The sequence below is a fragment of the Urocitellus parryii genome, chromosome 5 (assembly GCF_045843805.1).
Source record: "Urocitellus parryii isolate mUroPar1 chromosome 5, mUroPar1.hap1, whole genome shotgun sequence".
In the NCBI taxonomy this organism is placed as follows: domain Eukaryota; kingdom Metazoa; phylum Chordata; class Mammalia; order Rodentia; family Sciuridae; genus Urocitellus; species Urocitellus parryii.
The window spans coordinates 107,500,009-107,604,020 of record NC_135535.1 but is presented as its reverse complement, the minus strand read 5'-3'; the positions used below and the strand labels follow the sequence as shown (position 1 = coordinate 107,604,020).

Sequence of the window (104,012 nt, the reverse complement as noted above, 5' to 3'; positions counted from 1 at the left end):
ACAGTAGAACACTCGCCTAGCATGTGCAGGGCACTGGGTTCAATCCTCAGCACCACATAAAAATAAATAAAATAAAGGTATTGTGTCCAACTATAACTAAATAAAAAAGGGTGGGGTTGGGGATATAGCTCACTTATAGAGCAGTGCCCCCAGTTTGTTCCCAGTACCACCAAAAAAAAAAAAAAATTAGGGACATACTTTATAGTTTACATGAAAAAGAAAATAAACTATGTGGAAATCAGATTCCAAAGAAGCCACATTTTATTATTACAGAGAGAAAACAAAATCCTTTCCTCATAAGGAAAAGTTCTGTTCCCCTTCTTCAGAGTGCTAGAGATGGATGTGCCTCTTCCAGAGTTCCCAGCTTTCCGATCTACCGATACTTCCCATGTCGGTTAAAGTGCTTATAGAGATAGCTGATACGTTTGTTAAGGTTGTGCAAGTCATCAAAGAACATTCTATTTCCAACCATTTTTTTCTTCCGGATACAACGCTGCAATTCGTTCCCCTTCCAGCCTCGAAGCCATATGGGGCCCTTGATTAGTTGTTTGGGGTGCTTTTCAAAGTTCCCTGTGTAATGTGAAAGAACATATTAGTACCAAGACAATAGAACCAGGCCTAGACCAGCTAAGCCTTCAACCCAAAGTTGCATCTTCTTGAGCAGCACCTTTAAAAAAGACACATTATGGTACAGCATCAAGAGCACAGACTTTGGAGTCAGAATGCTTGGGGTTCAAATTTTTTTACTAGCTTTAAAAAAATTACTTAACCTTGCAGTTCCTCAGTTTTCTCACCTGTAAAACGGAAAAATTATGAAGATTAAGTGTATTAATTCATGTAGGGCACTCAGAAAAGCATGAAAACAGTCATACGATGATTCTCTACACAGGTGAAAAAGACAGTAGTTACTGTGTAGCAGCCCTTCTGAAATTCGTAACACGTAAAGCATCGAGTCTTACCCAGGATCCCGATGTTGTCATATACTCCGAACAAGGCCCTCTTCTCGTTCCACCGATCAACCACTTTGGGAGGCGGGAGGGTGAGCCTTATACGGATGGTCAATCGCGGAACACCTTAAGATGGGGAAGAAAAGGAATGAATCTGAGCTGCCTATTAAAAAGCAGTTCTCCAAGCACCTTTCTACATTAGCTACTTACCCATAGAGAAGCTTCTGCATGCGTAGGGCATCCAGCCCCACAAGCTTCTACCTGCCCAAGAGAGAACCCCTGCCATTACTCTAGACTGTCTCTCAACAGCATACCAAAAAAGTCCCAGTATGAGGGCCAGACGTGACCTCAAAAGAGATGGCACCGTCTCCACTGGCCTCACACAGATACCAAGCAGGAGGCGGCCATCTTGGCCCTTACCCAGGCAGCTTTGGGCGCAGTCCCCGCCTCTCCCAATCACACAAGCCCCACCCTCCGAGTTCGGGCCGACAGATGCCTGGACAACCCACCCAGCCTAGTACTTCCGGCCTATCCACCGGAAATTTTGGAGCGCTACAGCCAAGGGAGGTTACGGTTCGCTCTGTAGAGCTTCCGAAAATTGAAATTGCAAGAAAATTCACCCATTCCTGTTTCTTTCAGCGTCCTTCAACTGTGAAGGAGATGAAGGATCAGAACCTGGAACCCAGAGCTTTGGGACTATTAAAAGACCGAGCCCTTTTCTCTGTGCATCATAACAGTCTTGGGCTGTAGCTGTATACTACCCTCATTTTACAGAAGGAGAAATTTGAGGCTCAGTGACTTGCTGGACATTACATAGCGGAGGAATGGCAGAAACTTGAATTAGAGCCCAAGGCTGCTAACTCGCAACTCGGATTTGCCTCTCATCCTGGGGGTGACTGAGTGGGTCACTATTCCAAAGGCTGTATCACTGTCCATCAAGGAATGCGACATCTCTGGCAGGCGCTCCTAGAGCCTCCTCCCAACAACCGAGCGGAAGGGGACCGTATACAGCAGGAAGAAGCCTCACCGCGCGCAGGGCGTGGAACCTGGGTCTAAGCCCATCCCCTCTGTGGATGGTGCAGACACGCGCTCAGGGAACTGCTTTGTGATTGGCCGCCGCTCCAGTGAGCGTCGTGATTGGCCCCCTTGCAGCCGTTGGTATTTGAACTCGATCTTGGCTGCTTTGCCCGCGCGGCGCGGGGCTCAAAGGCGGGTCTTTGTCTCAGCCTGCTGTGGATTGGTCGGGTTCTCCGCCAACTTGAAAATTGACTTTCTGATTGGTGCGTTTTCTGTACTCGTGTTTTCTTCCTGCGATTTCAACTCAACTACCCGAATCCGAGGAGTCGCGTGTAAGGTTCACAGGTGAGATGTGGAATTATGTGGGGTTGAGAAAATCAGCTACAGGGCGCGGTATAACGCAGTGTTTAACAGTATGCAATAGGCAGGGAGATACAGTAGACATATCCTTGGGGTGCGATGTGGTGGAAACTGTGACAGATCCAGTCTGTGTGTAGTTTGTGCAAATCGCATAACCTTAATTTCCCAATCTGTACAGTAAATTGTATTATCATGCCCTCTGTGGGATTGCCATTAGGAGAGTAAAATCGTATATGATTTATTCGGATAGTCTAACAAAACCTGATATAAATAAAAATGTTACTGCAGATTCTTACATTCTGAAGCCTCTAACCCATGGTAGGCCACTGTTTTAGTCTCTGATGGACATTGTCTTATACTTAAGGAACTTTGCACATCAAAATGGAAGTATAATGCTCACTTTATGCATTAGTATGCCACTTTGCAATTCCTTAAACACTTCTATAGCCTTTGGTTTATTTCCTCCTCAGAGCAACCTTGAGATGTAATCAGAAATTAGTAACCTCCGGTTTACAGATGGGATTAAGTGAGGTGACCAAGTGTTAGAGTCGTGATAAGAATTAGATTCTAGTTCAGGGTTGATCTTACACCCTAATGTTATAAGCTGGTTGTAAAACTAAAGAATATTTTATGTTGGAGATGGGGAAATAACTGAAACAAATGAAAAGACAGGTCTTAGCCCCTGATGTTTTTGCTGTTTGGTTTCTAGCCTTGTTAGCCAGTGGAAGAATATGTCTCCCCAACTGTATGAGTTCCATCTGCCTTTATCTCCTGAGGAGCTGTTGAAAAGTGGAGGTGTGAATCACTATGTTGTGCAAGAGGTACTGCCCATCAGAAATTTGCCATCCCAGCTTAGAGGTAAGACTTCACAGCTGTCATTGTACCCAGCAATTCATAACAATCATCCCATGCCTGCTTAGGCAGCACATATACTAAAATTGGACCTATACAAAGAAGACTGGCCCTTGCATAAGGATGACATGCAAATTTGTGAAGCATTCCATATTTCAAAACAAAAACTATTTCATGAGTAATTACATGTACTGAGCTCTATCCCCAGCCCCTTTTATTTTTTATTTGGAGCTAGGGTCTCACTCACTTGCTTAGAGCCTACTAAGTTGCTGAGGCTGGCTTCAAACTTGGAATCCTCCTGCCTCAGCCTCCCAAGTCACTGAGATTACAGGAGTATGACATAGTGCCCAGCTACAGTAAACTATTTTTTTTAATATAAGTAGGAATACATTCTAAAATAACAAAAGTATAGTAAACACATAAACCAGTAGCATAGTCATTTATTATCAAGTATTATATATAATTGTATTTGATGTATTTTACGTGTACTGTACATGTGCAGTACAATAAGCTTGTTCACACCAACATAACCACAAACATTTGAATAATGCCTTGGGTAACAATATTACAGTGACTACAGCACCACTAGGGGACTTATAGGACCACCATGATATATATATGTTGTCTGTCATTGACTGAAATGTTGTATGCTGATTATATGTATGGTGTAGTTGCCTATAGAAACCTATAAATGACCAAAAATAACTTGTGTTTTGCCAAGAAGACCCCATAACGTCACTGTACCTCTTGAAATTGCTTTATGTCAGGTTGCTTCAGAGAGGTACATTGAATAAAGACTTTGGAGCCAGACTGCCCAGATTTGAAGCTGACCTTGGGCAAGTTACTTAATTTTCTCTATGCCTCTGCTTCCTCATCTATAAAGATAGAGATAATAATCTGCTTCCTTTATTGTCTGCTAAACAGAAAGGATAGGTTAATGCAGCAGCTTGATAATATGACAACCATGATTCAAATGCCAAGCGGAGATAGGCTAGAATCATTCTGAATTACCTGAAGATCTTGAAACACATATTTTCAGATTGAATAGCTCTCAGTAGGCCTTTTTATCCTGCATTTCTAGTAAGCTCCCAGATCATGATGCTAATGCTGCTGAATTAAAGACCACATTTTTAAAATATATTTTTATTAGTCGATGATGAAATTTTTTATTTTATTTATTTATCTGTATGTGGTGCTGAGAATCAAACCCAGTGCCTTACATATGTTAGGCAAGCGCTCTACCACTGAGCCACAATCCCAGCCCAACACCACATTTTGAGGATCAAGACCCTAGCACAACCTATACCATTTCTCATCTGACCGTTTTTTCCAGCTTATTCCATTCCACCTATATTGGCATTTTCCAATTTCTGGGCTTTCGAATTAGTTTTTCTCTGCTTGGAATGTCCTTCCTAAGGGTCTGCATAAATCATCTCCTTAATTCCTTAAGGTCTCTGCTCAAATGTCCTTTATCAGCCGGGCGTAGTGGTGCACACCTATAATCCCAGCGGCTCTGGAGGCTAAGGCAAGAGGGTCATAAGTTCAAAGCCAGCAACTCAGTGAGACCCTGTCTCTAAATAAAATACAAAATAGAGCCGGAAATGTGGCTCAGTGGTTGAGTGCCCCTGAGTTCAATCCCCAGTACCCCCCCCAAAAAAAAAAAAAAAGTCATCTATCACCAAGCCTTCTGTAATCATTTAATATAAATTATCTGCCTGTACTCTGGCATACCCTATGTCATTTTATGTTTTCTCCTTCGTCCTTATAACTATTTGACATATTCCAAATTTTCTTATTTATTACTTATTGAGATTCCTTGAGAGAAAGAACTCTTGTTATTTTGTCTAGTTGTTTATTGTTATAACCCTAACTGCTTAACAATGCCTGACAAATAACATATCAGTTAATACTTGCTCAATTAATTAAATGATTTGATCTTTGGTGTTTATAATAGAAGTCATGTTTAGATTCTAAACACCAAAATCATAATAGACATACAATTTTTCTAAAATGGACTCTCAGCTGGGTGTGGTGGTACATACCTATAGTGCCAGGTACCTGGGAGATTGAGGTGGGAGGAATACCCGTATGTTTCATGAGTTTGAGACCAGCTTAGGAAACATAATGATACCTCTTCTTAAAAAGGCCGGGGGGGGGGGGTGGGCACTGAAGATATAGCTCAGTTTGTAGAGTGCTTGCCTTGTATGCATAAAGCCCTAGGTTCAATCTCCAGCAACACATTAAAAAAAAAAAAGAAGAAGAAATTCTTAGCTAGTGATAAGAGTATTTGTGTAGTATATGTAAGGCCCTGGGTTCAATTGTGAGCCCTACAAAAGTCATGCTAAAATAACCCTTAAAAAGAATGACCATTCATTTAAAAATATATACATATACATGCACTATAATAATTCAAGAATAATTTGCTATAGTGTACAGCTGTATATACCCACACAATATAAATAGAATGGTCTATCTATGGACACTGTTGATGTTAACTACCCATCAGTCATTCTCCACACTCCACTTTGTTCCTTGTTGGTTAAATGATAATTTTCCAGATTTAGAGAGGCTCCTAGATAGTAATCTTGATTGGTTTTACCAATCTTGAGTAATTTTGTTTCCATCACTAGTAATTAGAAAAACAAGCACATGATACAATTTTGACTAAGTCTGTTGGGAAGCTTCTGATAAAGTTTTTAAAAGAATAAAAAGTATAAGACAGAAAAAAAATTATTCTACTTCTGGACATCAGATCAAGGGAGAGATGCTAATAAAGATATAGATTTGGGCTGGGGATGTGGCTCAAGCGGTAGCGTGCTCGCCTGGCATGCATGCGGCCCGGGTTCGATCCTCAGCACCAATACAAACAAAGATGTTGTGTCCGCCGATAACTAAAAATAAATTTTAAAATTCTCTCTCTCTCTCTCTCTCTCTCTCTTTAAAAAAAAAAGATATAGATTTGGGGTTGGGGTTGTGGCTCAGTGGTAGAGTGCTCACCTAGCATGTATGAGGCCCTGGGTTCTATCCTCAGCACCACATAAAAATAAATAAAATAAAGATTATTGTGTCCAAATACGACTAAAAATAAATATTTAAATATATATATATATATGTATATAGAGTAAGATTGTATATATAGATATATAGATATATAGATAGATTTGTATGTATAGGCCAGGCATAGTGGTGCATTCCTGTAATCCCACTGGCTCAGGAAGCTGAAGCAGGAGGATTGTGAGTTCAAAGCCAGGCTCAGCAGAAGCAAGGCGCTAAGCAATTCAGTGAGACCCTGTCTCTAAATAAAATATAAAATAGGGCTAGGGACCTGGCTCAGTGTTTGAGTGCCCCCGAGTTCAATCCCTGGTACCCCAGCAAAAAAAATAAATTTATGTACATATACAATCACATTGCATTTAATCATGAGATTGAGGTAAGTGTAGATGGTGAAGAGAAGCAATTTTGTCATTGAACATCATTGAATATACTTACACATACAAAGATGGCTGCTATATCACTAGGTGATATAATCTTATGGGACCACTGTCATATATGCAGTCCATGGTTGACTGAAACATCATTATTTGGTACATGTCAAATGCTTATTAAATTGTAAAGGGGAATATAACTTTACAGGGAAGAAATGTGGCAAATGATACCAAGTGATCAAATATCACCAGTAATAAGAGATTGCTATCATGTTCCTTTTCTTTTTTGTGGTGCTTGGGGATTGACCTCAGGGGCTTATGCATTGTAGACAAGCACTTGACCACTAAGTCTTTTCCCTAGTCTGCCATCAGGTATCTTTTGATAAAACAGACGAGAAGGACCCAGACCTTCCTTTTGTGGTTGACTTGCCAAAAATGTATAACTTCAGTATAATCATGAGGAAACATCAAGCAAAATAACTGGGCAACACCTTTTTAAAAAAAGTCAAGATCATGAAAGAGGAAAATTGGGAAAGACTAAGGAGACATGTCAACTAAAGGCATTGTGGATAGAATTTACCAAAGAGGCCTCTCCCCTCCACATTGATAAATTTCTTTCATCTTTATAGTATTTCAGTCTGCTTTTCGAGCTCAAGGGCCCCTTGCTATGCTGGAGCACTTCGATACTATCTACAGCATTTTACAGTAAGTAAAATTCCCTGCTAGTACTTTAAAAAGAACTGGTAACTATTTGCCCTAATTTTGCATGTTCATTCTGAAATTCCAAATTGTAGGTTCACTGATAAATGGTTCTGGATGCTGATATCTCTACTAATAAGCATCTCTGCCTAGCTCACCATCATATTTATTATAGTTGAGCAATTTCATGTTTTTTTTCAAGCATTAGATTCCTTAGGTTAGCTCTGATCTGTTAGAATGGCTCTGCAGGTTCTCACCTCCACACTTTCTTTCCCTCATAGTCACTTTCGAAGTATAGATCCTGGCCTCAAAGAAGATACTCTGGAATTCCTGATAAAAGGTGTTTATGGGTCAGGGGGTAGGGGATGGAAGGTTTGTTGTTATTTGTGTGTTTATTATTTCCTATATTTTATCAGCCACATGATGATATCAAGGCTGTTGTGATTCAGTTGGTTTGGCTAAGCCCGGGAACCTTTGACCTATTATGGTCTGTAATCTTGGTGGGTGATACAGAGTTATGTGCATTCACTGTAAGGGCAGACCAACAAGAACTTTCTCCTACTTTTGAACCACCTCTTTTTAATAGGGGTGATTCTTCCAGTTGCCAGAGAGAAATTGTGGTAACTGGAGTGAGGGTAGAAACAGGGCATGTTTGAGATATCAGGGTCAGGGGTTTCAAAGGACTTAGCTATGTTTTGACCACTGAGAGATGAAACACAGATCTTTGGTAATCTGATGGCTGCAGTGATGGGTATTTTGAAGTTGGGATAGATGAAGAAAGTGAATGAAACCAACTCCCATATTCTGCCTCTCACAGTGGTAAACCACCACTCCCAGGAGCTTCCAGCCATCCTGGATGATGCAACTTTGAGTGTATCAGATAGAAGCGCCCATTTAAATGTGCTCAAAATGAACTGCTATGCTTTGATACGCCTTTTGGAATCCTTTGAGACCATGGCCAGCCAGACAAGTCTTATGGATCTGGATCAATGTGGGAAGGTAATTTGGACTCTCTGTCTTACTTAAAATGGGAGAAGGGGAACTTGATGGGAAAGAAGGGAATCCTATGATTCTGCAAATGCCTTCTGTCCTTCTGTATATTTAAGAAGAAGTACTCAAAAGTGCCATAATGTCTTTCCTGATAAGTAGTTCTTCTACACTTTGCTTCTATATTACCTTCTACCTTGTCTTTATACTGGATGGTTTAGGTAGACAAACTGGCAGATCTTGACCATATTTGTTTCTTTTAGGGTAAGAAAGCCCGAACCAAAGCAGCTCATGGCTTTGACTGGGAAGAAGAAAGACAACCAATTCTTCAGCTTTTAACACAGCTACTCCAATTGGACATTCGTCACCTATGGAACCACTCAATAATTGAAGAGGAATTTGTCAGGTGGGTAGTTTTTGGCTATCAATAATACCAAGCTGTGAGGAATAGGATTCTACTGTTCCTTTGAAATACTTCATTTCATACTTCCATTCTATCTGTAATACATAAAAATATAATCATAATATGGAGTTGTTAAGAAGGAGATAATAGGGCTGGGGATATAGCTCAGTTTGTAGAGTGCTTGCCTGGCATGCACAAGGCCATGGGTTCAATCCCCAGCACCACACACACAAAAAAATAATAAAATAAGAAGAAGAAGAAGAAGAAGGAGATAATAAATTTTAGAAGTGATGTGAATTTCTCTAATGCCCATTGCCAGCATTATTATAATAGACACTGGAAACAAAGTTTTTGCCCTTTTGGAATTTATATTATAGACTAGAAGACAATTAACACATATAGTATTTCTATGGTTTATTATTATGGAGCAAAATAGAGGCATTTTAAATCAGCTGTTCAAACAAGACCTTTTTGCTTGGCACGGTAGTGCATGCCTATAATCCCAGTAGCTCAGGAGGCTAAGGCAGGAGGAACATGAGTTCAAAGCCAGCCTCAGCAACTTAGCAAAGCCCTAAGCAACTTATCAAGACCCTGTCTCAAAAATAAGTAAATAAATAAATAAAACAAGATCTGGGGATGTGACTTAGTGGTTAAGAGCTCCTGGGTTCACTCTCTGGGTTAAAAAAAAAAAAAATGGCTCTTTGAGGTAATGACATTTGAGCAAAGAGCCAGAAGACATGAATGAGAGCAATGAGAATATCTGGAGGAATAACAAGGGCAAGAAAAAGGAACAGTAAGTACTGAGACCCTGAGGAGGGAATGCATCCAGTATGTGTGAGTAATAGCAAGAAGGCCTGAAAGACAGCAGCTGAGAGAAGGTGGAAGAGGTAGGCTGTGACACAGTGAGAAGCCAAACTACAGATCCTTATAGGCTATCATGATGACTTTGAACTTTCTCAGAGTGCGATGCTACCAGTCTCAAGTAGGGCAGTGAGGTGATCTGACTCACATTTTTTCACAGTCATCCTGGTTGTTGGATTGAAACAGACCATAGAGGAAAAGGGGGGAATTAAGAAATCATTTATGAGTCACCCAAGCAGGATCATGGAGTTTCATTGGAGATGAAAAGAACTGGTTGGATTCTGTACTTTTTTCTTAAGGTAGAGCTTACAGGATTTACTTACAGATTGGGCATGAGGTATAAGGGGAAGGGTACAGCCAAAGATAACTCTCCCAGAGTCTTTGCCTGAGCATATGGAAGAATAGGGTTGCTGGTTAACTGGTGTAAAAAAGGCTTGTTTTGGAGAGGAAATCAGAAGTTCTGTTTGTAATATATAAAGTTTAAGGTGCTTATTAGACATGTTAGTAAAGTTGTCACATTCAGCTATTATACAAATCTGGAGTTCAATACAGAGGTCTGAGCTAAAGGTACACATTTGGGAAAATAGTGGTATTTAAATCCTTGAAACTAAGTGAGGTCACTAAATCAATAAGTGTAACAAAAAAGAGCAGAAATCCAAGGACTCCTTAGGGCACTTCCAATGCTTAAGGACATAATCCAGTTATGCTTACCATTAAGAGGGTGAAATGAAGAGAAACCAAAGAAATAGAGAAAGGAAACTGTCCCAGAAGCCAAATGAAATATATGTTCCATGGAAAAAGTAAGTGATCACTGTATCAAGTGTAAGGTAAAGGAAGGTTTGTTTTGATAAGGATTGAATTGACCATTATATTTGACAGTGAGAAGTCATCGGTGACTTTGTCCTATCTCTTATGTGTATATCTTTTTTCCATGGTAACTGGTTGAAAGTCACTAATCTTGGAAGAAAGAATACCTATTTGGAATTAAAAAAAGCAAATCAAATTGGTATGGAAGGTGACAGAAAGAAAGAAAAAAAAAAACCAACCCTAGAAGTCCTTAACTTTGGGGGCAATAGGGATAAAATGAATGAGGCAGGGCCCTCAATATGTTTGACTCCAGAAGCTGATCTCATCATTTCCATCTCTTCCTTTCTTAGTTTGGTTACTGGCTGTTGCTACCGCCTTTTAGAGAATCCCACCATTAGTCATCAAAAGAACCGTCCCACCCGGGAAGCCATAACACAACTGCTTGGAGTAGCCTTGACACGTTATAACCATATGCTCAGTAAGTTCTCCTCCATTTTGCCCTAACTTTGTCATTTTGCCCATAATTTCTCATGATTGGTACTTCCACAGGTGCCACTGTGAAGATTATACAGATGCTGCAGCATTTTGAACACCTGGCACCTGTACTAGTGGCAGCTGTGAGTCTGTGGGCAACTGATTATGGAATGAAGAGCATAGTGGGAGAGATTGTAAGGTGATTCTTTCTTCTCAAAAGTTTCTAATTCTTTTTTTCTTTTGGGAGGGGATAAAGAAAGGGGAAATATATTCTCTGGGCAACAAAAGATTCTTTCAGGTATTAGATACTAGTCTTATCTTCCCTCACTGGGAACTGAGTAATTGAGCAATCTAGCCTTGGCTGTTTTTTCCTTGTATAGAGAGATTGGACAGAAGTGTCCCCAGGAGCTAAGTCGGGACCCTTTAGGGGCAAAGGGCTTTGCAGCCTTCCTGACAGAACTTGCAGAACGGGTCCCAGCTATTCTGATGTCCAGCATGTGCATTTTGCTAGACCATCTGGATGGAGAGGTATGTGGTCCACTGGAGATCTCTGAGATTTTTTCTAGGGGTTTTAAGTCTATTGTTAAAAGTACTTCTCTTCCCCCCTCCCCTTCTTTTTCTTTTCTTTAAACGTGGTTCTGAGGGTTTAAACCCAAGGCTTTTCACATGTTAAGCATTTACTCTGTGACTGAGCTACACCCCCAGCCCAAAATATTGTTTCTTGACTGGTATGGTCCACGGCTTAAGTCTAATGAGAATGACTCAGATTTAATTCTGAGACCCATTCCTCAGGATGAAGGCACTTCTTACCTTTTGGCTTGATTTGCTTTCTTTAAAAAAATGAGCTTTTTCAAATAAACCCATATTTCTTACATCTCTCTCTCATCCTTGGATGCTAATCTGGCTGCTTCCCAAACTGTTGTTGGGCGTGACTAGGTGAATGTCAAGGACAAATATAATCCAGTTATCATCAAATTTACTTTAATTTCTTGTAAAAGATTCTATCTTGGCCATGTGTGGTGATGCACACTTGTAATTGTAATCCTAGCTACTTGGGAGGATGATGCAGCAGGATTACAAATTTGAGGCCAACCTGGGCAATTTAGCAAGACCTTGTCTCAAAATAAAAAAGGGCTAGAGATATAGTTCAGTGGTAGAGTGCCCCTGGGTTTAATCCCCAGTACTGGGTATAAGAGAGGAGAGGAATCTATTCTGTTGCTCATGGCCTGGCAAAATTCCCAAACCCTATTTTTACCAGATTCTATAATAGACTTGCTTGACACCAGAGCTGATTTCTGCTTTCCTGGGTCTTTCTGTCAATAAAATGTGAGATGGAGGGAAGAGGGTGATTATTTGTTAAGAATCAAAGGCTTTGAGACCTCAGATGAAAGACAGTAACAAATGCTTTTCAAATGTGTGTAGGTGGGTGGATACCATTTCACATTTAAATGTTAAATGTTCAACTAGGTTGAGCATCCCTAATCCAAAATCTGAATTACTCTAAAATTTGAAACTTTTTGAGCACCAACATGATACAGCAAGTAGGAAATTTCACTTATTTTCATGTACACAGTTATTTGAAATATTGTATAAGATTACCTTCAGTGTGTGTGTGTAGGTATATCTGAAACACAGATGAATTTCATGTTTAGACTTGGGTTCCATCCCAAGTTACCTCATTATGAATATCAGATAGTTTAAAAAAAAAATCTGAAACACTTCTGCCCAACCATTTCAGATAAGAGATATTTAAGCTTATATCACCATGCTTCCCTGGGTGAGCCTTATGGGACAAAAATTGGTTTTGTCTCTTGTTTATTGTATTTCTACATTCTCCTCTGAGCAAACAAGTCCCCTTTGGGATTTAGCTTTTCCCCATAACTTTAGGAGTGAACACCTAGGCAGTTGACCAGAAAAATCACAGCTCAGCACAAATAATCTTAACTTTGACTAAAGTCCTTGCTTCCCCTTTGTGCCTGGATGGGCCCACAAGTTTAGAGAGGGTGGAATTACTATGGAAATACAGAGGGCCATACCAGCTTTATTTCTCCCTCCTAGAATTACATGATGCGCAATGCTGTGCTAGCAGCCATGGCAGAAATGATACTGCAGGTTCTGAATGGTGATCAACTGGAAAAAGCAGGCCGAGAAACCAGAGATCAGTTTTTGGATACCTTGCAAGCCCATGGCCATGATGTCAACTCTTTTGTCCGGAGCCGTGTTTTACAGCTCTTCACTCGAATTGTTCAGCAGAAAGTAAGCAATCTTCTATGTGATAAATACATATGGTATTCCTCTATAGATAGGCCAAAGTAAAGATGAATATCTGCCTCAAAGAAGGGTCTAGAATTTGGAATTTTATTACCAGTAATAAAATTCTTTCTCTACTAAGGACAAGGATGTCTGACTCTAGTTAAGACCGTAATGTGTCTTACTCACCACAGAGAAGACTGCTTACATATTTTATATCCCATGGGAAGTTTTCTTGAGAATTAGTGGATAGCTTAAGTTAGAGTATACTTTAAGATCATCTTGTCCGGGCACAGTGGCACACACCTGTAATCCCAACAGCTTGGGAGGCTAAAGCAGGAGGATTGCAAGTTCAAAGCCAGCCTCAGCAACGGTGAGGCACTAAGGAACTCAGTGAGACCCTCTCTCTAAATAAAATACAAAATAGGGCTGGGGATGTGGCTCAGTGGTTGAGTACCCCTGAGTTCAATCCCCAGTACCCCAAAAAAGATCAGAATTGATGATGTGGGATGTGAGCTGATCCTTCTCTTCTCACCCACCTAGGCCCTTCCTCTGACACGTTTCCAGGCAGTGGTGGTCTTAGCAGTGGGACGTCTGGCAGACAAGTCAGTGCTAGTATGTAAAAATGCCATCCAGCTGCTGGCCAGCTTTTTAGCCAATAATCCCTTTTCCTGCAAGGTAAGTAGACTTGGTCCATTTAAAAGAGAAGGAATGAAATGGAAACAAGGACAAAATTATGTCACTTAGTGACTTGATACTCCCTTTACCTTGATAGCTTAGTGATACTGACCTTGCTGGACCACTACAGAAGGAGATGCAGAAATTACAAGAGATGAGAGCCCAGAGGCAAACTGCTACTGCTTGTGAGTAATTACTGTGTGAAGAAGAGTTCTCACCCCATCCAGCCTTCTTCTGTGGTCAGAAACTCCCTTGAAAGAGACTAAGTGAAATTCTCATTCAGCTGCAGCAGTAGACCCAGAGGAGGAGTGGGAAGCCATGCTGCCAGAATTGAAGTCTACCCTTCAGCAGCTTCTAAAGCTTCCCCAGGAAAAGGAAGAGATTCCTAAGCAAATTGCTCATACAGAGACCACAGAAGGGGTGAAAGGACGCATCTATCAACTACTTGCCAAAGCTAGTTACAAGTATGTTAAAGAATGAGATTTCCAATGATCTGTTTGGGTTTAAAGTTAATCTCAAAAAAAATTAAACAAATCCTCATCAATTTGAAGAATGTCTATAAGTACAATTTTAATTATATAATCTTATATAAATTGCTTAACTCGGTTTTGTTATCTCTAGAATAAGAAATTGAGTAGATAATATGATATCTAATGACTTTCTTTTTTTATTAATATCATTGTGTTTTAAAGTATTTTTTTAGTTGTAGATGAACACAATACCTTTATTTTATTTTTTATGTGGTGCTGAGGATCGAACCCAGTGCCTAATGTGTGCTAGGCAAGCACTCGACTGCTGAGCTACAACCTCAGCCCTCTAATGACTTTCTAATTCCAAATATCAAATTTGCTTAAAATTATTTTAGTAATTAACCTAGTCTGAATCTTTTAGAGAAAAGATTTCTCCCAGTGTTTTGGTGATTCTAGAACTTCAGAGCAGCTTAGAAATAAAAGCCCTTATAACTGCCAATATGTATTCTTAAATTTCCACTGCATATTGATTATCTAATTCTTTCTTAATTAGGCTGTTCAAAAAAAGAGGGTGACTAGTTTGCCCTCTAACATCTCTATCTCTATTTTACAGAAGCATAAGTAAAAGCTGTAGTTTTATAACTGCTTCTGTCATCCTCTAAGTACTCTAGTATTTTCTCCTATCAGAAGGTTTCTTCTCATGTTGCTAATGTTACCCCCCACACCCTTCAGAAATCCTTAGCAGGAGATGCTGGGTCAAATTCCTAATTGACATTTTAGCCTAACAACCAGCAATTTTTCCTCTCTGCTTTTTATATAGTCTGCTTTAAATTTTTTTTAAATATATTTTTTAGTTGTAGATAGACAACAATACCTTTATTTTATTTATTTTTATGTGGTACTGAGGATTGAACCCAGTGCCTCACCCAAGCGCTGTACCAGCTACAACCCCAGCCCTGTCCTTTTTTTTTTTTTTTTTTTTTTTAAGGTTCCAGTGATTGAACTCAGGGGCTCTCAACCACTGAGCCACATCCCCAGCCCTATTTTTTGTATTTTATTTATAGACAGGATCTCACTGAATTGCTTAGTGCCTCGCTTTTGCTGAGGCTGGCTTTGAACTCGCAATCCTCCTGCCTCAGCCTCTCAAGCCACTGGAATTATAGGCATGACCAAGCCTGGCTTGCCCATGATATTTTAAGTAGCTGATATCCTCAGATTGTCTACCCATTTTACAAATATAGAAATAGAGCTGGGGTTGTAGCTCAGTAGAGTGCTTGCCTAGCACGTGCAAGGCTCTGGGTTTGATCCCCAGCACCACATATAAAAATAAATAAATAAAGATAATGTGTCAAACTACAACTAAAAAATAAATATTAAAAAAAAATACAGAAATAGAGATCGGTTAGGTGACTTTTGATCATCACCCACAGCTAGTAAATAGCAAAGTGAGTCTAACTCTTCAGAGTACGAATCCAGAGTTGTTTTTCTTCCAGTTACAAATTTAAACATATATTAGAACAAAACTTTTTTTTTTCTCCTGGTGGATTGAACTCAAGGGTGATTAACCACTGAGCCACATCCCCAGCCATTTTAATTTTTTATTTATTTATCTTTTTTGAGACAGGGTATCACTAGGTTCTTACAGCCTTGCTAAGTTGCTGAGGCTGGCTTTGAACCTGTGATCCTTCTGCCTCAGCTTCCTGAGCAGCTGGGATTACAGGTGTTGGTCACCACTGCTGGCTAGAACAAAAATTTTTTAAATGGCTTTTTTTTTAAATCCCTGGGTAGGGCATAAATTAAATTACTTTTTTAAAAACCTTTTTTTTTTCTAGCAGAAATCTAATTTTTAAAAAATTAGGCAAGGGCTAATAATGTTGCTCAGTGGTGGAACATGTGCTTAATCTGAGATGTATTCCTTTTCTTTGGGTACTAGGCCCGGGGGCTTGATGGAAACATGAGGTAGGCTTCCTTACAAAAGACCATAGCAACACTCTTTTGGGTGATGAACTGGTAACGGGTTTGTGTTCTTTCAGGCAGGCCATCATTCTTGCTCAAGAAGCCATAGGCCACTTCCAGGAGTCTGAACTCTTCAGTTATGCAGACCCAGAGGAGTCAGAGGAAACCAGGTTTCTAAATCTCTTAGGAGTTATCTTCAAAGGTTATCCTTTTTCTTCTTCATTCAACAAACAAACAATCCAACTAGTATGCATTGAGCATTTACTTTATGACAGATACTGTCCTGGCTAACAGAATCTGGTGCCTAAAAGAGGCTAGAGGGGAGTTGGCAAGGCTTCTGCTCTGGAATGGGAATAGCCTTGTTGCAGGGTGACTATCCAGGAATCTTCTTTTGAGAAATGAACCACCAAAATATCTTAGGGTTTTTTAAAATTGTTGTTTTGTTTTTTAAAAAAAAAATTTATTTTAGCTGTAGATAGACAAAAATACCTTTATTTAACTTATTTATTTATATATGGTGCTGAAGATCGAACTTGGTATCTCACACATGCTAGGCAAGTGCTCCACCACTAAGCTATAGCCCCAGCCCCATAGAATAGGTTTTATTTATTTATTTTAAATAGTTGAGACAAGTTATTTATTTTATTCTTTTTTGGGGGGTGGTATACCAGGGTTTGAACTCAGGGGCACTCAGCCACTGATCCATATTCCCAGTCCTATTAGAAAGAGGGTCTCACTGAGTTGCTTAGCACCTCACAATTGCTGAGGCTGGCTTTGAACTCATAATCCTCCTGTCTCAGCCTCCCAAACCACTGGGATTACAGGCGTATACCACTGCGCCCAGCTTAGAATAGGTTTTAATTTCATACCTTCACATTGTGGGGAAAAAAATCCAGGGATGGTGATAGCTGTTGGATTCCCCATATTCCCTTAAAAACTGTCCTGTACTTCTCTAACTTCTAGGCCCAGTAGCTTCCACAAAGAACAATTCTCAGGGGTCTGATAAGAATGTGGTTCTAGGACAGACTAACTGTAAAGACTCCAGTGTATCAGAACCTATGAGATCTGAGCAGAATGATGAGTTGGTGAAGCAGGAGATGCTGGTGCAATATCTGCAGGATGCTTACAGCTTTTCCAGGAAGATTACAGAGGCCATTGGCATCATCAGCAAGATGATGTATGAAAACACAACTACAGGTAGGCCAGGGTCTCATACAGAAAGGACTGCCTCTTCGAATTGGAAAACTTGTCCCATCTATATTTTATTGAATTCTCCCTGCTCCTTTAAATGACAACTGTTCTTTCCTTCCATTTGCTTTGTACAGCTTATATATCTTAATATATAGAGAATTTTGTGATAAAGCATTATAAGAGAAGTTGACATTCTCCAGGAAAATGAGGATGTTACTATGTTAAGAAGAGTTTTTTCTGTATATTGGAGGAGTTTTGTCAAGTAGATGGGTGACATTTGTATCTGTCCTTTCAGTGGTACAGGAGATAATAGAATTCTTTGTGATGGTATTCCAATTTGGGGTACCCCAGGCCCTGTTTGGGGTACGCCGCATGCTGCCACTCATCTGGTCTAAGGAGCCTGGTGTCCGGGAAGCTGTACTTAATGCCTACCGCCAAATCTACCTCAAACCCAAAGGGGATTCTACCAGGTACATGGACTTCTTTTGTCTTTCTGAGGTTACCTTCTCACAGGATTTTTCTAGTCTGCTAAAGTTAGAGGGCCATCCTTCCCCCACAGGAGTTTCAAATCCATATGCAGATTTTTTTTTTTTTGCATGTTTAGTAGATTTATAATAGAGTTCAGGTAGAGCTGAATTTCCAGTGAAGCCTATCCTAAACAATTATTTGACAATATGATGGGAAAATCCTAATAACCTGTCTGCCAAGTTCAACTCACCAGTCTTTCAATGACACCAATCTCTGCTGTTCCCACAGAGCCAAGGCCCAGGCTTTGATTCAGAATCTCTCTTTGTTGCTAGTGGATGCCTCCATTGGGACCATTCAGTGTCTTGAGGAAATTGTAAGTCATCTTACTTTCTCTCGTTTTATTCATTCAACAAATATTAGCAGATATGTGTTCAGCAGTTTACTCGGCCCATAAAGAAGTATAAGATTATTAACTTTGACATTTCCAGCTGTAAAAGAAACAATAATCTAGTTGATAGTCAAAACACAAAACATTTTTAGAATAATGCAGCAAGTTGATAATTGTTATGATAAGTGGCAATGATTAAAATAGCAGGTAATGATTAAAATAGCAATAATAATAAAATAACAACACTTAAATGATATTTCATGCTCCACAACTCTGTAAGGAAGTTTTCTTTGTGTTTTAAAATGAGAAATCTGTGAGTCTTAGTAGAAGGTTAAGGAACTTGGCTAGTTACAGCTAGTGACAGGCTATGAGAACTCGAGAAAACATACTTAACTTCTGTGCTGTTCATGGATCCACATGGAACTTGGAAAAAATCAGTGCTGATGTATCACTTTAACAAGTGTAGTTTTGAAGGCATGAGGAATATGGAGTGGGAATGAGAGCTGTTTGTGGTAGAATGGTCAAGGGAAGCTGTGAAAAGGTAGTAGGACTTAAGTTAGGTCTTGAAAGAGAAGTAGAATATAAAGAGTTAGAGACTAGAGGGAAAGCATGTCAGATAGAAACCCAAGGAGACAAGCTGTGTTGTAGAATAAGGAATATTGTATTCTGGCTCAAAATTATCTAGAACAGAAGGTAAAATTGGGAATATAGTTTGAAACTAAATTGTGAAGGTCCTGAATACCTTTCAAAGTCTAGGATTTCATGTTAGGCAAGGACCCCAGCATTTTAATGAGGCAAGCCTCCTATGAAATATTTGCATTAGTGGATACAAACAGTGAAGGTAGTACTGACCTCTAGCTTCCACTGGGAGCAGCACTGCTGCCTGCTATATTTTTCTCTTCCCTGGGAGCTACCGTGGTGGTGGCAAGTGGCCTGAGATCTCCCAGCTGGTAAGTAGTCAGGAGCCTGTGTGGTAGGCAGAGTGCTGATTCAAAGTAATAAATAATAGAACTGTGACAGGAGGAGACGGATGTTTGGTGAGACTGACCCAGCAACCACATACAAGGTGGTTGGAGAGGGGTTAGGTACAGTACAGGAAGGTTACTGGAGGCTACTATAGGTATACAAGGGGTAAGACTCTGACCTGGAGGAATAGCTACAGAATTGGACATACCAGAAGACAAATATTAAAGGAAAGATAGGTAGGACTAATTCATAAAATTCGGTGACTGAAATTTTAAGTATGTGTAATTAAGAGAGAATTGGTACTATTGGCAAAATGAAGAGGCAGGAAAGAATGATAGCTTACATTTTATACAGGCTGAATTTGTGGCAATAGCAAGAAAACCTTCTAGAAATCTCTAGAATGTAGTCAGAACTATGGATCTACATGGAACTTGGAAAAAAATCAGTGCTGATGTATCACTTTAACAAGTGTAGTTTTGAAGGCATGAGTATAGAAAATTGATACAGAAGCACCTATTTTACATATTGAGTATCCTTCTTCCTTTTCCATTCCAAAATATTGGTTTTACCCACTTAAGGTTCTCAGTCTTGTCTTCAGAGAAGTGGGCCAAAGGGATTTGTTTTTTGGCCTGAGCCTTCTTTCTTCTCTCCTCAGCTCTGTGAGTTTGTGCAGAAGGATGAGTTGAAACCTGCAGTGATCCAACTGCTATGGGAGCGGGCCACTGAGAAGGTCCCCTGCTCTGCTCTGGAGCGCTGTTCCTCTGTCATTCTTCTTGGCATGATGGCACGGTGAGGCCCAGGTCTAGTAAGCAGTAGGGTGGGAGAGAAAAGAAAGGTTCTGAGAAGGTTCCTTCTCCTTTGGTAGTAGCAATCAGACCCAGCTGAGCTCTGCTGGGAGTTGGCTACCTAAATCCTTCTGTCTAGTAAAAATAGATTCACTAGAACCAGAGGGATCCAAGGGGTCAGCCCTGTGTCAGCCTCACTAGTTCCAAGGCTCTGGAAACCCCATGCTGGGTGCTGGTGCCTACCTATTGGCATTGTCCCCCAGAGTCTTGTCCAAGACTATCTTTAACTTTTATGGCTTCCTTCCCCTAGAGGAAAACCAGAAATTGTGGGAAGCAACTTAGACACGCTGGTGAGCATAGGGCTGGATGAGAAGTTCCCACAGGACTATAGGCTGGCCCAGCAGGTGTGCCTTACCATCGCGAACATTTCTGATAGGAGAAAGGTATGTGGAGTGGTTATGTCGAACTAAGGAAAGTAGAGATCCTCTTTTACATCCTCTACACACACTTGCACTCTGTTTTCCTTGTTTCCACAGCCTTCTCTGGGCAAACGTCACCCTCCCTTCCGACTGCCTCATGAACATAGGTTGTTTGAGCGACTTCAGGAGATGGTTACTAAAGGTGAGCTATCCAGAAGGGCTTTGGCAAAAGTGGGAACCTTTGTCTACAGTGAACAGCTTGTCCCTTCTCTGATTTAGGCTTTGCCCACCCAGACCCACTCTGGATCCCATTCAAAGAGGTAGCAGTAACCCTCATTTACCAACTGGCAGAGGGCCCTGAGGTGATCTGTGCCCAGATGTTGCAGGGCTGTGCAAAGCAGGCCCTAGAGAAGCTGGAGGAAAAGAGCACCAGTCAGGAGGATCCCAGTAAGTGCGCAGAGACTTGCTGGGCCTTGGGATGGGCAACCAGCTTCTGCTGTTTTCCCTACAGGTCCAAAAGCTACTGCTACCACCCCTTTCTACAACCTCTCAGTCCACAATGTCTCGTTTTTGTCCAAATTGAAGTTGAAACAATAAGTTTGATGGAATTTGACCATATCTTTCTCCCTGCCTTTTCCTCTCCCTTCCTTTAGAGGAAACTGTTCCAATGCTCCCCACTTTTCTATTGATGAACCTGCTGTCATTGGCTGGGGATGTGGCCCTGCAGCAGTTGGTACATTTGGAACAGGCCGTGAGTGGAGAGCTCTGTAGGCGCCGAGTTCTTCGGGAAGAACAGGAACACAAATCCAAAGACCCCAAGGAGAAGGTAAGCAGAGTACCTAGGTGATGGGTTCCTGTCCCCAGCATTTCCAGAGTTATTTCATGACCTTGGGTCAGAACATTTCCTTCTGGGGATCTCTGCTTCTCTATTAAGTGAAGATTCTCTGCCTCTTTGTTGCTAATAACCTGGGAAAGATTAGTGTAAACAAAGGTTGAACAGTCTGTCCATGCACACCAGGAAGGAAGAGTTGCCTACAGAGCTAGGCAACTCAGCATAAGATTTAGGCTCTACCTGAGGCAATGTTTGTTAGAACATCAAGACTGCCTTGGAACAGTCTGACCTTCTCTTTGACCTTGAACCATTGTTTGGCATGATCCATTTGTTTTCCATATACAATAACTACATCTTCTGTGAGAATTAATTAAGAAAAAGTATAGAAATCTGATTAAAGCTTAAAAACAAATTCAGAGGACCTAGTTTTTTTCCTTATTTAAGAATTCTTGGAGGGCTGGGGATGTGGCTCAAGCGGTAGCGTGCTCGCCTAGTGTGCGTGCGGCCCGGGTTCGATCCTCAGCACCACATACAAAAAAACGAAGATGTTGTGTCCGCCGAGACCTAAGAAAAATAAATGTTAAAAATTCTCTCTCTCTCTCTCTGTCCCTCTCACTCTCTCTCTTTAAAAAAAAAAAAAAAAAAAGAATTCTTGGAGCTGGGGTTGTGGCTCAGGTGGTAGAGTGCTCACTTAGCACCTGTGAGGCACTAGGTTGGATCCTCAGCACCACATAAAAATAAAATAAAGATATTGTATCCACCTAAAACTAAAAAATAAACAAACAAACAAAGAAATAGAATTTTTTCTCAGCCAGGCATGGTGGCGCATGCCTGTAATCCCAGTCACTTAGGAGGCTAAGGCAGGAGGATCGTGAATTCAAAGCCAGCCTTAGCAGCTTAGGCAGTAAACAACTCAGTGAGACCCAGTCTCTAAATAAAATACAAAAAATAGGGCTGGGGATGTGGTTCAGTGATTAAGTGTCCCTGTGTTCAATCCCCGGTACAAAAAAAGAAAAGCTTTATCTTTACACACACAAACATTTGGCAATTCTATGAATGGTTTTGTAGACATCACCTTTCCTCAGATCTGTTCATACAAAATGAAATGTTAACTATAATATGATGCCTTTGGTCACCCATGATCAGATCACCATGATCTTTCCCTTTAGAATTCAAGCTCTGAGACCACCATGGAGGAGGAGCTGGGATTGGTGGGTGCCACCGCTGATGATACAGAGGCAGAGTTAATCCGTAACATCTGTGAGATGGAACTGTTGGACGGTAAGAAAAATTGCTAGGTGATCTCCCCAGTTAAGATAACCCATCCCTTGCCAGGCACCATGGCACATGCCTGTAATCCTAGCAGCTCGGGAGGCTGAGACAAGAGGATCACAAGTTGAAAGCCAGCCTCAGCAACAGCAAGGCGCTAAGCAATTCAGTGAGACCCTGTCTTTAAATAAAATTCAAAATAAGGCTGGGGATGTGGCTCAATGGTTGAGTGCCCCTGAGTTCAATCCCCAGTATCAAAAAAAAAAAAATAAAAAAATAACCCATCCCAAACATAGAGTATTCTTCCAACAGGCAAACAGATCCTGGCTGCCTTTGTTCCACTTTTGCTTAAAGTCTGCAACAACCCTGGTCTCTATGGCAACCCAGACCTTTCTGCAGCTGCTTCACTTGCCCTTGGCAAGTTCTGCATGATCAGGTAGGCCCTGAGTTGATATTGCCTCAAAGAAGATGGAGATGAGATGGCTTCTCTGATGTTCTTCTCCTTGCCACTAGCGCTACTTTCTGTGACTCCCAGCTTCGTCTTCTGTTCACCATGCTAGAAAAGTCTTCACTCCCCATTGTCCGGTCTAACCTCATGATTGCTACTGGGGATCTGGCCATCCGCTTTCCCAACTTGGTGGATCCTTGGACACCTCATCTATATGCTCGGTAAGAAATCTCTCACCTTTGAGTAGTCCCTGCTTGTTCCTGGAGTCCGATATGCTAGTGTGAGAGTCACTAAGACTGTATTTCCCTAGTCTTTGACATTACCTTCTACTTGATACTTAACCTGTACAGGCCCCTGGCTAAGTGTGACTCTAAGGGAATTGAAGCTTCAATGCAATGCCTTGGCTACAAGTTTTGCCTTTTGCCTTAACTACAGTTTTCAATTGTAGACAGCATTCTAACTGCTTCTATCATGGCATTCTGAGGGTAATGGATCCCTGCTGAGAAGCTTTCCTACTGATTTTAGGGTATAACTCAGAGGTCTGGGTCCCAATGTCTTGAGATTTCATTCCTAGCCTCAGGGACCCAGCTCCACAAGTACGGAAGACAGCAGGCCTGGTGATGACACACTTGATCTTAAAGGACATGGTGAAAGTGAAGGGGCAGGTGAGCGAGATGGCTGTGCTACTCATTGACCGTGAGCCTCAGATTGCTGCCTTAGCCAAGAACTTCTTCAATGAGCTTTCTCACAAGGTAAGAAGTGGAGAGGCAACTTGGGGCTGCAGAGGGAGTATGTAGGTTACCTCATCCCTTTAGCACAATTCTTTCTCCTCTATAGGGCAACGCCATCTATAATCTCCTTCCAGATATCATCAGCCGCCTGTCAGACCCTGAGGGTGGAGTGGAGGAAGAGCCTTTCCACACCATCATGAAGTACTGTTCCATGGGCCTTGGAGCACATTTTTCACTAGCACATAGGCTTAGGAATGAATTAGACATACTTAAATTTGAATTCCATTTCAGTTTTATTCATTCATTCATTTGGCAGCACTTGAGGATGAACCCATGGTCTCACATCCCTGGCCAGCCCTCAGCTACTGAGCTACACCTCTACCCTAGACCTGCTGCTTTTTAGCTGTATGACCTTCAGCAATAATTTGACTTCTATTTTCTCCTCCAAAAATTTCTTATAGTTCTTGAGAATATTGAATAATCTACTATTCTTAACATTGTAGAAGGCACACATTAGTACTCACAAATGACAACTTTTCTTGTTAATTTCTATTCACAACAAAAATTCCTGGGGAGTGGGTTCTCTAATGTCTGGGAGAGGACAAGAGAAACAGTGAGGCAATTAGAGGGCCATGACCAAGAACATTCTTCTATTGAGCAAAGACAGAGAAGTCTGGTGCTAGGTGAGGGTCCAGCATAGGTCTTAGAGGATGAGGTTGGAAGTGCTCTTGGCTGATCCCACATCCTCACTTCCCCTTCTGCAGGCAACTTCTCTCCTACATCACCAAGGACAAGCAGACCGAGAGCTTGGTAGAGAAGCTATGTCAGCGGTTCCGCACAGCTCGGTACATTGCCTTTCCTGAAAGATCTTTGTGTTGACAACAACCACATGGGGGAAAGAACTACCAGTGATATACCTGGGACCAAGGGAGACCTATGAAGGATAACCTTTTGTGAGCCTATTGCTCACAAAGCCTTTCCCATCTGCAGAACTGAGCGACAGTACCGGGACCTGGCCTACTGCATGTCACAGCTTCCCATCACAGAGCGAGGCCTACGCAAGATGATGGACAATTTTGACTGCTTTGGAGATAAACTGTCAGATGAGTCCATCTTCGGAGCTCTTTTGTCCATTGTGGGCAAATTGCGGCGAGGGGCCAAGCCAGAGGGCAAGGTAAGCAGCACAGTTTAATAGGGGTTGCTCTCCCTAGGCAGTGTTCTGAGGCTCTTGTGCTCACACTATTATATGACTTATCCCCAGCTTCACTATAACTGTTACCAAGATGATTTGAGAATAGATTTTTTTAAATTTTTGTTTTATTTTTTTGAAACTAGGGATTGAATCCAAGGGCAATCTAGTACTGAGCTATATTCCCAATTATTTTTATTTTATTTTGACACACGGGCTTATTAATTTGCCCAGATTGGCCTCAAACTTGTGATCCTCCTGTCTCAGCCTCCCAAGTCATTGGGGTTAAGGATGTATTACCACAATAGGTTAAGATCCAATCTTTCTGTCTTCAATTCTTCTTTTTCTTTCTTTTCCTCTTTTTTAGAGTAGTTTTAAATTCAAAGCAAAACTGAACAGTGAGTCAGAGTTCCCATATACCCATCTCCACACATACAACCTTTCCCCATTCTCAATTTCCTGCACCAGAGTGGCACATTTGTTACAATCTATATTGACATAAATGAGTGACATGATTGAATTAGTGACCACATTAACAAATCATCACCCAAAGTTCATGGTTTAGATTAGCATTACTAAATATAATGACACGTGCCCACAATTACATTAGAATAGTTTGCCCTGAACATTTCCTGTGTTCTATCTATTCCCCCTCCTCCCTCCCAATTCCTAGCAAGCACTGATCTTTTTATGTCCTCCATGGTTTTGCCTTTTCTAGAATGTCAAAAAGTTGGAGTCAAATAGCATGTAGCCTTTTCAAATTGACTTCTTTAGCTTCGCAGTAAAAATTTGCCATTCTTCCACATCTTTCATCACTCTGTCTTTTCAATCATAGAATAACAATGTCTCCAGACTTGCTGTTTATCTCCTTTTGTCCTTGCCAGGCTATAATAGATGAATTTGAGCAGAAGCTTCGGGCCTATCACACCAGAGGATCAGATGGAATAGAGGAGCTTGAGATTGGCCAAGGAGGTAGCCAGAGAGCTCCATCAGCCAGGAAACACTCTTCTGGTATGGGACACAACCTCACAGTGGGAAGCCCACAAGCAGCAGTTACCTTTCTTTTAATCACATCTCCTTGTCTTTTAGTCCCTAGGAAGCAGCGCTTGGCCTCTGCCTCCTCGGACAGTGACTTTGTAACACCCAAGCCTCGGCGAACTACTCGCCAACTTCCAAAAACTCAGCAGCGCACTTCGAAAAAGAAACCCAAGGTTGTCTTTTCAAGCGATGAGTCCAGTGAGGAAGGTATGATGCCCCATCTTGGATGGCTACTTTTGATGGGATCCCTGTTGTAGGGCACAACTGGGTATAGATTCTCTTTGCCCCACTGCCCCATGATGTCTTCCTCTCTGCAGTTTGGATTTATCTCTACAGTGTGGTGTGGAGCTGTCATATTTGTTCTCTGAGATCTATTTTTCACCTTCTTTGTGATTCAGCTCTTTTTATTCCTCTAATCCTTTGAATAGAGCTTTCAGCAGAGATGACAGAAGATGAGACACCCAAGAAAACAACCCCCCTCCGCAGAGCATCCACTCTCAGGCACAGATCCTAAGAAGTCAAATTACCTGTTCTCATCCCTGCTGTGCAGGGTATCCTCTGGGATGATCTTGAATTCCAATTCTCTTATCTCTGTATAGTATTGTTTGCCTGTCACCTTGTTTTTTTTAAATACATAAAATTCAAGGCATTTCTCTAAGCTAGCCTGCCTGAATTGGGTTGACCAGCTTTCACTTTGCAATAGATGTTTGCCAGTCTCCTTGTTTTCTAATGAATAAATGCTTTTACATACTTTTTAGACATTTCTGTCCTAAACTTATCTTTGGGTCTTTTTTTTTTTTAAGTTGGACACAATACTTTTATTTTATTTATTTATTTTTATGTGGTGCTGAGGATCGATCCCAGGGCCTCACATGGGCTAGGCGAGCACTCTATACCGCTGAGCCACAACCCCAGCCCTTGTCTTTGTTTCATCTTTCACATTAACCCAGATTCAGGTAATCTGGTGCTGGTCTCCAAATCTCTGATGAGCTTCGTGCTCCCCTTCACCAGTTTCACCTGCACAAGTGACAAGATGGCCCCACTGTGGAGAATTATGCAGTTTCTAGGCTCTAAATTAGTGCTTCTCAGCATGGGGGGTGGGGAACAACAGACTTTTGATAATGCCTAGGGACTCTGTCACAGCCTGAGGGGAAATGCCAGCATCCAATGAGTAAAGACCAGGGATGTTGCAGCCCAAAAGACAGATTTATTTGACCTAAAATGTCAATAGTGCTCAGGCTGAGAAACCCTGCTCTAAAGGTTGATTTCCTCCATATTCCCTGCCCTGCCCCATTCCCATTCCCATCCCTGAAGACTAGCTACTGGCCTGGCCTGGTTGATCACGATCCCCTCCAGCTCTATAGAGACAAGGTGTGCCTACCAGGGGTTCCTTACTATGTTACCAGGTGTGCAGTAGGTCTAGCCCTTTAGGTGGAGGCCACACTATTCATTGTGTCCTTGAAGCCTGCCCATTCTTCTCTAGCTCCCCAAGTCTTATTTCTGCTGAGTCATCTGGAACCAGAGGCAGTGAGCCTGTTGTCATGACCACATTCCTGTCTTTGCTGTCATGACAACAGCACAGTGCACCAGTAGCACTCCATGGGCACTGAGCTCTCCACCTTTTTGGGGGTGGGGTGCAGGGAACAGTAATGAGAAATGACAAACATGAGGCAAAAGGGAAGATACTTCACAATCACACTTTGGACGGAAGCATGGAAGGACTCTGAGGCCTTTGGGGGGGAAAGGGTTAACGTTCCTTTGTGGGCCTCTGCTGGAAGGAAGCAGTCTCTTCAGGGGTGCTGTGGGCTGCTTCCCCCACCACTCAGGCACTGCAGCCTCCTCCCACCCCTCCTCATCCTGTGCCCACTTGGCCTGCTCTTGCTGCTCATGAAAAGCCTGGGCACTGGCCATGCAGGTGGCTGCCAGGCATGGACACAGCCTTGGCTCTGGGGCCTCAAGAAGGGAGGGTCCTCCCAGAAAGGCAAGGAGCTGGGGCTGGAGTCGGGGTGCAGCACTGCATGCTCCCTGCCTTTTAAGCAAAGGTTATCATTGGGCTAGCTAAACTTAGCCACAGGCTTTTAGCTAGAAGGGCAGGGGGCTGGTCTCAGATTTCGCTGGCCTAGCAAAGCCACCCTGGATCCCCCTGCCCTGCACCAGCTGATGAGCCTCGCCCATCCCACCCCACCCCCTTCCAGTCCTCATTCCTTTCAGCCTCACACAGTTCACAAACCTGGCCCTGTCCAGGATCTCTACCCTTCTAAGAGAGAAATGGATTCCTATCATTCCCTCCCGTTTGTGGGAAGGGGCTAGGCACCTGTCCTACCACGTGCCTGAGACCCCTTCTCCCACACACCCCTACCTCTCTGGACTCACCCTGCCCCCAACATCCGCAGGGGCAGCCAGTGGAGGGAGTTCCTGGCTCCCTGGCAGGCCAGCACGTACTAAGATAGGGGAGGGACTTCCGCCCTCACGTTTTGCTCTTCTGCCCTGGGCTGCTGTGGATGAAAGGAGCACTGTCTCCTAGTGTGGATGGCGCAGCCCTCAGGTTCCCAGGAGCAGCTCTGTGGGAGGTCTCTGAGTCTCCTCCAGCCCTGCCCCAGTGATGCCGTCCTCCCCATGGGGCCCCAACCCAGGCCTGGTGAGAGAAGCTGGTGCAGACAGAGACTGGTTTGTCTGCCCCAATTATCAGGTTTCCAGGCTGCCAGGGCCTCAGGACGTAGTGACCTTCTGTGCAGGAACCTCCCCCTCATCCTCCTCCCTCTCCAGGCCCCTACTGCCTTGTCCCCAGCCCAGGCCCCCAATCCAGAGAGGCCGCGAGCCAAGAGATGGGGAGGGGGAAGTGGAGCCTAGGAAGCACCCCCCCACCCCCCCGCAGGAGGCGCCCGCGCCCCTCCAGGGCCTTGTTTTCAGCTGTTCCTGTATCATTACCGAAGAGCCTAGAGAAGAAGATCCTCAACTTTCCCGCCTCACACACAGCCTTTGAAAGAATGAGAAAGGGACAGCCGCGAGCACTCCCGAGCTCCGGCTTTAATTCCCCACCCTTCCACTTCCCAAAGTCCTCCCGTTTCGACTGTGCCGCAACTTTAACATCCCTGACTCCTAGATGTCCTCCGCGAGCACTAGAGCCCGCGTCCTCAAGTCCACTGTCTTCTACATACCCTCAGTCCCATCCTGAGAATCAATCACAGGTCACCTCCCGAACGGGTCAATCTCAGTCCCTTCCCCCTCTCCGTCCGGAGCCCACACGTTTGGTGCGTGCACGTTTCAAGAACGGGGCGGGCCGATGAAAAAAAAGGGGGGGGGGAAGAGGCCCGGCTACTCTTGGTTTTACGGGCGCACGTAGCTCAGGCCTCAGCGCCCTTGGGCAGCGACTGGGCCAGCCGGACGGGGGGCGGGGCTCGCGTCACCAGCTCCCACCCCCCCACTCCCGTTCCTATAAAGGGGGACTGCAACCTCCGCCGCCGCTCTCTGCTCCTCCCCGTTCGACAGGCAGCCACTTCTTCCGTCTCGTGCAGTGCCAGGTGAAAACGAAAAGCAGCTACTAGCGGCTCGGGATGATCAGAACCCGGGAGAGGGAGTGTGTGCGGTCCAGGGTTTTAGCGGCTTTGATGCGGGGCGGAACCGAGCTGGGTCGGGTGGGGCCTCCGCATTGCAGGGGCAGGAGGACGTGAGGAGGCGCGAAGTGGACATGGAGGCCCTGGGGGGAGGGGAGGGAGGGTCAGGGGCCCGGAACCCGGCGCCGCGTGGACTGCGCTGATGCTTTCCTTTCTTCCCCTCGCAGTCGCATCTCTGAGACACGATGGTGAAGGTCGGAGTGAACGGGTAAGTTAGAGGCTGGGCTAGGGTGGGGCCCCGGGCTGCAGCCACCCCCACAGAAATTGCATCTGCAAGTAGCCGAGGCCAGGGGCTTTGAAATCACCTGGCGAGGTGGGTGGGTAGCGCCCTCACCCCAAGGAGAGCTCAAGGTCAGCGCGCAGACCAAGTGTAGGCTCGGGCTGGGGCTCCTATCCCCAGCTCGTAGCTGGGGAACCTTTGCCTTTCACTCCACCACCTCGGGCAAATGGGAGGCTTTCCTATTCTCACTCGGGACCCATCCCCTAATCCCCTGGCTGGGGCCTCTTTTCTTTCCTTTCGCGCCCTGTGGGTCACGTGTCGGGGAAGAGCCCCTCCCCCCACATCCTTCTCCCTCCCGCCGGCCACCCTGGGATGCTAGCTGCAAGGCTTGCGCATCATCAGTTTTACTTGTGGCCACCGGCCCGCCATGTTGCAACGGGGAAGGAAATGAATGAACCACCGTTAGGAAACCTTCCTTGGCTACTCTGTCCGCCCTTGCCTGTGACTAACCTCTCACTCCTCCCTTAGTAGGGTGGAGTCTCCTTTATCCGGTAAACCAGGTGATGCAAGGCTTTCCCCCTTTCTTGGCTCTCAAAAAGAACGGAACCTCACAACGCAGCCTCAAGCATCAAGCCAAATATCTTCTCAGGCCTGATGCTGCTTCTAGACAATTTTCTGATGAATCAAACAAGTGGGTTCAGGGAGACCCTGTTGTCCTCCTTACCCCAGAGGTGTGGTAGCTATGGCTTAGTGCCAGACTGGGGGAGCTGAGTCACCGTGGTTAGAAAAGAAAATTTACACCACAAAATGGCTCCCATAGCAGCAGCCCCTTCCCTTGCACTGGCTCAGCGCTCGCTGCCTTTTTTGCTCTGGCAGCCTAGCTGCTGACCTAACCCTAAAGGCCACTATAAAGGTCACTGGGGGGGTATTAGGTGTCTGTGAGTCTTGAGAATCCTGCCCTTCTTCCCATTCCATCTTCCAGAAACTAGATCTCCCCACTCCACCCTGATCTGAGTTAAATATAGCTGCCTGACCTTTCTGTAGGTGGGAGCCTGGGCTTCTGCTCTCCTCCACCCCCTTCCACTACCCACACATCTGTTGCTCCCAATGCTGATTTTAGCTAGGAAGGGCAGGTAGTTTAGCAAATTAGAGACTTGGGATTAGAGTGCTTGAAGACCAACTGGTTTTTTCCATATCTTTACCTTAACCTTGCCCTTTTGTAGGAGGGACTTGGAGAAGGGGTGGACTTATACCCTGTCCAGTTAGATTCTGTCTGACCTTTACTCCTGCCCTTTGAGCTTGGTGATGCTGAGTATACAAGTCTTTTCTGCACAGAGGGTGTAGCCTGAATCCAGGCCAGGCAAAAATAAGCCTTCCCGGGGAATGGGAAGCAGGAATGATAAATGCCATGTACCGAGCTTGTACCCATGCTGTGGGTGGCATTGTCCTACATTAGTACTTCTTGAAGGATTTGAGATGACTGGGGGGTGGGCAAGTCTTTAAGCCTAGTTATCTCCTAGGCAGGAAAGGAGCCTTCACTTTATGACCATGCTAGAAAGCCAGATCAGCCTGGCAGACTTGCTGAAGGAAGATAAAATTAGACCTCTTAGTATTTTGGGGGATGGGGGGTAGAATTATGTACAGTTGGCTGCTCATGTCTGAGGGTTCCACATCAACCAACTTGATGGAAAAGAACACAGGGGAAATAGATAAAAGTTCCAAAGAACAAAACTTAAAATTCCTGTCCACTAAGTACTAACTGAATCCACATAAATGAAATTATGTGTAGGTATTGTTTAGGTATTAAAAGTTAACCTAGGAGTGATTTAAAGTATGTAGGAGGATTGCAGATTATATGCAAATACTGCATCATTCTATGTAAAGGATTTGAGCATCCACAGATCTTGATATGGGGGAGGATCCTTTTCCAGAACCAATTCCCCATACATACCTACGGATAACTATTTTTTCTGGAAGAGGATGAATCAGCATATCTATTCCCTATCCACAATAATTCCCTTCTCATACTTTCTTGCTTCTCACCTCAGATTTGGCCGTATTGGGCGCCTGGTCACCAGGGCTGCTTTCAACTCTGGCAAAGTGGATATTGTCGCTATCAATGACCCCTTCATTGACCTCAACTACATGGTGGGTGCTGCCCTGGCAGGTGGTGGGAGGAGCAGCATGTTTAAGGCAACTGTATTAATGCCCTCAACTTGTTCCCCAGGTTTACATGTTCCAGTACGATTCTACCCATGGTAAATTCCATGGCACAGTCAAGGCTGAGAACGGGAAGCTTGTTATCAACGGAAAGTCCATCTCCATCTTCCAGGAGTAAGTGTGGAAGACAAAACAAGAGATTGTATTTTGTTTCCTTGCCTATTTTTGCACAGCAGGATCAGGGGATTTTTGCTTTGGGGAGGTAACTAGGATAGAGTACCTACCTCAGGTACATGGTACATCACATGCCTGAACTTCGTCCTATTACCTCTCTCCTAGGCGAGATCCCGCCAACATCAAATGGGGTGATGCTGGTGCTGAATATGTTGTGGAGTCCACTGGTGTCTTCACTACCATGGAGAAAGCCGGGGTAAGTGGATAGAAGGCTAAATAGGAGGAGAGTTGACCCTGAATTTGTAGCTAGAAGCATGAGGGAATCTATCTTAACCAGGAAAAAAAGAAAAGCAGAACCTACATTTGTAACCAACCCTTTTGATTATAGGCTCATTTGAAGGGTGGTGCCAAAAGGGTCATCATCTCTGCACCTTCTGCTGATGCCCCCATGTTTGTGATGGGTGTGAACCATGAGAAGTATGACAACTCCCTCAAGATTGTAAGGTAAGGACAGCAGAGGGCATTGGGGAAATGGCAGGCAGGGCTGAGAGTAAGGCTGTGTGCATGCCCTCCCTGACTTTTCCTCTCTTCCCAGCAATGCCTCCTGTACCACCAACTGCTTAGCCCCCCTGGCCAAGGTCATCCATGACAACTTTGGCATTGTGGAAGGACTCATGGTATGTGGATGATGGGAAATGAGACCTGAGCTGATTCTCACTCAGGGCTGGATCGCTGGATCCTTCTCCATACTTAGTTCTTGCTCCAAGACTAGGGGTTTTAAGGGACTGGTTCAAATCTATCCCTCAATCCCTCCCAAGGTGGAGGAAGGAGGCCGAGTGAGGGCTGGTGTGATGGGTACTCAGAGGGGCCTCATTAGCGCTTCCATTTTTCCAGACCACAGTCCATGCCATCACTGCTACTCAGAAGACTGTGGATGGCCCCTCTGGGAAACTGTGGCGTGATGGCCGTGGGGCTGCCCAGAATATCATCCCTGCATCCACTGGTGCTGCCAAGGCTGTGGGCAAGGTCATCCCTGAACTGAATGGGTAAGGCTTTGCTGTACCTAGGGGAAGAGAGGGGAGGGGGTCAGGAGCACCTGGAGCTGACAGTGCTTCCCCCTGTCTACAGGAAGCTCACTGGCATGGCTTTCCGTGTGCCCACTCCCAATGTGTCAGTTGTGGATCTGACCTGCCGCCTGGAGAAAGCTGTACGTTTGGGTTGGAAACGTGGTAGACTGAGATTTTGTCTGGTAAAACAGTGGTGATTTTGGAAAATGAACATCCATCTTATTTTTACCTCATTAGGCCAAATACGATGACATCAAGAAGGTGGTGAAGCAGGCATCAGAGGGTCCCCTCAAGGGCATCTTGGGCTACACGGAGGACCAGGTACTGGTCTGATAGGACAGAGAATTGCCCTATTAAACAGAGGTGGATTCCCATACTTAGCTCTCTTCTTTCCCCAGGTTGTCTCCTGCGACTTTAATAGTGATACCCACTCTTCCACTTTTGATGCTGGGGCTGGCATTGCCCTCAACGACCACTTTGTTAAGCTCATTTCCTGGTATGTAACCTGGGTGGAGGGAACAGACTTTGAAATTGACCTGGTGGCTGGCTCAGAAAAATGGCTCTTAATAACTCATTCACTTTCTAGGTATGATAATGAATTTGGCTACAGCAACAGGGTGGTGGACCTTATGGTCCACATGGCCTCCAAGGAGTAAGAGTCCCTGGACCACCTGCCCCAGCAAGAACACAGGAAGAGAGAGGCCCTCAGCTGCTGGGGAGTCCCTGCCCCTAACTCAGTCCCTCAACTCACTGAGAATCTCCCCCCTTCCCAATTTCCATCCTAGATCCCCTGAAGAAGGGGAGGGGCTTAGGGAGCCTTATTGTCACATACCATCAATAAAGTTCACTGCACCCAGCCACCTGTCTGTTCTGTGGTCATGGGAATGTGTGGAGTGGGACCTGACCTTTATCCTTTGGGGTTGGGGGGTAGGGGTGGGGAAGTGCCTGAGATTGAACTCAAGCACGCATTCAACCACTGAGCCATATTCCCAGCCCTGTTTTGTATTTTATTTAGAAATTGAGTTGCTTAGCAGCCTCACTTTTCCTGAGGCTGGCTTTGAACTCCCAATCCTCCTCTCTTATCCCTTGGGGTCATTGCAATTACAGGTGCCACAGCGGCATCCAGCTATCCTTATTATTACATATATATGCTTCCTCATTTACATTTTTCCCTCTGGGTGCTACGTGAAGCAAACTGAATATTGAAAGGCCCTTCACCTGGCTACCTCTGTTAAAAAGTTATTTTTACTTTTCTTTTTTGGTGGTGCTGGGGATTGAACTTGGCCTTACCCATGCTAGGCACCCCCAGCCTTCAGTTATTCTTTCAGGTACCCTTAGGAAAGGTAATATTGATGTCAGGACTTTGGAGTTGTGTATATGAGCCTGACTGGTTGACAGGCTTGTGAAGTATGTAGTAGGCTGCATGGAGACTCCTGCATGCAATTCTAGTTTTTCCACTCATACCTTCATGTGTGAATAACTGCAAGATGAGGCTATGATTGCACCCTCAGCTTAGGTCTTTAAATTAGGTAAAACTAAACATGATTAAAATGTCAGTAAAACAAGGTTTTACCTCCTCTAGCTTTTAGTGGGTAGTAACACAGGCTGGGAGCTGGTGAACTAGCTCTGCCACTTGGAGGATCTATTTGGGCAAGTTACTTGTAACTTCCTGTACATCATTTTGTGAAATGGAGATGAAAAAACAATACAGAACTCGAGATTCTATAGTTAAAGGGCTTGAATCGGTGACATAAAAGTGTTCAATAAATATTCTCCACTTTGATTATTATTAAAGACTCCATTCAAATGCCAGCACAGCCTCTGAGGTATTCAGAATTGAATCTCTCCACTTCTCAAGCTTTTCCAAGTCAGACGTATCAGCCTGTTGGTTTTGGTGAATGAGACAAGGAAGAGGCACATCTTCAGCCAACACTTCGAAACAGACCCTGAACGCAGGCACATAGACAGAGCTGCTTCACTTTTTTTTTTTTTCCTGTCACTCAGCAGAGACCAGGAGATAAGAGCTATCTTCCTTCAGGGTAATTCACCCAGTCCAGGGCATAAAGGCCCCTTTAATGCACGGTGCCTCCCTCTGTGAGGGAAGGTTACAGTCACATACACTACAGTTGGCAGGTGGACAGCCATGAGAACATGGACAGCAGGACAGTACCTATCCAGTATCACCTCCCTCTATCCATACCAGGAAGGGAAGTCCTGTCCAATTGCATGTGCTGCACAATCCTTTAGGGAACTTCTAGCTGAATCCACTTCATACCAGTGCCTGGGCCAGTTAGCACCAGTACAAAATCAAAGATAGTGGGCTCTAGATCCCAGAGTTGGAGGTCCCACATTCACATTCCTTACACAATAGAAAAGGTGAAAGGCCATGAGCACTCTTGGCCTTTTAAAGATGGGGAAGTAGCAGACACCACGCATGAAGGCAGGAGAGCCCCATTTGCAGTGGGAGCTGCCCAGGAAGGGCAGGGCCAAGCCTAGCCGCCGACATCCCAGAACTCTAGGGAGGCCAAGAACCAAGGGAGGAAGCCCGAGAGAGGAGCAACACAGGCCCCAGGGCCAGGTTTGGTGTGGTAGTACAAATGGTTTTCCCCTCCATGAACCCCCAGCTTTGGGTCTCGTTGAGCTTCTGGCAGGATGGGGCACAGGGGAGCCAAGATGGAGGTGGTCCCTATCTCATGGAGCTATCAGATGAGATATCGCGATCGGAGTCCTCAGTCTCGCTCGGCGGTGGCGGCGGGTCGCTAAGCGGGACCGCAGTGAAAGCAGGAGACTTTCTAGAAGAAAACGCCAGTTGTTATCTTGGGGCAAACAGAAGGCCTGATGGGGCTGGCATGCCTTTTCCCAGGGACTTATCCTTTGGTGAGGGCAGGGGACCATTGGGTTAAGGATGGATTCAGGGCAAGGGATGTGGGGAGGAGAGAAAGAATCCTCTCCCACACTGCCCTGATGGGGGAAATGGTCCCTGCTTTTTATCTTACGGGCTCTGAGAGTTTCAGCAGTCAGAAATGTCTGAAGTCACAGCATAAGAGATGTCACCTGAGATATATATGTATGCATATAATTCAAACCTTAAAAAAAATAAGAGATGCCAACTGAGTATACTAACCTTAGGTACCCCGCTTTATGTATATGTGTAATTTGTTTTGTTTTCGTTGTGCTGAGAATTCAACCCAAAGTCTCATGCATGCTAGGCAAGTGTTCTACTAAGCCACATCCCTAGCCCTGTAATTTGTTTGACATTTTTGTTTTTGTTTTTCTGAGACAGTGTCTTACTATGTTACCCAAACTCTCCTCAAACTCCTAGGTTCAAGCAATCTTCTACCTCAGTCTCTGGAGTCACTGGGACTACAGATAAACACCAGTGCACCCAGCTTATTTGTAGAATTTTTATGGTTTGTTAAAATTTACTCTTTTGTAAGGCATAACTTATACAGACAGGGTCAATCAAATGCACAAATCGTGGCTTTGACCCCACATCCCTCTGTGTTCCTTGCTAGTTTTTAAGCTGTGTCTAACCAGTGAAACCCCTAGAGGTGATGGTACTGAAGGGAGGAAGAAAAAGCTGTCCGTCTGGGCCAGATATACCAGGAGACTTGCAAAAGACAGCCCCACATCAAAAGTAACCAGATACTGGGCTGCAGTTATAGATCAGTGGTAGAGCACTTGCCTAGCATATGTGAGACACTGGGTTTGATAATCAATACCACATAAAAATAAATAAATAAAGGTATTTAAAAAAAAAAAGTAGGTACTACCCAAGGGTATTTAGGGCCTGCTGGTCAGAAGGCTCTGCTCCCCCATTCCTTTCCTGCATCACCCTGGAAGGCAGGTACTCAGAAGAGCAGGCAGGCCCTACACTCCAAGCAGGCCCTTACCGGTCTCCAGACTGGGTGATGAGCCGGCGGCAGGTCTCCATCTGCACATCCAGGCCCCGCTTCATGCTGCACATCTCCATGTACTCATGCAGGTGTCGGTTCATGTCGTTCTTCGCTGTCGCCAATTCCAGCTATGATGGGGCAGGACAGGGCCACCAGAGTTAGCAAGCCCAGGGCAATAGTACCTCTGCTCCCTTGATCAGGAGGCTAACATGCCAAGAGCACCAGCTGGACCAGGGATCCAGGAAGCCATGGTTGAAGGCTCAGATTTAAAAAGAAATCAGATGGGGCTGTAGCTGTAGCGCTGTGGCAGAGCGCTTGCCTGGCATACATGAGGCACTGGGTTCAATCCTCAGCACCACATAAAAACAAATAAAATAAAGGCATTCTTCCATCTACAACTACAAAAAAAAAAATTTTTTTTAAAGACAGAGAATGATTCAACCACTTTTAAAAAATTAAAAATCAGATGGAGACAGAAAGCACCAAACTATACAATAGTTTCCTCAGAACTTTTTTCTTTTTTTTCCATGGTGCAGGAGATGGAACCCAGGGCCTCACACACAAATGCTAGGCAAGTGCTCTATCACCAAACAGTATTCCACCCACCCCCACCAAACAATCCTTTTCTCAGGAATCTCTGCTTACAGAAAAACACAAGGGTATCTGTTGTAGGCCTACATTCTTCTTCTTTTTTTTATTTTTATTTTTTAGTAGTTGTTGAACTTTATTTTATTCATTTATTTATAGGCAGTGCTGAGAATCAAACCCAGTGCCTCACACATGTGAAGCAAGCGCTCTACCACTGAGCCACAACCTCAGCCAGGCCTCCATGCTTTTAAAAGATAGATATGAGCAAAGAGAAAAGGAATGTCAACATGGGCAGGAATAGAGATCAACATTCTAAACTGCTTGGGGCAGCCACCTGTGGATGCCCTTGTTCCCTCCCTGGGGTTCCCACAGAGCTCAGCTCACCCCACATTTCCTATGTGATGCTGGCTCTAGCCAACCTCCCTTACTAACTTGTAGCTCCTTTGAGGGCTTTCAGGGGTCTTACTCATGTCTGTGTGTCCAGCACTCCCTCAATGAGAATTAATCAACTCAGTGAAGTATCTGTAAGATTCACAACAAATAGGAGGAAAACCTGACTATGCTATTTATTCAAAGAGGCTCAATTCTCTTACCATTTTCTCCTCCTTACTTTATTTCTCTCTTATTTCCAGACACTGGAAAGAAAGACTGCCACACTGAATGTCCTACCAATTATAAGATATAACCTGACTTCAGAATCATTCTAAGTGGGAAAATGAGAGGCTTGGAATCAAGGGAAGATGGTCTTCTTCCCAGAACTCAAATCTGCAGACAGAATCTGACTGTGAGGCAGAGTGAGAGGTGGGGCCAAGCAGAGAAGAATCTGGGCCAGAGACAATCTGGCTGCCTTTGTTTGGGGTACAAAGGCCAGGGGTCCAGAAGGGGACAGGAATCAAACTTCTTGGAGGTGATTGGCTTGACTGTTGGAGAGCAAAGAGAAAGAAAAGGAAAGGGCCCGTGAAGAATGTGATTTGCACAGAGCAGAAGCCACCCATACTAATCTGAGTTGGATGAAAAGAGGATGAGAACTGGAAGAAAGGAGGAAATGGGTCACAGGGCCAGACAAAAGGGACAGCAGAGAGTGCCATTTGGGGTGAGATGGTGGCTGGTGGGTTGGAAGCCCTAGTGAGGATGGCATGAAAGGCACAGTAGCAAGAGGAGCAAGATGTACTAACTGTTCCACCTAGGAGGAAAACATGATGCTGAAACTCTCCTTCAGATCAGCTGCCACCTCTATCCAGCTCTTCCTCCTCAGGAAGCCGAGGCAGAGGCTAAAATCCATCACAAGAAAGGGAGGGAAGAAGGAAGGGAAGGGAACAAGGAAGAAGGAGGTGAAACAAAAATATTCTACCAAAATACAAGGCTAGTACTGCTAGAAGTAGTCTCTACATTTTTATATGTCCCTCTAAGGTCCATTGACAACTAAAAATAAATAGATAGATAGATAAATAAATAAATAAATAACAATCAATCTCCAGAATAGGTGTGTGTAACCAGAGGCAGGGGGGTAGGGGTGGTAAGGATGAGACAGGTGGAGACAGCCAGAGGGTACAGAAGAAAAAACTCCCTCCCACCTACCATCCTGGGCCCTGGCTTTACCATCAAATAATGAAACTGGCCCTGAGATCAAAGGCTGCAAAGATAAAGGCACTTCAGAAGCTATAGGTGGATCACCAGGGGCAATGTTGCAATCAAAGCCACCAAGTCAGCTTCCCCAGACTTGCCCCTCCTATCCTTCTGCTGTAAGATGACTCAGGAACAGCTTAAAAGGCATGCTTCTCTTAGGATATTCTTCTCTTTCTTACTAGGTCATATTTTCAACTAGACACTTCTGGTTAAGGGTCCAGCCAAACAGATGGCAGCTGCAGATCACTGCAATAAGACCCCTGCCTGGTTGGATATGTTGAAGCCTATCATCCAAAAGAGGTAGGGAGAGAAGGAAGAAATAGCAAGGCATACTCACAAGAGTGGAGATCAGTTCTCCCCACCATGGCCTTAGTTAGTAGCAAAACTCTGGCTGTGACTTTCAAGCAGCATTTTTCTGCCTGGGCCAAAAATAAAAGCTGAAATTTGTTGTTGTTTTTTTTTTTTTTACTTCAAGAATCAGGACTGTTTGATGTGTAGTGAGAGAATGAGGATGTAGGAAAACAATTTCTCGACTTCCTTCTCAAAATGCAGGCAGAGCGAGCACAACAGGAATGACATGCCACAAGGACTTGAAGAGAGGTTGAGCTGGAAGTCTACCTGTCTTGCCCCACCACAGTATCCAGGCAAGGGCCATTACACACTTGGACAGGACGCTCGTGGGAGTCCCATCCAATCATTCTCCTCTACAGAATGGCAACCTCCATCCTGTGGCACCACAATCCATCTTGAAAGTTGGAATCTTACTTAAAGCACCAGCTTCAACAACCATCTCTACAGGGGTCCCCAGGGCTATGGAATGATGGAGGAGGAGGCAGACGGGCCATCTCTGAGTGCTACAGCATTGACAGTGCTGATGATAACCAAATCAAAGGCCATTGTGGTGTCCTCACGATAGCAGATCCTGCCCTGAGTTCCATGTGTGGATCAACTGCTTCATTTATTCTTCCAAACCACCCTGTGGGGGTAGGATTATTTGGATCCCCATTTGACAAAGAAAACAGGCTCAAAGAGAACAAGTATCTTGTTCAAAGTTGAGTGGTAAAAAGTGATAGAGCCAAGGTTTGAAACCACATGTCCGCCTCCAGAGCATGGGATCTCAAGGACCCACCAGAGGTACCACAGCCAAGAGATAACAGAAAGTGAAGTCTCTGGACTCTGAGGCCCACATTGAGGGACCCCCCCACATACCTGCAGCCCTGCATGTCCTTACCTCTATCTGGTCAATGGTTTCCTGATATTCTTTTTCCCGGGTTTTAAACAAGGACTCAGTATCTTTAATCACCTTCTCCAGGCTGTCTTCCTGCTGCTGGAGGAAAAGGGGAAGCAAGGGGAGGCCAACCAGGTAAGGATGGGATGGAGAGCATTCCACAGGGTCAAGGCAGGGAGAGAGAGAAAGTCAGGTTAGAGGAAACTGGAAAGAGGAAATAAAAGGATAAAGGAAGAGGGGAGACACAGGGAAAGGATGAAGGCCACAAAGGGAGTAGAGCGAGGAATAAGGAAAGGAAGAGGCAGGGCATCAGGAAAGTCACAGCTGAGGGGCCCTGAGGCCGGGAGGGGTGGTTACCTCTCCCTGGGCCTCTGCGGCTGCCATGGCATAGCCTGAGAAATCCTCCCACAGCAGCAGGGTCTCCTCAGTCTCCTCCCAAGTCAGGCTGTCACAGTCGTCCTCAAAATCATACTCCCTCCTAGAGACAGGGAACCCGTGTGTCAAGGGCAGTGGGGCCTTGTCCAGAAAAGGAGACTGTGGGAAGCTCCGGCCTCGGGAAGGTTCTGGTGTGGGGGCAAGGATAAGGACAGGCCTGCAGGACTCACAGCTGGTTGAGCATGCGCTGCATCTCCTCGTTGATGCTGAGGGCTGTGCTTTCCTCCTCATCCCCATCGGGCTGGCGGGGCCCATCACTCTCCAACAGGGAGGTGTCCTCCTCGACAGCAGCCTTGCGCTCCCGCTTCCGCCCCCCCATGGATGGGACCTTAATGGGAGACAAGTGCAGAGACTACAGAGACGAGGCCGGGTGCATGAGGAGAAAGGGCAGGAGGGGGAGGCCAGGCAGGAGGCAGGGGGCAGGGGGCGGGACAGGAGGAGCAGCACGAACCAGCAGGAAAGGAAGGGTGGGGCAGACAGAGAGAAAAGACACAGTTACAATGACAGGAACAGAAACAGAGAGTCGCCAAGAGACAGGCAGACACACACAGATGGGGCAAGCCTGAAGACTGAGAAGGAAAAAGAAGAAATAGAGAAAATAGAGCAGTAAGATAAGGACAGAAATGGCTTGTTGTGAACACGTTGAGATGTGTCTAATGGCTAAAGAGGAACTTTTTTTTTTTCTAAAAACTAAAAACTTCCTGATGAAATGACTCAAATAAAAAAAAAAAGTTTTGGTCTGGGGGCGGGGTATATGGGTGTAATCCCCAGTACTACAAAATAAACTAATAAAAATAAAGATTTAAGCTGCAAAGAGGATGAGGATTTAGTATTTACAAAGGAGAACTTGACTCGCATCCAGATCTAGAAGGCCAGTGGGAAAAAAAGAGAGAAAGAAATGAAGTAAAGAGAAAAAGAGATTGAAAACGAGAAGAGCAAGGAAAACAGAAAGGGAAGAAGAAATCTGTGCTGAAGAGCCTATTGGGTCAAAATCAATGGCCAAAGGACCTGTGTGGTTCAGACACTGGGACTGGGACATTAATAAACTTGCATGAAAGCAAACTAACCAGCTTCTTCTATGGAGAAAGCAAGAAAGAAGATGAAAGGAAGAGAGAGGAGAAAAGCAGACAGAGGAGAGAGAGAGAGGGAGGGGGGAGATGGCGTTAGAGACAGCTTCCAAAACCTCTCCTGAGGCTGTCCCTTGCCCCCCAGCTTAGTCCCACTGAGGGCCCTGGTACTAAGACAAGGCTCCCCAGGAAGGGGGCAGAGCCTGAGCTACAGGCCAGCCACAATGGAAGCTCTTTCATCTGCCCGCCCCATCCTACTGGCTGATGATAGCCTGGCCCCTCACCTGGAACATCTGAATCATGTCCTCACAGTTGCGCTGCTGAGCCACATCACACAGTTTGGCGGTGATGTCAATGCGGCGGCAGATGTCCATATCTACCTTCATGGCCTTTTCCTGGATTTTGGTGTCCAGCTCTGACAGGTTCTGTCCAGAGAACATAAGGAACATAGGAGGTAGCAAGTACCCCTAGTGGCTTGGCAAAAGCCTCACCCTTCTCATCACACCATTGTCTATGAAGTTCTTAACTCCTGGGCAGAACACCCTTTTCCAGGGGGCCCCTCCTCATAGCATACACTGGGACCATCATGTGACTGGCTCTCTGGTCAAATGAGCTCTCTGAAGGGCATGGCCCAGAATCTGGTACAGACAGGGATTCCCTGGAAACAATCATAGTCCTAACCCTCCTGGAACTTACATTACCAGAGGGAAAGGAGACCATTGGGAATTATAAGTGAAGAAGGTGCCAAGCATGGTGGCACACACCTGCAATCCCAGGAGGCTAAGGCAAGAGAACCACAAGTTTGACCGGCTGAGGATATAGCTCAGTGGTAGAGCACTTGCCAAGCATATACAGGGCCATGGGTTCAAATAAGTTTGAGGCCAGCCTGGGCAACTTAGCAAGATCCCATCTCAAAATAAAAACAAAAAGGGCTAAGGTGTAACTCAGTGGTAGAACACTTGAATAACATGTACAAGATCCTGGGTTCAATCATTAATACTAAAAAAATAAATAAAGAAATCAAGGGTGGAGTGGAGAAAGTACTGTAATAACAGCTATGCTCATTTAGCATTTAAGCATATGCCAGATACTGTCCCAAATACATTGAAATCTTCATGATAATCCTGCAAAGCACACACTTTTATTTTCTCCATTCCACGGATGAGGCTATGGAGGCTGAGGAGGACTTGGAGGTAGAGGAACTGACTCACAGCCATACCACTGACAAGGTGTAGAGCCAGCATCAGAACCCAGACAAGCTGGCTCCAGAGGCTGTGCTCACACTTACTACCAACAAACTCCAGAAATGACCAGGCCATCCTGCCTCTCTGACAGGATGTAAGGCTTTTGTTCCTTCTTTGTATCTTTGTATCTAATTAGAGGGTATCAAGGCCCGGGAAAGCCAGAGGGACAGCAAAGTGAGGGGAGGAATGGCAGACGGGGCAGCAACAGGCCAGTAAGGTCACCCTTCCTGGTTCCAGCTGCCTGAGTATCCCAGCAGGGCCCAAATGGGACAGGCTGAACTCACATTACTCATGAGCCCCTTGAAAACGACCAACTCAGCTTTCAACTGTTCCACCTTCATGGCTAGCTCCTCTTGGCAGGCATCAGCCTCTTGGGCTTCCTATGGTAGAGAGGAAACACTGAACATTAGTGTACTGCCAATAAGAGAAAAGGGTAAAGACAACAAGAAGGGACAAGGAAATGGCACCAGGTTGAAGGAAGCAGTAGCAGTTGGGTAGCCACCCTCACCTCCTGGAGCTCAGAAACTCGTTCCTGCAGCTGTATCCGCACTGTGTATTCCTCTTCCCACCTGACAGATATTGGGAAGAGACAGAAAACGTAGGTTCAGAGTCCCTCCTGCCCCTACAGTTCCCTCTCCCAGCCTCTCTGGCTCAGACCCCAGGTCTGGACCCCTACATGGGGATTTACAGGAATGTGTAGCCAGTCAGTTGGTGGCCAGCTGCAGCTGTCAGGCAGCTCCACATTTCCTGGCAAGGACCAAGCTCACCAGCTGCCTTCCCAGAACCTCCAGGCCGCACACCAGAAACTATGGTTAAGAGTATCTGCCCCTGCTCTGACTCCTTGCAGGGCGATCCCCAGGGGGCCCCAGCTCCCCAGCTGTCTAGCCAGCCTCATCACCCACCTCCTGCCCACACCAGACCACCAGGCCCACCCAGCCCTGTCTCCCACCTTCAGTGGCACAGATCCGGTCTCCTGCCTCCTGCCCGCACCAGAACAGAGCTCGTCTAGCCCGCTGCCCTGCCTCCTGTGGGACCATTTAACCCTGTGAAAGCATCTGCGGGACACAGGCTATATCAACAGAGCTGCTCAGGAGCCTAGTGGGAGACACTCAAGTTCTTCCCCCACCCAAAACCCCTGGAAGGAAGCCACAGAGAGATGACAGGGCTGGCCCTGAAGCTCAAAGTCCCCCAGTAGCACACAAGCAGTGGACGTGAGAAGTCAATGATTACCATATACCCAAACCTGTACCTCGGCAGTGGGGGCATGAAAGCCAGAAGTAGCACCTCTCATTACCCAGAAGTCAGAGGAAGACCATAAGGAGGGTGGAAGACACTCCTGACCACAGGGCAGGGCATGAAGGCACTTCCTAGGACTACATGTCTTATTCCATCACAGAGACAGAAGTGGAATGGAGGCCAGCACTAGGATTTGGCCCTGTCAGTTCAAAACCCCACAGAATTGGTTGGAATAGCAACATATCTCAAATCCTGTTCATATAAACTCATTACTTCTTGACACAATCTGAAAAGCCTTCTTTTAGTCTGAGAAAGGTGGCAAACTGCACTGAGAAAAACCTCAACATAAGAAAGAAGGTGATGAGCTGGGGTTGTAGTTCAGTGGTAGAGAGACTGCCTGGCACGTGTGAGGCACTGGGTTCAATTCTCAGGACCACATATAAATAAGTAAAATAAAGGTCCATCATTAACTAAAAATTTATTTAAAAAAAAGAAGAAGAAGAAGAAGAAGAAGAAAAGAAGAAGGTGAGGAAGCAGCCAAGAGGACAGCAAGGACACTAAAATCCCAGAGAACTATTTCTGTAGTCAGGAGTGAGCCCTTCCTATCCCTTCCCTCCATCGTTTCTGCTTTCTTGCCCTCTCTGGTCCCGTGTCTCCTTGCTTGCCTGTGTTCCACATCATAACCGCACTGCAGTATGCCTAATAATAACTCCTGCATCACCTCGGCTGCCCCTCCCAGTTGGGTTGGCAGAATAGGCAGTCAGCCTGGCCACCATCCTGCTGGTTCACCATGCAGCCCAGCTCCTGGCTTTCCTCGCTAGCCCCTCACATGTCCTTCTCCTTTTGCTCTGGCATTAAAGAGCCCTGATAACATCAGGCTATTTATTTTCTTATATAAGACCCTTATCTTTTCTGGATTCTTCATTTGCAACATGAAGGCGTGGGAGATAACATCCTTATGAATCCATGAATCCCTAGAGAAAGCTAGCAAGATTTACAGGGACCGGCAACCCTGGACAGAATGTATCAAGGAGGACAAGCTGTACTGTTTGACAGTGAATTCAAAAAACTCAGGTGGAAACAAGTAAAGAAGTTAATTAAAGATGAAGATTAGGGGCTGGGGCTGCAGCTCAGTGGTGGGGCATTTGCCTAGCATGTGCGAGGCACTAAGTTCGATCCTTAGCACCACATAAAAATAAATAAATTGGGCTGGGGATGTGGCTCAGGCGGTAGCGTGCTCGCCTGGCATGCGTGCGGCCCGGGTTCGATCCTCAGCACCACATACAAAGATGTTGTGTCCGCCGAGAACTAAGAAATAAATATTTAAAAAATAAATAAATTAATTAATTAATTAACAAACAAAAAAAGATGAAGATTAATGAAGTCTCAAAGGGTAAGAAGTCTGAAAAATGAATCATCTGGAAGCTTGCTAGGATTCTATTTGCTTTTGAGCCAGACTTTTTGACCTCCATTCAAATATCTTTTACAAGCTTCTCTTACTGTGGGTAGGATCGGAGCAATTTTTGTGTATTCTGCATTTATCACATATTTCTCCTACAAATAGATTGTAGCCTTGATCTGAAGCAGGGGGCATTCCTGTATTGGAAAAAACTGAGGCCCAGGAGAAAGGTCAAATAAGGCAGGGGAACTGAAAATAGAGCCCAGGAGGCCTTGGCTTCATCCCAGTTTAATACTAAAGCTATCCCATGCCTTCTGCACTAAAGACAGGAGGTACAGTGTTGCTATAAAGAGACCAGAATGAGGGCAGGGGATCTGGGGTGGAAGAATGAGTACTGCCCGTGTCACGTACCATACAATTCTAGCTATGAGGCCCTCTGCACAGCAACACGCTGCAAAATGATGAGCTAATCAATCCCCAAGGAATAACTCTTTGCTGCCCTGGACAGCTGGACCAAGGACAAATACCTTTTCAGATATAAAAAAAAAAAAAAAATACGCCCCTGAGAAAAGCAATTGTTCTGTGGTAATGGATGTAGTCCAGAACTGTCCATGTTCCACTGATGGGTGACTGTGTTAATTAACTCCTGCAAGGGCAGGAGCAGGCTGGTTCTGGGTGGCACCTGGATGATGGTTTTAGGACAACTGAAACCCCCAAGGACAATAATAACATGGACAACAACTAATGAAGCCAACATGAAGCAGGACAATCTCAGTCTGCTGATCTGTGATATGGTAGACTCCAGCAGGTTCCCAGTCCCTGAAAGTCAGCCCCAGACCCAATGGTAATTTCCCAGAACATTCAGCCACTCCTTACCCAGACCTAAACCATATGACAATTCCTGCTATACTGGGCAACAAAGGTAGTCCCCCAACCTGCCCATAAGGAGCCCCAATAGCTCAGAAGGGAGTGGAGTCCCCAACCAAAGTACTGGCTCAGCCTATGCTCCTGTTGCATCAGCCTGGTTACCAACCATCTAAGGAATCCAACTAGTATACAGCCAACACTGCGGCATCACCTCCCTTCCCCTCATCCCTGTACTACCCTACTGGGGCAGGGTTCCTCTCAGAAAGCCAAATCTTCATCCTCAGAACACACTAGGCGTGCCCTGAGTTGTCTTACAGCTGTAGGGTGTGTCCATATTCTAACTTTTCCTTACTCAGTCCCTTTGCTTACTCTGCACATACTTCCTTCACCAGAGTTCACCACCAGCCCTATGACAACTACCAATCCCTTGCCCTTACCTTATGGAATTCCCTTTACTCTTCCTTTTCCCATTTTTTTTTTTAACCTGCTCCAAGCAATGCCTTGGGGTCTTTGGAACCTTTTGTATGGAACCTGGTTTCCATGAACATTCCTTGGGGAAACCCTAGATAGTAACAGGATCACAATGAAGGGTGCAGACCTTCCCTCAGTGAGCCTCTGCCCCTTCCAATTTCACTTAATTAACCTACCAATTTAAAGCTATATTCTTTGCCTCCTACTTTTGATCAGTGGGTGGAATTTATCTTCCAACTCAAGAACTGAAGACTGTAAGGCAATCAGACCCCACATGCAATACCCTCTCAAATGGTGTCCGTGTAGTATCTCAAAAACCTTTATAATTAACACAGTCATCTGAACCAACTGTAGCCTGCATGAGACAGAGAGATATGCCAGGAGAAAAATATGAATTTTCCAGTGTTCTGTTCCTAGTATGCTTCTTGTCACGAGTCTGACTTCTGCATTCTCTGTGGATTCTAGGCTCACTGAATCTAATTCCTTCCAAAGCTCCTCATACAAGGCAATAAACTACTGTTATACTATTCATAGTGATTCTTGGGCCTCCATTGCCCTGGTCTGGGAACCCACATTCACAGACCCCTTGTAAGTGCCATGACACTGAGCCCTATCCCCACCTTCCCGGTCCCTACCTCCTCTTGTACTCATCCCGCTCCCGCTTCACTTTGGCCAACACGTTGTAGAGTGCGCGGATCTCCGGGGTGATGGTGTCGATCTGGACGCCCACCCCATCAGGGTGCACCCACGACAGGCCAGGCCCTTGCACCAGCGTGGGCTCCAGTCCTGGCCCCAGCCGGCGGGCGTGCGAGAAGGACCAGATTGTGCCGGGCATGAAGCGGGCCGACGAGGAGAAGGCAGTGGAGGTGGAGGTGGAGGGCGACGAGTGGCAGGCCGAGGAGGGCGCGAGGGGACCGGCTGGTGAGCGCGCGGGCGAGCCCAGCACTCGCGCCGACGGGGGGCAGACCGCGGCCGGCCGGGCGCCCAGGGGCAGACCCAGGGGCCGGATGGGACTGATGAAGCCAGTTTGCACGGCCTGGTCGCGGCGAGCCAGGCCCCGACGGCCCTGCTTACCCTCCTCCAACGCCTGCTGCAGCTGCTTCTCCAGCAGCCGGTTCCGGCGCTCCAGCTCGTGCACCTTGGCCAGGAAACATCGGAACCGGAGGTTCAGGGTCTTGAGCACGTTGATGTTAGAGCCCAGGTCGTTGCGGAGTGCCATGGCGGCAGGGGGTGACGGGCCCGGGCCAGGGCCCGGCGGCGAGTAGGCTGAGGGGCCAGCGGGGGCAAGCGGCGCTGTGGGCAAGTCCCCTCCCCCGGTGAAGTGGTCACTTCCAAGGGGATCCCCCAGGGGCCCAGCCAGGCCCTGCTGCTCCTGCTGTAGGAGGAAGAGGTTGGGGCCGAATAACGGATTCATGGCTGCGCCTTCTGCTGGGAGATGGAAACCTGTGCAGGGGCTGGGATGGAGAGCGAGCGAGAAGAGCCAATGAAGTGCCTGCGGAACACAGGCGACCAATCATACGGCACGGCAAGGGAGCAGAGGTCGAGGGGGCGGGCACAAAAGCCAATGAATGCCTCACACTGGAAGATGAGCCCGAGGACCTTTCCGGGTCTGAAGCTTGTGGACCAGCTCTTCCCTCACTGAAATTCAGGCAGGAGGTGCTTAGAGCTCAGGATAGTCAATATTTCCTGAGTTCTGGTGGCAGGAAGAACTTCTTTCCTACAACCCTGTTGCTCTCCTCTCCTCAAATACCCTAGTTCTTGACTCCAAAGCTCTCCTTCCCTGTTAAGATGAAAAGAGCAGGATCCCGAAACTGACCTGGTATTTTAATATCTCCCAACTGTTTTTTTTCCCTTTGGATCCCAGACCCACCCTCCCTCCAGCTGCCATAACCAGTCCCCTCAAAAACACACACACACAAAAAAGCAACTGGAGTCAGAGGTGGTAAAATGTATATTAAATTTCATGTGTATGCACAATAAAATTGCACAATGTGCAAGCAACCTTGTAGACAAACAGTTCCAACCACTGGCAATGCCAGTGAGCCAAGCCCAGTCCAGTCTTCAACACCCACCTAAGCCAGCAGTGGCTGGCTATTGCCCTTAGGCACAGTTTTCCTCTTCTTTGCTGGTGGGGGCTGGACAGAATTGAGGGGAGTCCCAGTCGGGATCTGAGATCCCTTGGGGGTGCCATTCTCCTTCTGAAAGGTAGCTTTCTTGAAAGGCTGCTTCACCTTCTCGTCCCCTTTTACTTTTCCAAGGGGCTGATCGGTGTCCTTAAGTCTGGGGGTAGCCTGAGTCTGAGAAAGGGACAGTGTAACAGGTGATTCTGTGTCCATGCTTTTGGGAGGGGCATTCTGCTTCAGGAAGGCAGCTTTCTTAGAGGAGAGCAATTTAGGTGCCTGTTGCCTTAGCCTCCCAATCACCTTTGGTTTCCTGATCACTTCAACTTTTCCAGCAGGCTGAGTGCTATCTGGGAGCCTGGAGGAAGCTTGGGCCTTTGTGACAGAAGGTACAGCGGACACTTCTGAGACTGTGCCTTTGGTGATGCCATTCAGCTTCTGTACAGAGGCGTTCTTGGGATGCTGCCGTTTCTGGAACTGCTTTGCCTTTGCAGCCCTTTTGGCTTTCTTGGCTGGTTGGCTGTTGTTCTCAGACTTGGGAGTGACCTGACTCTTTGGGTCAGGCAAGTCTAGGTCTGTAGGAGTGGCTGTTGCAGAATTTCCTGGGGTTAAAATTAAACAGACAGGTTGAGAAAATGGGCCTCATCTTAAATGATATTGGTCATTTAAGAAGTAAAGAGTAGGGCTGGGATTGTGGCTCAGAGGTAGAGCACTCGCGGGACGTGGGTTCGATCCTCAGAACCACATAAAAATAAAGGCATTGTGTTGTGTCCATCTACACCTAAAAAAATATAAAAAAAAAAAAAAAGAAAGAAAGAAGTAGTAAAGAGTAGAGATGGGCATGGTGGCACATGCCTGTTATCTCAGCAGCTCCAGAGGATAAGGCAGGATTGCGAGTTTAATGCCAGCCCAGCAACTTACCCCTAAGCAATTTAGCCAGAGCTCACCTCAAAATTTAGGGGGAAAAAAAAAGGTCTGGGATTCAGTGGTTGAACCCCTGGTTTCAACCCCTAATGCAAAAAATAAAATAAAAATAAGAACAAGTTATTAAAACATAGAGATTGCCAACTCTTGGTCAATGTGGAGCCACAGTTAGGGATGGTGCCTAAGAACTGACTACCTAGATTCACATCATTCTTACTCAGGTCCTACATGAACCTTATATTAAGAGAAACCAATCCTAGGGGGTGGGGTTGTGACTCAGTGGTAGAGCGCTCACCTAGCACGTACGAGGCCCTGGGTTCAATCCTCAGCACCACATAAAAATAAATAAATAAATAAAAGTATTGTAATCACCTACAACTAAAAAATAAATGATTTTAAAAAAGGGCTGGGGCTATGGCTCAGCGGTAGCGCACTTGCTGGGAATGTGTGAGGCACTGGGTTCGATTCTTGGCACTACATAAAAATAAATAAAATAAAGGTACTGTATCCACTTACAACCAAAAAATAAATATTTTTAAAAAGAAAAAAAAGAAGCCTATCCTTAGGCTAAAGATTTTTTATAAGAAGCTGTGCCCCCTTGAGGACAGCAGGTAACAAGACCTCCTGATGTGGTGCTGCGTCCCAGGATCTCCAGATTCAGATAAACCAGAAGCCCTAGGCTTTTTTAATCCCAGAAAAAAAAAATTTCATCAATGTGGATTTTGATGAAATGGCAGAAAATAAGCTACACCCACACAACAAGAAACAAGTTAGTAAGACAACAACAAAGACATATTAAAAATACACTTAAGTTACAACAAAAGTTGCTATTAATGTTTTGGTTTTTTGCAGTATTAGGGCTTGAACCCAAGGACTCTTAACCACTGAGCCACATCCCAGCACTACAACCACCCCTATTTTTCAGTACTGGGGATTGAACCCAGGACCTTGTACATATATATATACAAGGCAAGCATTCTACCAACTGAGCTATATATCCCAGTCCTTTTTATTTTTGAGACAGGGTCTCACTAAACTGTTGAAGGTGGTTTTGAATTTACAATCCTCCTACCAAACCCTTGGGATTAAAGGTGTGCACCACTGCACCTGGCAACCTTGCTTTTTACTTTGAGGCAGGGTCTCACTAAGTTGCCAGGGCTAGCCTCAAACTCAGGATCTTCCTGTCTCAGCCTTCGAACTCACTGGGAGTACAAGATTGTACCACCATGCCAGGCTATGTTGACATTCTGATGAGAGTTTTGCAAGAGACTTTATTTATTTCTGGTTTGGGCACTGGGAATTGAACCCAGGAGTGCTTAACCACTGAGCCAGATCCCTAGTCCTTTTTATTTTGACAGTGTCTCACTAAATTGATTAGGGCCTCGATAAATTTCTAAGTCTGGCTTCGAACTTGTGATCCTCCTACCTCAGCCTCCAAATTGCTGGGATTACAGATATGTGCCACCTTGCCTGGCAAGAGGCATTATTTAAAAGGATTAAAAAAAAAAAAAAAGGTCTGGGGGTGTATCGGATATCAATTCAAATCAGTTTTTATTTGAAGAAGTTCTTCTGTCTTCCAAATAAACTCAGGTTTATATCCCAGCATGCAGAGCTCTCAAGCCTGTTTCAAAAATAAAACCCCACCCTTCCCCTTGAGATGCAGACAGCCTCCTCCAGATGGCTGAGGAAACAATCTGCAATTAGTGGGATAGGCTCAGAGAAATGCTGATAGTTCCGTAGAGTCCTGTGCCAAACCAGTGCTGAGAATGCTAGAGCAGCAGAGATACATTAACACAAGTCAACCTTGGGCCAAGAAAAAAAGAAAAACCACAACCTGAAACTGGAATGCATTAGTGCTGAACCACTGTAGCCACTTGGTAGAATAAAGGAAAAGTTCCCCATCTATGTGAACACCAAAGCCCATCAAAATGGGGTTCCAAATCCAAGCATGCAAAGACTGAGATAAGCAAGCCTCAATCTTTCCCTTCCCTGCAGTCACACCAGAAGGCTTCCAGAAAGGTAGAAAGAGCAAAAGCAGGAAAGATCTGGACAAAGAACAGATCATTTACCTGTTTGGGACTGAGGGATAGAATTGGAGAATTTCTTGAACTTGGCAATAAAGAAACCATCCATATTGTGGGTATGAGGGTAAAATCGTCGGGTGGAACGCAGAGTGGGATGGAAACGCCTTTCTCGAAAACGGGTAAAACCTTCCTGGCCAAAGTCCAGGCCGGTGGGCACAAGCCTCACATTTCTCTTTTTCAGGGCATAGTCTACTACCCACTCATTCTCTTCCACCTGGACGTGTGGGGAAGACAGAAAGTCAGCAAGAAGGAATAAACAGAGCTGGAGCTGAAGGGAGCTCTTAGGGCCATACAAACTCCCAGCCCTTGCCCTCCCTTGCTCTGCCACAGCAGAGGCCTCACCATAATAGAACAGGTGCAGTAGACGAGGTAGCCTCCTGTCTTAGAAGTGGCATTGACAGAGTCAATAGCACTCAGGAGTAACTCTTTCTGAAGGTGAGCACAGCGCAGGATGTCCTTCTCATCCTGTCCCAAAAAGACCCAGGGTTGAGGGAATTTCATAAGGCTATCAAAAGTGAGATACTTACCTGCCTAGGGTGCTCCTTGACCTTGTACTCCTCTCTAAAATTACCCAACTTCTCACCTTGTTAGTCTTCACAGCTGGATCCTTAGAGATGACCCCAGTGCCACTACAGGGAGCATCCAGCAATACTCTGTCAAAGCCCCCGACCACCTAGACAAAAGAGGGAGTAAATTAGATGTATTTTGCAACTTGCAGTGTACCATTTATTTCCCAAGGATGGGTCTAAACATTGTCAAGAAGAGAAAGGTAAATTAGAAGCCTCAGGAAAGACACACAGAAGGAAAATCCCACCTTGGGGAACTGTCGTCCATCATAGTGGCTAATGATGGTGTTAGTGACTCCCAGCCGGTGCAGATTACCCACAACACTCTTCAGCCGCACAGCATTGGCATCATTGGCAAGGATCACACCAGTGTTTTTCATCAGTTGGGCTATAGAAGAGAGGACCCCAGTGCTGAGGAGCCAGCTCCTTTGCTTCCACACTTGGTACCCACCCTCCAGACTAGAAACCCACAGGTGAAATCTCACTACTTCAAGGCAAACTCCCCTCCCAACAAGAACAGTTCCCAACTGCCTACCAGATAGCTCTACCCAACCTGTACTGGCTTCTGGTGCCGAGGAAGCCTACCAATACAGTTTTCCTCTTTCACTGAACATCTTTCTGTCCCTACAGACTAAATTACTTCTGTTACGTGATATAGCTCAACCTAATGGTTGTGACTGCTTTCTACACACTAAATACTGTGCTGAGGACTTCAAAATGCATCATGTCAACCTTTGCAACACAAGGATAATGGCCAATCCAAGCACAATTAAAAATCATTTTATGAATAGCTAGAGAATCAAAAGCTTGCCCTAAGTCAGATGGGTTTTAAGTGGCACAACTGACACTGGGGCCCAAGCCAACTCCAGAAACTGCTTCTCACCTCTGCTAGCTGCCTATACTCTGAGTTCCAAAAGCACTAGATAAATCACCAATCCTACTTTCAAAAGAATTAGATAAAGCTCATCCCAAACTACCATTCTCATACCTATGTAGCTGGTCTTTCCTCCAGGGGCACAACACATGTCCAAGATCCGCTCATGTTCCTGCGGCGCCAAGGCCATGACAGGCAACATGCTGGAGGCTCCCTGCAACATGTAGTGTCCAGCCAGGTATTCAGGAGTAGCACCTGTGGAGGAGGACCATCTTGTGATATGCTGGGACAAGGACAAGAGCAGAAGGGCTATTGGGCAGGGGACACCTACCAATGGGCACTGAAGAATCATATATAACGAGTCCAGTCTTTGACCACTTGCCCAAGGGATCCAAGTTAACCCCACGATTGATCAAAGCCTAAAGATAAAAAGGATGAATATTTGAAGACTTCACAGGCTACTCTACTCAGAAAACAGAAATATGAAAACCTGGTCCTACCAATAGGTTCATGGCACAATTTCTATAATGCTCACTCGTGAGAGCCAACAAAGACTCACGGGGTAGCTTCTTCCCCTCATCCTATCCCATGATGCCCATTTTTCTTTTACTTTCTTTTTGTTTTTAGAGTGATAAAGAATGACCCAGAACCTTGTACATGCTAGGCAAGTGCTCTACCACTAGGCTAATTCTGCCCCCTGCATTTTTTATACATATATACCTTTATTTTATTTATTTTTATGTGGTGCTGAGGATCCAACCCAGGGCCTCGCACGTGCTAGGCAAGCGCTCCACCGAGCAAAACCCCGGTTCCCCTGCACTTTTTTCTTAACCTCAGGCTCCTAACTCAAGGTCTGAACTCCATCCCAATGCAGCAGACTATTGTCTCCTGTTCCTTCACTTCTGAGAAGTGGACTCTGATTTTCCAAGAGGTGTAGACCCTTCTCACACTAAAATTTAATGTTACTGTTTACAGAATATTAAAGATAGTTACTGGGTTATCTTTCTACCAGGAGACATACAATTCACAAGACCAAGCTTTAATACAGGAGGCTTTAATCTGGGGTCTCCAAATCCTTGGAAATAGTTTAAAACATTTTATACTACATGCAGTGGTGAATACTTGTAATCCCAGCTACCTAAGAGGCTAGGGCAGAAGGATAGCAAGTTCAAGGCCAGCTTGGTCAACTTAGTGGTACCTTGTCTCAAAATAAAGAAAGGACCAAGCACGGTGGCACATGTCTATAATACCTGCACTCAGAAGGCCAAGGCAGGAGGTCACAAGTTTGAGACCTGCCTCGGCAACTTAGCAAGACTCTGTCCCAAAATAAATAAAAAAGAGTGGAAATGTGGCTCAGTGATCAAGTGTCCCTGGTTTCAATTCCCAATACTGTAACAAATACATGAACAATTAATATCAATGTGTATGTATGCCTTTTTCTGAGGACAAGTATGTTTCTTCAGCTTCTCAATAATCTTCTTCCAATTTCTTTAGAAGGCAATCATTTACCCTGATGCAGATGTCTCATCTGAGTCACAGGGAGAGAGTTTAGAAGGATGAATTCTTCATTTCAGAGGTCCAGGCCCTCAGCCTGTCTGACAGTCACTAGGTTTGCTTCCTGGGATTGTGTTTACATTAAGATACTCTTAGGTCCTGGAGGCTGGGGAGATACCTCAGTTGGTACAGTGCTTGCCTTGCCCTGGGTTCAATCCCCAGCACCACACACAAAAAAAGATACACTTAGGTCCAAAGAATCCACCCAGTCAGGATGCAATAGGGAAGCCCCACAATTAGCAAAGGTTGGTCCCTCTCTGAGATATACAAACCCTCACCTGAGCAAGGTCTCTACGCCGGGTTTTCAAGGTATTGGTCCGGAGGGTGATGGGCCGAGGCACCTCATTAGCTTCTAAAAACTCTATCAGCTAGGTTGGAAGACAAGATATTAAGGACTAAGGCTAGCCAAGAAACAGACCAAGAGAGGAAACAGGACATCTCCCCAAATGTCCTATTCACACAAGAAGGTTAAATAAAAAAGAGAGAGAAGAGGCATTAGATTGTCTCAGCACCTCAGACAGAGGGAAGAGTTCCATGAGCTTGCCAAGCAGGAAGTCTCCATAGGAGTAATACGTGGCCAGATCCTTCTGAAGCCGATTCAGATATTCAGAACGAGACCGACCTTCTTCCCGCTGAGCCCCAAAATCCCGCAACACTCCCACTATATCCTGAATCCGCTTGTGAACTCGTTGCAAGTCTGGAGCATGGGCATGTGGGCCTGTTAAGGAACTGCTTCATGAAGTCCTAGGGCTGGGAAAACCCCCCTCCTCTCCCAAGCACCTTCCTCCTACCCTCACCCAGCACTGGAAGGATATCCTGCTCCATCTCCCCAGCAGGGGGCAGCACAAATGGCTCTTCCCCATCCACATTGATCTGCAGGCCCCCATCTGCCTCCTCATCCTTTGTGGGGCCTGACAGAGGGGACACTTCCCCCTCTTCCTCTTCATCAGTCTCCTCACTCCACTGGCCCCTAGAAAGAAGTCCAGAAACAGTGATTCAGAGACCAAAACAGACACCTCCTCCTTCCTCATAGCCTCCTCCACCCCAGCTGCTGCCTATCCTCCATCCTAACAGTTTCCAAAACTCACCCAACAGCAGCTTCCTGAGCCTTCTGCTTCTGAGCAGCTCTTTCAATGGGCAGCAACTAAAAAGAGAGATGAGGAGCTGGTAACACAAGCCCATACCACCTCTTCCAACATCCCATGTTATTTTACTTTTCACTAAATATAAACCCAGAGTTGGGGCTGGGACTCTGTGGTAGAGCGCTCACCTGGCACGCGTGAGACACTAGGTTTGATCCTCAGCACCATATAAAAATAAAATAAAGGTATTATGTTCACCTACAACTAAAAAAAAAAATTTAAACCTAACACTTGCTTTCAAAAACAAATATACAGGCTGAAGAATAAGATTTAACATAGGGACTGGGTATAGATCAGTGATAAGAGTGCTTGGAAAGAAAGAACGAAAAGAGGGAAGGAGGAAGGAACGTAAAGAATGGATGGACAGGGGCTGGGGATGCGGCTCAAGCGGTAGCGCACTCGCCTGGCATGTGTGGGGCCCGGGTTCAATCCTCAGCACCACATACAAAGATGTTGTGTCTGCCGAAAACTAAAAAATAAGTATTAAAATTCTCTTTCTCTAAAAAATAAATATTAAAATTCTCTTTCTCTCTAAAAAAAAAAAAGAATGGATGGACAAGGCTGGGGATGTGGCTCAAGCGGCAGTGCGCTCACATGGCATGCGCGCGGCACTGGGTTAGATCCTCAGCACCACATACAAACAAAGATGTTATGTCCATCGGAAACTGAAAAATATTACAAAATTCTCTCTCTTCTCTCTTAAAAAAAAAAAAAAGAATGGATGGACAGATTTGACATGACACGAGTCATTTTAAACAATGAATTAAAAGGGCTCATTACACTTTTCTTTCTACTTTTGTTTATTTCCCTTAAAAAAAAATTTTTTTTGGTTGTAGATGGACACATACCCTTTTTCATTTATTTATTTTTATGTGACGCTGAGGATTGAACCCAGTGCCTCACATATGTTGAGCAAGTGAGGTACAGCCCCAGCCCCATGTGTTTCTTTTTTTGATTAAGAAAAAATTTGAAGCTGGCACACACATGTAATCCCAGCAACTTGGGAGGCTGAGGCAGGATGGATAGCAAGTTCAAAACTCAAAACCAGCCTCAATAACTTAACGAGGCCCTAAGCAACCCTATCTCCAAAAAAAAAAAAAAAAAAAAAAAAAAAACAGGCAGGGGATGTGGCTCAGTGGTTAAGCACCCCTGGGTTCCATCCCTAGTAAATAAATAGCCACGTGTATAAACAGGAACAAAAACTGCCCTTGGGTACCATTTTGCCATATTTTCTTCCAGATTTACTCTACATCTTTCACATAGCTCAAATCACAATGCATTTTCAAATTTATTTTTTAAATTTAGTTAGATCATAAGTATATTCATAGACATAACCACTAATTTAATTAACCATATGCATAAACCATAATCCACTGAACATTTTAGAAGTTTCCAGAGTTTGGGGCATTTTGATCCACGTGGTACTTGCAAACCTGATAACTGCAGACAAAAGAGGGCTGTGAGATAGAATGCAAAGGCCTCTGTTTTTTATTTTAACAATTCTCTATCAAGTTTTTCTAATATATACTAATTGTGTAACTTTTTTTAAGAGAGAGAGAGAGAGAATTTTTTTAATATTTAATTTTTAGTTTTCGGCAGACACAACATCTTTGTTTGTATGTGGTGCTGAGGATCGAATCCGGGACACATGCATGCCAGGCGAGCGCGCTACCGCTTGAGCCACATCCCCAACCCTTAACTTCTTGCACCTCATAAAAAAAACTTTGCAAGGGCTGGAGTTGTGGTTCAGTGGTAGAGCGCTTTTCTTGCACATGTGAGGCACTGGGTTCGATCCTCAGCACCACATAAAAATGAATAAACAAAGTAAAGATATTGTGTCCATGTATAGCTAAAAAATATTAAAAAAAAAAAACCTTTGCCTACATTTGGAGTACTTTTTTTTTTTGAGTACTTTTTAAAACAGGGAAGTACTAGGTCAGAAGAAAGAAACTTTTTTTTGAAATACTGAGACAGAGTCTCATTATGTTAACCAGGCTGGTTTCTAACTATTGGATCTAAGTGATCCTCCTGCCTCTGAAACTATGGGCATACACCACCGTACCCAGCCTCAAAGAAACTTTTTAAAATTCTCAGGTAAAAATTGTTTTATTAAAAATGTATGCATGGCATTTGACACCCAGATAGTGATTATAAAGCACAAATCCATCATCTGCCCAGGGTATATTGAGGAAGTCCAAATAACAAGTCTTAATCTGCTTGGTAGACGACAAAAAAAATCAGGGGGAAAAAAAGTAAGACTTGACCCTGTTTTGTGAAACAAGATCAAGTATGCATTGCCCGCTTAAGGACAGCAGAAACCGTCTGCCTTGAGACCTTTAAAGGCTCCCCTCAAATGGGTCGTTTTACTTTAAGAGATGAGGATAAGACCATTACAATTGGAAAAGTTCTGAAACTGGTTCCCGAGAAAGATTACATTTTCTTGATGACCCTGCACAATACTGTGAGGAAAAAAATTGACTGCAAAAGACTACTTCACACTGCCTTCTCTTATTTTCTGCCCATTGATAAACTTCTTCCCATATTTTGCAAAGAGAAATTCACAGCAAAAGTCCACATTATGTCAGCTTTCTCATATTGAGAGCTCTGCTATGCCACTGTGGAATTTATCCCAAGATCTCCCCCTTCCCTTTTCAAACTCTGCTTCCTTGGACAGATTTGGCAATAGCTTTTTAAGTGATGTGGACATAATTGCCTACAATAATGAAAACAGGAATTTTTTTATTTTTCATTTTCCCCTTAGCCTCTTTTCCCCAGGAAGATCATTCTAAGTGTGAGAGTGTGTGTGCACCATGTTACAAAGACAACTACCATGTTAATAAAATATTCCATTTGGAAAAAAAAAAAGAAATTTATGTATAGGGCTGGGGTTGTGGCTTAGCGGTAGAATGTTCTCCTAGAGCGTGTGAGGCGCTAGGTTCCACCCTTAGCACCACATAAAAATAAGTAAGTAAAATAAAGGTATCATGTTCAAATACAACTAAAGAAATAAAAATAAATTTTAAAAGTATGTGCATGTCTAGTCCCATAAATGGTGTATGCTCACCAGCAATGAACATTCTCATTTTTAAAAAATGCTCTGTAGGCTGGGTGCAGTGGCACGCATCTGTAATCCCAGTGGCTTGAGAGGCTGAGGCAACATGATCAACAAGTTCAAAGCCAGCCTCAGCAAAAGCAAGGCACTCAACAATTCAGTGAGACCCTGTCTCTAAGTGGTCGAGCACCCCTGAGTTCAATCCCTGGTACCTTAAAAAAAAAAAAAAAAAAAAACTCTGTTTTACAACTCTTTCAAACTTGTGCATGCATTGAGAGAGAACATAAAGAAGCAGGAGGGAAACTATAATCTAAGGAGCACTACATCCCTTTAGTCAGGTTGTCCTTGTCATTGGAAGAACAGTCTCAAGAATCTGGAAAGAAACTGAAAGGTAAAGCTTTTTTTCTGAATACACAGAAAAGTGAATCTCACCTTTTCACCTTCATCCTCTGAGTTGGAGTCAGCTCCATAGTCATCTACCATATCGGTATCACTGTCCTCAGAGTCCCAGAGGTTCCCCTGGTTCACAACACCATCTTCTTCAGAGACTTCCTCATCCTCTTCCTCATCACTACTATGGTCTGGTGCTAGGCGTTTCTTGCCTCGACCAACATTAAATAAGGACTGAGCACCCTTCTTATCAGGTGTCTGGACCACTCCTGCAAAGATGCCCAACGGTTTAAAGAATCCTGGTCTAATGGCAACCACACTCCCCTGCCCACACCCGAACTCAGTACTTTTTACCCACAGAATGTCTTTTAGCTATTCCTCTCATTCCAAAAATGCTCAGCAAGTACCTCTCAACCAAAGACCCTGAAGACTCTTCATATGGCACCAAGCTTCTATTTTCACTGACCTTTTGGTAGCTTTCCAGACAATGGTTTGGCCCCAGAAGACTTATAAGTTTTAAGGACTTCAACAGACCCAAACCTCCTCTTGGCTGCTCTGAAAAGATATAACAAGTAAGTAAATGGAAACATCTCCAGACTCTACCGCCTCCCATTACAGGGAAATTTAACTGTTTACAATTAGCCCTCTCCCTCAACCTATTCCAAGTGGCTAAAGACAAGCAGCCCCAATTTAATCTCTGTAAGTTTGGACATCTATACTTACCTCTTTCGAGCACGACTAGACAGCCTCTTGGAATTTTCATCACCAGCTGTTAAAAAAAGGCAAATAGAGGGTTATAGAAAAAAAGAAAGAAATGGGAGCAAAACTAAAAGCATAAAAGATTAGTACACTAAGGAGATGGCTGGGTGTGGCTCCATGAATAGCACACATACTTAGCATGTTAGAAGTGCTAGGTTAGATCCTCAGCATGGCAAGATAAATAAGTAAATAAAATAGCTTAACTCACTTCATAGACCTTTCCTAGGCACTGGATAAAAGATGTAAATGAGGGGCTAAAAGTACAATTCAGCGGTAAAGCATGTGCTTAGCATACACCATTAATTCCATCTCCACCACCAAACAAACACAAAAAGTGATGGGAGATGAAGCATCATGTGATCATTCAGTAACCAAATCTAAACTGGGCCTTCCTCCAGGTTTCAATAACAGCATCACATCACCATCCTGATTGTTCAAAATTTATCTTTTCTCCTGCCCTATTCTTTACTCTCAGCTTATTCAGTTACCAACTACAGTGCCTTTTAACTTCGTTAATGCTTTTTTCTTTTTACATATTCTCCCAAGACTTAAAAGGCACAAATTTAGGGGCTGGGGATGTGGCTCAAGCGGTAGCGCGCTCGCCTGGCATGCAAGCGGCCCGGGTTCGATCCTCAGCACCACATACCAACAAAGATGTTGTGTCCACCGAGAACTAAAAAATAAATAGTAAAAATTCTCTTTAAAAAAAAAAAAAAAAAAAAGGGCACAAATTTCAGTGTGGAAATCACTTAACTTCTCAGCATGCACTCACAGGACTTTAAGATAATGAATTGATACCGTGTATCCAAACAGTTCAGAGTAGTGCCTAGAATTTGTGAATACCTCAATATACTCCACCTTTTACCTAAGAGATGACAGAAATTACCTGTGCAGCGGTGTCTTCCACCAGTCCTCCATAATAGAGACCACTCAACAAGTCAGAATCACCCATGCTTTCCCATTTCTGTCCCTTCCATCAGGCAATTCAATGACTGGGCCATTCTCCTCCCCAACTCCCACTTGCTAAATTTTTTTTTGGGGGGGGGTACTGGGAATTGAACCCTGAGGCTCTTTACCCAGGAGCCACATCCCCAGTCCTTTTAACTTATTTTTATTTTGAGACAGGTCTAAGTTGCTGAGACTGACCTCATATTTACAATCCTCCTGTCTCAGCTTCTCCAGTCACTGGGATTACAGGCCTGTGCCACCCAGCTATGTTACCTATTTTTCAAAATCCACTTAACAAAAACCTAAATTATTCAGAAGATCCCGCTTCCTCTGAACTTTCACAATGTTAAACAACACCTCTCCCTGCGTGAGTACTGTATCCCTGTTGCATCTTCTAAACACTGATGACAGTGTTCTGTTCATACTTACTTCCTAATAACTCATACAAAAATGTCAGACCTGAACAGAGAATGAATGCAGATTTAAAAGGGAACAGGATTAAAATACAGAATAATTCAAAAGCCGGGGAACCAGGGGTCTATGACACTTACCTGCAGGCAAGAACCTGACCAGTTCTGTCTCAGCACCTTTTTGTTTTCTAGCCTTTCGGCCTGGACCACGCTTCTCCTTCGTAGGATCCAACTTGCGCCCCATGGTACTGAACAAAAAAGGAAGAAGGCGGAATTACGCACAATGAAAAAGGATCAGGGACATAGGCCTGGCGATGCGAGAGTGGATAAGGGCATTCCGACGGCCTCCTCCAGGCCGCAACAAAACACCCCTTACCAGCCCCCGACCCTGCGCTCTCTCCCCAGGACCCAGCCCACGTTCATGTCGGAAAATCCACCCTTCGTTCCCTGAATTCCTACAGGAAATTCACCTACAAGAAAAGCACCTGAAGCTTTGGTTTACTGATAGGTAGGTTCAAGCCCAAAACGCAACCTCGCAGCGTTGCGCCGCTCCACGTGCACCCCGTAGGCGTTCTTATCCACCAGCTGCGGAAGCGTCTTACGCAGGCGCGCGGGGCGTCTGCGCGACTCCGCCTCTTCCGGCCAAAGCACCGGAACCGGTGCCCGCTTGGGGACGTGCGGACTGGCTGACTGGTGTCGGTTTCCCCCACGCATAGGGTTACTTGACAGTTCCCGACGTGACATCCTCTCCCTCCCTCGCCTTTTTGGTTTTTTGCTACACGCCGGATTGCATTCGGAAAAGCGGCCCCTCCTCCTCAAACCAGGGAACAACAATGAGCCCGCCCTGACATCCTTTGCCCTACATCCAGCCTCAAGATTATGGAATCCCATGCCACTTTCTCCCAACCCTTTGACTAGGAAGCCCTTTTCCTTTTGGACGCCAGAATTCCCCGCCCCAGGTAAGACTTGACCCTCAGCCTGGGTTCACATCAGGTCAGGGAAGAGACTTCAGCCACGTTGTCACTCACCATGAAACAAAAATCTACTCAGTCTTCCTTCAAATTAACGAGTACACTAGGTTTTAGAAATTTTTAATGCTGGGGTAATATAGCTCAGGAGTAGAGCCACTTGCATAGCATGCAGGAGGCCCTGGGTTCAATCCCCTGCATTTTTTTTAGTGCCATTCCAAGCACCTTATTAGTTTCATCTTCACACCCTATAAGGTAGGTATACTTACAGATACAAAATCTTGGCCCAGGGAAGTTAAAACCACCTGCTCAAGGTCAAAGAGCCATGAAGTGGTGCAGGCAGATTTACAGCCTGGATTTCTACAGGTGCTTATTCTTGGTTCTGAGCATAGGGGGCACACTGATGGATGGATGGACGGACACGGACACACACCCACACACCCAAGGCTCTTCAGGGATGAAGCAACCCTTTTCAACTACATAGTTCCTGGGCCTCCTACCATATGGACACACTCTTCTATCTTCTACCTGCACCTACACCCACACTGAACCAGAGCACTAAAATACAAGGAAACTTTTATTTTCGATTTTCATGAAGAAATTTGTTGTGGTTTTTTTATGCTTTTGGTTCTTTTTCTTTTTTTTTTTTTTTTTTTTTTCCACTTTATTTTAGCCGCTCAGTGGCTGGAGCCGCTGGGTTCCTGGTATTAAAAAGATGCCAACAGAGGTAGCTGTGTCTCGCCCAGGGGCCCGGCCCACTCTGAATACCCCAAAAAGGGAGAAAAGAAAACTTAAAAATAAACCAACAAAATAAAACCAAAAGGAGGAAGAAATTCAGATCATTTTCTTCAAGCCTGGCAGGAACCCACAACAGTTTGTGTGTAACAGACGTTACAGTGGGAAGAAGCCAGGGTCCAAAAGAAGGCCAGCCAGCCAGCTCCCTGCAGATGGCGCCGGCGCTACTGCTGCTTGTCTCTCCAGCAGGAAGGGCACCACTGCCCCTCACTCCCTCCCCTCCCCCAGGACATGGGGGCTGTTCCTTTACAACATGAAGATGGGCAGAAGGTCAAGAGTCTCTCAGGCCCCCAAGGGAGAAGCTGGGACAAGAGAAAGTGAGGAAGGTCACTGCTCAGCGGTGGAGGTGGTATCCTCAATCCAGATCTTCACTGTTGCTGGGCTACCTATAGTGAAAGAGAGCCAAGAGTCAGAATTTGAATCCACCAGATAGCAAGGGAGCTCACTGACAGGGCAGAAGTAAAGGTAGGAACAAAGACTAAAGTTAAAATTTCCAGAATGGTTCTGTGAGAAGAGCTGGTAGGGTAGAAATTTTCCTACCTGCTGTGGGGGAGGTTCTGGTGCCCGATTCGCCAGGCGGCTGAGAATGTTACGCTCTGACATCTGTAACCTCACAGCAACTGGGGGAATTCGGGCAATGGTAGCTGGGAGTCGAGTCACATCAGCTTTCATGTCACTTAGCAGTTCTTCCAATTGTTTCAGAACTGCAGAGGGAATAAAGAAGTGGTGAGCTGTGGTGATCAACATGAAGATCCTTCTACCCTAGTGGACCAGACCACACACTACAATGACCAAGTGACTGTAATGTGTTGCTGTCTTTTGTTGAATCACCTGACCTGACCACCAACCACGCTCAAATTTCCTACTCCTCACACACTAGGTTCCATTTTGTCCATGATTCTGGTTTTTGTACTGGGGATTTGCTCTATCACTGAGCTACACCCCCAATCCTTTATAGTCTTGAGATAGGATCTTGCTACATTGTCCAGGCTGGACTCAAATTTGCCTCAGCCTCCCACCTCCTAAATCTCTGGGATTACAAGTGTACCACTATGTCTGGCTGATCCTCTGCTTCTTTTAAGTCACCTAACATTCATTATCCCTTGCTTTCTATTATCTGTATTTTCTCCACTTCTTGAGAAAAGCTTATTCTTACTGTTTCATCTTCACACTTATCTCACCTCTCTACCTTCTCCTACTTCCTTTATAAACAACCTTCTTTTCCTTACTTCACCCTCTACCTCCTCATAATGTTCTACGTTAATTAGAAATAAATGTTGAGGGGCTGGGATTGTGGCTCAGCGGTAGAGCACTTGCCTATAACGTGCAAGGCCCTGGGTATGATCCTCAGCACCACATATAAATAAATAAATTAAATTAAGGTACTGTGTTCATGACAACTAAAAAAATATATTTTAAAAAAATGTTGAAAGGGGTTTAGAATTTGATGGCATTTCAAATCACCTGAAATTACTTCTAAAGTATCCCAGATGATACTCTATTATATTCTGCTTTGCTATCTCAAGAATAATGAATATATTAAATGAGGCAAAGAATTACTGTCCTTGACTATCTCTAAGGCAAAGATCCTCAACATATCCTAAGCTCCTGACAAGCAGGCTCTGAAAAAGGTTTGGGAACAAGAAGCATATGGATTTGGGGAGGATTTAGTGGAGAGGGGAGACTCAATCAATAGGAGGCAGGAGAGCCACTGACTACCTTTGTGCAGGACTGCATTGGCTGGCTTGTTTCCTGCCATCGACTCCTTGGACAGGTGCTGGTGACTTTCTGCCAAACACTCCACCTCAGCAAAGCGGGTATTTAGGGCCATGGAAGGGTGAGAAGGGTCCTCTGACATGTTCAGGTAAGCCGCCCGACGCAGCTGCTCCTCAATCACCAGGGCTTGTTCTAAGAGCTGAACAGGGACAAACAGGAGATGGGAGTTAACTTACATTTTGTTCATTTCTAATGGGCCTCTCAGCTCACCTCTTCCTATAGGTCACGAGAACCTACAAAGACCTTCAGGGATGGCTCCTCAATACCACTCCTCACACTCAAGCAGTTCCAACATTACATTGTCTTTTTCATCCCCATTGAAGAGCCATGTTTTTACCAACTCTTTAGATTGTCTTATACAAAAATGATTTTTTTAAAAATTTTTTAAATTCAATTTAAGAAAATACAGAATGGGGCTGGGGTTGTGGTTTAGTGGTAGAGTGCTCACCTAGCACATGCAAGGCCCTGGGTTCCTCAGCACCACATACAGTAAATAAAAGTATCGTGTCCAACTACAACTAAAAAATAAATATTTAAAAAAATACAGAATGTATAAGAAACATTCTGGTGTTTTTCTTTCAGGATTTTCTATGTATTCCTTTTTTACATAATTAAGGTTATATTATATACACATCCATGTGAGCATCTTTATCATTAACCACTTCGCGGGGGTGGGGGGGCAGTACTGAGGATTAAACCTAGAGGGCAATTTATCATTGAACTATGTTTATCCAGCCCAGTTTATTTACTGAGATAGGATTTAAGTTGTCCCAGCTGGCCTAGAATCTGGATCCTCCTACCTCAGCCTCCCTATCTGGGAATAACCTGGACTACAGGCACAATCCACTAGTGGTGCCTAGTAAAAAGAATTTTTTAATGGTTGCATGGTAATCCATCCTATAGATTTATCTGCCATATCATTTAGGTTCTTCTGCTCCTAAAAATATTTTGTTAGGAGCACATTGGTTGCATGCCTATAATCCCAGCAACTCAGGAGGCTGAAGCAGTAGAATTCCAAGTTTGATGCCAACTTAAGCAATTTGGTGAGATCCTGTCTCAATAAATAAAAACTAAAAAGTTTTGTCGGACTAGAGAAGTATAGCTCAGTGGGAGAGTATGTGTTTATTAGTACACACAGCACTAAGTTTGATCCCCAGAGAATACACATTTTTGTTGTTTATTTCCTTTTATCTCCATATCTCATTTCTATTCCTTCCTCCTCCAAAGGGCAACTCTCTAATATATGTACTTTGCCTTTTTTCTGTGCTGTTAAAGTCCAAGAGTTATTGCTCATTTTCATATTGGTTTCTGTATATATAAAATGCTTTTTCTTACTTGTTAAAAGTTTCATTTATGTTGGTACATGCTTTTTTTTTTTTTTTTTTTTTGCTTCTGTTGCATGAGTATGCACTTTTACCTATCCGTTTTCCCAATGTGGAACATTAAGGTTGTCTCTAGGCCTCTTCCACCAAAAACTCATACTGTGTTGGAACACTCTTACGCTTGCTGCCTGATGGAGCTGTGTAAAAGTTTGTTTGAAATACATTTCAAGAGGCAGAATGTTGGTTCCTGAGTTACAGTAAGTATCCACTGGTTAAAGACAGTAGATTCATTAAGAAGACAGTATGAGTCAGGTAGGGTGATACATGCCTATAATGCCATCTATCTGGTAGGATGAGGCAGGAGGATTCCAATTGAGGCCAGCCTCAACACCTTAGCAAGACCCTGTCTCAAAATTTTTTAAAAATAAAGGGCTGGAGATATAGCTCAGTGATAGAGCACCCTAAGTTTGATCCACATAATACACAAACACATACACACACACAAAAAAAAAAAAAAAAATTAAAATGGGCTGTTGTTTCTCTCATAAGACTTGGCCTAATTTATCCCCAAACAGACCAACCATCTTCTTTTCAATCTATATATTCTTCACCAATACCCTTTCTTGCCCCAAATATAAGCATTCTGCGGGTGTAGCCTTGGCTCATTTCTGTCTTTTTAAAACATTATCCTTATATGACCACTGTAACTCCACATCATGTACAACCAAAAGAATGGGAAGTAATACTACTCCATGTATGTATAATATGCAAAATACATTCTTGTCATGTATAACTAAAAAGAACAAATTTTAAAAAACTTTTAAAATTTTTTAAAATAAGGCATTTTCCCATGAGATTTATCCTATCTTTGTGTCAGCCCACATCACTAAGTAGGTGATTTGATCTTCCCCAACACACATGTCAAACACTGATGGTTCTGATCCCACTGTGTATGGTTATGGAGCGGCATTGAAAGAGGTGTTGACTTGTGAGAAACACCAAGAAACTTGTCTAAAACTTAATTTGTCATTCTTTTCTATAAACTATTGTCTCCTCTAATATGATCACTTAATTTTTTCAGTGACTCAGGCCTGAAATAGCAGTCATCCTGGGAGTCTCACTTCTTTACACATCAAATACACTTAAAATCAGGAGTTAGCAAACTATGCCCTGGGCTCAAATCTGGTCTAAACTATAGTCAGTTTTTGTGTGGCCCAAGAGGTAGGATAGTAATGTATTTTATAACTTCAAATGGCTGGGGAAAAGAGCCAGAATAAAATTATTGCATGCCACTTCATGAAAATTATACAAACTCAAGTTTTAGTGTACATAAATAAAATCTTTTTGGAATACATCCATACCCATTTGTTTATATATCACCTATGACTGATTTCACACAATAATGACAGTTTGAGCATGAAATATTACCTGGCTCTGTAACAGAAAAGATTTGCTGAGCTCTACAGTAAATCATTAAGTCCTATAAATATTTCCTTTATCCACAAGCAGCAACCAGAGCCCAGGCCCTTGATAACTCCCTAATGTGTGACATTTCATAAATGATATTTCCATTTCCCTTGGTCCTATCAAAACTCTGTTCACAACCCTTCAGTGGCTACCTGTTAACTACAGAATAAAATCAAAATTCTCTTATCTTTGCCTACTGACCTTTAGCCCTTATGTCTTTCCAAACTACCTCCCACCATTACCCAACACATGTTTTCTATAGCTCACCTGGGCTATTTGCTAATTCCAAACACTCTAAGCTTTGCTGTTTGTCTTTGCCCAATTTAATGTCCCTATAACTACCCAACTATCTAGTGCATTCATCAAAACTTAATTTCCATGCTAGCTCCCTGCTCCTCTGGTTCTCTCTGGACAACTTTCTTAGGGCACTTACAAGTCTTCCTCCTGCTGTACAGAATAGAATTCACACATGCTTTGCTTGAAACTCAAAGCTCCTTGATAACAGGCACCTTGTTTCACCTTTGTATCCCTGTGTCAGTCACTGCTTGGTACATAACACCATGTGTTATTACTAACTTGAAAGAGCCATTTCATGGTATCCTATTTAATACTCTGCTCTGCACACAATAAGCCCTCAATAAATATGTGCTGAATCCCGTTTTTGTTTGTTTGTTTGTTTTGCCTGGTTGAACCACTGAGCTATAGCCCCAGCCCTTTTTATTTTTAGATAGGCTTTCATTAAGTTGTCCAGGCTGGCCTAGAACTTGCAATTCTGCCTCACTCAGCCCCCAGAGTTGCTGGGATTACAGGCATATGCCACTGTACCCAGCTCATCTGCTAAATTGGAGGAGACTCTCTCAGTGGGCTCAGGGATTTTAAAAAAGAAGCTCTACTTGTATTTGTGTCTCCTCTTTGCAGCCACTCTACCTTTATCTCACAAGTTCTAACTCAGAAAAAATGACCACCAGCCCATTCACAGCACCCCCCCTCCTCAGGGATTCAATTCAATCCCACCCATCTTTCCTGAACACTCCCATCCTACACTGTTTCCCCCATCAAACTCACTGCACTAGTTTGTGTCACTCCTTAGGCACACCGTCACCATCAGCTCTTGTATAGCTGATTAGTTTTCAAGTCTATATGTCCTGATCTCTAATACTAAAGTCACTAGGGAATCATGGAATGCAAAAAGTCAAAAACAGTATGGCTGAATGAAATGGACTCCTTCCTTTGCAAGAACTTTCTGGACTTCCAGTCTGTCACCACTTAAATGCCATATTTTCCTTACCCATCCTGCTTACCTTGAACCTTCGAGCTAGAAACTTATTCTTGATCTCTAAGAAATTGCCTCGGTTCATTTCACCCTTAAAAGGCTCATTGAGGATGGCATAGCGTGGGTCATTCTGGATGTCCTGCCACCGGGCATAACCATGGCTATTGGGAAAATGCTCAGGAAAAATAAACCAAGGAAAACAAGAATCTCAAACTAAAGGCCCTTCAGAACCCTGCACCAAGAACCCTAGTCCAGACTCAGGCAAAGGATACTTTATGATGCCAGCTAACAGCCAGTAGTCATGCCGTCGATGCCAGATCTCATAAGTCTTCTTGGTGACTGTGGCTGCCCGCTCCTCATTCTGCCAAAGGGAATGCAACTCTGAGGAGGAATTTAGGGAAGGTTGGAGAAACAGGAAAAACAGCAAACATCTGTGAGAATTCAGAAAAGCCATTTATTCTTGTTCCCCACTCCATCTTATTATGGTTTGCCTCTGACTAACAGAATGCAGAGGAGGACACAATCAGCTTGCATTCCCTCATCCAGCAAAGGTAAAGTCTTTGTACCCTGGTTTCTAATGAGAACCCCAATTTCACTTCAGATCCTTTTAACCCCCCAGTGAGTCCCTCATCTTCGTACCAGTAAAACCACCATCTGCAATATTAAACATGAAACGCTGTTTGATATTTTTCTTCTGCTTCTCATCACTCAGGTCTTTGGGGGTCTCTCCATTCTGAAGCATCACCTCCTTTTTCTCATCTTCCTCTTTCTTCTCTTCTACGGGATACATGGAAGAAAAATATCAACACTGGACAAAGTCCAGTACTATGGCCCTTCCCCAGAGTATACATGCTGTAAAATATCCATCCACCTCCCTACCTATTTCCACCCAGGTGTCTCCTGAGCAGAGGAAAAAGGTGCCACCAACCCAGCCCAACTAAATCGAGGACAGGTGGAGTCTTTTATTTTGGGATAAAATATATGGATATGGGATAGTAAGGCAGGAGCAGATAATGCTTCTGGTTTTAGAGTTCTTCCAAACCATAATCGGCTTCTTCAAACACCAACCTTTGTCCTCCACCACAATAGGGGTCAGATCTATTGCTGACTTCTCTTCCACCTTCTCCACATCAGTAACACCTGAGAGGAAAAAAAAAGCATTAAGAATATATATACCTAAAGCAAGAGTTTCCTCCTCTCTTCCACACAACTATCCAATTGGAATAGTCCTTCATCTAAATTTCTATAATTAAAGTCACAAAGGATGTCTCAGAGGACTATAATTTAGAAGGGTACAGGATTCTTCAAAATCACTTCCTCCTGATACCTCTACACCTAGTTTTAAGTCCACGAGTGCCTATGATTCACCCAGGGATCTTTAGTGTTTGAAAATGTGGATACCTTTGGGCTCTGTCTCCATGGGTTCCTCTGTTCTCTCCTTTACTTCTGCCTTTTCCACTTTCTCCTCTCCCTCTGTGGGTTCAACAAGGACTTTTTCATCCTCCGAAGCAGGGGCAGGAGGCTGTGTACACTTCAAAGGAAAAAAAGATGATAAAGCAGACAAGCTAACATTTAAAAGGAAGACTGGCCTTATGTGTTTGCTTTTAGTATGGCATCTTACCTCACCCATCTCTTACCTCAACAGTAGCCTCAGGAGCTGTAGATTTAACCTCCTTTTCTCCTTCTGGGCTCTCTTCTTCTTTGAGGTTATTTTCCTCTATTTTTATCCCATCCTCTGTAGGCCAATAGGAGATAATCAATTAGGAAAAAAGTACCAGATCAGAGAAATGGTTATGCTTTCCTAATTTTTCATCTTAAATTGTCCTCTCGTGCCTTTAAGAGCCAGCCCTATTCTTAGGATGGCTCTCCTAAACTGAGAGGGAAACTGCTGTGTGTCCTGCCAGACTACCCTGTTAGAGCTGAGCACAGGGAGCAAAAAAAGCACAGGCCAGGACAAAAAGAGACAGAAATTTGACAGGACAGGCAGATTTACCAGCAGGTGGAGCAGGTGCAGGAGTATTTGGTTGTGTGTCTCCTGGAGTAGAAGGTGTAGGAGTCTTTGGAGAGGGTGACCCTGGCTGGGACATTTTCTTGTTTTCCTCCACCTCAGCCAGTTCAGGCATGCTCCATCGCCCATTAACATGTTCAAACTCCTGAACCTATAGCAAAGGACAAGAAGTTGAAGATCGGGCTGGGGATGTGGCTCAAGCGGTAGCGCACTCGCCTGGCATGCGTGCGGCACGGGTTCGATTCTCAGCACCACATACCAACAAAGATGTTGTGTCCGCCGAGAACTAAAAAATAAATATTAAAAATTCTCTCTCTCTCTCTCTCCTCTCTCACTCTCTTTAGAAAAAAAAAAAAAAAAAAGAAGTTGAAGATCTAGTTCCAGCTATGAGCTCCTTTCCTACTGGACCCTCATTTCCCTAGAAGCCTTTAAAAATGTACCGAGGCTCAGGATTCACCTTTTTGCGAATCAAGGACATGACACCAATCCTAGTAAGGACATGCTGGCGAGATAGGCCTTCTCGGGGGACACCATCAGCAAAAGTCTCAGCTCCATCTGCCCCTGGCTCACATAAATGCCGCATGAACAGAGAGACATAAGCCCTGTGGCAAAGAAGGGAGAGCAATGAGTTAAAAGAGACACCATGCTGACTCCTACATCAGATTCTTTCCCACCCCTTAGTCATTACCGCGGGGAATGACTATGGCTCTGCCTGGGGGTAAAGCCCACTGCACTAGAGGGTCAATCTCCAGATCCCACACCACAATCCAGGTTCTGTTTGAGAGCAGTTAGGAACACAATCCATATTACTACCAGCTTCACCTACCATCTTCGGCAGAAGAAAACAGCCATTTCCCTGCATAGCCTGGACTAACACTGGAATGGCCACACAGTAAAGCCCATGTTCTAGATCGGTCACCCCAGCCCTATAAACTTACTTGAACTCTTTCTCTGACTTGCCTCGCAGATCTCTCACAAGCCACTGGGTGGTAAAAGCATCCTGAGGTGGCATCCCATATCGCATAATTGCATTAAGAAAGGCTTTTCGCTGACGAGCATTAAAACCAAGAACCTAGGAGAAAAAGAAACCTAGGTGAGAGGGAGCAGGTCTCACTTCACCAAAGACTTAGTATCTAGCATTCACTCACCCCACACTATAAACGTGTAACACTTACTTCAATATTCCCACCAACACGGGCCAACAGAGGAGGCAATGGCTTATCTTTATCATTCCGCAGGCCCTTACGACTGGGCCTGCGGGGAGCTGCAAGAAGGAAAGGATGAATGAGTGACACTGATAAGGTAGAATACAAAGCAATATCTCAAAGACCAGCAAAAAGGCACAGTTCTTACCTTCTGAACGTTCATCAAAGTCTTCATCACCTTCCTCTGAAGCCACTGAGTAATCGGACTGGTTGTCGGACTGGTCGTCCTGCCAATCTGGAGGGAGAGAGGGCAGATGAGCGGGGCCCACTGCTCTAGTGGAACGGCCCATGGGTGGGGGGCGGGGCCGGCCACACACACCTCGGTCCTCCTGGGAGCCATCATTGTAGTTGACCTGTTTACGGATTCTTTTTCCTTTGCCCAAATTTCGGGCTAGATCTTCTTGCTGCTGCTCATAATGGTGCCGCAGCAATTTCTCCCAGTAGTCAGGATCCACACTTTCTTCCTGTTTTATGATTTCCCGTTCTACCTCCTCTTCCTCCTGGGACATAGGGAGGGCCAGAACTCAGGGGTGCTGAAGTCAACACCACCAGTTACCCCTGGTCCTCGCAGTTCCCATTCTGCTAGCTCCTTTGCATGACTGGACTCTTGAATACTTGGTATGCCTGCTTGTACCTACAAACTTAGAATATATTTAACAGGACATGGATCCTCAAGTATGTGTAGATTACTAAAGAAAAATCTGGACTGGAGTTATTATCACAGGAGAAGATGAAGAGAAAACACACTTTCTTCCTTTCTTCTAACTCTACCAGTGCATATCCAATTGGGAGAATATTAAAAGAAGAAAAAGATTAGAGCTTTAGCAAACAGAAAGAGGGATTTCTGAAATACTGCAAACAATCTCCATAAAGATAAAATAAGCCAGAATACTCCTTCTGGTCTTCGCAAACCTCTTAAAAGTTTACCAACTGTCTGCAAAGGAAAGAAAAAAATAAATTACATATACATAGGTGTATATACATATGTAAAAAATATATACACTCACATATATATCTCCTATGTCCCAATAATAATTATGCTCCTCTGAAAGTCTTATGTGTTTTTCTAAATATTTCAAAACCAGTGACTGAATTCAAATCCTTCATAGTAGAACTAAACCACTGCTAATAGCATTAATAGCAGAAACATTTAATGATTAAATACCCATTAATATTCCACTAATTAAATAAATTACAATACAGATTAAGCATCCCTAGTCTAAAGAATCTGAATCCAAAATGCTCTAAAAATCAAGACATGACTTTGAGAGCCAGGCATGGTGGTGTACCTTCTATAATCCCAGAGACTTGGAAGGCCTGAGACAACAGGATTGGAAATTCAAGGTCAACTTCAGGAACTTAGTGAGGTCCTGTCTCAAAAGGCATAGGGGAGGTGCACTGGGGATGTAAACCAGTGATAAAGCACCCCTGGGTTCAACCCCTAGACCCCTGGCCCCCAAGAAAAAATGATTTTGAGCATAATGTCAGCCCTCAAAAAGTTTTGGGCTTCGAATTTTTGAATTAGTGATGTTCAAACCAGTCAAATTTATGCAAATATCCCAAAATTCATAAAACTGTCAAATCTAACCCTTCTGGTCCCAAGCATTTCAAATAAGCAATCTCAACCTCTACTTCCCAAGAACATATTATAGAATTTTGGGGGGTACTGGGAATTGCACCCAGCCCAATAAGGACATATTATAAAGGGAGAAAATGGAGGGAGACTTTATGTTTTGATTTGGATTGTATCTCCAAGATACATCAAGTAGATATAAAAGTAATATAGATGCTGGGCGTGGTGTTGTACATCTGTAATCCCAGCAGTTTGGGAGGCTCAGGCAGGAGGATCAAGAATTCAAAGCAAGCCTCTGAAAAAAAGGGAGGCACTAAGCAACTCAGAGAGATCCTGTCTCTAAATAAAATACAAAATAGGACTGGCATTGTGGCTCAGTAATCAAGTGTTCCTGAGTTCAATCCCCAGTACCCACTAAAATAAAAAAAAAAAAAGGTAGATAACTTTATGTATAATAAACTTTCGTGTTTTAAAAGGTGTGCATATGGATTGTGTATGTAATGTATACATATATGCACACATGTGTAATTAATGTGCATATAAAATATATTTGGAAAGATATACAATAAACTAAAAACATTAGTTGCCCCAGGAAGGAAATTAAGCAATTAGGGAAGGGTTTTTTTTTTTGGTTTGTTTTTTGGGGGTTTTGGGGTACTGGGGATTGAACCCAGAGGCACTACCACTAAAATGCATTCCCATTCCCAGTCCTTCTCATTTTTATTTGAGACTAAATCTCATCAAATTGCTTAGGGTCTTGCTAAATTGCCATTGCTGGCCTCAAAGTTGAAATCCTCCTGCCTCAGCCTCCCAGGTCCCTAGGATTATAGGCATGCACCACCATGCCCACTAGGTTAAAGGTTTTAGAAGAGAGATCTTCCTATCTTTGGAATTCTGAACCATGTTGATATGGTCTGGATAAACATTCCCTAAAGGCCCATATGCTACAATCTTGGTCACCAACCTATGGTACTACTGGGGACCTAGTGAGAGGAAGTTAGGTCACTGGGGAAACACCCTTGAAAAAGATTTTGGGACCCCACCCCTTTCTTTTTCCTTCCTTGCTGCCCTGAGGTGAGCAGCTTCTTCTACCACATACTCCTCACCATAATAAGCTGCCTTGTCACAAGTCCAAAAGCAACAGAACCTATTAACTATGGAATGGAACTTCTAAAACCATGAGCCAAAATAAGCCTTTCCTCATTTTTTGCCTTTTTTTCCTCCATTCAGTACCAATGATCAAACCCTCAGATGGTAAGCAACTGTTATACCACTTTGCTACATGCCCAGTCCTTTATTTTTTGAGACAGGTTTTTCCTGAATTTGAATTCCTCCTGCCTCAGCCTCCCAAATGACTGGGATTACAGGCATGCACCATCATGCTTGGTCAGACTTTCCTGTTTTGTCTAATGTATTTTGTTATAGTATAGAAAAACTGAGCCAAGCTTTACACCTGTAATCCCAGCAGCTAGACAGGCTGAAGCAGGAGGATTGCCAAGTTCAAAGCCATCCTCAGCAATTTATCGAGGCCCTAAGCAACTTAGTGAGACGCTGTTCTCAAAGTAAAATGTAAAAAAGGCTGGGGTTGAAGCTCTGTCATTAAATGTCCCTGGGTTTAATTCCTACTACTAAAAAAGAAAAAGAAAGAAAAGTAAAACTGAAAAATAAATTCCATGTGTTCAAAAAAATAAAACATGGGCCAGGTGTGGTGGTATTGGCCTATAATCCCAGCAACTCAGGAGGCTGAGGTAGAGGATCACAAGTTCAAGACCAGCATCAGCAACTAAGACTGTGTCTTAAAATAAAAAATAAGAGCTGGGAATGTGGTTCAGTGGTAAATGCACTTCTGGGTTCAATCTCCAGTACCCAAACAACAAAAAAAAACTTTGGTCAAGGATGTAGCTCAGTGATAGAGTGCTTCTAACACATTAGGCCCTGGGTTCAATCCCCAGCACATGAACATGTGTGTGTGCGCGCGCACACACATACACATCTGAAAACAAGTAAACAGCAGCTGCAGTCACTAATCAGAGGACAACTTGTACATTTGTGTAGTCACTAGCACAGATTATTCACTTAGCACAAGCTGTCCCAGCCAATCACTTCTAAGTAACACTGCTACTGAAAACAATGGGATCTTCTAACAGGAGAGCAGGTTTTGAATATTTGTGATCTAGAAGCCTACACCAGAATTCTCAGCCAGTTACACATAAACTGTGATTAGAAACATCACCTTCAAGAATTTAAATAAATAAATATAAAAGCAATGTTATGACAAGTACATCAAGAAGATCGTCCCGAGTTGGAAGGATAAGAAAAGATGGCAGGGGCTGGGGTTGTGGCTCAGTGGTAGAGCATTTGCCTAGCATGTGTGAGGCATTGGGTTCGATTCTTAACACCACATATAAATAAATGAATAAAGAGGTCCATCAACCACTAAAAAATACATACACATATATTTAAAAGGTGGGGGGGGGGAGGGCTGGGAATGTAGCTCAGTGGTAGAGCACCCTGGGTTCAATCCCCAGCACTGAAAAAAAAAAAATGGATTTCAAATTTCCAGATTTGTTGTAAGAATTAAATGCGGTACAAAGAAATGGTAAATGTCTGAGTGGCAGACATAACAACTACCCTAAACTGATCATTACACATTACATATTTGTATTGAAATGTCCATTGTACCCCATAAATATGTATAATTGCTGTCAATTAATAATAAAGTATTTAAAAAAAATAAGAAAGCAAAGACCACCAACAATCTGTATCAATTCAAAGAACCTTGAACCACCTGACTTAAAGGGGACCTACAAAGAAAGTACATTTTATTTTTCATACACATATACTCTCTCATATTTTTCATATATTTTTCTGTCACTTGTGAGAGAATAATATTAAAACAGACCATGCCTATCCAGTTTAGTTTTTTACTATAGCAGATACCCTCCACATACAAAAAAAAAAAAAAAAAAAACCAGAAAATTTTAAGGCAAGTAATTCTAATCTTTTAAAATACATCAGGAGGCCAGGCATAGTGGCACACACCTATAATCCAAGCAACTCAGGAGGCTGAGGTAGAAGATCAAAAGTTCGAGGCCAGCCTCAGCATTTAAGCAAAATCCTATCTCAAAAAATAAATAAATATAAAGGTTTAGGGGATGTGGCTCAGTGATTAACCACCCCTGGTTCAATCCCCTACCTCCCCCCCCCAAAAAAAAGGAAAATAGTTTACCCAGACATGTATTTAATATCCTTTCTTCCAAAGAGACCTGAGGTAGCATATGTGTAGAATTAACAAAATCCACTTAAAAAAGAGAGATCCAGGTTAAGAGGCAATATCTATTAGGAGTAAAATCAACTACATATTTTCCAACACCAAGGCAAAGATGAGAATGTGATTAGTCATGTTCTTTGTTTTCAAAGGAAGAGGTGTTATCAATTATCAATGTACTAATTTATCTACAGATGTTTTCCACTTTGCTCAAATACCATCTTAGTTTCAAGTCTAATTTTCAGGTCAATCAGCAAGCATAGCACTGCCCTGATTCATACTCACCCCCATTTCTTCTTCCCGCACCACATACTGGGCCACTTTGAATGAGCTCAAATATTCATTCATGCCCTGCAATTCTGTGTCTTCTGTCTCATCCTGGTTACGGTCCAGTAGTCGTTCAATGGCCTTATCATCATAATGGATAACACTGCTATCCTCTCCCTCTTTGTTGTCTCCTCCTATAAAGAATCAGGGGCCCATAACCCAAAGTCAACTTCAGCAGCTGCAATGGAAAAAGCAGATCCCACAGGACCCTGGGTATCAAAGGTATTTTCTACCCTTTGAAAGAAGTCCTACCCCCCAAAACTTAAGTTCCCGCCTAGCTCACCTCCATCTGTGGCCTCATCCTTGAATAGCTCCTCAGTGCCAAATTTGAGGATATCATCAAGCTCCTGTTTAGACATAGATCCAGTCTTGGAGCCCAGTCCAGGCCGCACCACTAGATGTGTAAGCATCATTTTTTTCTTTGCCACCTGCGTGATGCGCTCTTCCACTGATGCACGTGTCACAAACCGGTAAATCATCACTTTCTTATTTTGCCCAATGCGGTGAGCTCTGCTAAAAGCCTGAAATTTAGCAGAAGATAAAGTCAGAACCCATGTTTTCCAGCTGCCACACCCGCCTTGACTTTCATATAAGTTAAATCTAGTATGAGACAAGGGCCACAACTTGTCTTCATATGAAACTCCTTTCACACTCCTGTCCCCCAGACACCACCATCACTAACTCAAACTCTCGTTTATAATAAGTTAGATGATATAAAAAGACTCTTGCTGGGTGCAGTGGTGCACACCTGTAATCCCAATGGCTGGGGAAGCTGAGGCAGGAGGATCTCAAGTTCAAAGCCAGCCTCAGCAAAAGCAAGGTGCTAAGCAACTCAGTGAAACCCTCTCTCTAAATAACTAAATGCAAAATAGGGCTGGGGAATATGGCTCAGTGGTCGAGTGCCCTGGAGTTCAATCCTGGTACTGGGGGGTGGGGAAAGAACCTATTATTTCCCAGACAACTAATTCCAGAAGGTAGAGCCACCCGCATAGAGAACACTGTGCATCTTCAGTAAGTTGCTCTCTAAAGGTTACTACTTCTGCTTACCTGGATATCATTATGGGGATTCCAGTCAGAGTCATATATAATAACTGTGTCAGCAGTAGCCAGATTGATCCCAAGGCCCCCAGCTCGAGTGGAAAGCAAGAAGCAGAACTGTTGAGCTCCAGGTGCTAAGAAAGGAACAAAAAACACTGTTAGAGGTGTATTCTAGGGGCTGGGGTTGTGGCTCATCAGTAAAGCACTCACCTAGCATACGTGAGACGCTGGGTTCAATCCTCAGCACAACATAAAAATAAATAAAATAAAGGTATTGTGTCCAACTATAACTAAAAAAATATTTTTAAAAAGGTGTATTCTAAATTCCAATTAACAAATGTCAGAAACATAAAGCTCAGAGGCAAACGCCATAGTAACTGTAAACAAGGTCCCCCAATCGATACTGAAATCACTCTGAAAATTTAGGGACACAGAGGATTTTAGCATATAATAAATTCAATGGGAAAATTACAATGGGAAAAAAGTAATTTCACAGTGGAGAATCTCAGCAGACACCACTTTACTAAATCATCAGTTATTACCAGAAATGGGACACATGAACATCATATCCACCCCATTATGATGCACTGAAAAGGACACAGCATCACCTCTGTGGTATTCTTGCCAAAAATGTTTAATCAAATCAAGAGCAAGGGGCTAGGGTTGTAGTTCAGCGGTAGAGTGCTCGCCTCGCACGTGTGAGACCCTGGGTTCGATCCTCAGCACCACATAAAAATAAATAAAAAAAAATAAAGATAATGTGCCCATGTATAAATAAACAAATATTAAAAAAAAATCAAGAGTAATCATCAGACATACCCAAACTCAAGAGACATTATACAAAACAACTAACAAGTACTCATCAGAAATATCAACATAGGGCTTGGGACGTGACTCAGTTGTAGAGTGCTTGCCTAGCAAACGTGAGGCACTTGGGTTCGGTACCCAGCACCACGTTTTAAAAAAAACTAAACAAAATAAAGGTATTGTAAACATCCTCAAAGAATATTTTTTTAAAAAAAGAAGTATCAACATAATGAAAGAAAATGGGAAAAAAATTAAGAAATGTCATAGATAGGAAGAGGCACAATGCAATGTGGGACCTGGGATAGAATCCTAAAATGGAAAAATGACATTATAGGAAAAACTGATGACATTCAATTAAAGTCTATAGTTCAGATAGATACCAGAGTTAATTTCCTGGTTTTGATCATTGTACTACAGTTATGAAGACAAATAGGAGGGCTGGGGTTGTGACTCAGTGGTAGAGTACTTGCCTAGCATGTGTGAGGGTCTGGGTTTGATTCTCAGCACCACATAAAAATAAAGGGGCTGGGGAATGTGGCTCAAGCAGTAGCACGCTCGCCTGGCATGCGGTTCGATCCTCAACACCACATATAAATAAAATAAAGATATTGTGTCCACCTAAAACTAAAAAATAAATATTAAAAAAAATAATAAAAAATAAAGATCCATCAACAACTTAAAAAAAAGACAAGCAGGATAAAATAGGTATACATGAACTCTGTACTATTTTGTAGCTTTTCCTTGAAATCAAAATTACTTCAAAAACAAGTAAATTGAAAAAAAAGATGTAGTAGGATCTACTTAGATAAAGAAGTCTGCCCCAACTTAGCAGTTAAACTTGAACAAATCCGATCCCTTTCGGCCTCAAGGCTGAAGAAAGGGGAATTAGACAAAAAAAAAAAAAAAAAAAAAAAAGTTCTTTTTTCTAGCAGAAAGAAGAAAGACTCCAAAAGGAAAAAAAAAAAAAAAATCTCATAGGAATAGTCCAATACATTCTTCCAATCGAGACATTCAAAAGCTCTCCTCCTCCATTATCAATTGATGAAGACCCAAAAAAACTATACAGAAAAAGAGATACATTAAAACAAGTGATCCATTAAAACAAGTGATCCGTCCAAAGATAAAAGTGAATCAGGATGCTGGGAATGAAACCCCTCCTCTCTTACCATTGAATCGGTCAATGGCCTCTTGACGCATGTTCCCAGTGATTCCACCATCAATACGTTCATATTTATAACCTTCATGTTCTAAGAAATCCTCTAACAGGTCCAGCATCTTGGTCATCTGCAAAAGGAGCAGTTATGAAGGAGTCCAGGGATAAGATGGTTCCTCAAGTCACTGAGGGCTATCTACTTCTGTCCCCTAAAGCTCAAAGCCCAGTCCACATTAATACCTGGGAAAAGATGAGTACTCGATGCCCACCCTCCTTAAGGTTCTTAAGCATCTTCTGCAGCAGCAGTAGTTTCCCAGATGCTCTGATTAGGGCACTGCCATCATACATGCCATTAGGCATCTTAGGGGCTTCCTGAGGAAAAAAAGAAAAAACAATATTGAAAGACCACAGGGAGGAGTTGCAACCCAGGGAGGACCAAGAGGTAGCATGACTTACCATTGCTGCCACAGGGAAGAGGTAGGGGTGGTTGCAGCACTTCTTGAGATCCATCACCACATTTAGCAGAGAGACCTGGTTGCCACCACCTCGAGCATTGAGTGCTTCAAAATTTCGAGTGAGAATATACTTGTAGTACTTCCTTCATGGGCAAGGCAGAAAGATAGGTCAGATTCAAGAGCCTTTAATGACATAATGTAGTCCCACAGCCTGATAACTTGTTTTCAACATATCTCACTTTGCAGCTATGGAAACTTAATAGCACCAGTACCATAATCATCATGTTAAAAAAGGGAAGGTGGGGATGTGGCTCAAGCGGTAGGGCGCTCGCCTGGCATGCGTGCGGCCCGGGTTCGATCCTCAGCACCACATACCAACAAAGATGTTGTGTCCGCCAAGAACTAAAAAAAATAAATATTGAAAATTCTCTCTCTCTCTCTCTCTCTCTCTCTCTCTCTCTCTCTCTCTCTCTCCTCTCCTCTCCTCTCCTAACTAAGAACTGAACGCTCCAGTTCTGTGGCATCAAGTTTCTTTAGGTCCTGTTAGCTCCTGTCACCAGATGCCTTGAAGCTGTTTGGAAGGAGGGATGAGAAACACTTTACAGACTAGAAAATGTCTAACTATACTTGCAAAATGGAGCCAATGCTTCTGCCTCAACTCACTTTTGCATAGGGCTCAGCTCCACACGCACAATCAGTTCTGTCTTAGAGGGCATATTCTTGAACACATCAGCTTTAAGCCGCCGTAACATGTGAGGACCCAGCATGTCATGCAGTTTTTTAATCTGGTCTTCTTTGGCAATGTCAGCAAACTCCTCCAAGAAGCCTTCCAAATTGCTTCAGAAAGAAAAGGAAGAAATTTGTTGGAGAAGGAGAAAGGATAAGGGAAAGTGATAGAGGAAATGGGCAACAAGAAGACCAATTAGAAGCAAAATTATGAGGCAATTATGGATAAACACACTTACTGAAACCTCTCCGGGGTGAGAAAGTTGAGCAGATGAAACAATTCTTCAAGATTGTTTTGCAATGGAGTCCCAGTCAGCAACAGCTTGTGCTGGAGTGAGTAACCATTCAAGACCCGGAAGAACTGGTGAAGCAGATGGAGATGTCATACTCAATAAAACAAGGACTGTAGTATATCTCTGCAGAATTCTATGTATTTCATTGCCTCCCACCCCATCATCATACTTTTTTATTTTTATTTATTTTTAGTGCTACAGATAGAACCCAGGACCTTCTGAATGCTAAGCACACTCTACCACTGAGCTACAACCTCAGCCTTTATGTCTGTTTTTTGGTGCTGGGGATTGAAGCAGGAGCCTTGCACATGCTAAGCAAACACTCTAGTTATAACCCTTTCTAAAGGCCTGGCTACCAGGAGCTATCATATATGACAAGGGAGAAAGAAAATTTTTCCTTTTCTTCTCCTGGGTTTTCTCTTAATGAGTAGATGGTACCAAAAGACTAAAACGGAGCCATAAGCTCCCTCCCTGTATCCTCACCTTAGACTGATTGTTCTTCAGTCGATGGGCTTCATCCACGATGAGGCAGGCCCAATCAATAGAACCCAAGATAGCCATATCAATGGTGATCAACTCATAGGATGTCAGCAGCACATGGAATTTCACAGATGCCTCTTTCTGCACATGAAGACAACCTCATCACTACTAGTCCACTCCTCCTAAGCACAGCTAAGGTATTTCTCCCCTCCCAGGTATTCTTTTGCCTCACCCAGGGACCAGGCCACAGGAGGCAAACTAAACCCAAAGCAGCAACTTCCTCTCTAGGGTACCCCCACTACCATGAGATACCTTCATGCGGGACGCCTTCTTGCCACCCCGGATGGCATTGTCTTCAAAGGAGAACTCATTTTCACGAATGATGGCACGGCTGTCCTTATCACCCACATAGGTTACCACATACATATCTGGAGCCCACATTTCAAACTCCCGTTCCCAGTTGATGATGGTAGAAAGTGGGGCACTCACTAGGAAGGGGCCTTTGGAATGACCCTTGGAGAAAGAAAAGAGGCAGAGTCAGGACTGAGGACCACATCACACCACACTCCAGCATCCGCCTCTCCCTCTATCCTTAGAACAAAGCTGGTGCTGACTAGCCATCTATACTGCTGCCTCTACCCTCACCTCCTCATCTACAAAAAAGCCCTACCTGCTCTTTGCAATAAGCCATGACCCACCTTAATAGAGTGCTAAAACTCCTATCTGTTCTATTAAGTCTTTTCCTACTAATTCCACCCACAATTCTGCTGAGCTGACATACATCTATTTTCCTAGGATTAAGATTCAGGTACCCACAGCTAATACCCATAGCTCCACTCCTTCAAGTCTTTCCCTGTGGATATATATCTATCTCACTATCACTCAGCATTGTTACTCAAAGTCAGAGACCAAATTCTTTCTTCCCCATTTTTTTCCTTAGTGTGTAAGAGAAGACTGAACACAAAATATCCACACCAAAAACTAAAAGTCTCTGCTTTCCTCACCTCCTTATAGAGAGAATAGAGGAAGACCGCTGTCTGTACAGTTTTTCCAAGACCCATCTCATCAGCCAAGATAGTATCAGTGCCCTGAGCCCAGGAAAAGCGCAACCAGTTCAAGCCCTCCATTTGGTAAGGGTGCAGGGTTCCACCTGTAGCATCCAGGTACTCTGGCTGTCGCTCATATTTCACAGTTGGCTGAAGGATAAAATAGAAAAGTCAAGAGTTGGCAAGCAATTCCCTTTTCCCCATTAGAGAGCAGCTGCTTCCTTACTTATCCTCACTAGATCCTGCCTGAAAATCATGAAAAACTTGTTGGGGAGGGGGTGGTGGCATGCTGGGAGTAGAGCTCAGTCATAAAGCACAAGGTCTTGGATTCAATCTCCAGAACCAACACATAAATAATCACATACCCCTTCTAGAATAAATTTCTTGTCTTCCCCCCTCCCGCCTCAATCCCAGGGCCTCACACACACCTTACCACTGAGCTACATCCCCTAGTCCCAAATTCTCTTAAACTTAACTGCCCTCAGAGTACATAAACAAGATCTACAGGAATTGAACCATACAATTAAGAGTCAGTTTCCTTGGTGCTGGGGTTGTGGCTCAGCGGTAGAGCGCTCGCCTTGCACATGCGAGACCCTGGGTTCGATCCTCAGCACCACATAAAAATAAATAAGTGAAATACAGGTATCATCTCCAACTACAACTAAAAATAAATATTAAAAAAAAAAAAGTCAGGTTCCAATATTTTTCACAAAAGCTTGGCAACATGACCACTCCCTAAATAACACTTCCTCAATCATACAAAATATACCTAGGTTTTTTATGACGACAAAAAGGAAAAGTAGGGCTGGGGATGTGGCTCAAGTAGTAGCGCGCTCGCCTGGCATGCGTGCAGCCTGGGTTCGATCCTCAGCACCACATACAAATAAAGATGTGTCCACCGAAAAAAAATAAATTAATTAATTTTTAAAAAAAAGGAAAAGTAATCCTAGTATTTTCTGATTAGAGAGATGTGGGGAAGTGGATAACATGAAACACTGACAGCAACATTATTATTTGCAGGTTGTTACTTAGAGCACAATTCATACAGTGGAGGAGACAAACTATGCCCACCCTTCCCTCTTCTGCCCCAAACTCACATCTACTGTTGGAGTCTCAGGAGGCCTCTCCAACTTCCTTAGCTTTACCTTCTTGAGCTTCTTGCCTGGTCGCCCTTCCTCACCCCTCATTAACTCCCTAAAAAAAAGGAAAACATTCCACAGCTGCCTAAGATCCTTTTCAAAAGGAAGCAACTCTTCTCCTCTCCCCAAATTACCTACCTGTGATTCCAATAGCTCTGCTTGAACAAATCATAGTCCTGTATTTCCACATCCTCACTCTCCCAAGATGCCTGATCATAGGGTAAGTCCCGCCACTTAATCAGGTAGTGGACATGGCCCTTCTTGTCCACACTGTAAGGTCAAGAGAGAAAACCCTCAGAGTTAGAAAACAGCCTTCTTCTCTTCCCAAGTCCTTAGCTTTACCTTCTTGAGCTTCTTGCCTGGTCTCCAGGTTTGCCTTGCTCTCAGAAAGTGACAATAATTTATGTTCAAAACCACTTTAAAAGTGCCACAGACCCCACATGTGTCCAGAGCCTCTATTATACTTATCTTTGGACCAAACATTCTCTCTAATCTATAGCTCAAATTCCAGAATTCAGTCATTTATTTAAAATATAGAATATCCTCCAAATGTAAGTTACTGGCAATCTCCATCTTCTTTTTCCCTTTAGCAGGAGTCTCCCGTGGATATACTGCCTACCTCCATTGGGCCCAGCTGGTACCTGTGGTTGAGGATTCGGTGGATCATCATCCATTCAGGTTTTATCCCGTAGCGATAAAAGCGTTCTTCCATCTCTGCAAATTTAGGATCCTTGTTCTTTCGCTTTCGGCTCTTCTCTTCATCACCACCAAAGTCCCCAGAAGGTGGCTCATCCATATCATTCTTCCGCTGATAGTTTCGAAACATTACCTGACAATGCAGCTCCAACTGAGAGCAGAAAGAGAAAACAAACCATGGAAGAGCTGCATCCACTCTCTCTATTCACAACAGTTTTCCCACTGTCTTTTTAATTGTAGCCCCCACATCTCTAGGCTGTCCCAGACTTACCTGCAGTTCAGACACCCAGGAGCAGTGCCAGTAAGACATGCCTTGCCATTTAACAAAGAATTGTCGCTCTGGCCGCCCTTCCAAGGGTTTGGGGGAGGGAGTATTGGGATCGGCATCTGGAGGCCTAGGCACTGGTGTGGGAGATGGTGGCTGACCCCACTTCCAGATTAGAATCTTCTGCACTTTGCCCTTCAGAGCTGGACACTGAGAGAAAAAGTGATAATAATCCCAATTCATAACCATGGGAAGGAGATGGTACAGCTCACAGCCTCAATCTTGTCAAAGGATTATTAAAATCCCATTTCAAGTAAGACGAAATCCCAAGACCCTTGTAGGTAAGGAATAATAAAATTTTCTCTGCTTTTTCTGAATTTCCTCCAAGATTTGTGTGACACCATCATTCCTATCTGCTTAACAGAGTCAGTTGCTAGACTTTAACAATAATCCAGAACAATTAGGCATGGAAAATCCACAGACCAATAGCCTAGCATTTCTCTCTTAAGTAATCTAAAAGCAGTAAGTAGTCCTATTAAACATTCTAAACTACCAAGTCCATAAGGCAGGGCATCAAGACAAGGACAGATGTTCTAATACTATATTACATCCCTCCTAAGAGAGATGGCAAGACATCAACTCCTCTGTTCAAAGTTATTCCTGTTTTTTCCTAGGAAAAGGTATCCCTAAACTATATGAAGAAGGTCTTGGAGCTAAAAAGTTCATAATTCTTCAATGACCTCTACTGTATCTCAGCCTCCCAATACCTGCACATGACAGTGTTACACTTCTGCTACATACACAGGTTACTCACCGTACATCGGGGACACAGCCATTCACCATTGGGGATCTCTGGCAGTGGAGGGTTCAGGCAGTGGATGTGGTAGGAAGAAGGGCAGGTGTCACAGCACAGCAGCTCCCCCCCATCCTTGCAGACACGACAGAATTCCATATGGTGATCATCCTCCTCTTCAGGATCTCCCCCAACCTCTTCTAGTATCTCCTCACCCTCTGAATTGTCTTCTTTAGCCTCCCACTGGATGCCTTCTTTCTCCTGCAGTAAAGGATACAGATTCAGATTATTACCTCCCCACCCCGCCACCCCTGAAGTCAGAATTCAAGGCCCAAGGTTCCTCTGGATTCTTCCCAAAGCTCACAACCAAACCACCATCATTTCTATTTCCACCCAGGCCCAAAGGAGCTTTATCTTCCTACCATTCCCCTTGTGGGAGCCCAGGAGCCACAGTGGTCAGGTACTCACGCAGTGTGGGCAGCTCCACTTGCCCTCGGGGGCCTTCTCCATATCCGGATCCAGGCACACCATGTGGTAGGCTCGGGGACAGGTATCACACAGGATGATCTCACCGCCTTGCTGGCACACCTCGCAATAGTCCTGGTGGTCTGTCTCATAACCATCCACAGCAGTCACCTCCTCCTCGCCTGGGCAAGGAAGAGGGAAAGCCCAGTTATTAGAAAAAAACTACCTCCCCCCCCCAACCCCTATCTCCTAAGGGAGATTCTTTTTCCCAACCATTCCACCTCATCCTATCACCCACATAAAACAGAAAAGAAACACACCTTTCTTTTTCTTTTTAGTGGTTCGGAGTTTCTTGCGGCTACGGCTGCTGCGGCTGGTGGAACCATCGGAAACAGAATAGCTATTGATACTGGCATCATCGAAGTCAGATTCCACATCTAAGTCGTCATCCTCACTCTGGGAGAACCAAAAGGAATAAGGTTAAAAGTTCAAGCCAAGGGGAAAGAGTGGTGGAGTGAGCCTCACTGCCATTACTGGGAATACCAGAATCCAGCAAGGACTATGTATAGAGTCTGCCTGAGGCCAACTCCCCACATTCTTATGTTCCTACTTTATGGAACAAACAGAGAGTAATATCTTTTCTATTACACACAGCTCTTCCCGCCCAAAGGGATGGTCCAGGTTCTCACCGAGGATCTCTTACGCTTGGAACCAAAACCCCCGAGCTTGATCTTCAGGGGAGCTACTTTCTTGGGTTTAGGCTTCTTTGCATCAGGTACACGAGGGCTGCCCTTGGGCTTCCTCCGAGCATTGGGACCTAAAATCAGGATAGACCTAAATATATATCATAGGGCAAATTATATTATGGGGAAAATAAAATCTTCATTTAAGCTTACTTCAACATGTCCAGCCTCCCAAATTTCCCTCCTAAATCCAAGACTAATTCCTCCCTCCTGTCTCCTACCTTAGGGCTAACATAACAGCATTCCCAAGCTTTCTCTGTCTTTGACTTCCTAAACCTACACTAGCTCCTCCCTCCCACAGCACTACATTTCACCTTTGCCCTCCTTGGTCTTGGCCTTGCGAATAGGCACCTCCACAGGGGGAGGTGGTGGTGCAACCTCAGTGGCTGTCACCATGCTCTCCACCACAGCCACAGCTGCTGCTGCTGCTGCTGCCACTGAGGCCCCAGAACTGCCTTTGAAGGGATTGTTGGTACTGAACTCCCGCCACTTTGCACCCAAAACCATCATCATCTTGGAAACAGCAATCTTAGGGTTTTTGGCAGCAATGAGGGGTCTGGTGGAGAAATGGAAGACAGAGAAGAAAATATTTAAGAATAAGAAAGATAGGAAGAGATTATAAAATGACTCTCTCCCCCACCCCCAAGACCCTCCTGGCTTACCGGACAAACTGGCTGAAAGCCTTGTAGTTGGTGAGGGTGCGATAATCCTCCTCTGAAAACACATGGTCAATGTCTTCCATGCCCCAATCTTCCAGGAGCTGAGCAGAAGACTTAGGCTCCTGTAGAGAGAGAATAGTAAAGGGTCTGCCACCTAATGCCCACATTTGCTAAGGGAATTAGAGCTGAAACTATAGCTTGCAAGACCAGGGTAAGAGAACCAAGAGAAAATGATTAGAAAGAGATGGAAAGAAAATACTCTAAGAGGCAACAGAGTGTCTCTGAAACCAATGACTGAGGATAACAGTACAGAAAACAGAATGGAAGTCCAGGCACCTTTGAATCATCATCGTCATCATCCTCCTCCTCCTCTTCCTTCCGCTTGGATTTGCTCTTTTTCTCTTTCTTAGGTCCAAGCTTCTTCTTCTTCTTCTTGCCAGGGGTATAGTCGCTGCCCTCACTGTCTGAACGCAGAGCCACCTCTTCCTCCTCCTCCACAAACTCTGGCCCCTCCCCAGAGCTGTCCCCCAGCTGCCGGCATAAGAGCAAACGCTGGAGCAGGGAAGGGGGGGAAAGGGAGACAGACACACACATGCTACACACATGCTGACCTCAGGACAGCCCTAATAAGGCTCATCCCCAGGACCTGGTCCACCACTCTAGAGAAAGAAACAAACGCCCTCCGCCCTTCAGCCCTTCTCAGAGCTCCTCCCTTCTTCCTCTCATTCCCCATAACAGTCACCCACTCACCTCCTTTTTTTGGCGCTTGCTCTTAGGGATTTTAGGGTCCCGAGGTTTCTTAGGCTTTTTCTTCTTCTTGAGCTTTGGAGTCTCTGCTTCTGACAAATCCTCCTCTGGGTCCTCTTCATTTTCTACATTTTGCCAAAGAGTGGTCAGCAGGGAAAAGATCAATAGCAAAAGGTTAGGGCCTAATCCTGAGGGCTTAGATTTTATTCCCCACCTCTTGTCCCAGATTCCTCTGAAGAGAACTGCTATACTCTCTACAGAAGGAAGCTGATACCCAGGACAAAAACAGACAAAGAGAGCTGTATATACCCGAAATAGGCCTGCCAGGCCAGACCAGGCCCACCTCGGGCAGCTGTCCAGGCCCCTACCTCCTCTCCCCACTCCTCCAGCAGCCCTCTAGATGTTCAGCAGCCAGCATAGCTGAATCAAGCAGCCTAACATTCACCAAGCAAGAGAACTAGATCCAGGCCTCCTGCAACTGTCCACCAACAAGCCTATAATCCAGAGGATAAGAATGGAAGGTCCTGCCCAGAAGGCAACAATCACAGAATATATCCTCACCGAATTACCAGAACAATGCCAGGTTCGGGGATCCCAGAAACAACACCCTGTTCTAACCCCTTTGGGGTCATCACTGCTCAAAACAATCAGTACCTCCAAGCTCCAGGTTCACTTGCCAGCTCAACCTCATACCCACTCCCAAACACAATTTCCCTTCCCCATCCAGCCTATGGTTCCTTCCCAGCTTCTCCTGGGTCAGGAGTCTCTTCTCCCTAGGGGCCCAAATCAGCCCAGCTGTCACCATCTCCCTCCCTCCCAATCCTCCTCCCATCTGGCTCCACCTCCTCCCCGGCTGGAAGCACACACAAAGCCCAGGGTAACACTGAGAGCTCCTGGGCAGGGATAGGTGGGAAGGGGCACAGAGGGGGAGGAGAAGGCCACAAGGCAGCTTCCTTTGTAACAGACATTCACACCAGCACACCAGCTCCCTCCTCCCTCTTCTCTCTCCCTCTTCCCAAGCCACCCCCGCCCAAGGGGAGGGGGTGTGGAGAAGGGAGTGGAGAGAAGAAGGGAGTGCCTCACCCACTGAGGAGAGGGAAAATGGCTCCTGACCGCAGAAGCCAGCCCAGGGCACCCAGCTGCCAACATAGGACAGACAGGAAGTGGCAGGGAGGGGGGCGGGGTTGACAGAGGTAGCCGGGGAAAGACAGCCCTTATAGAAGATGCCAAATTATTACCTGGCCCCAGATCCAAATGCCACCAATGTCTCTCTAACACTTACTCTGGGATGACACAGTTCACAAGAGGTCACCTAATTCCTCGGCAAGGAAACCAAGACAAATGTGAAGGGTAATACTAAGTCAGGGACTATGTTACTCCCTCAATAACGATTACTTTTTCAAATCATCAGTACTAAGATTTAATAAAAGTTCAGTGGAGCTATGTTCAGAGCATACAGCCTTCTCCCCAAATTGAAGATACCCAAAAGAATTATCTTGAGGACTGGGGGCCCACAAGAAATCTCTAGGCTTGGTTTCATCACCTCCATTCATAAAAGTCCTTTCCAACATATGGAAATCACATCCACACCAAAAAGTAACAGTACCTAAATAATGATGAAAAACGATGTTTCCTTCAGTTCCAGACATACTCCTGACCCCTATCCTAAAATGCCTCTAGTTCCACCCTTCCTGGGCTACCCAGACTTAGGGAACATGAGACATTATGCTGGACAAAGCACTATCAGCCTCCCCCTTCTCACTTAGCCCAGGATCAGGCCAGGCACAAGAAAGCCCCTCCCATTCCCTTGGGAATGGAACACCAGCCTGGATCTCACCAGAAAGAATCATAAGGGCTTCTTCCTAGTAATCCCCATGTCATCCTCCAATCAGATCTTCCTCTTCATCTCCATAAAAGCTAGAAGCAGAGACAAGGACAAACCCATGGAGGTAAAGAGGGACACCTTTCACTCACATACAACCCTGAAACCTCTCAGAAAAATAATATCCTGATATGGTAAGGAGCAAATTAGCTGAGACATAGAGGAAGATTTGGGAAAGGGGCAGGAATGGGTGTAGGAAATGGAAAAAACTGGGTCATGCTATAGCTTGGAGCAGAGTTCATCCTGGGAGCTAGAATAGCTCCCAGTCAACAAGAGGGTAGGGGGACAACCCCAAATCAAGAGGTTAATGGGAGGCCAAGATGGGGAACCAACATTGGCTGGATAGCACAACTAATTCTAATGCCCCTCACAGAAAGAATAATAGGAAAGTAAACCTTCCCCTTACCACCACCAAGACCACCCTGACTCCACCTCAGGTTAGGGCACAGAAATCTGCCACCCTACCCCTGACAGTGAGTGATGAGACAAGACTAAGTTCCTTATCCCAACAGCTGAAGACTCAGCATCAAGACTGATGGCTCTCTTAAATGGTCTCAGGTTAAAATGAAAAATTCCAAGTTAGAAAAAGTCAAATGTGAAAGCATTTCTCCCAGACCACCTCAACTTCCAACAGGAGCTAAGAGAGAAGGCAGAAGTGAAAGACATTTGATGAGAAACAAAAACAGGACCAGCAGGCTCCAGAATGATAAGAAAAGTAGCAACAGAGAGGATTAAAATATGGCATATACAAAAAATTTTTTTTTTTTAAAAGCTAGCAACTAGGAAGAAAAAGGTCAAGGAAACAAATAGAAGACTTGGTGAGTTAGCTAAGGGGCTCTGAGTAAGGAAAGAAGCCAGAGAGAGACATTCACTTGCAAGCATGACATCAACAATCATTTGAGGACATACAGGGCTACTCCAATCAGACGGGATGGTTACAACCATACGGGTTTGGCCAGTCCTCAGAGCCACCCCAAAACCTATCACAATCCTTAACACACCTACACAAACCCATCACACCACCAACCCAAACCAAAGGCACACAGAGGCAGAAAGAAGCCTCCAGGAAAAGAAGCCAGAATTATGTCCACTCACCAGGGAAAGAGGGGGTGCTCTCCCTTCTTCTACCCAGCCTTACTAGGCTATTATATTACAATCTCCCTTAGCCCCCATCCACTTCCCCACTCAAAAGGTTCCAGCAATCTGCCTGCCTAAAAGCGCTCTAGATACGCTAAGGAGGGCGATTCAAACTTCACACAGTTGAAACTGCACAGAAAATCGGTAACTGATCAGAAGCTAAAAATAATCAGATAGAGAGTAACCAGTACTCTTTCCTTTCCACACTGCAGCAACCGCAGGATCCAACTAGCATGGATGCCAGGCTGGGCTCCTCCAACAGAAATCAACTCCCCTACCACCCCCAAATAGCCTCCAGGGGTTCGAGCTACCTGGGATCCTCCTAGGACCCGCTCTAGGTAATGCTTGCCAGCCTAGAGAGCTCCCTCAAATAGGAACTGTAGAGCATTCCTGAAGACAGACGAGTGCAGCCAGCTTGCATCTGGGTCCGCGGTGCCCAGGAGGCACATGGCTTCCACCCCCCTCCCACAAGAGCTCCGCAGAAGGGAACCACTCCCTTCGGATGCCCTCCACCTCCGGCTCTGCACAGAGCTGGGCAAGCAACACAACCCTTCCTCATATCAAGTCACTTGGGAGAGCCCAATACCTCCTTCCTGCCCTGGGCCATTGGGAAAGATGTTACCTGGGTGGGTTGGGGGCAGGCTGTTGTTCAAAAGTGCATCCATATCCTCCTCCTCACTGCCCGCTGAGCAGGGGGACGGGGAGCCCAGGCCCGACGCCATCCCCTTCCGCTCCCGGCCAGGGAATTGGCCCAGCTGCTCCTGCCTGCGGCCTGGGGCCCTCTACACTGGCCCGAGTCACTGTGCGGGGGAGGGGGGAGAGAAAGAGAACAGTCAGTGACGCGCACTGTCCCCCTCCCCCACACCCACCCGCTCTTTCCGCCCCCCACCCCAGTCACCCTAGCAGGGCACCCGAACCACTCAGGCTGAACTTAGTTCCACACTCCTCGGGGGCAGCCCGGAAGCCAGTTCCCCAAAAGGAGCCCCCACGAAGAGAGGGAGCTAGGGTCCCGAGGGCAGGCTGGTGCAGGCGTGGGGAGGAGAAACCGGGCTGGACCGAACAGGGTGTGACGGGGGGGAGGGGGTCCGAGTGGCCGCGGCCCGGGAGGGCCAGGGGAGGAGGCAGGCAGCAAGGCGCTCGGGGACACAAGGTCACTTGGGGGTGGGGGGGCGCCTCCCTGCGCCCGGGGAGGGGCCAGTCCCCAGACAGGGCAGCTCTCCAAAGGCTGTCCTCCGGGACAACTCAGGTTCTCGTCCGGAACCGCGGAGACCGGGGGGCGTGGAGGCTCGGGCGCTCTGGGGGTCCAGAGACAGGGACGCGGGGGCAAGAGAGCTCCCACTGGGGAAGGGGGCTGGGCCACGTGTCCCGGGGGGCAATTGAGAAAAGGGCGAGGGGGCGGGCGCCGGGTATTGTGGGAGACCACGGCCGAGGTGGGGGTCGAGGGGAGCAAGACTCCGGCAGGGGTAAGGCGGGGGCTAGGAAGGAGGCCGGGCACCCTGCAGGGAAGGAAAAGGAAGGGTCCGCTCCTCCGGGCAGGGGGCGGTCCACGGGTCAGAGGACGCCTGAAGACTGGACAGGTGAAGGAATGACCCTCGGGGCTTGCCGGGCTGTGAGGGGCGTCTCTCTGGGAACCCCACGCTCGCCTCACCCCAGAGCCGCAGCAGGTCGCCTGGGTCCGGCCCGGTGTCACTCCCGCTCCGGCTCCTCCTCGCAGCGGCCGAAGGGGGGAAAATGGCTCCGGCTCCGGCGTCGCCTCTTAAAGGGCCCGAAACACCGGCCGGGAAATCCCACCGCACAGGCCCCGCCCCCCCACGGACAGCCCATAATAACCTCAACCAACTCCAACCCCCCCTCCACTACCGCCACCCTCCTCCCTAGGTCTCCCGGGCAACCCCCGCCCCCTCGTCGCTCAGGCAACCATTGGCCACGCCCCCTTCGAGCGCGCGCGCGCGTGTCACCCGGGCAACCGCCCACCTCCTGGCCATCCCATAATACACACGGACACCCCACATACACACTCCCGGCGCCCCCCATTGCATACACATGTATGCTAGGGGGGCTGCTACCATAATATTGCAGACCTTTGGCACCTAACCTCTCCACCCCTGACATCCCATAATAACCATCCTTTGCCAACTTCTTCACTCTTGGCCCTAATGCTAACATCCCATAATAATTCCTCACCCCTCCCTCCCCTGGCCATCCCATAATAAGCACCCCTCCCAGCACTTGAGCCTCATATCCCATAATACTCATCCCATCCCCCTCAGACATCCCATAATAACCACCCTTCATCCACCCCCAGTTTGATATCCCATAATAGTCAGAAACTCACCCCCCCACACACACGCGCACACACACATACTACAACGGACACTCGGCCTCCTCCCACACACATCCAGTAATAATCAGTCTCCCACTTTCTGTACTTACATCCCATAATAACCAACCCCCTAGAACTGCCCTCAATCCCTGCAGGCTAGGGTCTAGATGTTCACAACACTACTCCCAGCTTTTCCTTCTAGCTCCATGGCCCATAATAACCACTCCTTCCCTATCAAAGAGATAACCCCTACAGTAGTCCTATAGTCATCCCACAGATGGACACCTAAATCTTCTTACCCCTAAACACTGGAAAAATATCCCATAATAATTTTACTCTATCATCCGCACCCTGAAATCCCATAATTTCAAGGAGCCCATAGTCAACCAGACATATACTGTACTACATCCAGCACAACCCAGTGTCACATCCCATAATATTTTATCTCCACTCTAGCAGCCTTCCAGTCAGGCATCCCATAATATTCATATTCATACCTTCCCCATCTCCAGAAGCTGTCTGTTCCAACACCCAGAACAGACAGGGTGGGGCAGGCGACCCACACTGCCCTGTCCCTGCCCCCACTTGGACACACCTAATATTCCTTTCTGGACCAAAGCAGTATCCTGGCCTAAAGTTTCTTGAAGTCCAGGATGCTAGGTTCCATCATTTCATCATTTCCAGACACTCAGGAGCTGAGACCTGGAGTACCACTCAATCCCACCAAAATCCAGGTATATTCCAGATGCTCTTAAATTTTGAATAAGACCAACCAAATACCATGTTAACCAGATGAAACATTTGCATAAAGTTTAAATTATCCCAGAGCATCCCATAATAATTACAAACTTCCATCCAAAGACTATTTCTCAACATTCCAATAGTCCTCTCCCCAGTAGTTCCTCACCCTCCCTCAAGTCAGGAACCATTCATCAACACCTCCAGGCTACTCTTAGGATGGCTATCCCATCATGACCTTAACTGAGGATCCTGTTATATGCACATCAGGAGCTCAACTCTGCTCTTCCTCTACTTGCCACTGCTCTCCTTCATTTCAACACATGTTGACAGAGTTCCTAGCAAAGCACAGAGCTGGGCACTGTGGAGAATGCAAAGAAGACACTGGTGCCTCCCTTCAGGAAGCATAAACAACCTAGAAAACTATGATATATGATAGAATGTCTGATGACAAGGGAGAACTACTGAGTGCCATTTCCCAATGTCCTGTCACAGAGAATAAAAGAAATCCTAACTTGTCTCAGGAGAGAGCACATCCCAGTAGGTTCTTAGTAGTCCTAGATGCTGCTAAGTATTCCAAAAGGATTTACAGGAATAAATGTCAGGTCAAAATAATCTCTGGTTTCCTACATTCTAAGGGATTTTTATTGGCAAGCCGTGTTCATCAACCAGTATTCCTAATACTGAAGTATCATCATAACCTTCCTTCTTGACTCAGAAATATGCCACAATTGTTATCCTCATTCTTTTTCTTTTTTTTTTTTTTTTTAATTCTTTGTTGTTGCTACTCCTTCATTCTTTACCCGCTCTCTTTCTTTTTCTTTTTCAGGGGGGGGCGTGTGCTGAGGATTTAGCTCAAGAGCACTCAACCACTGAGCCACATCCCCAGCCTTATTTTGTATTTAATTTAGAGACAGGGTCTCACTGAGTTGCTTAGCTCCTCACTTTTGCTGAGGTTGGCTTTGAACTCTTGATCTTTCTGCCTCAGCCTCCTGAGTGCTGGGATTACAGTCATGTGCCACCGCACCCAGCTACTACCCTCATTCTTGAACACCAAATTCTGCTCCCCCTCAATATCCCATATTTTTCAGTTTCCCATTTCATAACCTGAATTCTCATAATCATCCTCATCCTGTTTTAGGCCCTCTTGTCCATCTTAAAACAACAAAAACTAAAACCTTAGTGGTATAATGCTCACCATTTTCTCCTCCACATGTACTGGTCAACATTCCAGGAAGACATCCTCACTCAGTTATACCAAGAGGAGGCCTTCCAACATATACCATCTCCAACCCTAAATGCACCTTTCTTCCAGCCACCCAGGAAATTGGCCCTAGAAAGTTAAAGAAACTCAATCTTAGAAGCCTTTGGCCCGAAGAGGATCTGGCACCATTAGCCTGTCACCTTTCCCTCTTCCTAAGCCCCAGAGAATTAGGCCCAATGTTCCCACACCACCACCTTGCTGCCCTGACCCCCAAGTCAGAGACTGTCTCCCTCTGTTCTCATCTACCTTTTTCATACAGTCTCAAGACCTATGGAAATGGGACAGGTTGGAAAGAAACTGAAATGTCCTTGTAGGAAGGCCCCTTCCTGATCAGAAATAAATAGGAAGGACCACACAATCTCTGCATTGCACTGTTTGTCTCACTTCCCTAGAGAAAGGGACTGGCCAGATGACTCTCCCCTTTCTGGGATCCAAGGGACTAGAGAACTGGCAAGAAAAACTGAGTTCAAGAGAGTGAAGAAAGCTGGGAAACAACAGTCCCCTGCACCCAAGCAGGGTCTCAGTGATACTAACAAGTCTTCTCACTAGCTTCTGCCTGACTCTGTGTAACCACCAGCATTGGAACTAGAGTTCTCAGCATCAAAAACCTCAAGCCTGGCCAAAAGCTCCCATTATCACCTTTGAAGTTCATGTTTTCTTTTTCCAATATTCACTTCATCTCCCTGGACCATCCTTTTGCTGTGTTCATTGTGGTATGCTAGCCATTTCCTCCATTCTGCAGGCTTCCATAGTCTCCCTCATTCAATTCTCTTGATATCAAAATTGGGCCCCACTCAGCAGGTGCAGTGATGCACACCTGTAATCATAGCTACTTGGGAGGGAAGGTAGAGGCAGGAGGCTCAGTCTAGGCAACTTAGGGAGATCCTGACTCAAAAATAAAGAAGAGTTATGGATGTAGCTCAGTGGTAGAGTAGAGCACCCCAGGGTTCAACCCAGAGTTCTGCCAAAAATAAAATAAAATAAAAAGATGGGGTCCCATTCACTTATCCAAACCTTCCCCTTGCTCATTATGATGAAAGTTGTGGTCCATGTCAGGGAGGTGGCAGCTGTTTTTAAGATAACATAATGTGGGTATACCTCTTTTTCAGGAAGTTTCTCCTTTCTACAGTTGCCAGATACTTGTAAGGCCTCCTTCTTCTATCCCCATTTCTCTAGGGAATTCAGCCTGTTTCTGGGCCTCAAATTCCCTTCTGAAGTATCCCCATTTGCCCCAGATCCATATATAATATATATGTATATATGTATGTGCGTATATATATGCATGTGTGTGTGTGTATATATATATATATATATATATATATATATATATGAATATACATATACACACACCACATTATCATGGTAAATGATGAATATGAACCAGTCAGAGAGTTTATAAGTACTTAGTCACAGCCTTTTGCCTGTGGCTCAAAATACTTATACCCTCTGTCCACCACACTCCCTCTGACTCTATCCCTGCAGTTCTTCTCACACATTCACTTGCTTCTCCTACTTCCCTGATAACACCACAAGGAAAAAGTTAAGTCCCTGCCTCTCTCCTTGAGCTCTAGAGAGGGTCAAGATGTATGTTTGTGTGTTGCTTTTGTGGTCTTTATGCTTCTGTGCCTCCTGCTCCCTACTCTAGCCCCATGCTACCCTCCCAGATAAATTATAAATAAACCATTAGAGCCACTAGCATGATTGGCCCATGGAGACTAAGGGTGGCATAATCTTCTAATTAAGGCACCCAGGGGGACAACCTCTCTATCCAGTTACCTTAGAGTTCTGTTTCCATCTCATGGTACTGATGAACTTAGACTAACACTCTAATGGAAGGGGGTTGTCCTGGAGTTTTCAACATGCACTCTATAATGCCTCTTCTTACACCTCTGTTCTCTGTAAACCTGAAAAACTGCTCATGGGGTCCAAGGGGCCACAGTGTTCTGCTCTGTCAGGAAAGACAATTTGGGAAAACAACAGAGGGAAGAAAGGCCATAGTGACAATGCACTGTGATGGCTAGACATGATGCAGACCATTCAGGGCATAAGGAATGACTTTTGTCTCTCAGGAGCCAAGCCAGCATCTGTTCTTTGGGTGGGACTGCATTCCAGTGCTGGACCCCTCTTCTGCGAGCTATGGTCCCAAGGTTCAAACCCAGGAAGAGGAAGATGGAATAGAGTAGCTGAGTACTGTGGTCACCAGAAACACTACTCTTTGGTGTGCCACCCAGCCAGGACCTGGGAGTTCTCACTTCTGACCCTGGACTTGGTATTCCTGTAGCTCACAAACTGGGGGAAGAACTCAGGTGTCCAGGGTTCAGATTTGGCTAGGTGCAGCTCGCCCCAGGGGCCCCTTCAATCAGCTGTCACCAAAGAAACCTCTCCAGCCAGTTACTCCTGCCAGGCCTCAGGTCTGGCTCCAGGGCTCACCCCACCCTCCCTGCTCCTTCCCTCCCTCTTCCTTCCTTTCCTTTACCATCCCCCCCCCCTCCCAAGAGCTTTACCTACCTAGGACAGCCCCACCCAGCTGTGCAGGGCAATCCCATAATAATCCTCCTCACTAGCCTCTACCCCCCCCAAAAAAAGAGAGGCGGCCATCCCATAATAGCCACCCACAAGAGACATTCCGCGGTGACCGCCCCCTCCCTGCAGAGCTGCTGGGAGCAGCCATCCCATAATAGTTGGCCGCCTGTTTTACTGGTTACGGCTGTGGAGGGAGCTGGAGAGGAAATGGAGGGGAGGGGGGAGGGGAAGAGGATGAAGGGCCCCCACTTTGTGGGAGAGAGGGAGAGGGGAAAAAGTGGCGTAAGGGGTTAGGAAGCAAAAGATGACGTTGTGCAGGTGGGAGTTGGAAGCCACTGACCATCACGACCCTGCTATGGGTCTCTATTCCATTCCTCAGGGGCTACCTTTTTTCCTCCGCACTCTGGAGGGAAGTGGCTGCTAGTTAGAGAAGATGCCTAGGATGGGTTGAGGTGCCCAAAGTGTGTGTGTAGGGAGATGGATTTCAGGTGTTCCTCTTGGGCTGTTAGAGGTAGGAGGCTGACCTTAAGATGATGAGAGACTAAGGGGTAAGGGGGGCTGGAGAAGAGCTCCTCAAGCCCTCCCCATTCTGCACCACCATCCCATAATAATCCCCCCAGCCCCACTCCCCCTCCCACACACGACATCCCATAATATCTTCTGGAGAAGCAGTCCCCGCAGTAGGTACAAAGAGCTATCCCATAATAAGCTCCCCCACCCCCACTCACCACCCCCCCAACTTGGCCCCCCCTCAGTCACATGCAGTCGGTGCCATCCCCCGCTGCTCCCCCCTCTGGCCACCGAAGGCCTTGCCAGCCCATAATACTCTTGCCTCTGGTCGCAGGAGGCCTCCAGCCCATAATACTCCTTTCCACCACCACCCCCCCCTTCCCGCCCCGCACCCCTTCCTCCCGCCTCCAGTTGGAGCCGGGCCTCACCAGCCCATAATATTCCCCAGTCTCCTAAGGCTGTTCCAGCCCATAATACTCTCCCTGTCTCCTAAGGCCTCTGCATCCCATAATACTGCCAGACGCCTGACCTGTGGGCCAAACCCCAGCCCGTTCCACATATTGAGGCTGTGTCAGCGCCGCCGGTCTCCCTCCCTGTCCCCCCCTCCCTCCCTCGGTCGGCGCTTTCCCTCCCAGGCTGTCTCCCGCCCTCCTGCCCTGGGCCCCTCTTCTGGCCCCACCCTGTGCCTGCCTGGCCCTCCAGCCTCCTCACTCGCCCTTTCTCCAAATCCTGGGTCTTCGTCCTATCCCCCTCCTCTTCCTTTCTTGCGCTTCTCCACCTACTCCTTAGTTTGTGGGATGGACATCAGCCTCATGGGGAGAGAGTGCCCCCAGAGGGCAATGGACCAGTCACTGCCCCTGAAGACTGCCTGCTTGACCCAGCACCATGGAAACGTGCCCAGCCTGCCTTCTCTCCAGTTCCCTTGGCCCTAGCTCTGATTGCTGGCAGGGCTCTGTCTGGTGACGATTCACCTGGAACCCTTGCTGCTTCCAGAAGCAAGGGCATCACAAGCAGCATCTGAGCTCCATACTCTTATTTGAAAGACAGCTCCCATTTATGGAGCTTCTAAAATGCCTTTCAAAGGTCCTTCATCTCATTGACCCTCACCATCACCCAAAAAGCAGATATTATGAGCTCCATTGAACAGAGGCTCAGAGAGGTTAATTGGCCAAAGATACATTGCCAAGAAATGACAAAGCTGAAATCAGTATCCAGGTTTGTTTGATTCCAAGGTTCTGAGAGTCTTTGGTTTTCCCCAAACCTAGTGTGAGAGACTTCACTTTCCAGTTCTTTCAGGTCCTCTGATGAGAATTACCTCCAGCCTCTCTTTGTCTCCAGGGCCTCCTGAAAGAATAGAGAAGGAATGTCTGGTGTGAGATTTACCTTCCCTTCCCTTCCCCATTTCTTACTTGGGATCCCAGATGGCAAGCAAGATCATAAGGATTCTCCTTAAGATGGTCAAGACCAAGAATGTAGCATCTCTACCTTCCTGTAGGATCCTTACCTCTGTCCTGGTTCTCCTGACTTTGTTGTATTGCCAGACCATTGATTGATACTCTCCCCCAACTACAATCACCATGCGAAGGGATCATCCTGTATAGGAGGTTTTGAGAACCAAGAGATGGTCTCCTTCTCCGTTGAGTTGATGAACAATTAACAGTGCTGATGTATGCCAGACCAGGTGGCTTATACCTATAATATCAGCAGCTCCAGAGACTGAGACAGGAGCATCGCAAGTTCAAAGCCAGTCTCAGCAATTTAGTGAGACTAGGCAACTTAGAGAGACACTGTCTCAAAATAAGAATAAAAAGGGACTGGAGATGTTGCTCAGTAGTTAAGTGCCTCTGGGTTCAATCCCCAGTCCCTCCCCCCCAAAAAAAAAAAAGTTAAAAAGTGCTGCTTTTTTTAATCCCAGGCCTGGGGAGGGAGTCATACCCCCTGCATTAAGTCTAAACTGTCCTGACTGTGTGTGTCATGGACAGGCTATTCCTTCCTGGGTCCTCCATATGGTGTGTTTAGGACCTAACACAATTGATACCGTGGGTGAGCCTGGTTCTTAGACCTTACCCAGTTGCACTGTGTCCTGGGGTACTGAGGATTGTGTAAAGGGAAGGGCAGTGTGCACAGGGAACATGGAGGAAGATCAGGGCAAAGATGACACCACAGATTCAAGGTGAGAAAAACAATTGAGAGAGATGACTTTTATCAGGTGAAAAGAGGCAAGGATACCAAGGATGCATGTAATAGAGCCAGGGTTGGAGAGGAAAGAGGAACAGGATGTGCTGCAAGGAGTAGGAGTTTAGGAGCCAAATAGAAAGTCAGCCATTTCCAGATTGTGTAACCTTAAGACTTCAAATTCTCCCTAGTGTTTTGTTGTTTCATCTGTACAGTAGGGATAATCCTCATCCTGACAATGGAATGCATTTCAATTCATCGTACACAAATAGAGTGCAACATTTCAATTCTCTGGTTGTACACGGTATAGAGACGCACCATTCATGCAATCATACATGTACCTAGGATAATAATGTCCATCTCATTCCACCATCTTTCCTATCCTCATAACCTCTCCCCACCCTTCACTTTGCCCAATCCAAAGTTCCTTCACTCCTCCTATCCCCGTATTATAGATCAGCATCCACCAATCAGATAAAACATTCAGCCTTTAATTTTCTGATTGGCTTACTTTGCTTAGCATAATATAAATTTTTGGAGACAAGGTCTCACAATGTCATTATGTTGCTCAGGCTGGCTCCAAACTCCTGGGTTCAAGTGATCCTCCTCCTGCCTCAGCCTCTGAAGCCACTGGGATTACAGGCATGTGCCACAGCACCTGGCTGGCCATGAGAATATTTTAAAAACCTGTAACACTCTTGCTTTTTCTCTTCCTCCTCTTTGGATTTTTCTAGACCTTAAGTGGGACAGCCCCAAAGTATGGGTGTGTGCTCTAGATTTCCCACATCTTGCCTCCATCTTATTACTTACAAAATAATTGGGAATCTGTGAAAGTGCCAGTGGCTACAAGTTTTTTGGCTTTGTTTTGTTTCCCTTTGGTATCAGGGATTGAACCAGGGGTGCTTAAACACTGAGCCACATCCCTAGCCTTTTTTATTTTTTATTTTGAGAAGGATCTTGCTAAGTTGCTGAGGCTGGCCGTGAATTGGGGATTCTTCTACTTCTCAACCTCCTGAGTTGCTGGTATTACAGGCAAGTGCCACCATGTCTAGCTACAAGTTTTCTTAAACTTCCATAGCCTGTTAATGTGTTAGGTTCTGTTCATTCCCCTCTGTCTGCAATAGCTCCTTAATCTATTCTTCTGTGTTCTCATGGTAGAAACCCTTTGGATGGGCTTTTAACAGTCCGCCAGGACTTTAACACCAGACATGTCACACTGCAAACAACCCATTTCCATCTGGAAGTGATAGCCTGGTGAGAATTCTTCCACAAACCATAACCACACTTCTTCCCAACTATTGTAGTAGGTCCCAAATCGCTCTTTTCCTTGGATTCTCCTTAACTTCATTTCCCTATACACTATCTTACACAATATGTCCATGTGAGCCAAACCTGAGAAACTTCAGGGTTCTAAATAAATTGCCAACACTTTGCCCTGTATTCCTGCATCTTCTATCTTGCATTATAGTTATTGTTCTGTATCCCCCACAAAGTAGTAAAATACTTCACAACAAGAACTGACTGTTCATCCATTCAACAAATATTTATTGAGCACTTCTCCTGTGCCAGGCCCTATTTTAGATGTTAGTGAATATATAAGAGAACCAAAACCTGCCCCCATGGAGCTTACATTCTATCTAGGAAGGAGACATCCAATAAACATAAAAATTAGGAAAAATAAATAAGCAGATTATAATGTGAGTTTTAATTACTTTAGAATTCACTCATGTACCTGCATATAAAAGTACTCAAGTATTTTTAAAATTTTTATTTGTTCATTCATTTAGTTGTGTATTACAAGGAACCAAACTCAGGGCCTTGTGAATGTTAAGTATGCCCTCTTCCCTTTCAAATTATTATTATTGTTTTTTGGGGGAGGGTATCAGGGATAGAGCCCAGGGGCACTTAACCACAGAGCCACAACCCACCCTTTTAAAAAATATTTTAT

At 44.9% G+C, this 104,012-nt stretch overlaps 6 protein-coding genes, 2 non-coding genes and 1 pseudogene across 26 annotated transcripts; 4 read left to right on the top strand and 5 right to left on the bottom strand.

The window, feature by feature from the left end:
• Positions 1–238: 238 nt before the first annotated feature.
• Mrpl51 (mitochondrial ribosomal protein L51) lies at positions 239–1,381 on the bottom strand. The gene is made up of 3 exons (XM_026403280.1): positions 1,158–1,381; positions 960–1,073; positions 239–570 (listed from the first exon to the last, which is right to left on the bottom strand). The coding sequence occupies exons 1-3, from the start codon at positions 1,231–1,233 to the stop codon at positions 374–376; spliced, it is 387 nt and encodes a 128-aa protein (XP_026259065.1). The 5' UTR covers positions 1,234–1,381; the 3' UTR covers positions 239–373.
• A 108-nt stretch (positions 1,382–1,489) lies between these two features.
• On the top strand, positions 1,490–26,639 carry Ncapd2 (non-SMC condensin I complex subunit D2). Its single transcript, XM_026403299.1, has 32 exons — positions 1,490–2,309; positions 3,034–3,182; positions 7,231–7,306; positions 7,582–7,640; positions 8,118–8,299; positions 8,551–8,693; positions 10,709–10,836; positions 10,908–11,031; positions 11,213–11,360; positions 12,891–13,088; positions 13,626–13,760; positions 13,858–13,945; positions 14,044–14,224; positions 16,264–16,388; positions 17,150–17,383; positions 17,673–17,847; positions 18,134–18,218; positions 19,855–19,988; positions 20,295–20,427; positions 20,521–20,605; positions 20,683–20,850; positions 21,057–21,229; positions 22,405–22,516; positions 22,817–22,940; positions 23,018–23,173; positions 23,527–23,704; positions 23,790–23,884; positions 24,448–24,528; positions 24,674–24,857; positions 25,757–25,883; positions 25,962–26,117; positions 26,339–26,639. The coding sequence occupies exons 2-32, from the start codon at positions 3,056–3,058 to the stop codon at positions 26,422–26,424; spliced, it is 4,200 nt and encodes a 1,399-aa protein (XP_026259084.1). The 5' UTR covers positions 1,490–2,309; positions 3,034–3,055; the 3' UTR covers positions 26,425–26,639.
• Positions 3,237–3,334, top strand: LOC113192999 (U6 spliceosomal RNA; annotated as a pseudogene).
• On the top strand, positions 7,716–8,041 carry LOC113193000 (small nucleolar RNA U85). The gene has a single exon (XR_003302089.1). It is a non-coding gene; the product is annotated as a small nucleolar RNA U85 (small nucleolar RNA).
• A 2,723-nt stretch (positions 26,640–29,362) lies between the features above and the next one.
• Positions 29,363–34,002, top strand: Gapdh (glyceraldehyde-3-phosphate dehydrogenase). The gene is made up of 12 exons (XM_026403239.2): positions 29,363–29,431; positions 29,692–29,732; positions 31,793–31,892; positions 31,972–32,078; positions 32,244–32,334; positions 32,467–32,582; positions 32,674–32,755; positions 32,973–33,124; positions 33,207–33,285; positions 33,383–33,466; positions 33,544–33,641; positions 33,732–34,002. The coding sequence occupies exons 2-12, from the start codon at positions 29,710–29,712 to the stop codon at positions 33,799–33,801; spliced, it is 1,002 nt and encodes a 333-aa protein (XP_026259024.1). The 5' UTR covers positions 29,363–29,431; positions 29,692–29,709; the 3' UTR covers positions 33,802–34,002.
• Positions 34,003–34,102: 100 nt separating this feature from the next.
• On the bottom strand, positions 34,103–48,642 carry Iffo1 (intermediate filament family orphan 1). Of its 5 annotated transcripts, none has more exons than XM_077798731.1 (9): positions 47,838–48,642; positions 43,738–43,798; positions 43,514–43,609; positions 42,270–42,410; positions 41,089–41,270; positions 40,841–40,961; positions 40,487–40,582; positions 37,039–37,169; positions 34,103–35,937 (listed from the first exon to the last, which is right to left on the bottom strand). In XM_077798731.1, the coding sequence occupies exons 1-9, from the start codon at positions 48,614–48,616 to the stop codon at positions 35,832–35,834; spliced, it is 1,713 nt and encodes a 570-aa protein (XP_077654857.1). In that variant the 5' UTR covers positions 48,617–48,642; the 3' UTR covers positions 34,103–35,831. The 5 variants fall into 5 exon arrangements, with proteins under 5 accessions (XP_077654857.1, XP_077654859.1, XP_077654858.1 ...); XM_077798733.1 differs by having other exon boundaries at positions 34,103–35,933; XM_077798732.1 differs by having other exon boundaries at positions 40,487–40,579.
• Positions 48,643–49,135: 493 nt separating this feature from the next.
• On the bottom strand, positions 49,136–62,606 carry Nop2 (NOP2 nucleolar protein). Of its 3 annotated transcripts, none has more exons than XM_077798424.1 (16): positions 62,496–62,606; positions 62,167–62,273; positions 60,632–60,677; positions 60,375–60,463; positions 59,951–60,177; positions 56,413–56,468; positions 56,140–56,294; positions 55,837–56,036; positions 55,603–55,692; positions 54,102–54,189; positions 53,885–54,025; positions 53,145–53,284; positions 52,914–53,003; positions 52,673–52,795; positions 52,316–52,544; positions 49,136–49,924 (listed from the first exon to the last, which is right to left on the bottom strand). In XM_077798424.1, exons 2-16 carry the CDS (start codon positions 62,267–62,269, stop codon positions 49,275–49,277), a joined length of 2,427 nt encoding a protein of 808 aa, XP_077654550.1. In that variant the 5' UTR covers positions 62,270–62,273; positions 62,496–62,606; the 3' UTR covers positions 49,136–49,274. The 3 variants fall into 3 exon arrangements, with proteins under 3 accessions (XP_077654550.1, XP_026259029.2, XP_077654551.1); XM_026403244.2 differs by having other exon boundaries at positions 62,500–62,606; XM_077798425.1 differs by having other exon boundaries at positions 62,511–62,606.
• Positions 62,607–63,150: 544 nt separating this feature from the next.
• Positions 63,151–94,297, bottom strand: Chd4 (chromodomain helicase DNA binding protein 4). Of its 13 annotated transcripts, none has more exons than XM_026403214.2 (40): positions 94,180–94,297; positions 93,154–93,331; positions 89,516–89,637; positions 89,102–89,317; positions 88,769–88,887; positions 88,421–88,662; positions 88,053–88,180; positions 87,684–87,819; positions 87,367–87,545; positions 86,920–87,159; positions 86,112–86,315; positions 85,786–85,991; positions 85,283–85,414; positions 85,103–85,199; positions 83,964–84,155; positions 83,272–83,472; positions 82,963–83,100; positions 82,426–82,547; positions 82,124–82,297; positions 81,462–81,603; positions 81,246–81,377; positions 81,019–81,136; positions 79,055–79,179; positions 78,291–78,528; positions 77,966–78,141; positions 73,159–73,336; positions 72,988–73,074; positions 72,810–72,898; positions 72,573–72,706; positions 72,092–72,236; positions 71,620–71,785; positions 71,264–71,361; positions 71,028–71,157; positions 70,695–70,766; positions 70,266–70,403; positions 69,899–70,007; positions 69,655–69,787; positions 65,505–65,703; positions 64,329–64,492; positions 63,151–64,174 (listed from the first exon to the last, which is right to left on the bottom strand). In XM_026403214.2, exons 2-40 carry the CDS (start codon positions 93,251–93,253, stop codon positions 64,157–64,159), a joined length of 5,739 nt encoding a protein of 1,912 aa, XP_026258999.1. In that variant the 5' UTR covers positions 93,254–93,331; positions 94,180–94,297; the 3' UTR covers positions 63,151–64,156. The 13 variants fall into 13 exon arrangements, with proteins under 13 accessions (XP_026258999.1, XP_026258996.1, XP_026259002.1 ...); XM_026403211.2 differs by having other exon boundaries at positions 63,152–64,174; positions 73,159–73,339; XM_026403217.2 differs by having other exon boundaries at positions 63,152–64,174; positions 73,159–73,339; positions 87,367–87,506.
• On the bottom strand, positions 71,445–71,583 carry LOC113193004 (small Cajal body-specific RNA 11). Its single transcript, XR_003302091.1, has one exon.
• Positions 94,298–104,012: the final 9,715 nt, after the last annotated feature.

Coding starts and splice junctions, on each gene's coding strand:
- Mrpl51 (XM_026403280.1), bottom strand. CDS start 1,233: ATGGCAGGGGTTCTCTCTTGGGCAGGTAGAAGCTTGTGGGGCTGGATG. Junction 1,074..1,157: donor ATGCAGAAGCTTCTCTATGG/GTAAGTAGCTAA, acceptor CCCCATCTTAAG/GTGTTCCGCGATTGACCATC. Junction 571..959: donor TGACAACATCGGGATCCTGG/GTAAGACTCGAT, acceptor CACATTACACAG/GGAACTTTGAAAAGCACCCC.
- Ncapd2 (XM_026403299.1), top strand. CDS start 3,056: ATGTCTCCCCAACTGTATGAGTTCCATCTGCCTTTATCTCCTGAGGAG. Junction 23,885..24,447: donor CCTTTCCACACCATCATGAA/GTACTGTTCCAT, acceptor CCCCTTCTGCAG/GCAACTTCTCTCCTACATCA. Junction 24,529..24,673: donor CAGCGGTTCCGCACAGCTCG/GTACATTGCCTT, acceptor TCCCATCTGCAG/AACTGAGCGACAGTACCGGG.
- Gapdh (XM_026403239.2), top strand. CDS start 29,710: ATGGTGAAGGTCGGAGTGAACGG. Junction 32,079..32,243: donor TCCATCTCCATCTTCCAGGA/GTAAGTGTGGAA, acceptor CCTCTCTCCTAG/GCGAGATCCCGCCAACATCA. Junction 33,642..33,731: donor TTTGTTAAGCTCATTTCCTG/GTATGTAACCTG, acceptor TTCACTTTCTAG/GTATGATAATGAATTTGGCT.
- Iffo1 (XM_077798731.1), bottom strand. CDS start 48,616: ATGAATCCGTTATTCGGCCCCAACCTCTTCCTCCTACAGCAGGAGCAG. Junction 42,411..43,513: donor TCAAGGGGCTCATGAGTAAT/GTGAGTTCAGCC, acceptor TTCTCTGGACAG/AACCTGTCAGAGCTGGACAC. Junction 41,271..42,269: donor ACATGATTCAGATGTTCCAG/GTGAGGGGCCAG, acceptor TCGTCTCTGTAG/TCTCTGCACTTGTCTCCCAT.
- Nop2 (XM_077798424.1), bottom strand. CDS start 62,269: ATGGGGCGCAAGTTGGATCCTACGAAGGAGAAGCGTGGTCCAGGCCGA. Junction 60,678..62,166: donor GGTCAGGTTCTTGCCTGCAG/GTAAGTGTCATA, acceptor TTTTTTTAACAG/CTGGTGATGAAAATTCCAAG. Junction 53,285..53,884: donor AGGAAAGACCAGCTACATAG/GTATGAGAATGG, acceptor TCTCTTCTATAG/CCCAACTGATGAAAAACACT.
- Chd4 (XM_026403209.2), bottom strand. CDS start 93,253: ATGGCGTCGGGCCTGGGCTCCCCGTCCCCCTGCTCAGCGGGCAGTGAG. Junction 78,529..79,054: donor ATCCCCATAATGATATCCAG/GTAAGCAGAAGT, acceptor GCTAAATTTCAG/GCTTTTAGCAGAGCTCACCG. Junction 71,786..72,091: donor TGTCCTTGATTCGCAAAAAG/GTGAATCCTGAG, acceptor CCTTTGCTATAG/GTTCAGGAGTTTGAACATGT.